The sequence below is a fragment of the Pelobates fuscus genome, chromosome 2, assembly GCF_036172605.1.
Source record: "Pelobates fuscus isolate aPelFus1 chromosome 2, aPelFus1.pri, whole genome shotgun sequence".
Lineage (NCBI taxonomy): Eukaryota > Metazoa > Chordata > Amphibia > Anura > Pelobatidae > Pelobates > Pelobates fuscus.
This window is the reverse complement of record NC_086318.1, coordinates 65,977,932-66,122,110: the sequence shown is the minus strand read 5'-3', so window position 1 is coordinate 66,122,110 and position 144,179 is coordinate 65,977,932.

The following is a 144,179-nucleotide window of genomic DNA, read 5'->3' as shown; positions in this document are numbered from 1 at the left end:
TACAAGTTATATCATTTCTGCTTACAATTATCTGCTAAGGAACATCTGGAACTACCACTCCACTTCCAAGTAAATGACTGTACAGTTTACAAGTTACAAGTCATAAACCTGTAATGGTCCTTGAAGACCACCACTTGCATCTGGATCAGTGTTTGTGCAACACTATGTTCACCTTGTGTTCCAGGGCATTTCACTCATGTCTTTAAAGCAGTACCACCAGTAGTAAGAGGTTCTGCTATTACAATTATCTTTATAGAAATGCTGAGCGGTTTACAACGATTCACTAGTTTACAGCCAGTTGTGCTGAAATAAGAATGGATTTCAAATGTTAAGGTAAATATTATAGCTAGGGGAAAAAAATCTTGAATTCAGCCAAGTTTGATCTTTGTTTGTTTTTTTAGCACAACTTGATGATTAGTGAATAGACCCCCAAGGTATAGTGATGCAAATTATGTATTTTAGGTATTAAATCTAAACAGAGGTTTATTTAAGAGGGACACAATGAAATGCTCCTTCTAGACTAACTAATGTTAGACATTTCTGTTAGTTCAAAACATTCATTGCATTCAGTATAAGGAATGTTGTTAGCATGCATACTTATCAGCATATTATGTGCTCCTCTTTAATATTTAAGGGAACAGTCCAAAAAAACCATAACTGTTCATGCTTAATGCTGACTTTTTTGGTACAAGAAGGTCCCCTGTCACTGCCTTCATGGTCATTGTACATTTTACAGAAATATACGGCATCCATAAGCCTAACCCTATAACTCTGACATGAGAGAAGGAACGTACACTTTTTTTTGTTTGATCACAAGTATATTTGTTCAGTATGCACAGGGCCGGCCTTAGGGATGTGCGAGCTGTGCGGCAGCACAGGGCGCCGTGGAGCAGGGGGCGCCATGTGGCCGACACAGCTCACACATTACCAGCTGCCGGGTGGAGGATTTCATTATTCTCCACCCGGGATTAGAAAAAAAAAAATTAGTTTATTTGAGAAGTTCAGACCCAATAGACTAGAACAGGATTAGGCAATCTTCGTCCCTCCAGATATTGCATACTACATTTCACCTGTTTTCTTTGCAAGCATTATGGCTGTAAGAGAACTGTGGGAGATGTGGTCCACAGCACATGGAGTTCCGAAGGTTGCCTACCCTTGGACTAGAACGAGAAGCGCCTCACCAGAGCAGCAGTAACTTTATAAGTGTGTATGATTGTCTTTCTTTCTTTTTTTTTTTTAATTAATAACCAGTAGAACGTGTTAATGTCGCAACTGTCTACAGCGGAAAAATCTCATGTCTTATCAGAATGTTATAAATAAATTTATTGTGAGTCACAGTCCAAAATGATGAACTGCATGTTAGTGCGTGCTAAACAATTATAACGTTGAAATGGTCACCGCGTTTCTTGAACCTATGGTCACTTCAAACAATGTGTTTCTCAGAGTTAAAGTGTAGCGGAGTTAATATAAACCCGTGTGCGGCATAAAAAACGTTTCTCAGGTTAAGCGCAATGAATTATGGGATTAAGAAATTTACAGAACATTTCCTGCTGCACCTTGGCAGCAGGCATTTGTTACAATTCTAAATAAATAACAAATGATCTGGTTAAAGCAGCAAAATATAGCCAATAGGTAACCTTTAGAAATTATTTCAATTATGCCCTCCAGTCACAAGTGACAGGTTCATTTCAAGGCAAAGATATACTCAATAAAAAGTAAAACTTCTTGCTGTTTGTGATTCACCCTACATGCAAGAACATGTGGGAAATATGTATACGCTACAAAATGTTCTCTAGATTTTTCTCTTAACACCTTCTGTTTCACAAACCGTACAGTGGGGGACTGTGGGAAAAAATAAAACTAACTTCTTTCATCTCCGTGTTCTATGATCTACTTCAAAGCCCTCTTGGAGTATATAGATTATATTTGAAAATAGCACTTCTACATTTTTATAACAGTTAGTTTAGTGAAACAGTTGCTTTTTATCATGGACATTCTAAACAGCAGTTGTTTCCAGATTTTTCCTTTAAAATGCTTAACGGGCTATGGGTTTGGGATTTAGGTGTTAACTGACATTTCTTTTTTTTTTTTTTTAAACTTTATTTTTGAATGAAAGATGTCAAGAAAGTTACAATACAATACAATATATGGCTGAGTATCGGTATTTAACATACAGGGTGATTTTGTCTCTACTAGAGCAATATCATTACTTTTACATCAGGTAAGACAATTCGTTACACGGTATTACGATGATCTTTCGGTTTTATTTTTATATGACTTGGAGAAAAACCAGCGGTGAGCGTTTCAGTATACTTTCTATAATGAACAGCCTGTGGTGGCTACGGTAATGCTTGATGTGTGGGTTGGGACTATATTGTTCGGCTCTTTGGTGTGGTCCTCGTCTGGTGTCGGAGAACCGTTGTGTGAGCCCTCATGATAGGTGCTGTGTTTATGTCCCGTCCCCTGTATTGAAAGGAAAAAGAGTAGAAGACAGTGGAGAGAAGAGGATACCAGGAGGGGGGAAAGTGCCAGAATGGAAAGATGGTGGGAGATAGGGAGGGAGAGAGGGGAGGAGAAGGGGATGGGTGCGCCGGTGTGGTGCAGGATGCGGCTACGCCCCTGGTCTTTTGCCTGTTCCTCTACGGGGTGGCCTGGGGTATGTCAGGCGTACTCGCTGTTTACCCAGGGTTCCCACATCTTTTCAAATTTGGTCGTGGTACCTCGAACTCTAGCTGTGAGGTCGTCCATCAGGTGAACTTCTTTAATATTGGATATGACCTGTTTAATTGGCGGCATGTCTACTTTAAGCCACGATTGGGCTAAGGCTCTCCTTGCTGCTAATGTCAGTTTTTGGATTAACCTCTGTTCCCTAATTGTCCAACCATCTATTTCTCTGTTTAGTAAATATGTCCAGGGGTTAAGATCCGGGGCCCTCTGAAATATATTCTTAATAATGTTGTGGATTGTTTTCCAGAAAGTTTGCACCTTTGGGCATTCCCACCACATGTGGAGGTAGGTGCCCCTGTGGCCACACCCCCTCCAACAGTCGTCTGATGGGGTTTGTTTCATGTGGAATAGTTTGACCGGGGTGGTGTACCACCTGAGCATTGTTTTGAGGGATTGCTCCTGAAGGGCCACACAGATGGATACCGAATTGTTGGCCTCCCATATGTCCCTCCATTCCACCCCCTCCAGTACTTCACCTAATTCCCTTTCCCATATGTCTGTGTACGTCAATGTGCCCCACTCCTCTGTTTCGGTGCTAATGTGCTCGTATAACATGGATATAAGGCCCTGTGGAGTTGTTTTGCGTAGACACATTTTCTCAAAGGTGGTCAAAGGACCCTTGCCCGCTTTTTGCATGTGGGGGTGTTGTGAAAAGTCCCGTAGTTGTAGGTAGCGGAAAAAGTCCGCTGGTGTGAGGTGTGCTTTCTGCTTGAGGTGCTCGAATGATATGACCTTGTTATTTTGAAACATGTGGCAAATTCTTTGCAATCCCACTTTTTCGAGATTTGCAAACTCTCTGGGTGTCATGCCAGGGGGGAAGGCCCTGTTTCTCAGCAGGGGTGTTAATGGGGATGGCGATGAAGCCATTTTGTATTTGTGTGCTGACAGGTCCCAGATTCGTAGGGAGTTCAGTATTGCGGGGCAGTCGGTTCTTAAAATAGGTCTCACCTCCTTAGGTACCCACATGTGGTATTGGGGCAGGTCTGGACCTGTGAGGAGGGATTCCAGATCTACCCATCTCCTCATGTCTAGGGGCGCGTGCCACATGGCCACCTGTGCTAGCTGTGCCGCCACATAGTAAAAATATAGATGTGGTAAGCCTAACCCTCCCCTTCGTTTCTGTCTGTATAATATGTTTCGGGAGATTCTATGGCGTCGGTTTTGCCACACGAAGTCCCCTATGGCCTTTTGCAGTGGGGCTAAATCTGATTTAAGGAGTTTAACAGGTAGGGCTTGGAAAAGGAACAATATTCGGGGTAGTATATTCATTTTGATAGCATGAATACAACCTATCCAGGAAATGGGTCTATCTATCCATTTCTCCATGTCCCGTAGTAGGGTGCGCATGAGTGGTGTGTAATTCTGTTGGAATAATTTGGTCGGGTCTCTGGTTAAGTGGATCCCTAGGTACTTTATTTGGTCCCTTTCTATGGGAATATTGAAATCTGTTCCCAGTGCCGCCGTGTCCTCCGCAGACAGGCCCATTGGCATGGTGCTAGATTTTTCTAGGTTGGCCTTGTATCCCGAAAAAGCTCTGAATTTAGTTAGGACCTCTTGTAGGGCTCGCATGGAGTCAAGTGGGTTTGTGAGTGTCAGCAGAACATCGTCGGCGTAAGCGGATACGAGAAATTCCTGTCCCCCCACTGTGATTCCCTGTATATGCGGATGTTGCCGTAGGGCTTGTAGGAGTGGTTCAAGCGTGATAACGAATAGTAGCGGGGAGAGGGGGCAACCCTGCTGAGTGCCATTCCCCAATTTGAATGGTTTATATCCAGCGCCTGCAATTTTCACCTGTGCGTATACTTGGTTATACATTGCTCTAATGGTGGATATAAATCTGTCCGGAAATCCCAGGAACATCAGTAGCTTAAAAAGGTAGGGCCATTCTACCCTATCGAAAGCTTTCTCTGCGTCGATCGGGACCACGACCGTGGGTGTGTCCGATGTCTTTTGGTGCCATATAAGGTCGATGTTTCTTCTGGTGTTCTTGAACAGTTGCCGGTCTGGAATGAAACCCACTTGGTCGGGGTGTATCAACGTTTTCAGGAAGGGGTTGAGGCGGTCTGCTAGTATTTTCGCTAGGATCTTGATGTTGTGGTTGATAAGAGAGATTGGTCTGTAATTTTCGGGAAGGAGTGGATCTCTCCCGGGCTTTTGGAGCAGAATTATGTTGGCCGTCGACATCTCGTTCTCGGGTGTAACTGACATTTCTTAATGACTGAAATATACCAAATTTAAAGGAACACGCCACACACCATAACCACTGAAGCATCCTACAGCGCACTACAGCCTCTGCAGAGAGGAGGCACTACCGTTCATAGTTTGTGATACATACTAATTTGAGAGTATATGTAATAAAGTACACTATGATAGGGGAAAAGTGTTAGTTTTGTGTCTCACAGGCTCCATGATTTCTCTAGGAGCCCGAATGTGACCAACAAAGACCTTTGCAATGGGTGCATTAGTTGGCTCACGCCTGTTATACAACTTCCCTTGTTGGTGACAAATTATAACTCAGGCATGCAGTGTCTCCTCTATGGGTCATTAAACCCACACATTTTAGAGACTTTTCACAAGATGGACTAAAACTCTAAAAAGTTATAGAGACTTCAACTTCTTTTTACCTTAAAGGGACACTGTAGACACCCAGACGACTTCAGCTCATTGGAGTGCTCTGGATGCAAACTCCCTTAACCCTGCAATGGTACCTATTGCAGTTTTTATAAACTGCAATAATTACCTCTGAGGGTTAACTCCTCCTCTAGTGGTTGTCTACTAGACAGCCACTCGAGGGACTTCCGGAATTGAAAAGGACTTTTGGTCTGTTGTCTGACGCTGGACGTCCTCACGCTCTGCATGAGGACCTCCAGCGTTTGATTTTTCCCATAGGAAAACATTACATTTTTAAAAATAATGCTCTCCTATGGGGAGATCATAATGCGAGCGTGGCTATTGCCGCGCATGCGCATTAGGTCTCCCCTGAGGATAGCTGTAGACTATTGCATATTCTATGTTTCTATTAATGGCTCCAAAACTGAATGCATCATCTTCAGTAACCAGGAGGTGAATAGTATCTTTCCCTCATGGCCAGACTCGTTTTCTCCATCTCCGAGTCCTGCCACCAAGGTCAGAGATCTGGGAGTCATTTTCGACTCCAGGCTGACACTGAAGCCCCAGATTAATCAGGTGGTAAGCTCTTGCCACTACCACCTGAGGCTTCTGAGGTCTATTTTTAGATTCATTACCCCCTCCGATCAAATCTCGGTGGTCAACGCCATCATCGGTAGCCGATTGGACTACTGCAATGTTCTGTACCTTGGACTGCCTCAGAACATCATACACAAGCTACAGTTGATACAGAACGCAGCTGCAAGGCTACTTACGGGTGTGGCCCGCAATGACCATATCACTCCATCATTAAGAGCCTTGCACTGGCTGCCCGTTCGTGAACGGGTTCTGTTTAAAAATGGTTGTTTGGTATTTAAGGCAATCCATGGTATGGGACCAGACTATCTGAAGGATAAATTCACACGCTATGCTCCCAGTCGATCCTTGAGATCGGCTGATTTAGCCTTATTGAAGATTCCAAATTTTAAAAAGAAAAAGTGCGGAGGGAGAACGAGTGATGTTCAGGGAGCGCAATTTTGGAACTCCCAGCCTCTGACATTAAGACTTGAGAATGATCTACTGAAGTTCCGCCGGAGCTTAAAAACTGTTTTATTTGCTCAGGCGTATGGGATGACATGAAATTTTTAACTTGGTTCAAATGCATGTGATTATAATGCTGTTGTTTGCTGGATATTGTTTTGTCTGTTTTTATTGCTGGTATGCGCATCGAGACCCTATGGGTAATAAGACTGCGTTTTCTTAAGAATTTTTAATAAATAATAATAAATATTGATTATGTATGAATGTCTGGATTGACATAAGTAACAGATGGTATCAATAAGTCACAGGGTTCTCTTTTGTCTGAGAACTCTGGAATGTTTATTGGGGGTCTTGTCTGTACAGTATATGACTAGAGTTATAGTCTGACGTCAGTATGGGCACATCTCTATAGTAACTGAACAAAGGGACATGAGGTCTCTCTCTCTCTTGGCTCTTCTTCCTGTACAGCTATGTAACAATGTAACTCTCCCTTCAGAAGTCCAGCAATTACCATCTGCTGTTGAACATCCATGATCACCTAACATCCTTTGCTGTTTTATTATGTATCTGTAACTTGGAATAAACTGTAAGTCAGATTGCGTATTAGTAAATAATAAAATAATAATAATTAATATAGACGTTTATTAATGTGGCGAGCCTTTAACCCAAGAAATATACATAAAATTATTTATTTCAATCAACTGGAAAAAGACACAGAAGAACGATAGCTAACAAGGTGGATGACTCTCCCTTTGTACACAAATCATTCGCAAAAGCTTCTCTTGATTTATCTCATGTGCAACCTCCTACATCAGGTCCAAACAGCGACATCTGCATGGATTCGATGGGGGAAACCTCTCTTTGACCCGCATTCCATTCGTCACCCTAAGTAACCCGAAAGCTGTCTCCCGATCATTTGACCCAATATGTACATTACTCGACTCGTAGATCCCTAGACCGGGAAGTGCATACAATATTCAGAGGGTTTTCAAAGTGAATTTCAAATTCAAGGCCAAAATACCCAAATTGCAAAAATTCTCTAATTTTGCTATGCTTCAAGTTTGGCTACTCTGGCCTAAAATGTAAAATTCACTTTAGCTGATGGTGTTGACTGAACAATGGGACTTTTTAAATAATGGGACTAATTTATATGCATTCCCTTGCAGATTCTTTTTACTTCTACTGTATGTAAGCACACAATCTTAAGATCTCATGTTTATCGTTTGTTATGATTTGGGATGATATTTCTATTCTTCCTCATTTCTTTCTTATTTTTTTTCTTTCCTTTTACATGTTTGAACTATTTTTAGAAAAAAACAATTCTTATGCTTTTGTTTACGTGATTCTAAGGTGAGCAACATTCATCTGATTTAATAATATCGACCTTGTTTCCGACATACTTCTTTAGAGACAATTCGCGATGTGCTTTCTTTTGAGCTTAATAAGAAGAAATCAGAAGAGGGAAAGGTGTCACCTTAATACACCAAAGTGGTTGTCATTTGAGCTAGTCCTACGCTTGCGTCTATCTTTGGGAGTTTGTTTTTTTATACATTCACCTGTTAATTTGAAGTATCATACATACTACACCATAAGATCTTTTTCTCAATTTTACCCCTATGCTCAAATTGGACCAGGTTTTACCCTAAGTTGTAAACTAGGGGTAACTGTATTTTATTCAGCGCTCCACTTAGGGGATTGGTGGTGGATTGCACCCTCCAACCTCCTTATCTCACGGCATCTATTATTTGGTGGATAGGAGAGATTTCCACATCGGTGTTGTAGCTGCTAAAAGATAGATGTTTCGTATGCCTGTTTTTAAGCGTCTATTTTATACACACTTTTACGTGATTCTGTATTTACTTGAAGATTCTGAACTAAAATGTAAAATTTAAGAACAAATTAAATCTTTTGATTTTTTATAACTTTTAGAAAAACCTTGTCAATTTTGATGTTACCCTTGCATCTATCGGAGCATGTAGTATAATAATAACAAAGTAAATGGTACATTCAGATTACTTTGGTTTCCAAGTACATCCTGGAGATGTCACCTTAGCCCAACATCCATCCATCACCCAATTTAATAGTACTAATTTTATCTACCTCGGAAGGATGAAGAGCTGAGTCAACCGTGCTGGGATTTGAACCTACGACCCAAGGGTTAGAACAGATTTTGCTGATGCATTAGCCCACTGAGCTATTGCATACATGGCAAGCTTTGTACAGAAACAATGATGATGCGTCGGTGTTGTTTGGCACTCATGTGGACTTGTGGAATAGTAACTATTAATATGAAAGTTATTTCAACATATTTAGAAAGTGTTCCTTTAAGCTCTTTAATTAACTTTTTGGAATGTAGGCAAGGGGGGTTGGATAGCCACAGAAGGGTTAACTCTACCCAAAACCAGTGTTTTTATAACAAAACAAAAAAAGACAGTTTTTAATTGGAGTCTGTTGTTCTCTTCGGGTTCCATATATATATGTATATAAATCTGATGAATTCTCTTTCTCAGTTGCTTTGAATAACCTGTATTTTGTTTCCTTTTTATCATAAGAAAAGAGCTTATTAAAATTGGAATTTTGATAAAATATGAGCTCTGGCATATACAGCTACCTGAAGTGACTCAAACAGGTCTTTTAAAATATATATATTTTTTATCAAATTTGTTTTTAAACGGTCAAACACTAAGTCAAGCAATAAATTGAAATGAAAGAAATTCTGCAAAGTTATTCTGAGCACCTTGTAAGAGTAATAAGGGATGAACAGGCCGAAGACATGTCTGATCTCGGAGACAAAATGGATGAAATGATTAGCACACAAAACATTCTGGCAGACACACATCTAGAGCTAGAATCAGGAGTAAAAGCACATTAAAGGTGAAAATGGCTGACTTGGAGGATCTCTCCCATCACTATAACATTTGTGTCTTGGCTATCCCTTGACCTGTATTGTATTGTCCTGTAATGCATAGTTCAGAAAAACATAAGGTAAATGCTAATAAATATGCAAAAAAAAATATCTCTATTAAGCACTTTGGCATATTGTGTGGCCTGCCTGTTTATGTTTGGTCTCAGATCCTGGGAAGGAATATTTTATATTAGCTAGATCCCATAGGATGCCCAAAGTAAATGCTTTGCCACGGTCACTTCCGTGGTTGTAAATGTTCATTATTTTAAGTACAAGGAAACAATTATCATGGCCACACGTGCAAACGTGCCAGAGCGCTTAATAGAGGTCCATTTCTTTTTGCAGATTTATTAGGCTTTACCTTTTGTTTTTCTGCCCGATACATTACAGGTAGTGATGTCGCGAACATAAAATTTTCCGTTCTCGAACGGCGAACGCGAACTTCCGCAAATGTTTTTGAACGGGCGAACCGGGCGAACCGGCATAGACTTCAATAGGCAGGCGAATTTTAAAACCCACAGGGACTCTTTCTAGCCACAATAGTGATGGAAAAGTTGTTTGAAGCAGACTAACACCTGGACTGTGGCATGCCGGAGGGGGATCCATGGCAAAACTCCCATGGAAAATTACATTAGTTGATGCAGAGTCTGGTTTTAATCCATAAAAGGCATAAATCACCTATCATTCCTAAATTGTTTGGAATAACGTGCTTTAAAACATCAGGTATGATGTTGTATCGATCAGGTAGTGTAAAGGTTACGTTCGCTTCACAGTGACAGACCAAACTCCCCGTTTAACGCACCGCAAACAACCGCAAACAGTCCATTTGCACAACCGCAAACTCCCCATTTGCACAAGGTAAAATCATGATCACTATATATTTTCTCTACAAACCTCTAAAACAAACCAAACTACTCATCCATCCGCTATACCACTTTATCCCACCTAGAACTAGTGCCCAGTTAAAATACTTGACTCTTACTTACCCACACTCAGTCATGCCACACACATTTCACCACTACTCTCACTGAATCCCTCTGACTACGGCTAAATTAATCTTCTACATCAGAACACTACTCCTAAGATTGGGTTGTATCCATGTCTCGGGTCTTTCATTTAGAATAGGGGCAGCTTCGGTCTCCTTCAACACTGACACTCCAGTGCATATTATTAAAAGATTGGGCAGATGGAAATCCTCAGTCTACAACCGATATATTCCTCATCCCGAGAAAGAAATGAGGAAAGCTTTTAAAAGTTTGGCTTTGTAAATGTGATGCAATAAGTGTGTTTTTCTTTAATACCTTTTCACCCTCTTTGCATGAACCCGATTTACATATATTACTAATATGTTTCTGAACATATATATTATATTATTCACTCACTCACTCACTCTCTGGGCCGGCCTAAGAAATCATGCTGCCTAGGTCCAACGATAAATGACTATGGGGGATAATGCATAATAAACACAGGTTACTGGCTATGGGGGGGGGGGGTAATGTATAATAAACACAGGTTACTGGCTATGGGAGGATAATGTATAATGAGCACAAAAAAAAAAGAATGCAGCTTTAGAATGAATCTAAATTGTATGCTGTCTAGGAGGTGGGAGGGTCTGGGAGGGAGGGTCTGCTGCTGATTGGCTGGAATGTGTCTGCTGACTGTGAGGTACAGGGTCAAAGTTTACTCAATGAAGACGAATAGGGGGCGGACCGAACATCGCATATGTTCGCCAGCGAACCGTTCGATACATCACTAATTACAGGACAATACAATTTCTTATCATTGGGAATACCAATTTAAGCTGATAATCTACAAAGATGGAGCTACTAAGGTGATCATGACTCAGAAGGACATCACTGTACTGTTTAAGGTTTGGGGTTTAAACTTATTGAGTTCTTTTGCAACAATATCTGTCATTAATCCAATAAATCAATTATACGTAGATGCCATTCAGTCACTAGTTAAGAACGACTCATGTCAAGATTTTGAGAAAATTCTAATTAATGTTAAGTCAAAAATCTGGGAGGAAAGCAATCTGTGTTTTTATTTTTTGTTATGTGGATGTCCTACCTTTGCCTATCTAAATTTAAATTAAATTTTTCATTCCTATAATTCTAAAATAATTTTTAAATATGTATGTGAGTTCAAAAAAGGTATTAGAAATAAATGTTAGTTTCACTACGTGTTTTCCTAGGTAACTGCATAGTTTTATAGCAGATTGAAACGTAGGAATGTACAAGCTCAAGGACATATAAGAACTATGTCACGAAAGTGGAAAACATCTCCACTAATATATCAGTAAATTCCTTCCTTTATACTGGTAAATAAAAATATCTGAAAGATATTAATTCAAGTGGGGAATGCAATTCTATATCACATGCTCCCAGCAGCCATCTTGCTTTTTTACCAGTAACCTTGTATAATGGCTACAATATGATGGAATTTCAAAATAGCTGCCTCTAGAGTGCTACATCTTCAACTGTTAATAACAAGTGAATATAATACAGCAGATAACAACTGCATTTACTAAAGCAGATAATATGTCACCATAATCTATTTAGAATAGTGTTCTGACCTGAATTATGTAGAGAAAGCACTTTCATCTGGCAAAGCTGCTGTAATGATATGTACATTTGTAGAAAAAAAAGTTTTGCAAACATTGATCAAGTTTAAAAAGTTTTTAAGAAGTCAGCGAGGGCAAAAAACAGATGTTGCATTAAATTGCATTTTAGGTACGCAATAGCCTTTAGAAAAAAACTCATATGTTTCATTTTCTCACATTTGTTAGACTACTGCCTTAGCTCCTTTATGTGTTATACTTTGAAGTTTTCTCACTTAAACAGCCTCTAATTTGGCCTACAGCACCAGGAATTTCTTTGCACATTTACCGTTGGGATATAATTATTTATCCCTATTTTAGCAGCACATTATCTATAATGTTTACCTCTTCATCTTTAGTTGCCATTTAAGCTATTCATAAACTCTAATGTGTTCCACAGAAGTGTAAAACCCTTCATCAAGAATGATTTTTTTCTAATCATTAACTTGTAAGAAATGTGCTGTATTGTAATAAAGGTCAAGGAGTGACTTATGGTCCCTGTGAAGGATCTACAAAGTGTTACGGGGCAGAACCATACTTACCAAGAGGTTTAAAACGTGCAATATTGTTGTTCTTCAACTAATGACTTTTAAAACTGTGATTATTTTCTGGTCCTCAGCTTGAAAACTTGTAAAGAATTGCTCACCCATAGTAAGTAAAGAAAAACACCTCTCCATAGACATTAGACTGGTGGATTTTCAAGCATAGCTGTGTTTTAAGACCGCATTGACCCAGCCGCCAAAGGTGATACTTGTGTGGCTAAACATTCTGCCTGTATATGGTTTCAGAAAATGGGATAGTTTAGTTAGAACAATCCTAAAAAGAAAAATAATTTGCCAACATGCAGCAAGTGCTCGCGATGTCATGGTGTAGAGCTTATAGATTCTGAGTAACTGATTATACAGTATATTGCCATGTGTTTGGTGCTAACTTAGCTTCATCTATGATCTGTCCACAAATGCTTTGATTTCAGTACAGAGCAGACAGGATGCAATGGGCATGCAGTGAATGTCTGTACATCTTCCTGTTATTCCAGAGTAAGTACTGCATATCAGATAATACATCCAACCTATTCCTACATTACCAGTTCCTTGTCCTTTTCCTTACTCTACATGGCCTCGGGGTAGAGTCAATTTCTTACTTACAATAAATCCAAGCATGCCCCGACTGGCCATTGGGCAAACGGAGAAAATGGACGATGGGCTGTGATGGCCATCAAAGGGTCTCCACTGCTGGCCCATTCAGGGACGACCAAACTGAGCACTAGCCTAAAGAAGGATTTCTTTGCCTTCATGGGCCGGTGGGGAGATCAAACATTTTTCTCACCAGCCCACTGCACACAACCCCAGGGAAACAAGAATGTGGCATGTGCTTTGCACTCACGAGCTTCAGTCACTGAGATTGTTGCAGCCATTCACCTTGGCAACATTCTCACCTGCAGTAGTGCAGGAGTTCTTCCTTCCAAGGCTGATGAGTACCATCAATTGGGTAATAATAACATCCATTATTGTTCAGCTGCCAATTCGATTAATTCTGAGAGCGTGCATTGAAAAATGCTTTGAGTCTCACTGGGAGAAAGGTGCTATATAAATACTTATTATTATTACTATTATTATCAATATGGTTTGCACCTGATATAGGAAGCACTCTGCCCACTGGACCACCCTTCACACTCACACTACCGTCCTTATACACAAATACTACAGTTACTTTACACATACACTCTACAGCCCCTACACACACAATAGGTCCTATACACACACACTGCAACCCCTAGACACCAACACTTTACACCCATAAACACACACACTACACCCCATAGGCAAACATATATTACACATTCTGGGCGCTACAGTCTCACACTTTCTCCACACCCACTATTCATGCAGGCATATGCACACACTTCACCCTCTGGAGTCTAGACACGCATGAAAACACTTTCTACAGCCCCTAAACACACACACAATCTACAGCCCCTAAAGTGCATACACTTTACAGCCTGTAGACACACGTACACGCTACAGCCCCTAGTCACACATAATCACACCAGCAGTCTCCGAACACATACACTTTACAGCCTGTAGACACATGTACACGCTACAGCCCCTAGCCACACATAATCACACCAGCAGTCTCCGAACACATACACTTTACAGCCTGTAGACACATATACACAGTGGCGGCTCTAGACTTTGTGAGGCCTTAGGCGAAACTCAAACATGAGGCCCCCACTAACATCTAAAGTTAAAAATAGGGTTTGCATTGTGTGTATAAGGTGCTGTTGCAGAGGGTGGTAGGGTGGCTGTGGCAGAGGGTGGTAGGGTGGCTGTGGCAGAGGGTGGTAACGTGGCTTGGGCAGAGGGTGGTAGCGTGGCTGGGGCAGAGGGTGGTAGCGTGGCTGGGGCAGAGGGTGGTAAGGTGGCTGGGGCAGAGGGTGGTAGTAGGACAGTGACAGGGTAGTGGGGTGGTAGGAGGGCAGAGGGTGGTAGGGTGGCTGGGGCAGAGGGTGGTAGGAGGACATTGACAGGGTAGTGGGGTGGTAGGAGGGCAGAGGGTGGTAGGGTGGCTGGGGCAGAGGCTGGTAGGGTTTCTGGGGCAGAGGGTGGTAGGGTGGCTGGGGCAGAGGGTGGTAGGGTGGCTGGGGCAGAGGGTGGTAGGGTGGCTGGGGCAAAGGGTGGTAGGGTTTCTGGGGCAGAGGGTGGTAGGGTGGCTGGGGCGATAGGGTGGCTGGGGCAGAGGGTGGTAGGAGGACAGTGACAGGGTAGTGGGGTGGTAGGAGGGCAGAGGGTGGTATGGTTTCTGGGGCAGTAGGGTGGCTGGGGCAGGAGGGTGGTGGGGTGGCTGGGGCAGGAGGGTGGTGGGGTGGCTGGGGCAGAGGGTGGTGGGGTGGCTGTGGCTGGTGGGGTGACTGGGGCAGAGGGTGGTGGGGTGGCTGGGGCGGCTGGTGGGGTGGCTGGGGCAGAGGGTGGTGGGGTGGCTGTGGGTGGTGGGGTGGCTGGGGCAGAGGGTGTTGGGGTGGCTGGGGCAGAGGGGTGGCTGGTGGGGTGGCTGGGGCAGAGGGTGGTGGGGTGGCTGTGGCTGGTGGGGTGGCTGGGGCAGAGGGTGGTGGAGGGTGGTAGGGTGGCTGGGGCGATAGCAGAGGGTGGTGGGGTGGCTGTGGCTGGTGGGGTGACTGGGGCAGAGGGTGGTGGGGTGGCTGGGGCGGCTGGTGGGGTGGCTGGGGCAGAGGGTGGTGGGGTGGCTGTGGGTGGTGGGGTGGCTGGGGCAGAGGGTGTTGGGGTGGCTGGGGCAGAGGGGTGGCTGGTGGGGTGGCTGGGGCAGAGGGTGGTGGGGTGGCTGTGGCTGGTGGGGTGGCTGGGGCAGAGGGTGGTGGAGGGTGGTAGGGTGGCTGGGGCGATAGGGTGGCTGGGCAGAGGGTGGTAGGGTGGCTGGGGCAGAGAGTGGTAGGAGGACAGTGACAGGGTAGTGGGGTGGTAGGAGGGCAGAGGGTGGTACGGTTTCTGGGGCAGTAAGGTGGCTGGGGCAGGAGGGTGGTGGGGTGGCTGGGGCAGGAGGGTGGCTGGGGCAGAGGTGGGGTGGCTGTGGGTAGCTGGGGCAGAGGTGGCTGGGGCGGGTGGTGGCTGGGGCAGAGGGTGGTGGGTGGCTGGGGCAGAGTGTGGTGGGGTGGCTGTGGGTGGTGGGGTGGCTGGGGCAGAGGGTGTTGGGGTGGCTGGGGCAGAGGGTGGCTGGGGCAGAGGGTGGTGGGGTGGCTGGGGCAGAGAGTGGTGGGGTGGCTGGTGGGGTGGCTGGGGCAGAGGGTGGTGGGGTGGCTGTGGGTGGTGGGGTGGCTGGTGGGGTGGCTGGGGCAGAGGGTGGTGGAGTGGCTGTGGGTGGTGGGGTGGCTGGGGCAGAGGGTGGTGGGGTGGCTGTGGCTGGTGGGGTGACTGGGGCAGAGGGTGGTGGGGTGGCTGGGGCGGCTGGTGGGGTGGCTGGGGCAGAGGATGGTGGGGTGGCTGGGGCAGAGGGTGGTGGGGTGGCTGTGGGTGGTGGCGTGGCTGTTGGGGTGGCTGGGGCAGAGGGTGGTGGGGTGGCTGTGGGTGGTGGGGTGGCTGTGGTACCTGGGGCAGAGGGTGGTGGGGTGGCTGTGGGTGGTGTGGTGGGTGGGGCAGAGGGTGCTGGGGTGGCTGGGGCAGAGGGGTGGCTGTGGGTGGTGTGGTGGCTGGGGCAGAGGGTGGTGGGGTGGCTGGTGTGGTGGCTGGGGGTGGTGTGGTGGCTGGGGGTGGTGTGGTGGCTGGGGGTGGTGTGGTGGCTGGGGCAGTGGGTGGTGGGGTGGCTGTGGGTGGTGGGGTGGCTGGGGCAGAGGGTGGTGGGGTGGCTGGGGCAGAGGGTGGTGGGGTGGCATAAATACCTTATGTTTCCCTGGTGGTCCGGTGGGCGGCCAGGCTGTTTCCCTGGTGGTCCAGTGGGCTCCCTTTACAGTCTGCAGCTCCGCCGGGTGCAGAGCTGCAGACCACGTGGTGAGTTTAGTCTCGCGATCTCAGTCAGTCAGAGCGTTGCCGTGGTAACCCGCGGCAACGCTCTGATTGGGTGAGATCGCGAGACCCACTCAGTCTGCAGCTCTGCACTCGGGGAGCTGCAGACAGGCTGGCTCTCTCCCGGGCAGGCATAGGAGGGGCCTCGCACCCGGCGGCATTAAGAGCAAGCCGCCGGGCCCCCTCCTGTGTCGGGTCCTCGGTCTCTGACCGAGGACCCGACCTGTCACACTGCCCTAAGGCGATTTAGGCGGCCGCGAGGCCCCCATCAGCGCGAGGCCTTAGGCGGCCGCCTAAATCGCCTAATTAGAGAGCCGCCTCTGCATGTACACGCTACAGCCCCTAGCCACACATAATCACACCAGCAGTCTCCAAACACATACATTTTACAGCCTGTAGACACATGTACACGCTACAGCCCCTAGCCACACATAATCACACCAGCAGTCTCCGAACACATACACTTTACAGCCTGTAGACACATGTACACACTACAGCCCCTAGCCACACACAATCATACAAGCAGTCTCCAAACACGTAAATTCACTGCATAAAACAAAGGGCACTTATCCTATGCAGGTGCACTTCAGCAGGGCTCTGTGCATGGAAGGACATCAAACTAATAAAGTAACTTTGAGGGGCCCCCTTATTTGGTTTCTTTGCTTTCAAATGCATGAGCTGATTTTTTTCCCCTGAACTTAATAGTATGTTTTTCCCCAAAATAGTTTTTTTTCCTTTTTTTTATTGTGATAGCAGATTATTTATTTTATATATATATAAATATATTTTCTTTTTGCGTAGATACTTTTTAAACTTTTGTTTCTTGATTTACTTTCTATTATGATTTTCTCAATTTGACCCTGCACCCCACTCATTGAACTAGTATGTAGATTAAATCATTTTCAGATTAAAACAGAATTTTGTTATGTGCGGCAGGACTCCTTTAGAAGTTATATAATAAATCCTGAAACAAATGTAAATACTTTTCCTGTTTTGTTTCTGTATTGATTTAATCTAGAGGTAGGCTAACATAACAGACACAATGACTATAAGTCCCATCATGCTTAGGGAGCTTTTGAACTTAAGTGAGCATAAAAAAAACATAATTAATGGAGAGCCTAAATGTAATTTTCTTTGTCTAGAAAATGACATTTGTTTTGTCTAGAAAACATGCACTTGACATGGGAACAGTAATCTTTCTGTCCCTTTATTAATAGAATGATAAGGTTCTAAATATGATCTATGCTAACATTCTGTTAACATTCAGTTATATTTGCATACTATATTTAGCACGTCTTATCCTTTACTCAGATGTGTGGGAACAGACAGGGCACATGAGGGTTTCAGATAAATAGCGGTGGTTGGAAATATTTTGTAACTATCAGGTAAATACATTAGACAAGTATTTGTAAAACTTATCGTTTTTCCTATTTCTCTTTAAGACACTTTTCACAGAAGTATTTAGGAATTGTCGAGTTCAATGGTTATTTGACATTTACTCGGCAGATGAAGATCTTGTCAATATCTTCTATATATAACTTTTCTGTAAAAATATATAAAGAGCAAAACAGGAAAAATGCATCTTACTGCTTGTGAAATATTTATAATTTGGTGCTAAAAGGAGAATCAGGGAAATTCAAGGTATGCTGATCAAGAAATATATGTGTTGCCAGCGGAAAATCACTGTTGTCTAAATCTTTTCTAGTGGATATAATTTTAGCCCAAATACAGTATCTGTGTAATAGAAGAAGTGATCCATATTCGGGGGTCAGAAAATTCTTAAACAAAACCTCACTGTCTGTTGCTGTGAACATCATTCTTTCCATCAGCATTCTCTGTAGCCACGTACTCCCCTAACACTATGACGACTATTCAGGAGAGCATGTACAGCAGCAGAGACTCCGTATAGACGTATATCTCGTTGACCACTCATCATCTGTGAGGGAAGGCATTCTATTGTTATCCCCTCTTCTAGTTTTCCAGATGAATTGGCATTCTTGAGACACTTAAATATAAATTTAGTTTGGGGCACTGGAGCAAAAAGTGTTCTCTATAACAGACGTTCTACCAGTTGCAAAACACCTAATCACTAGGAAAATCACATATGAGAGACTTACATTTTCCCAAATAGAGACATATATGGAAGGGAAAACATTATCTAAAATCAAGCAATTTACAATACATAAATTATATATATATACATTCATGCGAAAAGAAAGTACACCCTGTTTGAATTCTATAGTGTTACATATCAGGACATAATAACAATCATCTATTCCTTAGCAAGTCTTAAAATTAGGTAAATACAAACTCAGATGGAAACAACATGACATATTATACTGTCTCATGATTTATTTAACAAATTAAAGCCCAAATTGGGAAGCCAAGTACACCCTTGCTATTTCCATAGGAATCAAGAGACACTTTACACCATGGATGTCAAAGCCGCGAATATCTTGTGGCCAAGCAAAGATATGCATTGCTCCGGTCACCTGGAGGCGGGCGGAGATGAAATTAAGCAGGCAGATGCGGGCGGAGATGAATTGAATCAGGCGGAGGCGGTCCAGGAGCAAATGGAGGCAGGCGTCTTGTCCTGATGTGACGTATACATGCTCCGCATTCAAGGAGTTTTGTCTGTGTCACAGCAAGTCATATACATACAGTGGGTGGAATGTTGCGGTTCAGGATTAAATATGATGGTATTGAGGTAGATGAAGTAACTGTGGAGATATAAATGTACAGATACCTAGTGCAATATTGTGCTGTGTAATAAAACTTCAACATACAGTGTATAGCTCAGTACTCACAAGGAGGGAGCCAATTGGAAATGGCTCAGTCCTGACGCCTGTGGGATAGTTAGGAGGTATCCCACTCCCTTCCAAAGTGCAGGTGATGTTCTGTATCTTTCAAAAAGGAATGCCCACGCCAATATAAAATTGGGGACTAAGTCCTTTTATTAGTAAAGTAAAAGTGGATGTACAGCACAGTAAAATGAAATGAAATAAAAATAAAATCAAAACAAACTTGATAAAATCACTAAAATTGTGCTAAAGTAAATAAGTCCACTGTGGGGTAAAAATAATTACTTGTAAAACGCGTTTCGCCCAAGTCCTGGGCTTCCTCAGTTGCTAAAAGTGTCCTTCAGATGCTTTGTTTATATACCCACTTCAAAGGGTGTTCGTTTCCGGATTCGCGCCGGTATCTCCACTTCCGGTCGCATATCAATGACGCACTTCCGGTCCGCGGTCCTGTTGTTGGAACGCATGTGCGTTCCAAATCGTCAATAACTTTATTGTTCTTTAGTAAAGTCCCATACACATATCTAATCCGATATCCACTTAGTAAAATGCATAAAAGAGAAAAAAGGGGTTAAAGATCTTCATATATAAACCATCCAAATGACCAGAAGTATATAAATAAAGTTAGTATTGGGAATATATGGTAATAGGGGAAATAGTAGACCTGTTGAAAAGATGATCAGCAAGTGTCATCTTTCATAAGTGAAACGTGCAGCATTTAAAAGTACATAAAATTAAATAATGTGGTAAGAAACTTGTGGTTAGAGCATCAATGGGAGTGTGTAATTTCTAAACGGAATTTAAGGCATAATTAATTATAAAACGAAATTAAAAATTGATTTTAAAAGATTATAAACGGAATTAAAAGCATAATCTAAAATAAAACTTTTAACCATGCATATTATAAAAAATGGCATATTTCAAAGTCTGCATTCAGGCCGTTAGGTATGAGGGTGTTGAAATTAAAAATAAATCTCATCTCTTCTTTGCCTAGTTTGTTAATGTAGTTGCCTCCTCTCCAATCCTTTTTAACTAATTTTATTGCACAAAAGAATAGTCCTGTAGGGTCCTGGTTATGTCGAGTTTTGAAGTGTTGAGAGACAGAGTGCGTTTCCAGACCTTTTTTTATATTGCGGACATGTTCTGCAATCCGTACATTTAGGGGTCGTATGGTTCTTCCTATATACAGGAGATTGCATGGGCATTTTAGTACGTAAACAATTCCCTTCGAATGGCATGTGAGGTGGTCCTTAATTTTATACGATCGACCTATTATTGCACTTATGTCTATGAGGTGTCTTTTTCTGTTTTTAGTGGCTCTACATGGTAGGCACTCTCCACACCCATAAAATCCTATCAGGTCATTAATAAAGTGCTTAGGTGTTGTGGTTTCTAAATTGCTTCTAACCAGCACATTTCTTAAGTTGCTGGTGCCTCTAAAAATCATTTTTGGTTTGGGAGGTAAAATATCCTTAAGTATGGGGTCGTCCTTCAGAATGTGCCAGTGTTTGTTGATGGCTTTCTGTACTTTTCTAGTGTTTCCATTGTATTTACTGATGAAAGGAACTCCATCGTAATTGTGTGTCACTATTTTGGGTTTGTATTTTAAAAGTTGGCTTCTTTCCAGGAGTCTAACTTCTTCCATATCCTTCCTTAGGGCGTCCTCATTATACCCTTTCTCTATGAACTGTTGTTTTATGTACTCGGCCTGTTTGATATATTCCGTTTCCTCTCTGCAGTTCCTCCGGATTCTTTTAAACTGCCCTTTGGGGGCATTAGTTAGCCAGGGCTTATGGTGGCAACTATTCCTGTTAATGTAACTATTAGAGTCCACCGGTTTGAAGTAGTTCCTAGTAAAAATACGCGATTCTTTAATATAAATATTCAAATCTAAAAAATTGATGTTGTTGTTACTCACATCGCTAGATAATTTAACGCCCCAATCATTAGTATTAAGAAATTCTAAAAACTTGGTTAATTCACAACTACTGCCTGTCCAGATAAAAAATATGTCATCTATATACCTGCGGTAGGACACCAAGTTCGCCCTCCATTCATGGCCACTAGAAATAAAGGATTCTTCCCAGTATGCCATGAACAAGTTTGCGTAGCTGGGGGCGAACTTGGTGCCCATCGCTGTACCGCAGATCTGTAAGTAAAAACAATCCTGAAACCAGAAAAAATTGTTGGTTAAAATAAGTAAAATCCCTTCTAAAATGAACTCTATTTGTTCTTTCTTAAAAGATGACTTCTCTAAAAAGTATTTAGCTGCTTCTAATCCTTTGTTATGGGGGATGGCACTATACAATGAGCTGACATCACACGTGACTAAGAAATTCCCTTCTTGCCACTCCGTCTGTTCTAATATTTGCAGCATGTTGATGGTGTCCTTCAGGTAATATGGCGTTTTCACTACTAAGGGTTGCAACATGATATCGATATACTCAGATACCCATGTGGATACCGAGTCAATACCCGATATAATCGGCCTGCCTGGTGGGTTGTGCTGGTCTTTATGCACCTTCGGTAGGTGATAGAACACCGGAACTTTGGGGTAGTTTATGGACAAATAATCAGCTTCTTTTTCATTAATAATCTCTAATTCTTTTCCTTTGAGGATATATTTCTCAAACTTTTTTTGTATTTCACTCATTGGGTTTGATGGTAACTGTCGATACGTCAGTGGGTCCAACAGGATTTTGTCCGCTTCTTTGATGTAATGCTCTTTGTTAAAGATGACAATCCCTCCCCCCTTATCCGCCGGTTTTATTACGATGTCCTTATTTTTACTCATCTCTTTAATAGTTTTTTGTTCTTTCCGGGATATGTTTTGCTGATAAGGGGTAGTTTTCTTAATCTTATTGATATCTTTCATGACCATGATCTCAAAGGCCTTCATTTATCAGTGTGGATAGAGAGGTTACCACACGGGTGTTTTGAGTGTTTTTGGTATCCATTTGGGTAACACGCTGTGACTCTGTATTTTCATTTGTCTGTGTCACAGGCTGCGGGCGGCGCCAGTGGGGGTATAGATGCAGGATTCCAGATACACAAGGTGAGTAAATTATGAGTATGGATGCTAATATTTCTTTTTTTCTTTTTAAACAGGGAATGGAGTTTTTTGCAGGGGGGCTGGGGTTTTGTACAGGGGTTTTGGGGTTTTGTACAGGGGGTTGGGGTTTTGTTCAGAAGGGCTGGGGGTTTGTACAGGAAGGTTGTGGTTTTGTACAGGGGGCTGGGGTTTTGTACAGGGGGTTGGGGTTTTGTATAGGGGGTGCTGGTTTTAGTATAGGGGGGTGCTAGAATTTAGTATAGGGGGTGCTGGGGTTTTGTATAAATTGGATGGGGGGGCAGCATATTGTGATTGTGCCCAGGAGAGGCGGGTTATCAGTCACCACCACCACTTTCACGCTCAACAGCCCAATAAGACCCCATCTAGGCTCTATTAGACTACATTAGAAGATCCATTTAATGAAGATTGAAAGGGCCTAATAAATAAATATGCTTTAATTATTAAAATATAAAATTTATATGTATATATATATATATATATATATATATATATCTCACTCCATGCATACAGACACACACATACATACAAACACACACACACACACACAGACACACACACACACACATACATACAGACAGACACACACACACACGGGGCAGTCACTTCCTCCCAGCATCTGACATCATCAAAGGGGGCCCGGTCACGCTGTTAAATACATAGCATCGGATGGCCCACAGCATGGGCTACCCGATGGGCCCCTGAACACGAGGCCCCCAGTGGTAACACCGTGCAGGACGGGGCTCCGTTACTTAGCCGGCGGGACCCAGGGTTGCAGGGGTCTGCAGGGCGGCTAAGCCCCCTGGAGTGACCTGCAGCTGTGAGCCCTGTGACTGCGGTAGTTCTGCCGCTGGCTTTGTCATATTTTTTGATTTATTACCTAGTTACCACGTTGGCTTGGTCTCACAATTTAGCTGATTTCCTAGTAACCACGATATCTCTGTGAGCGTCATTACATCATAAAGACACTTGCGGCTTCCCGTCACTTGCGGGTTGGAATCAGTTTGCAGCCCACATAAACTTAAGCCTTGTTTATTTGGCCCATGTTATCCTTTGAGTTTGACATGCTTGCTTTACACTCACCAGGAATTAATTACTTTATATTGTACATTGTGCTAACCAAATCGGTAGCAAATGTATTATTGGCATAGATGCTATGTCAATGTCTGTCTACCTGAGTACATGCCTACAGAATGTGTCCACGCTGTTCTCAGGCCCAGCATCATTCTGGTTCAGCAATCATGCCATCTGCCACTACGTTTGATAGACTGATATGCAGGCAATAAAACCAGCAACTAACTGTCATGGGGAAGGGGGGTCTGTCCCAGACATGGGTAAGTCATCTGAGACTTCCAAACAGAGGAAGGACTCAGAAGAAGGTTGCCATCCGCAAAGGCGAGCTAATGGTGGTGCTGGATCTAGTAGTAAGAAGGTGAGTATAACAAAACTCAATGAATCTCCATTAAAGGTGGGTAAAAAACATAATTTTAAGACACTATACAGTAAAACTAAAAGAACTACAGGGAAAAAAATTACGATAAAAGTTTAACTTTAAACCGCATATTAGGATTTCTGCTTGAATGGTCCACCATTCATCTTCCATGTTAGGTAGTGGGAACAGTATGAAGAATGCTGGTCTCTCCTCTGGTTATAAGGATCTCTTGGGAACCCCATGACTTTTTTTATTTATGCATTTATATATATTTATTAAAGGGATACTATAGTCACCAGAAGAACTACAGCTGTAGTTGTTCTGGTGAGTATAATCATTCCCTGCAGGCATTTTCATGCAAATGCTGCCTTTTCTGAAAAAAAAGGCAGTGTTTACATTGCCCCTTAGAAACACCTCAAGTGGCCACTCCACTGAGGCCACTGGAGGTGCTTCCTGGGGCAGTGCTGCATGCCATTCAGGGTCTCCACGCTATGCATGGAGACGCTGAACTTTCTTCATAGAGATGCATTGATTCAATGCATCTCTATGAGGAGGTGCTGATTGGCCAAGCTGGCGATTTGCCCCGTTCCACCCTTCTTGCCGATTTCAGCGAATCCAATGCTTTCCCATCCAATGCTTTTCCTATAGAAAAGCATAAGATTGGCTGAAATAATAAATTCTGATGATGTAAGCCAGGAGGCGGATCGGAGGTACATTTTATTAACTTTTGAGGGGGGTAATGCGGGACAAGCCACTTAAATAGTGGTTTTAATACATGTTCGTGTTCCTGACCCTATAGTGTTCCTTTAATTCATATATTGTTAAAAAATATAAAAAAATAAATTGGGCAGACTAGATGGCCAAATGGTTCTTATCTTCTGTCACATTCTATGTTTCTATGTTCTATGTTTTTTGTATTTATATTTATTTATGTATGTTATTATTTTATTTTGGTTTATAGTATACTTCTCTTCCTTTGGGATTAGGGCTGTCAGAGTTTATTTCTGTCAACACAGGATGAATTAATGATAAGGCCAGTTACAGTGAAACGTGTGAATAGCTTGGGTGTAAAGAAAATGTGGACAATTGAAGTGAAATTGAGAGTGCTAATTCTGTTGATTTATAGAACTAATTTACAAAGTTAATAATTAGTGACCGTGAAAAAAAACAACAGGCTTTGACTTTGACTCTTTATGGATTCATAGGGTTATGAAACAAAGCCTTCTGATACAGGCTTGTATTCGTGACTTTACCAAAATCTTTCACTCATAAAAATTACAATCATATGAACTTTATTTAGAAGAAGTTTTGCCCAAGATAAGCCATGTACCAGCCTGTACTAGATATCTTTCAGGGAGCCTTGGCCGGATGAACACACAGCTTTGCCAAAGACAATGATTTCAACATTCTAAAGGAAATTAATTTCTAAGTTAGATCCCTATGGAAATGTAGTGATGAAATGTTGAGCATAATCCTATTTCCAGTTACGTGATAAACATATATGTGTACTTCATTTCGGACAGACATCCTTTTGTTTTGTGCAAATGTTACCAACTGAATGACTGCATTGAACAAAATAGTATGTCTGGCCTTGACATTTGCACAGACGTTATTCGGCATGTGCTAAAACTTTTATATAAACCTTTGTACAGACGATATTCGTCATGCACTATAACCTTAAACTAAATAAGACACGGACACAGTTAATTCTGTTGGAGTATAAAGTCCACAGCTTTTATTAATTAAATTATTAATTAAATTATCATAAATTAACATAATTAACATAATTTAGGGTCATTGTCCAACTATACATTAAATTACTATACCCCCCACACAGTACCCCTGACAATGACCCTACCAATTGAACAATATATAACAAATAACAATTCACTTGAAACACGGCCTACCAAAGAGGCCCCACATCATATTGTTAACTGTAGGGGTGTACCTCAGACACCCCTACACCCACAGGTTCGTCGCCACCGAAGAGCTAGAACCAACCAGTCCTTAATTCCATCAGGCCTACACCTCGGCCTGTCCAGTCCAAACTCTACGCCAAATTCCAATTTCTACTATGCCCTGTTCCGCCACAGCACATGGCTTGACCTCCTTAAGCACATGTGCGACCCCCACCACACCTAAATAGGGCCTGCTCAATACCTTCGTGGAACCCAAGGTTCAACAAATCGGTCCCCACGTCTGACAGGTGTACACCGTCCCTCCTGAAATACCCAGGTAACATGCCCTCCAACTCTCTGTGACGCACCACTACGCCCCCAGAACGCCTAATAAAAACGGACATAATCTTATTAACCTTACCCCTCGATCGAGCTATTGCAGCCGGATCCCTGGCGTGCCGCCACGCAAAGCGCGGAACCATCTCAGACCACACCACCACCACACCAGGAACCAGCTCCCTCAGCCGATCCACATCCCTTTTCATCCTTCTCACCAATTCCCTTTGCGGAATCCCACCTAAGTCGTTCCCCCCTCCATAAATCAATACCACATCCGGGACCGACCCACCAACCACTTTCTGAAACAAGAAATTACACAAACTCTGCCAACTAGTGCCCCTGAAACCAAACCAACATAGAGTCACTCGTTCCAAAGGAAAGCCCAGCTGTGATCCGCTTCTGCGAACTGCGGCTCTCTTCTCCGCCCAGTACACATACGAGTGGCCCAGCAACCAAACTTCCAAACCTGAAAAGAGACAAAATTAGTGGCAGAAAAAAGGCAACGTCCCCATCCCATATTCTTGCACCCTAGCAGTTACACCAACTTATCTGGCCTTACATACGAGCGGAATCGCACAGACTCCCACCTCCCTATTTGTTTGATCTTCTCGTCCCCCAAACCTAAACGCGCAGCCTCCGTCGCTGCCCCAATGCGAAAGGAGTGCGTCCCAAATTGACTCGGCTCCAGGCCCATTTTCTGCAAACCCATTCGAAAGACCCGCAGAAACTGAAATCGCGACAACGCTGAACCATCGGCGTGTAAAAAGAAACAACCCTTACCTTCCGGCCGAACCTCACAGTACCTTGTGCCACAAGCCACCGGGCAAGCCTCTGATCCTGGCAACTCATACAGTACCACCGCACGTCCCTTGCCGTAAACGTCCGTTTTAGACCGGCGCAGCCATATCTGCACCTGATCATTACCTATGACCACGTCCTCGAACATCAAACCGCCGTTCCCCAACTTGTTGGCACTCACCAGCTCACTAATGCGAAAAGCACAAAAAAACGCCCAGACAAACGCCCCAGAAAATAGTGCTACTTCGAAAGGGGAATTACACAGATCGATCAACACCCCTAACAGGTTTTGCAAGACCGAAAACGACACCGGTCGCCTCGGGTCCGCGAGCTTCTTACCCTTCTTAAAGCCCTTCAAAGCCTGGCGTATTAGAAAATTCTTCGTAATGTCCTCCCACCCGTTGAACTTGAACAAAAACGCCATGGCAGACATGCACCTATCTATCACGGCCGGTGACGCCTGTTTAGAAAACAAGCGACACAGTACCCACAACAGCACGTCCACCCTCTGCCCCTGCGAACTGTCACCCCCTACCTGCTGTACCGCCTCGTCCCATTCTTTCCAAACCTTGACGTAGCCTGACCAAGTGCTCGGCGCAAGAGAATTCTTTATACACTCCCCAAGCATGCGGTCCCGAGCTGCCACATCTCGCCAGGGCAAGCCTGCCCCTGTGCCATAGCTTCCGGCGCCGCTTCCCGAAATCGTTCCCACTGAAAACGAGAAAGCGCATCAGCTACCACATTCAACATACCAGGGATGTGCCTAGCCCTAAACACCAAATTAAAAGACATACAAAGAAGGACAAAACGCCGCAGCAAACACAAAACAGGGGGAGATGACGCCGACAAACTATTGATCGCCTGTACTACCGCCATGTTATCCGAGTGAAATATAATATGCTTGTTGGACAACACCCGCCCCCACAAACTCACCGCTACCACCACCGGGAATAGCTCCAGAAACGCCAGGTTTTTAATCAGCGTGCTCCGCCTCCAGGCCTCGGGCCATGGCTCAGCGCACCAGTGACCCCCCAGGTAAGCCCCAAAGCCTATGCTACCAGAAGCGTCGGTGTATAGACCAACAACCTCCCCTGATGCCGCCGGCTCTCGAAAAATCACCGTCCCATTAAAATCCTGCAAGAACCGGTCCCACACCATTAAATCCGCCTTCATATCCGCCGAAACCCTAATGTAATGTGACGGCAGACGCACCTTACTCGTAGCTTGCGCAAGGCGCCTACAGAAAACCCTCCCCATGGGTATGACCCGGCACGCGAAATTAAGGCTCCCTACCAGCGATTGGAGCCCACGCAGTGTCACCTTCTTGGCCCTCCCTACCGTGGCCACCAGCTCCCGTAGCCGTGATAATTTGTCCCCCGGTAACCTGCATTCCCATTTACTGGAGTCAATTTCTAAGCCCCAAAAAAAAAAAATTAAGGCACGTCGTAGGCCCTACCGTCTTGTCCTCCGCCAGGGGAACCCCTACTTTGTGCGCCACCCACTGAAACACGTCCAATATCTGTTTACAGCGGTCCGAGTCCCGCGGGCCCACGCAAAGAAAATCGTCGAGGTAATGCACCACCGCACCCCCTGCCGATTCCGTCCGCACAACCCACTCCAAAAAGGTACTAAACCTCTCGAAATAGGCGCACGAGATCGAACACCCCATAGGCAGGCACAGATCAACAAAATATTCCCCTTCAAAACAGCAACCGAGCAGATGATGGCAGTCCGGGTGTATCGGGAGCAGTCGAAATGCTGCTTCCACATCTACCTTTGCCATCAGCGCACCATGCCCCAGCCTCCGAACCAACTCGACTGCCTTGTCAAATGACGTATAAGAGACGGAGCTAAGAGCCGTGTCGATGTCATCATTCACCGAAGCCCCTTTCGGGTACGATAAATGGTGAATCAACCTGAATTTGCCTGCCTCCTTCTTGGGGACCACGCCCAGCGGGGATATTCGCAAATCGGGCAATGGCGGTGCCGAGAACGGTCCCGCCATCCTCCCCAGTTGCACTTCCTTACTTAGCTTGTCCTTCACTACCTCTGGGTGTTCCCGCACTGACTTAAGATTCCCACATAACGTACCAGGTCCCCTAACTACGTAGGGAATAAAGAACCCCTCCCGAAAACCCCGCCACAAGAAAATAGCATCTTCCCCGTTAACGTATCGCCTTAGCCAAGGCAACATCACGTCTATTTTCACCGGAGACACTCCCAACGGAAGCTGCGGTAGCTGCCGCCCCTGCGGGCCCACTTCCCCCGCCAGACTTACCCTTTTTGAAACAACGGTTGACACCGTGGGTCCCCCCGCAGCCTGAGCATTCGTGCCGGAACCTGCAATTAGTTCCCCATTTGCAATGTCCCTCGTTGAACATCCAACAGAAACCTTTCTTTTGCCCAGCCGACCCGGCCCCTGAGGCCGTGCCGGCTGCCCCAGGAAAGGGCGCCGTCTTCTGGGCCATCATAAGGCGCATCCATAACGGCAGGTCCATTTGGTCCCACCGCATGCTCGCATTCGCTGCCAGCCGCTGACGAAATTGTTCGTCGTACCTCCACCAAGCCAAACCTCCGTAGGTTCGGTACGCATCACCTATCCCATCCAAATAACAAAATAGTTCTGAGCAACGCCCCGGAGCCTTCTCCCCGATTACACTAGCTAGAATGCAGAATGCCCGCAACCAATTCCCAAAGGTCTTAGGTATCTTGCGATACCTCCGCCTTTTCTCCTCCTCCTCCTTTTTGGCATCCTTCTTATCCTCCTCCTTCAAGTCTAAGAACTCCTCTAGGGGAAGGAGGGAAAATATCTCCACAAACTCACCTTTCCATATCTTCTCTTTCACTTCCACTTTTAAATGACATCCGAGGGGGCCCGCGAAGGACACGTGCACATTCTGCCGCGCCGCATCCGGGACATCACCTACCTCACGCTCCCCGCCCCCTCCTTCCAACCCAGACAACTCAGCCCCCGCTCCTGACTCACCTCCGCCGTGCGCGGACAGCTGTGTCCCCCCGAGCCCTGCAGCCGTGTCCCGACTACTCTCTCGCGCCCACACCTTCCCGAATTGCGCAGGCGACCCCTCTGTCCCAGACCAAGAATCTAAAAATGTTCTTAAATCATTTAACAACTGTCCTGGGTGTCGTGTGTGTGGGAACTCACCACTCGAACCTCTGGCCGCAGCTGGCTGCAGAGGCGCCGTCCTTCCGTCCACCTTTTCAGGCACCGGAGAATCCCGTTGTCGCCGACTCCCATCCGCCTGGACTCGCCTCGAGACCGTAGGGGTATTGCTCCGAGACCTGTAGGGAGAAGGAAATCTGGGTAGTCTGTCCTGAACCTTCCTCACCCGCCTTTCCTCCCTACGTTCCTCCCAATCCTCCTCAGCAACGCTGCGTCTCGCAGGGCGACTGCCCTCACGAGGTGGTCCCCTCCACCGATCACTGAGCCTCTCTCCCGGCGAACCTGATCTTCTCCGCTGACTCCTCCTCCTGCTATCCCTGGAATCACGCCTCCTGCAACAGGAGCCTGCTACGCTGCACCCGCTCCGCGCAGGTGATCTTTCCCTGCTCCCTGAACTCCTTGTTCTGCTCCTCGAAACGCTGCGCCTGACGCCAGAGAAGCGTCGTTCTGCTCTCCACTCACTCCCTGCGGACTCCCTGTCATGAAGCTGACCCTGGGAGCGGCCAGATGGGCCCTCTCGCCTACCGCTGACATCCCGAACCAGCTTAACAGTATGAGCACCCTGTCCCTCAACTGTCAGTGCCGAGCCTGGCCTCTCCTCGGCCGTCTGCCCCAAGCCAGATTCATCATCGCTATCCTGGCAGCCTGCCATGTGCCCAGACCCACTCGCTTCTTGTGAGGTCCCCTTGTCCCTGCATCTGTCTCCCTGACCTGTCTCAGCCTGAGACGTCCCTGCCATCACTCCGCTGTCCTGGCCTCCCCCCACGGCCTGAGGGGCCGTCATACATCCGCCATCACCATCACTCCCCTGCCCTCCAGCATTCGCACTAGTGGCTGACTCACCGGGACATGTCCGCTTCGTGCCGCCGCTCACATGACTCCCAGCCGGCCTGGCCTCCGTCCCGGCCGTCTTCTGAGATCCGCCCGGACCGTTCCTCCTGCCAGCCGCGGAACCGCGTGGCTTGGATCCTTCCGCCACCATGCGCTGTGCGGCCGTCCTCGCCAGGCCGCTGCCGCGCCCACCGGAGCGAGCCGTGCGCCTGCCTGGCTCTGTTGACCGGGCCTCACCCGGACCGTCGGTCACACCACATCCCGCCGAAGGGCTCCTCCTCCGCCGCGCTGCGGGCCCAGCGCCCGGGCTCAAACGCTGAGGTGGTCTCGTCCTCCTCGCCGGTCGACGGGCCGGTACCGCAGGAGCAGGCCCGGCAGTCCCCAACTGCTGATGAAGCCAATCCAGTCCTCTGTCCTTCACAGCTGCCCGAACACCATCCAGGATCTCATCTAGCGACGCCATAATCCTGCAGAAACGACAAAGAAAAAGAACCTCGCCGACCTGACACAATTTACAGGTAAGAAAGGCTCTGGTTAAAATGGCCCCTATTCTAAAATGGCTGCTCTTTATACTCCCTGTCTCCGCCCCCAAGCTCCATTAAACTAATCCAACCCCCAAACACTAGCACCTGCCCACTTCCTGGCTCTGTCAAGGCCCACTCCTCCTACTGCGTTGTTCCATGGGCTTCAGGAATATTGTCTGTGTTTGCACAAGTTTAAAATCATGTTTTCTTTTTATTATGTAGATATTTCCATAAATCCACTTTGCCTCATCTTAACTTAAAACTTTTCAATGCTAAGTTCTCTTTTGATTCAGAAGTAATATTAGTTTTGCAGTTATATGAAGTGTGACGAGAATAACCCAATAAACATAAGATAAAATAGAAAATATATCATAAATTGCTTTTGGAGGAAATCGAAAAAGATTAAAATCATGTATTTACACATCTTCATCATTCCTTAATTCGTTCCTTTAATTTGTTAATTTGGTTACCATTTAATAAATAGTTGAAAAGTTCATTGTTTTATAGTATAATGTACAATTGAAACAAAAGGAACATACTAATGAGAAAAAAATAGCAAATAAGTAGATAAGCATCCAAAGAAAACATGCATGTAATTAATTTGGGGGGTACACAAATATGTATTCCTGACCTATTTTGTTAAAACCACCATTTAGGTGGCTTTCTACCCCTTTCCACCCCCTTAAAAGTTAAGAAAACGTACCTTATTTCCAGGACTGCGCAGGTTCACTGGTACTTCCTTCCCCTGATCCGCCTCCTTGGTTGATATAATCACAATTGATGATCTCAGCCAGTCCAATGCTTTCTCATTGGGAAATCACTTCATAGGCTGAGATGTCAAAGAGGAAAGGTGGGGCTGGGCCAAACATCGGCCTGGCCAATCAGCATCTCCTCATAGAAATTCATTGAATCAAGGCATCTCTATGGGTAAAGTTCAGCATCTCCATGCTCTGAATGTCAGTGCTGCACTGACCCAGAAATCACCTCTAGTGGCCATTAGAGGAGTGGCAACTAGAAGTGTTCGGTTTAACCCTTAAAGGTAAGAAAGCTACAAGGACCTCCTGGCACCATAACAACTTCATTTTGATGATGTTATTGAGCCCAAACTGTTCCTTTAATGTTAAACTATTCTAAAAATGGAATGAAGATAAAAACAATCTCTTTTTAAGAATTATAAAAAACTATAGTATTTTTGTAATATAAAACTATAAACTGCCTTATATTTCAAAAGGAGCCAAACTGGTACTTTCGTTTTTGTTGTTTTTAATACGTTTTAATTTTCAATATTTTACTGACTACCTAGTGGTTTCCTTTATCCTTTTGTTTATGAGTGCCATGATCTTCCATGATGAAGGGTTTCTCTAGGGTTTCCTTTTTTGTTTAGAGTGAAAAAAATATATAGTTTGTTAATTAATTAATAAAATACAATTTTATGAAATTAATCTGGTCTTTCCTTAATAATACAATTCAATATTAAGTTCTAATTCCTTTGCCTTTACCACTGAATTACATTTTCCAACCATGTCATAATTTGGATGACCCCATGCTCTTTTAAAGAAAAAATACCTTGGACGCTTTGAAATAAATTACGACCAAAATATTTTTTTTCTTTGGAGGCGTCGGTAATTTTTAATCACATTCTTACACAGCTTAAAAGATGAAATGATAACGCATTCATTAAATAATTCTAGATACGTCGATTTTGTGATAAGGATATCATTTCTGAATCAGTCACAGATATAGTTAGTGATTAATTAAGGTCAGTAGCGCGTAGAATGTTCAGGTATTTTCATGGCCTATGGTATTTTCATTCCTACCATTTGTAGAGCTATGATTGATTTTGTTGTTGAAAACCAGCCCTGTATTGTAACATATTTTGCAATATACTGCTGACTAAACAAAGTGGGTTCATTTTTTAGAAGATGATTCAATTCGTTTTACACAATTATGCTGATTGTTTTCCAACCTCTCCATGTGTCATTTGGACTCATGGAGCTCTTCAGAATTTTATGATGTCATTAAACAGAACAGTAACACATTTTAGTTACAATAAGACTATATTAATTTATTTTTCTCTCGGTTTACTGGTAATTATTTATTTAGTGCCCCAACTGCAGATTGAAATTCAGTTCTTAAAAGTATTACAGAAATAAGAATTTGTGTGTTTTCAAGGCGCTTTCAGTTAATAATTGAATAGAATGATAGCAGCTACCACACAAATAGGGACTCTCTACCCTATAGATTAGTACAAAAAAGATGAAGTGCACACTCAGTATTGGAAATTAATAATAAAAACCACCACTGGTGTGCATGTGGAGCGCTTACAAATTTGTTGACTCACCCATATGGGTTAACATACATATGTATGGAAAACGTGACTTATAGCGATATATCTGAAACAAATGTAAATGCAAGAAATAGTGCAGATAACGTTTTCAATAAGTGCAGTGAGGGAATATTCTATATGGTCTCACTCACATGTAGCAGAGCCCTATAGGATTGACGTCAGAGTTTACTTTGCGGCATTGGATGATGCCGACAGGCTCATTAGCATAATGAGCTGTCGGCAGTTTGGCGCCCGAAAAGATACTCACGCTGTATTCCGATAGGTCTATTTTGAATAACCAGCCAAGGGTGTACATATATAAAAATCAAGACCCTGAGGTCAGTTTCACTTTAGCCCCTGACGAAGGTGCATTACTGAAGCACCGAAACGCGCGTCGGGTTTCTTCTCTTTTCACTTCTTTACTGTCATTTCACTAGGGCACTCTGTCGATATGTGCAGGTAACCAACAAATCTAAGTATGGTTCTGCACATTAGTACACTTTAATTTATTTTATCTTTTCACCTCCTTATACTGGTCTTGAATTCTACAAGTGGGCTATTTCACTTGATATTGAAGGCTGATACACGGTTACAACACACTGCAACAGTACAGCATTGTGAATGTTACTACTTTCAGTAGATACATTAGTGTAACACTGGATTTTTTGGTTCTACCTTAGCAGTCTATTATCTAGAAAAGCTGGAGTCTTTTGCAGTCAAGTCTTTTCAAGCCTGGTTTCATACCCACTGCAGTATCCTAGCTCCATTTTGATATTTACTAGGTAGTTTTGATAATTTACATTATATCTACCGATAACTTTTCAACTTTATGCAAGTTTTTGTGATTCTTGACCAGTCACCTAGCTAATAATGCATGTCCGTTTTTCTAAGGACATGTCAATTTGATCTCTTAGCTTTCAGACATTTGACCCAATGGAATTTAATTAAAGTCTGCAGTCTGTAGCTATGAAATGAGATACATATATTTATTAACTGGGAATTCGGAGGTGAGCCATTAGGCAAGGGTTTTGTCACTTTATGGGATTCTGACCACTATTTATGGGCTTATATGCTGTACAGTCATTTACTTTCTATTATCATTCCATTAAGAGGATTACATTGTATATCATTCCAGATTATACTCTACCCTGATGCTAGAGTATTCTTTCAGTTTTATGCATAGGGGTTAAGCCCCAGGACACTTATGGAGTGTCCACTTAGGTGTTCTTTCCTCAAGTGAAGGTGGGATCAACTTTGACCACCACCACTTGTGGATCTTTTCATTTCTTAGTAGATAACTCCCTAATTCCCACGGTATCAGGGAGTTAGCTACTAAAAGGCTGAAAGACCTAAATTGGTCTTTCAGCCACATTTACTAATACTAAGTAAAGATTACTTAGTATTAGTAAATAATATGCCCCTACTCGCTATACCGCCTGTTCCTCCTCACTGGAAAAAACAAACAAAAAAAACCTAATAACTTCCCCCCCCTTGCGCGGCTGGTGGGGGCCCCCTAAATAACAATAAGGGGGGCCTACTGTCCTCCCCCCTGGCCCCCACCCATGAGCGGTGGGTGGAGGCCCTAAATAAAGATAGGAGTGGGGACCTACTGTCCTCCCCCCCGGCCCCCACCCCTGAGCGGTGGGAATGGGCCCTAAAAAAACAATAAGGGGGGCTACTGTCCTCTCCCCCTGGCCCCCACCCCATAGCGGTGGGTGGGGGCCCTAAAAAAACAATAAGGGGTGGACCTACTGTCCTCCCCCCCGGCCCCCACCCCTGAGCGGTGGGTGGGGGCCCTAGATAAGAATGGTGAGGGGGGACCTACCGTCCTCCCCCCGGCCCCCACCCCTGAGCAGTGGGTGGGGGCCCTAAAAAAAACAATAAGGGGGGGACCTACTGTCCTCCTCCCCTGGCCCCCACCTCTGAGTGGTGGGTGGGGGCCCTAAATAAAGAGAGGGTGGGGACCTACTGACCTACTGACCTCCCCCCGGCCCCCACCCCTGAGCGGTGGGTGGGGGCCCTAAAAAAACAATAAGGGGGGGACCTACTGTCCCCCCCCGGCCCCCAACCCTGAGCGCGGGTGGGGGCCCTAAATGAAAATCCCCCCCCCAATCAAGGTGACTAGGAACTTTCCCACGCTGTGTAAAATGACACAGAGCACTGTGATTGGATGGCTTTAAATTCATCCAATCACAGTGCTCTGTGTCATTTTACACTGCTTTTTTGGGGCTGAAAAATTAAGATTTTAGAAAAAGACGTCAAATGGTAAGTTTAATTTTTTTAACAGGTTAGTTATTTTATTCCCCCCTCACTATTTTTAGGGTGAAGGGGGTAGGTAGGGGATTCCAAAGAACTTTCCCACGCTGTGTGTGGTTTTCAAGCCATCCAATCACAGTGCTCTGTGTCATTTTACACTGCGTGGGAAAATTCCAAAGAACTTTCCCACGCTGTGTAAAATGACAAACAGCACTCTGATTGGCTTAACCCCACCAATCAGAGTGTTCTTAGCCTAATTGCAGGGCAGGGCAAGGCTTTATAAGCCTTCCCCCGCCCTGCATAGCTCAGTCTGCGCGGAGCCCTACTTGGGTGAAGATGGATTATTTTTTTGGCACTCGGGATTTTTCTTTTTCGTCAGGTTTTTTTTTGCGCTCGGGTTTTTTATTTTAGTTCGACGGGTATGATGGCTTTTTATTTGGCCTTTTTTGGGACAGTAGGTTCCCCACCTCTCTTTATTTAGGGCCCCCACCCACTGCTCAGGGGTGGGGGCCAGGGGGGAGGACAGTAGGTCCTCCCCCATTATCATTATGGCCCCCACCCGGGGCCCTGGGGGGAGGACAGTAGGTCCCCCCCGCTCATTATCTTCATGGCCCCCACCCACCGCTCAGGTGTGGGAGCCTGAGGGGGAGGACAGTAGGCCCCCCCCTAATTATCTGCTCAGTGTGGGGAGGGGGGGAGGACAATAGGTCCGCCCCCCTTATTGTAATTGATGACATTTTTTTCTACAGTGAGTAGCCACAGGCTGCTCACTGTTTAGTAGACATGCCCCTACTCGCGGTATAGCGAGTAGGGGCATTCAGGAGATTTTAATCTCCCTTATGCTATTATGGGGGTCATATTGACCCCCATAGAGTGAGCGGGGGACCTAGGGGGCTTATGAAGTGGCGGGGAGCACTGCTCCCTGACGCTTCTATCTGTACATATTACAAGGAGGGAGCTGCAAGCCGGTAGCTCCCTCCTTGTAACAAACTGAACAAACAAACGAACACTGATACACAGTGTTAGTTTGTTCGTCTGATTTTTCTATTCATTCATTCGTCTGTCTGATGAATGAATAGATGAAATTCCCATTCGCATGTCCAGGTGTTTCACTGGGCATGTGCGGGAATCTCAGCGCTATCTAGTGTGGGCAGATGACGTGTCCCACAGGGACTTCACTACCCACACAAAGATGGCAGCGCCCTGAATATAGATCGGGGCAGAAAATACAGATTTAATAAGAGGTAATCTGGGGGGTTTAGGGGTATTTGGGGGTGACTAGGGGGTCAATTGGATGTAGTGGAGGCAGGAGGGGGGTTAAAAAAAATGGGATTCGGCATGACAGTGCCGCTTTAAGACTGCCTCTAGTGGCTACCAGATAGTAGTAGTACCAGATGCAGTTTCACGGAGTTTGACTTAGTGAAACGACGTTAGACGTCCTAACGATTACTGTGAGGATATTCAGCATCTTCAGTTCCCCCACAGGAAAGCACTGAGTGCTTTCCTATGGGGAAGGCCTAATGCATACGTGGTTCTCACTGCGCATGCACATTAGGATCACGCAACGTCAGACGTTGGAGGGAGAGGAGCCCAATCCATACCTAGGGACCTCAACACCGGAATCAGGTTACTTTATAAAGGGGTTTTAACCCTTTATTTGCCATGGGGGGTGAATGAGGGGGAGGCAAAGGGACACTATAGTGTAAGGAATACAGGTTTGTATTTTTTTTTTGTTGAAAATCTGTTTTATTAATATGGAACATGGAGAGTATGAGGCTCGCAGGCCCCCAGATATAACAGTGCAAATAAGTATAGCAATTGGCATTTAGCATGTTGGTTACAAGTTGCAACATAACAAGTTTTGGTGCAGTGCATGATGTGCTAAAGATGTGGATACGGATATGACCAGGGGGTTCGTAATATGTCTAAGTATCTTAGGAGTGTATTTCCAAGTAAGTCACCTTCCTTTGTGAGGTGGGTGTGTGCGTTAGGTCAGCTTTTTTACTCTCGGGTTGCCCCCTGTGTTCTATGCATGTCTATTGCAGTCAGCTATACCATGAATAGCTGTTGTTTCCCTCCCGTCAAGAATGGGTAAGGTGTCGTTCAGAAAGTTGGTTAGATAGAATGAGGGTAAGGTAAGGGAGTTAGGTGTGGGGAGGTCCCCCCTTCCATCTTCGACGCCCCCTACAGACGAATGCGAGGTGTGTCGTCATTGCCTGTAGTGAGCAGACCATTGCTAGTGGAGTTTCGCATGGTGCGTATGTAGAAAGTAGTGTGATATTCCACGGAGATGTATCGGCCGGTCTGTGCTAGATGTAGCTGGGGGGTGTTGGTACGATCTCCGTCCCTAAGTATAGCTATCCGGATATAGATTTGTATTCCTAACACTATAGTGCTCCTTTAAATGCCCTAAAACATTTTAAAATTTCCCATTCTTCTATGGGGGTGGAAAGAAGAAATTCACATCATTAGTTAAAAGCAATCACTCATTAACTTACTTAACTGTAGACATTCAATAGACTATCACACTGTGGAACGATGTGTTTGACAGTTTAGTCCAAACAATTCATATCTTTTGTTTTATGTTTGTGTAGTAAAGTTATTTAATCAGTTTTTCCCTGAGAAGACCTGTGAAATGATTAAAAAGATAAAACCTAAAACATATATTTAGAAACTAAAACAAATGAAGACTCCCATTTTTAGCTTCAGTTATGTGAACTTTCAACTTGAACTATGTCAATCTCAAGTTACAAATCTTAGTCCGACAAGTTTAAGATCAGCATTTTTTGCTGTGTGTGTTTAAACATATGGCAGTATGGTTTACTTTAGTGTTGAAGCACATACATGTTCCAGGCTTTATTATATTATTATTTTTTTTTTTATGTATTTTCTTTTTTTAATATTTTTTTTTATTATGAAAGCATGTTATCTGACACAACAACTCAAATGGATATCAAACAAAGATGTGATATAATTTTATAATGGAATCATTAAAGGACCACTAGAGTCACTTCATCTTAATGAAGTGGTCTGAGTGCATTGGGCCTTTAGTTTTAAACTTGCAATGTAAAACATTGTAGTTGTTTTAGAATGTAAAATGCGTTGGATCTTTGGCACTGGAAAAAGCTTCTTTTCTGTTATTAATTTTTCTGCTCACATGGATGGGAGCTTTCTAACTGGGGACAGGGAGACTACAACTTTAGAAACACAGGTTTGCCTCATAACGATTTAACATAATAAATCATTTGTCATATTGGGATCTTAAATTATAAAGTGATATTGCATTAGTGTTCAACACAGATTATTTGTTTGTATCTACAAATCTGTGTTTCTAATTTATTCCTTACCCTACTGAAAATAGAAAACCAAAGGAAAAAAGCAGGAGCATCCAAATGATTTCCACAGCAACTCGATGGTTTAATCTAAAAATTTTAGTCCCTAATTATAAACTTCTCCATGACAGTTTCCAAATCTACATTGTATCCTTAAAACCCAGCAACTCATAACAGAGGAATCCCCCCATTATAAAGACTCCTGTCCCAATACAAAACCCCTGCCCCTTTTACAAAATCATTTACAGGCAGACAGTCACACACACAGTCAGGGGCGGACTGAGAACCCTCAGGGCCCCCGGGCAAAATAAATCAAGGGCCCCCTTACATGCCCCACCCACGTTGCCGCAAGCCCCACCCTTGCCCCGCCTCCAGCCACACAATCTTTAGACACAAGGAACAAAAGTGCAATATGTTCTAAACAAGTGGCATTTAATTAACGAATGCAAAAACCAAACTGTGCAAAATAAATAACAAATGCACAAACAAAGACAATTGCATAGTTCTACAACATCTGGGTATCTACCTTTTGGGCACCCCTGCTATAAACTATACAAAATCCAGTACACTCACCCAGAAGCTTAAAAGTTTTTAAAAATATAATTGTTTTAGCTACAGTAGCTACAGTATACGATCATCTGCATCAGCTTGTCACAAAGTCAATGTGTCCCATAATGTAAGCTCATTTAAGAGACTGCAGATTCCAGGTTTCATATATATGTGCTCCGTGAATGTTATAGGTGATTTTATATTTTTTTTATTTTATATTTTTCTAACAAAAGTTACTGTAATGCATGGCTTTATAAATTTGTTTGGAATCTAGGAGTCAACTAAAAAGTTAGGAGCCAGTCTTTTTTAAACGAAGAAAGCTTCATTTTGAACATGAAAAACACAATTCTTAAGGGGACGCTATAGTCATCAGAACCACTGCAACTTAATGTAGTTGTTCTGGTATCTGTAGCATGTCCTTGCAGGATTTTTAATGTAAAGACTACCTTTTCAGAGAAAAGACCGTGTTTACATTGCTGTCTTGGGACGCCTCTTGTGGCAGTCACTCACGCTTAGTTTCAGCCTCTGCATGGAGGCGCTGAATGTTCCCAATAGAGATGCATTGATGCTGATTGGCGCAGAACAGCCTTTTCTGCACATGCGCAATATCCTCCTAAAGCCTATGGGAAAGCATTGACTTAAAGATTGATGATATCCGCCATGGAGGAAGGACCAGCCATAGGGTCGGGACCAGCTGCGGCAAAACAGGCAAAGCGTAAGAAAAAAGGTGAGTAAAAACACATGGCGACCTGGGATTTGTCGAGCCCTGCTCTAATAGAAAAATACATTAAGTGTATAAATGCACTGAAGCACAGAGAAGCTCCCCTAAGGAGATTCTTATCCCTGAAATTCCTTGATCCCACAACAATGGACAAACAGCAGGAAGTGAAGTAGACTGATCTACGGGGACCTGGAGAGGGGTATATCTAACAGAGACCCTCTCAGTGTCCTTTAGAGAGTGTGTTAGAAAGAATCTCCTCCAGGCCCCATTAGAGACTACAATGGAGTCTAATGGAGCCTGGAGGGGGGGTCTCTCCAACACTCTGGTTCCTATTCACAATATAGCAACACAACATAGCTCGCTGATACCTAGGCCAAGTTGTCTCCTCTTACCTCAATTACGGTTGCTGGTTGGCAGGGTGTGGGCTTGGTGGCTGCGGCTGGCAGGCTGTGGGCTTGCTGGCTCCGGCTGGCAGGCTGTGGGCTTGCTGGCTCCGGCTGGCAGGCTGTGGGATTGCTGGCTCCGGCTGGCAGGCTGTGGGCTTGCTGGCTCCGGCTGGCAGGCTGTGGGCTTGCTGGCTCCGGCTGGCAGGCTGTGGGCTTGCTGGCTCCGGCTGGCAGGCTGTGGGCTTGCTGGCTCCGGCTGGCAGGCTGTGGGCTTGCTGGCTCCGGCTGGCAGGCTGTGGGCTTGCTGGCTCCGGCTGGCAGGCTGTGGGCTTGCTGGCTCCGGCTGGCAGGCTGTGGGCTTGCTGGCTCCGGCTGGCAGGCTGTGGGCTTGCTGGCTCCGGCTGGCAGGCTGTGGGCTTGCTGGCTTTGGCTGGCAGGCTGTGGGCTTGCTGGCTCCGGCTGGCAGGCTGCACCTGGCAGGCTGTGTGCCTACTGGCTTTGGCTGGCAGGCTGTGTTGTTGCTGGCTGTAGGCCTGTGGCTTGCTGGCAGGCTGTGGGCTTGCTATAGGCAGGCTGGCTGGCAGCCTGTAGTGGCCGGCTGCTGGGCTGTGGGTGCCTGTGGCCGGCTGCTGGGCTGTGGCCGGCTGCTGGCCTGTGGGCGGCTGCTGGCCTGTGGGCGGCTGCTGGCCTGTGGGCGGCTGGGCTGCTGACCTATGGGCGGCTGGGCTGCTGACCTATGGGCGGCTGGGCTGCTGACCTATGGGCGGCTGGGCTGCTGACCTATGGGCGGCTGGGCTGCTGACCTATGGGCGGCTGGGCTGCTGACCTATGGGCGGCTGCTGGCCTGTGGGCCGGCTGGCTTGTGGTGGCCGGCTGGCGGCCTGTGGTGGCCGGCTGGCGGCCTGTGGTGGCCGGCCTGTGGTGGCCGGCTGCAGGGCTGTGGTGGTCGGCTGCAGGGCTGTGGTGGCCGGCTGCAGGGCTGTGGGTGCCTGTGACCGGCTGCTGGGTTGTGGCTGGCTGCTGTGGCCGACCTGTCGCCGGCTGCTGGCCTGTCGGTGGCTGGGTAGTTGGCCTGGGGCCTGTGGCTGGCTGGCTAGTTGGCCTGGGGCCTGTGGCTGGCTGGCCTGGGGCCGGCTGGCCTGGGGTCTGTGGCTGGCTGGCCGGCTAGTTGGCCTGGGGCCTGTGGCTGGCTGGCCGGCTAGTTGGCCTGGGGTCTGGGGCTGGCTGGCCTGGGGCCTGTGGCTTGCTGGCTGGGGTCTGCTGGGGCCTGGGGCTTGCTGGCTGGGGCCTGGGGCTTGCTGGCTGGGGCCTGGGGCTTGCTGGCTGGCCTGGGGCCTGGGGCTTGCTGGCTGGGGCCTGGGGCTTGCTGGCTGGCCTGGGGCCTGTGGCTTGCTGGCTGGCCTGGGGCCTGTGGCTTGCTGGCTGGCCTGGGGCCTGTGGCTTGCTGGCTGGCCTGGGGCCTGTGGCTTGCTGGCTGGCCTGGGGTCTGTGGCTTGCTGGCTGGCCTGGGGCCTGTGGCTTGCTGGCTGGCCTGGGGCCTGTGGCTTGCTGGCTGGCCTGGGGCCTGTGGCTTGCTGGCTGGCTTGGGGCCTGTGGCTTGCTGGCTGGCCTGGGGCCTGTGGCTTGCTGGCTGGCCTGGGGCCTGTGGCTAGCTGGCTGGCCTGGGGCCTGTGGCTTGCTGGCTGGCCTGGGGCCTGTGGCTGGGGCCCTGTGGCTGGGGCCCTGTGGCTGGGGCTGGCCGGGGGCCCTGTGGCTGGGGCCCTGTGGCTGGGGCCTGTAGCCCTGTGGCTGGGGCCCTGTGGCCCTGTGGCTGGGGCTGGCCGGGGGCCCTGTGGCTGGGGCCTGGGGCCCTGTGGCTGGGGCCCTGTGGCTGGAGCCGGGGGCCCTGTGGCTGGGGCCCTGTGGCTGGGGCCCTGTGGCTGGGGCCCTGTGGCTGGGGCTGGCCGGGGGCCCTGTGGCTGGGGCCCTGTGGCTGGGGCCTGTAGCCCTGTGGCTGGGGCCCTGTGGCTGGGGCCCTGTGGCCCTGTGGCTGGGGCTGGCCGGGGGCCCTGTGGCTGGGGCCCTGTGGCTGGAGCCGGGGGCCCTGTGGCTGGGGCCTGGGCCTGGGGCCCTGTGGCTGGGGCCCTGTGGCTGGGGCCCTGTGGCTGGGGCCTGGGGCCCTGTGGCTGGGGCCTGGGGCCCTGTGGCTGGGGCCGGGGGCCCTGTGGCTGGGGCCGGGGGGTCTGTGGCTGGGGCCGGGGGGGCTGTGGCTGACCTGGCTGGTTGCTGGTTGCTGGGATGTGAAGAAGAGGGGTCGGCCCCTCTTTTTTGTAGTGTGGATTCCGGTCCCGTGCAGGCGGCGCCCGTCGACGTCATCGCGTCACGTAGTGACGTCGACGCGCCTCCGCGCACAGGACAGGGCCCCTTCTCCTCCTCCTCCTCCTCCTCCTCCTCCTCCTGATACAGCGCCGGGCCCGGGCCCCGATCTCCCCGATCTCCACACTGAATAACTTTGCAGCTGTGCACATTATTTGCACGGCTGCGGCGGGCCCCCCTCCCGGCCGGGCCCTCGGACCACGTCCGAAGTGCCCGACCGGTCAGTCCGCCCCTGCACACAGTTACAGGTATACAGTCACACACAGTTACTGGCAGACAGTAACACGCACACAGTCGCTTGCAGACAGTAACACATATAGTCACAGACAGTCATGCACATATAAATTGACACACACACACGGCAGCAGCAGACAGTCACATGCACACAGTCACAGACAGTCACACACACGGTTACAGGCAACATCAAACAGTCACAGGCAGACAGTAACACATGCATAGTCACATGCAGTCACACACACAGTTATAGGCAGACAGTTACACACACAGTCAGTTACAGGTAATCACACACAGTCATAACCAGACAGTCACGCACACAGTTACAGACATACAGTCACATATACAGTCACTCACACACACAGTCACAGGCAGAGTGTTACACACACACTTACAGGCAGACACACACACACACACACAGTTACAGGCAGACAGTCACACACAAAGTTACAAGCAGACAGTCTCACACACACAGTTACAGGCAGACAGTCTCACACACACACACACACACACACACACATACGCACACGCATACAGTTTTACACACAGACACACAGTCACACACTCTTACTTACAGACAGTGGGCTGGAGGAGGAGTGGATTCCCTGAAGTCCTTCCCTGGAGCCTGTTGGGGAAGCAGGGATTCCTTCTTGCTGCACCTCCATGTGCAGTAGTAACAGCAGTGGGTAATGGCCGTATTAAGCCCTGCCCTCCACTGGCGTCTGGCTCCGCCCACAATTTTGATAAGCTCCGCCCCTTCCCTTCAGTGCACCCAGTTTAGCTGGTCTTTGCGTGTGTGAGCTGTTATGGCCGCACGGCACCCTAACTACCATGGGGCACTGTGCGGCAGTACAGTTCACACAGCCCCCTCCAGCTCCCAGACCTGGGTCATGGCACCCCCCACCCTGGTGGCACCCGGGGCGGACCGCCCCCTTCGCCCCCCTCTTAGTACGGCTCTGCTTCTTCCATTGCTCCATGGTCCAGCTCTGATGCTCATGTCCCCATAGAAGGCGCTTTCGGCAGTGGGGTCATCATGGGCACACTGACTGGTCTGTGGCTACGCACCCCTATTCATAGGCAACTGTGATGCACTGTGTGTTCTGAAACCATGGCCAGTATTACGTTTTTCAGCAACTTGAGCTACAGTAGCTATTCTGTGTGATCATACCAGATGACTAGCCTTTTCCACTTTTGGCAGGTACTAACCACTGCATCATGGAAACACCCCAAAAAAATGACATTTTTGAGATGTTATAAACCCGTTGGCTAGCCTTCCTTATTTGGCCCAGATTTTTGTGCCCGCGGATCACAGCCCAGCTTCTTACCCTGGTGTCTGCCGCAGGCTGTGTGGAGGGGGTGGGGAATTACATCATATCCCTGCTCCCTGTGTACCACACAGTGCGGCTGGCGCCCAGGGATGGAGCTGGGCTGCAGGACGGGACTCTACATAGCAGGACGGCATGCACCCCAGGGACCAGATGGAAGTATGTAATTGTGACTGTCTGTGTAGGTATGTATGTCTCTGTATGCATGCATGTATGTATATATGTCTCTGTATCCATGTATGTAACTGAATGTATGTATGTATGTGTTTGCCTGTATCTAACTAAATGTATGTATGACTCTTTATGCCTGTATGTATATCTTTGTATGCATGTATGTAACCGTATATATGTATGTCTCTGTATGTACGTATGCATGTATGTCTCTGTATGCCTGTATGTCTTTGTATGTATGTTTCTGTAGGTATGTATGCATGTATGTGTCTGTATGCCTGTATGTCTCTGTGTGTATGTGTCTGTATGTCTGTATGCCTCTGTATGCTGGTATGTCTTTTTATGTATGTTTCCATATGCCTGTATGTCTCTGTATGCCTGTATGTCTCTGTATGCCTGTATGTATGTATGTATGTGTCTGTATGATGGTATGCCTCTGTATACATGTATGTCTCTGTATGTATGTATGGCTTTGCATGACTGCATGTCTCTATATGCCTGTATGTCTCTGTATGTGTGTATGTCTCTATATGTGTGTATGTCTCTGCCAGTATGTCTCTGTGTGACTGTGTCTGTATATCTCTACCTGTGTGTCTGTGTGTCTCTGACTGTATGTGTCTGTATGATTATGTCTGTGTTTGTATGACAGTGTACCAGTACGACTTTGATTGTGTGCCTTTTATGACTGTGTGCCTGAAAAACGATGCCTGTGTGCCTGTGGCTTGGGAGGAAAGACACACAAAACAGACTAAGGGGAAAAAGAGACATACAAAAGTGGGAATAAAATACACAAGAGCACAAAAGGGGTAAGAAATTCAAAAGGGGGTTACAACAAGACACACAGGTGAAGATGCATTTTCTTTTTGCAGGAGGGGTGAGGTGGGCGGCAAAATGCATCTTCGCCTGTGTAGCTAAAAATCCTTTCACCAGCCCTGCGTATTGTATTATTCTCATTCTACTCGTTCACATTCCATAATCTGAATTCTTCAACTATGTCATGTAGGAATTTCCATTTCCATTTCAGAGGAACCAACCGTCTGTTGTTATTTTTTTTTTTTCTCTTAATTTCCGATATAGATAACAGACATTCTTGTCCAATGGAAATATTACAATCAAGATGAAAAATGTTTTCCTCATATACAGGAATAAATATCCATGTTCAATGTAGACAATATATGTATTACACAAGAAATTAGAAAAATATCCTAATTTGAAAATATATCTGAGAAAACAGATACAATTATGCAAATCATACATGAAACCCACATAATACATGATTGTTTAATATACTGGAACATATAAAATATTTGTGTAAGTGGACTCTCTCATGGACATATTTAACTGCCATCTGGTTCTAGCATTGGGGAAACCTAAGAAAACAGGTTTCCAGATGGGCCTTCATGCCTGCCCACAGATTTGTGAGTATCTTCACATATCTGCTCCAAAAGCAAAGCATTCTGGGACAGAAAGTGAGGTGCAGGCATGCTAAATATTTCAATGCTACAACCTCTACTAGGAACCTGATATGGGTTATTCATATTTAGATATGTAAATCTATAGACTTGATAAGAATTTGGCTAGCACAACAAAACAAAAAATATTTACAGATTACATGGTAAATAGCAATTCAGAACTGGTAACTAATTGATAATGTTTCTTGACTTGCGTGAGGTATAGAATGAGCGTTTTCAACATGTTCACAAAACAAACAATGTCACAAGTCACTTGATCAATAGATATCACTAGACATTTGTAGCGTTTTAGAAATTAAGACAAATAAGTCTATTATGAGCTATTTGTTGTTTCACAGGTTGCCTGGAAATTATTTTAAGTATAATTAGGAAAAATATGTATATATGTTTTAAATTTTTTTAACCATTTTATTCTTTTGCAGTTTTGTGCCATGCATATATTTAGGATACCAGATGAAAACTCTGTCTTCTTTTTTTTTTTTAAATTCTTTATTTTTGTGGTGCATTCAATGGATACATACTCTTGTAATGCCACAACAGCATTGACAAGAACGGTGGAGAACATATTTGTACATACTTATGGCATAGTTGATCACTGCACACATTTTTATAGTAAATAACACATGACAAAAAATGTCTAGAGTATATGGAACAGTGTGTCATCGTTAGCGAACTAGACATAATGGAAATCATACTGAAGTGCGTTACGTAACAGGTATTTAACTAACAAGCTTTTGAATTCAAAACGTTTATCTATATCTACATGTGTGTATTGAGATGTCTTAGGGCTACAACTCCTAAAATGCTCTGCATATTGAGTAAGGTGAGCGGTCTATAAGGCACAACAAAAATCAATTATTCAGACCTTTAGGTCTGTTCCTGTGGGGAGACTAACCAATCTTAGGCGGTTGGTGTGTCTTGAGGACAATGTTGGCAATCACTGCCATGGAGTATTGGAGGTCTTTCCCAAGCAAGAGGTTTTCTGCCCTCTATAGACAAGGATTAGCTAAAAGTTTGGCCCGTCCCCTTTCATGGGTAATAGCTTATATTCCTCAGGTATCCTGGCATTATCACATTATGATCAATGGTGATGGAAGTGCAGAGTCAACCATCCCGGAAAGCCCTGCTCCATTCAGAGGTTTCAAACCAAGCTGGGTTACCGCTCGTGAGTCCAGGATCCCTTTATGTAGGGTATAAATTAGCAGGCTAGGTCCTTCCCACTTCCATTGCTACCCAATTTCTAAGCGCAGTGTGTGACCTAGCCACAAAAATCAACTGTCAGGATTGAGATGCCATGGCCAGAACCTGTACATCCCTATTAACCGTCAAAAGACGCCACTAGGTATTATAGGGGCCCTTTTTAAAAACTTCGCACGTAATCAGTGAATCCTTTTCATTTTACAAGAAATGCTAATTTCAAGGTATTTGCGTCCTCTCACAGAAATGGATTGTATTTTTATAAGTTTGCTATAGTATGTGCCTAGAACTTGATAATTGTCATAGCCCTTAAAGAACACGTTTCACCTCAACACATTTTTTTCACAACAAGGCAATCTATACACTGTGAGGTAATGAAAAACATGATAGTGTCTCTAGATTAGTCTGTAGGCTGAAATCAAGGACATTTTTATGTTGCGCTGTCGCACATTTCAAGTGTGGTACAAGGTAGTAGATAGTAGCATGTGTGACAACAGGTGTGGTGACTGGTGGTAACAGTTTTTAGTTGTCGTGTTTATGGGTGATGGTGTGCCAGGGTGTCCACTATTTTGGGTGGTCTAGTGAATTTTGTGTCTGTCATGGTCAGGCGTGTGTGGTGCTGTGCGGCCCAGCTCCCTGTCGAGGATGTATGCGGCGTGTTGTGGTGTTGTGTGGCCTAGCTCTCTGCCGAGGTTGTGCGTGGTGATGTCGCTCAACATGTCTCGTGTGTGCGGATCTTAAGTCGGGGTGTCTCGGTCATGTTGTCCGTGTGTTAGTGTTTCCTTGTGTGTTGCCAGGTGTAGGGAACTCTGAGACATGTGTCAAGCTGAGTAATATCATTCTAGTGATAAATAATAGGAAAAGGAGAAAAAAAAAATAAATAAAAAAATAAAAATAAAAAAAAAAAAAATAAAATAAAAAAAAAAAAAAAAAAAAGGGGATACAAAGGGAAACTATCGTTCCAGCAAAAAGTTAAAAGTCCGCTGTGGCTCCAGGGGCTATGGATGGTATGTGGAAATTCTGTCCAGTCGATGTTGTTCAAGTGTCCCGGTTTGTCGGTCCCGTGCTTCTCGGAACGAATGGCACAGTGTTGTCCGGGTCCCATCTCTGTGCAGTGGACTCTGTTGCATCACTTCTGTCCTGTAGTCCCAATTTGGTGAGCACTGCAGGTACTTCTGTGGTCGCGGAGACCCTGTGTGTAGTCCCGTTGTGGGTGATTAGCAGGGATCTAGGTGTCCCCCAGCGGTATGGCAACTTCGCGGAGCGTAGCAGGCTCGTAAAGTGGGATAGTGTCCGGCGCCACTGAAGTGTGGCTCTGGTTAGATCCTGGTAGAAAAGCAGCTGTGCATTTTCAAAGGCCAAGGGGGTTTTGTCCCGTACTGCCGACATGATGTTTGCTTTGTCCTGTGTGGTGGCACAGCGTAGGATGATATCCCTGGGAGTTGTGTGAGGCATTGTGGTTGAGGGTGGGAGTCTGTACAGCCCGTCGAGGAGTGTCTTCCGTGCTGTCGTTGGCGGCAGGATAGTGGCCAGGAGCCGTCTCACATAGTGAGGTAATTCTTCAGACGTTATGTCAGAGGGTACCCCACGTATTTTGACGTGGTTACGACGAGCTCGGTCTTCGTGTGTTGCCAGTTGTAGGGAGAGACCCTGTTGGGTGGTCTGCAATTGTCGTAGTGCTCCCTTTATTTCAGAGATATCTGTGTGGATGTTCATGATGCTCTCCTCTGTCCCCCTTACTCTCTCAGTTACTTTCTGTACTTCCCCTTTAAGCAGGCCCACATCTGCGGCCAGTGTTTCCTTAATGTCTTGCACCCAGTTATGTAGGTCTTGTTTAGTGGCCAATGTGTTGTCTGGTGGTGCCTGTGTTGGTGTCAGAGTGTACTCACATTCATCTTCCGTTTGAGCCGGTGTGTGAGACGCCGCCCGGGTCGTTGTCGGAGTTTGTGGGGCCTCCGCGGCCATCTTGGATTGTACCTGCCTCTGTAGTAGAGCCCCAATGTCGGTCTGCTCTGCTGGGTGACCGGTAAGTACCTTTTGTGTTCGTCTTCCCATGTTCGTTGGGGTATCGTTGTAGTTCGGCAGAGGGTTGCTTGAGGGTGGGGGCTCTCCTCGGCTGTACACTCCGTCCAGGAAGTACTCGAGCCCGGCGGCTGTCGGCGAGGTATAGGCCTTGAGCCTCCGTTTTACTTTTCCCGATCTCTGGGGTTGAAAAAAAGGCATCAATGTGTGCGTTTTGTCACCCTGGTGTCAGTTTCAGGATGGTTCTGGCGATCGGTTGGCTCTGTGTCTCGATGTTTGCGGATTTAGTTCAGGCTTGGCAGGAGCAGGCAGGGATGGCGTCCGCTCCGGTTCAGGTTCAGGCCACGCCCCTCGAAAACTCTGTCTTCTAAAAAAAAAAAAAACACTATACATTATTTGTATGGATAAATTTAAAGAGAAAGTGTTACCTTATCATATCCTTCCAACACTGGCGTCCTATAAACCAGAAAGCCAGTGGCGGGGTAAAAGAGCCCGGAATAGAGCCGCATCCGTATGAATGCACACAATACTGACTGCCAATCATGGAGGCTGGCCCTTTAAGGATGGAACATGCAGATAATGCTGTTACAAAGCTCTCTGCCGTGAGTGTAGCTAATGATGTTCTTGAACTAAAGTTTTGAGGAACGATTTACTCCCTGTGTCCCTGAAAGAAGGACATTGGGAACAAATCAGGACAGGGCCTTATAGGAACTGTATCACTAAAATCGGGATAATTGGGAGACCTGAATTATGGTGGAAAAATACAAAGCGAAAGTGCAAATCAAAAAGGCCAAATTTCAGAAAAGGTCCAGTCATGAAGAGATTAAATGACCTTTCCCATGCTACAGGGAAGAACTATTTGTCAACGGTGAGTCACATATTTATTGACAGCTGTCCTGGGATCTTTTTAAGCTATAAATTTCCCCTTGAAGCTAAAAGGTGACAGGTTTTACAGACATTAATCAGATCAGTGAATTAGGACATAGCTACATTTAATGCTGTTTTTTTCATTGTTTTGCAAATATTTTCCATGTAAGATTGTCAGCGATTTTATATGGTTTTTGTTAGACAAACTTTTAAATTTTATGCTGCTTAATGAGCTTAGCTCTGTGACTGATAAACAAATAGTAATAGTGATACAAATAGTACATTATGTGCTCCCCCCCCCTCCCCCATTGGTTTTACAAATATTTTCTATGCAAAATTTCCATCTGGTTCATGTGCTTTTTGCTAGAGGCAAAATATGCAAATATTAGCATATCCTATATTTTGGTGAAATATGTCAAAATCTTTATTTTCTGAGGTTTAGCTCTGCAACTAATAAGGAAGCAATACTTTAGATAAGATCAGACTTTGGCCTTGATTTATTAGAGCCTGATCGACTTTATTTTGGCATCGCTGCAAAATCGTGCTTAAATTGCCGTCTACTAACTGGCGTAACATTGTAGCGACACCAATTAGTGCCCAGTAAGCTTCCTTCCATTGTGCTCCATAGGAAACTATAGAAACCACAATGCCATTTCATGTTTGATAAATGGTGTTTAAAATGCAGTTTAAAAAAAAACTTTTTTTCTGGAACATATGGGTCAGGTAAATTACGATCTAGCAGAATGCTCAGTGGAGCTAACCGAAGGAGGTAGAAAACCTCCCTAGCTGTATGATTGTCATTCTAATGGGATACTCCATACACATAAAGCCCTTCAGCAAAGGCTGAACTGTCACTTCTCAGGAGTTTTCATATTATTTTTACTTATTACTATACTTACCAAATATGTATTTGTGAGATGTGAAAAATACAATTAAATGTAGAAATCCACACCTCTTAATCCTGCAACGTCGGCCTCCGTCTTAGCCTCCTGTCAGTCAGTGTTATACGTTCCACCCTTTGCACATGGCAGTCAGCATAGCGAAAGCATACAGAAAAGAGAAGAAATAAAACAATTTGGTTATGTAAATAAAGTATGGTGTTCTGAAAAGTGTGGTGATGCCGGGAGCCTGAATATGACTTCACTCCGGCCCCAGCATCACTACAGACAGTATGCGAGGGAGGAGAGAGGAACTGGAAGACTGCAGAGGGTTGATCCATTCCCCACTGGACCCCAGTGAGAAAATCCCTACTGGACCCCAGGGAGAAAATCCCTACTGGACCCCAGGGAGAAAATCCCTACTGGACTACAGGGAGAAAATCCCTACTGGACCACAGGGAGAAAATCGCTACTGGACCCCAGGGAGAAAATCCCTACTGGACTCCAGGGAGAAAATCCCTACTGGATCCCAGGGAGAAAATCCCCACTGGACCCCAGGGAGAAATCCTTACTGGACACCAAGGAGAGGACGTATACCAGCTCTCCTATAAGTAGGGAGGCTGGATGTTCCTAAGAAAAATAAATAAAACAACAAATACAATTAATTTTTGAGTGTGTACAAGAGTGTGTAAATGTGTAAGTGTGTCTGCCAGTGTGTGTGTTGAGTCTCTGTGTGTGTGTGCCTGTCAGTGAGAGTGCCTGTCAGTGTGTGTCCGTCAGTGAGATTTTCAAATCAGTGAGATTGTGTGTCTGTCATTGAGATTGTTTTTCAGTGTGTCTGTCAGTTAGTGTTTCTGTCAGTGAGTGTGTCTGTCAGTGTGTGTGTTTCAAATCAGTGAGATTGTGTTTCTGTTAAGGAAAGTGTGCACCTTTGTGCTTAAGAAGCATTAATGTATAAGGTGTCATTTATTGGGCAAAGAGCTCATTTTTAAAAATCTATGGGTGACATTTCTCCATATAATGTTATAATTGCTTATTTGCTTTATGTGTAAGAAGCATTTGTTATGTAAATAGCACCATTTACTGGATGGTATTCACTGTTTGTGCCCAAGTTGGCAGAGAGTATGGACAAGGGGGTACTGGGAGACACACAATGGAATAAATGGGGATAAAAGAGAGATACATAAGGGGGTTAAGGGAGTATTGAAAAACACACAGGGGGAGAAAAAGGGGATTATAAGCGACACAAAGGTATTACAGGAGTGACTATAAAGAGATACAGAGAGTTGGGTAAGGAAGTATCGAGAGACATAAAAGAATAGAAGAATAGTGAAACATACTCAAGGGGGCTATTGAGAAACACATAATGGATTAAATGGGGGTACTATAGGAACACAATGGGTTAATGGCGGTATTGTGAGACAGATAAGGGTTGATGTAGGGTATTGAGACATACACAACAAGAGACACACCCAAGAGTGACTGTGAGACTCAAAAGGGAGTGCATGGAGGTCATTCGAAGCACACAAGGGGGTCAAGCGATAAGAATGAGAGGCTGAAGGGGGATCAGGAATGACATATTAGTGAGTGAGGGTGTGCAGTGAGACATACAAAGAAGGTGGAAGGTCAGAAAAAGCTACAATGAGGGCAATAAACAATTCCTCCTTGGATGCCAGATTACCTGGGAATGTCTCTGCTTGCGCCATATTCTTTAATATGAAATCATTCAATCTAATTAGATTTAAAATAATCAGAATATTCGACAAAATATGACTAAACGTGTTTGTCTTAATTATCTTTCTATTAGCGATACTTTTTATCATGCAGCACTGAAACTCTGGACAATATATCAAATCTTTTAACTGATCTCCCTATTTAATTATACTTATTTGATCCACAAAGCAATTATTTTCATTCAAAGAACTTGGTTAAGTAACATAGGCCTCAATTTAATATTTTTGGATAAACCTTTAAAAATTATTTAATATGTTGAAAATATTTTTAAATGTTTATCCACAAATAATCCAAGCCAAAATAATAAAAAAAAATATTAATCCATAACATCATATTACATAATGTAAAATGTATACAGTTAGTACACCATTACTTATTGTTTGGGATTGAAGTTTGTGACTACCGTAAACAGTGTAATGGTGTTACGGCCCAGTTCTGTCTATCAACCTTCAAATGGTGTAAACGTTTATGAACATGTGTACCTAGCCTTAAGGCAAGTATATTGCAATAACGAGGTCTTTCCCGCATGGATTATTGTAACCCTCTCTTAATTGGTCTTCCCAAAAGCCGTATTGCCCCGCTACAGTCTGTTATGAATGCTGCCGCCAGACTGATTTTCCTCTCTAGTCGGTCCTCTCACACCTCACCCATCTGTCAGTCTCTACATTGGCTTCCTGTATCCTATAGGAGTCAATTCAAAGTGTTAACTCATACCTTTAAAGCATTGACCAATTCTAGCCCCTTTTATATCTTTTCACAGATCCAAAGGTATGCCCCTTCTCGGTCTCTCTGCTCTGGCCGTGACCTTCTCCTATCCGCTGCTCGCACGCGTATAGCCAACTCACGCTTGCAGGACTTTTTGCAGGGGGCTCCCTTCCTATGGAATAGCCTGCCTACCGCCAGCAGACTCTAGTCTTCAATTGTTAAAGAAGTGCCTTAAAACCCATCTCTCTAGGAAAGCTTATGGCCTCCCAGAGTAGCCTCTACCTCACGTACCTATCTCCTGCTCTCTCCTAAAGGGCAGCACTCTACTCTCTCCTCCAGCTCTGATTCACTCCCACCTTATTTGATTGCGATTTCCAGTCCTACTGTGTTTTACACCCCACCTCCTATAGACATTTAAACAGGGTCCTCAACTACCTAGCGTTCCTGTAAGTTTTCTTGTAATTGTCCTTTTTATTGTTAAATGCTCCCTTTTATAATATTGTAAAGTGCTACGAAATCTGTTGGCACTATATATAAATGACAATAATAATAAAGTCAGTCAGCAAGTGAACCTGACTCCACAGACGTGCACTTATCTTCATACCAAATCTGAGGGACCAAGCCGAAAGATATCTGACCATCACTGTGCTAAGTATCTGTTAAATTGCTAGTGATGTGCTGCGAGAGTCCCCCACAGTGCGAGTATTGGTATTATTTTATAGTCGATATAACGTAGAATATTCTCATGAAAGATAGTTGTAGACGTTATTATGTCTTATCAAAAATGATGATTAATAAACTTCACTTTTTAATTGTCTGATAAAAGTTTTTTGACATGAGTTTTTAAGTTGGGAAAATTAGGTTGAAGTGCATAAAAAAACAAAAACAAATATTTAGTTGCCTGAATATTCTTTCTGTGCAGTAATCTCCTAGACAAAATAAACAATTGCACATCTGACAATCCAAGACAGACCTGTAATATTTTAGGTTTACCGGAGTCTGGTTGAGATAACCTGAACTGTAAAAATAAGGATGGATGTCTAGTACCATCTTGTGGTTGCTTTATTAAATAACAGTGACAAGTATATTTAGAAGTGCTTCCTAAATGGGGACAGAACAACGTGTAAGTACGGAACACGTATATCAATTAAGTATGGACAGACCTGTCTAGGGCCTTTTCTTTTCTTAGAGGCAATCACGTTTATCATCAGTATATTTGCCTTATGGTAAGCCATTTAATGGTTTGCAATGATTAAATTACAGCAGTTAAATATTTATTGAGAGTCAAAAATGATCGATATTTGAATATTGAATCTGATACCAATATTTTAAATTGGAATTACCAAATTCAGTGATGCAGTTCTATTAAAAGGGGACATTATCCCCGATAAATGGTCTCATCAAATTTGGCAAAGTAGGGAGAGAGGGGAAGACAAATGCAGGAACTGGGACTGTGCGTCTCAACTGAGGAATGCAGGATGGGGGGATAAACTAGACATTATGAGGAAGATGGAATAGACGTTATAGAGCAAGTGGACACAGAGGACAGCAGCTGCAACCAGTTTAACCAAATTAAAGTGAATCTCTGATAGTTTTCCGAGCTTGAAAGAGTTAGCTCTTCAATGAAGCATATATCCTCTACTCATTTGATCCAATCCCACACCACGGGGAGACACTCTGCCTTCAGGACCTTAGAATAAGACTTTGAGCACCATTAAGAAGATGAGGGAGTACAGTCTTCTGGTATTTCCTATTCAGGATAAAAGAGTGTAAATAAAATGAGATTTTAGCATGTCGACTTAAAAGAAAGCATTGAAGTGTTGTTGAGCAGTCGCTAATCAAGTACAGGTGGGACTTGGCAGAGGATCCTTTGAGCACCCAAACCTAGGTATCTGGTGAGGACTGTAAATTAAATAACGGGGTATGGACAGATCAATGTTCACCACCCATTCCTCCACCAATGGCCAATTGGTGAAGGCTATAATTAAAATAAACAGAGGGACCTAGTGTCCCGATAAGCTCCCACACTTAAGTGGTGGGTGGGAAATGTATCTAAAATACATTGGGGGAACATAGTTTCCCCCCAGCCCTCACCCATTGGTAGCAAATGGGGGTAAGACTAATTACCAGGGGTACCTAATGTCCTCATCAGTCCCCCTCAGCCCTTACACTTGGGTGGATAAATACTGCTATACGCCCTGCCACATTGTGGCTACTTCACCCGTCAGGTGCCTAGAAGTCGAGAAACCCCTAGCTGCCCCACTAAATTAATACGTAATGTGCACCTCCCTCACTCTCATAATAGTCCAATACGTCTAAAAAACAAATTATATATACCATCAGACGTCTCTTAAATCTTCCTTTCCTGGCTAATTGTGGCAGCATTATTAATGGGTAGCTTTAATTGTTTCCTAACCAAGACAGGACAGGAAACAATTAAACAATTAATCTGACTGTAGGCATAAAAGTTCCCTCCTCCTTCCATACCATAATATTTTTGTCTGTCCTCAGTTGGACAGATTTTCTTAGAACTACAAGAGTGGGACTGAGTTAGGTACAGTTTATACACTGAACAGAGGGATTCATTTCTCCATAATTCTCCCCAGCAGCCATATAGGCAGAGCTAAAGGTTATGCCTCACAAATGTTTTACCTTCAAAATCCCTGTCCTGTCACCCAATTTAAGGCAGAGTTTTATGGAGAAGCCTAATTTTAATGTACCTGGATTTGTTTGGGTTGCACCCAGATTGCCCCAGAAGAAAATAATCTATGCATACTTTTCATGTTAGAAGCAGCCGAAGCACAACTCAGCAAGGGCTCTCTTCAAGAAGACCTTAAAACATGAATCAATCAGGCTATAGCCAAAGGATTCAATCCACAGCAAGGACATTTGTTCTGTTTAGGTGAACCAGTGTCATGGTTTAGTAGATAGAGCCCAAGATGCAGTAACCAACTAAGAATGTCCGAAGCGAGGTACAGGTAAGGATGAGGCAGAAGCAAGGTCAGACAGGCAGTAGGTCGGGTCAGGCAGCACAGACTCATTAACAGGAAACATGTAGCAGGTATGAGCAAGTTTAAATATGAGAGAAGAAACACACCCCATAGGTGTCCTAACTGCCTCTTTGGTACTTACCTTCTTGGGGAGCAGATTATGTACTCCAGGGTGATCTTTTGTTTGGTAAAGCCCTGGACAAAGCCACCCAGAAACCAGCTGATAGGAAGAAAGCCGTTCTTCCTCAGGAAAAGTGACAATCTAACTCCTTATCTTGGAAGGATAAGCAGGTTGTATAGACCAGGGAGAGGATGCCCCAGAGTCTCTAATTGGAATTATCAGTCCTCCTCCATAACTAAGCAATCTATTGTTAGAGGATCTAGAAGATGCACAAGTCCAGCTAGGCATAATCAGGAAAAGATTTCAGCTTTTTTTTGTATCCTGTCTGGACCAAAATCTTCATAGACACCTGGCTCCTATTCATCATCAGTGAGAGAAATAGGATAAAACTTGCCTCTTTCCCATTCAAATTTTTTTTTTTTTAAAGATTGAGAGTAGCAAAAGGAACAAAAGAAAATACCATGAAAGTTTGTGTCGTAAAACTGCTGAACAAAGTGTTAATGAAGAAGTTCCTCATTATAAAATATTAAAAGGTCTCTACTCTACAGTATTCTTAGTGCAAAAACCTCCTGGGAAATTGAAACTTAGCTTAGAGATAAGAACATTCAAGATGGAATCAATTTCCTCTATCCTTCAAGCTATCAAAAAAGGGGATTGGATCACATTAATAGACTTGAAGGATGCTTGTTATCAGTGTTCAATTCACAAGAACCATGTTATTTTTCGGAGATACTGGATATTAAGGAGGCACTTCCATATTTGGAGTCTACCCTTTGGATTAAGGTTTGCACTAAGAACGTTCTCAAAGATTCTAATAACTTTGGAGGCCTTACTTCGACATCAAGGAATACAATTTTTTCATTATCTGGACAACATCCTCATTATTGCTCCTTATTTCAGAAAGTAAGGTGGGCTCAGTGGAACATGGGTCTAATCTAAATGGATTTCCAAGGACAGTTCCGCAGAAAGGAACCTAAGTGAGAGCAGAAGATCCAAATTCTTCCCTTAGACAAAAGACATTGAATTGGATACTCAATGACAAAGAATTTCCCCTTGAAGAACCAAGTTTAAAAAATGTAAATCTCTTTAGTTTGGAAAAACGGCGCCAGAGAGGGGATATGATAACATTATACAAATATGTTTGGGGCCAGTACAAAACAATATCTGGAAATCAATTCATAAATAGGGCTATACATAGGACACGAGGTCACACATTTAAACTGGAAGAAAGGAGATTTAATCTAAGGCAAAGAAAAGGTTTTTTTTTTTTACAGTAAGAGCAATAAGGATATGGAATTCTCTGCCTGAAGAGGTGGTTTTATCAGAGTCCATACATATGTTTAAACTGCAATTGGATAAATAATTGCAAAAACATAACATACAGGGATATAATTTCTAATTAGTGGGGTAATAGCTGCTTGATCCAAGGAGACATCTGACTGCTATTTTGGGGTCAAGAAGGAATTTTTTCCTAGTTTGTTGCAAAATTGGAAGCGCTTCATACTGGGTTTTTTTGCCTTCTTTTGGATCAACAGCAAAAACATGTGAGGAAGGCTGAACTTGATGGACACAAGTCTCTTTTCAGCTATGTAACTGTAAGTTTGCAGGTGATTACCACAGATGTCAGTCCACTAGGATGGGGAGCTCATTATGGAACTTGTGGAGCAAGGAATATGGTCCACCAAAGAAAGGAAAGTGCATTCTAACATCAGAGAATTGAGAGCCATAGCGTAAAGCCCTCTTTCCCTGCTTGACAGAACCATGGGTGGTGATTTAAACAGACAACTGGGTAGTGTCATCCTATGTGTAAATCATACGAGTGCATGCAGCAAATGGCTCTTGACAGAGCTTTCTATTCCAGATTCCCAAAAATATATTGGCAGATTATTTCAGCAGACCAGTGATACTTTCAGGAGAATAGAGGTTGAATCTGGAAGTCTTTCTGGAGATCTCCCTCAGCTGGGACATGTTTCAGATCGATCTGATGGCTACCTCCAAGAATGCCCAAGTTCAAAAATGTTTTTTCTTATGTCTGGATACTTTATCAGTAGGTCAAGATGTCTTATCTCAGACAGATGTTTGGGGAATGTGTTCCCTCCTCTAACTATGATTCATTATATTCTGAAGAAAATATGGAAAGAAGGAAAGTAAATTATAGCCATAATTCCACGATGGCCCTGGTTTCCACTGCTGAGCAGAATGAGTCTGGAACCTCCTCGGGTGTTACCAGTGAGGGGGGATTTGCTTCTACAAAGACCTGCAGTTCACCCTAATCTTACTCAATGGAGCTTAGTGGCATGACTCTTGAAAAGGAAAGACTTCCAAACAAGGGATTTTTAGCAGCAGAAGCAGTAGTAAATAATCTTGTACAATCTAGGAAAACAATCTACTATTGCTTGCTATCACTGTATCTGGAAAGTCTCTAGAAAGTGGGCTGATGATAGGACAATTGATTTCCAACATCCTTCTCAATCACAAGTTTTGAAGTTTTTAAAATCTGGCTTGGAGAAAGGCTTGAGCCTTAGCCATTTGGAAGTTGAATTTACAGCTCTGTCCTCCCTCCGCCCTTTGTAATAGCTCATGGGCTTAGGATCTCGATAATTTGAGACTCTTTAAAGTCACTATGCATACTATGCATCCTCAAGCAAAAGATCTATGAGGGTGGGAGGCAGTTTACATCCAAACAGCAGCTCTGGGATGCTATTCTGACATCTTGCAAACAAATTCAAGCAGAAACTGTCCAAAAACCCACAAGTTCAATGGAAGCAAGACTTGTGAAGCTGCTATCAAATAAAGGGCCCTATGTTAAAATGTAACGTGACCTGTTAAAATGTTTAAAAAGTTAAAATGTTGTTATAAGTTTGATTGAAATAGCTTTTGATTTCAGTAAATATGCTGCAAACACAACAAATGACAATTTTCAGTTCTTTACAACCTATAAAGTGTTTTGAAACTTATTGTGCGTAATAATTTGGAACAGTGCATTGTAAGTTTTTTATGTTTAAAAAAAATACTGTTTTCATTAGGAGGTTTGTTCAATAAAATTTGAATTGTACTCTTAATAGTTGATAACATGAGAATTATGCTGACTGTTATTTAAATCAATTATTTAGGTAAATGAGAAAAATATAATTTGCATAATAATTTGGAAGAGGGTGTATTTGAAATTTGTATCATTGAACTCTCTGTTGTGTTTTTCTTTTAAAACAAAAGTTGTTAGTTCGGACAACTGTACGAGTTGTTTTTTCTAAACTTAAACCTCAGTATTCAGGTTTATTTTCTGTGTTGGCACTTTGAGTAAGCAAAAGTTGGCATGTATTGTGGTTTGGGCACTCGGGCTCAAAAAGGTTCGCCATCACTGGTCTAGACCTTAAGTGAAAAGGTATCCATAGGCCGGTCAGCAACAAGTGGTGGTCAGCTTCGTAGAAGTCGTTTCTTTCAACATGCTGTTTTGTCACAGTGAAAGTTCACCAGCGTATAAAATGAAAATAAAAACAGAAGATAGGGCTTAAAGACAGAATAGCAAAACAAAAAATAAAATCCAGAAAAACGCATGTCAAAAAAGTTATAAATTGATTTGCATGTCAATGAGTGACATAAGAATTTGACCCCTTTCGACTTGGTGGCATAACCCTTGTTGGAAATCACAAAGGTCAGCACCAGGTTTGCACACATCTCAGGAGGGATTATGTCCCATTCCTCTTTGCAGATCCTCTCCAAGTCATTAAGGTTTCGAGGCTGACGTTTGGCAACTCGAACCTCAGCTCCCTCCACAGATTTTCTATGGGATTAAGGTCTGGAGACTGACTAGGCCACTTCAGGACCTTAATGTGCTTCTTCTTGAGCCACTTCTTTGTTGCCTTGGCTGTGTGTTTTGGGTCATTGTCATGCTGGAATACCCGTCCGCGACCCATTTTCAATGCCCTGTCTGAGGGAAGGAGGTTTTCACCCAAGATTTGACACTACATGGCCCGTCCATTGTCCCTTTGATGTGGTGCAGTTGTCCTCTCCCCTTAGCAATAAAACACCTCCAAAGCATAATGTTTCCACCTCCATGTTTGACGGTGGGAATGGTGTTCTTGGGGTCATAGGCAGCGTTCCTCCTCCTCTAAACGAGTTGAGTTAATTCCAAAGAGCTCGACTTTGGTCATATCTGACCATAACACTTTCACCCAGTTCTCCTCTGAATCATTCAGATGTTCATTGGCAAACTTCAGATGGGCCTGTACATGTGTTTTCTTGAGCAGGGGCACCTTGCGGGCGCTGTAGGATTTCAGTCCTTCACACAGTAGTGTGTTACCAATTGTTTTCTTGGTGACTATGGTCCCAGCTGCATTTGAGATCATTAACAAGATCCTCCTATGTAGTTCTGGGCTGATTCCTTACCGTTCTCATGAGCTTGCATGGTGAGATCTTGCATGGAGCACTAGACTGAGGGAGACTGACAGTCAATTTGTGTTTCTTCCATTTGCAAATAATCGCACCAACTGTTGTCACCTTCTCACCAAACATCTTGGCGATGGTCTTGTAGCCATCATTCCAGCCTTGTGTATGTCTACAATCTTGTTCCTGACATCCTTGGACAGCTCTTTTGTTTTAAACATTGTAGAGAGTTTGGAATCTGATTGATTGACTGTCAGGGTACTCACCTGTGAGACAGACGGCAAGACGTGGTCGCTCCTGGAATTCCCAACAGGGGACTTGAACCGGGGTACTTGTCTATCCCAGTCCTGCTCTCTACCTCTGAGCCACAGCGGCTTTACCTGAGACTTCTGATTCCGGCCTTGTTCATTCTGGCTTGGCTACTACACCGGGGGTTGCACCATGACTTGCCTGCTTCTCACCTGACTCTGATCTCCATTAGCAGGGTATTTAAACCCAGCCTCGCCCTGCAATCATTGTCAAGTCTTTGATCTTTGTTCCTGTGTCGTACCAGTGTTCCTGTTTATTCTGCTTCGTGTATTTGACCTCGGCTTGTGACTACGTTTATTCTACCTCTGGCATCCTTTGACCTCGGCTATCCCTCGACTATCCTGCTGGTTCTGTCCTTGCCTGTCCTGCGAATTTGGTACTGCATCCTGCACAGCCCCCGTGCACAGACCCACAGGCCAGGTGAATTCTTACCTGACCACCTCGGCCTGTGGCTATCTGCAAGGGTGAGCGACATATCTGCGCTACAGACTCCCAACTCAGGTAAGACCCTGACATTGACTGATTGATTGCTTCTGTGGACAGGTGTCTTTTATACAAGCAACGAGCTGAGATTAGGAACACTCCCTTTAAGAGAGTGCTCCAAATCTCAGCTTGTTACCTGTATAAAAGATACCTGGGAGCCAGAAATCTTGCTGATTGATAGGGGATCAAATACTTATTTCACACATGCAAATCAAGTTATAACTTTTTTGACATGCGTTTTTCTGTTTTTTTTTTGTTTATTGTTCTGTCTCTCACTGTTAAAATACACCTACCATTAAAATGATAGATTGGTCATTTCTTTGTCAGTGGGCAAATGTTTAAAATCAGCAGGGGGATCAAATACTTTTTTCCTATTGCAAGCCCTCTTTTAACCCTACCCATGCTTTTTTTTTTTGCAGTCCAATGAAAAGTCTTTGCAAGGCAGGTGGTCTGGGAAATTCCTGCACTGAGCTAAGCAAGCCAGGAAGTAACAGGACCAGTTGTCTGATTGACAGCCAGGGGGGGTTTAACAAGGTTAATTTATATAAGTTTGTATGTTCCTTTAAAATTATAATTTCCACCAAACATTGGGTTATAGAAATATGGAGGCAATTTGCAACCCTTTGGCTAGTTTCTTGTTTGAGGAACTGGCGATGGGTGCTGTAATTAAGACCATCTCACCTACCAAGCTGTAGGCCCTTAGTAGGAAAGGAATTCTACCTCCATGGAAGCAGTTTCTAATGTATAAAAAATGTAGAGTTAAAAGGCTTTTTTAATACAAATATACCAACTAGTAGTCATCTAAATGAATTGTTCACCACTTCTCCATTACCAGTATCTAAAGTATTTACATCTAAAAATAGTGTAAGTTTTTGTGCTGCCAAAAATGTACTGTATTCCTTTCTACACCTTGGTTAGGGTTTGTGAAAAGGGTTTAAATGGCATTGAACCCCGAAGAGGGTTAAGGACGCCAGGTGGCGACAGAAATTCCAATTTCTTGCTCATACTGTATTTAATGACTGCACCTGGAGGACTCCATTGGCCGAAACGCGTTGAGCTGTGCACTATCACTTAGTCTGGTAGTTTCTTTCTTTATATTTTTTTTCTATTATTTTATTTGTTTTAATAAATTGTGCCTGGATTCACTTTGAACTCTGAGTCCCTTTATCGTTGTTTGGTGGAAGAAAAGTGGCACAAGTCAGGATTACCAGTTATAACTACATGCCATTATAGCTGGAGCCTGCTATATTTGACTCTGAAGACTGTGGGTGCCCAGCTGTCATATTAAAGACTATATTTATCAAAACTATATTACACAATGAGAGTATATTTTATCTTTTTTTACAGATGGATATATGTCACCTTACAGAAGTATTGTTTATAGCACTCACCATTTCTTGCACGTTTTTATTACAGTATAAGGTGATATTGCACCTCCTGTTTTCTTTGGGGTGGTGATGTACTTAATACTTAGTGTTTTTTGAGTGATTTTAGACATTAAGAGAGCAGCATGGACACAACTTTTAGCACCAATTCTCCCTTATTGCCCGTATTTTGCGTGTTGTGTAAAAAAGGTTGCAGCATGATGTAAAAAAAAATCATATTATGTCCTCTTATAATTAGAAACATAGAATGTGACGGCACATAACAACCATTCGGCCCATCTAGTCTGTCCAATTTTCTAAATACTTTCAGTAGTCCCTGGCCTTATCTTATAGCTAGGATAGCCTTTTGCCTAAAAAAATAAATAAAAGCATTTACAGGCTAAGAATTCTCATGGGTGGATCTGCCCACATTTTGTCCAGAATGGAAATGTTCTGGATATTTAAATCTGAGGACCAAAACTGCTTGTGGAGTAAATGTTTAATAGGACATCTTGCTCCTATATTTAATTTCTTTCACTGCATTACCCTTGGGTTTTATATCAGTAGGGGGTCTGTATTAGAAATATAGAATGTGACAGCAGATAAGAACCATTCGTCCCATCTAATCACTTCTTCTCTTAAAATAAAAATATATATTTCAATGTATTTATCATTAATCATTTTGTTTCCAGCACTGTTCCAAAGTGCAATCAGAATATTCTTTACATACGGCCGGACATTTTATCAAACCAGTATGATTTATGTTGTATGTTCTTTGAACTTACCAGGTTGATGCACACCTGTGATTACTTTCAGTATGAATTATCTTTTTGTAGTAATGTCTTGGTTCAACCTTCACATTAGCTGACAGATGTCTACAAATACAGCTTTTTTTATTATTTTCATTAGGCATATTTGTACTGAAAATAAATATGCATTTCTAGTAAATATCCAAATCTATCAACATATTGTCACTAAAGTATGCTTGACAAGTTGCCCCTTTGAGAGTTCCCTGGCTTGCTTTGTATTGTGGAACGGAGTACACATTGTAAAGACATAAAATGAGCTATTGGTTTTAGAGATGTATAGACATTCGCCAAAATATAAGGACTGCCAGATGTCTCTTTTATGATAGCAATTTATTTCATACAATATGTCAAATAAATGAAATGTATAAAAATAAAAAATATAAGCCTTCTGCTAACTATAATAAAACTTGAAAATCCAAAAAGACCACTGATCATCTGGGACAAAGCTATTTAAAACAGTTTAATGCGTCGTCATCATGAAGATGTCTTCTTCTCTTTTGTAATATGTCACATTTTCTCGCATTAGCGATGGATTGTTTATTGTCTAATGATTTGGGTTGAATAATTATATGATGATTGGGTCATGTTTACAATTTACGTCTTTTAATGATAAAATCTTTTTTTTAAAGCCTCAATAAAAACAAATTTGAGAATAAACGTTCCATCGCTGGACACGCACAGGAAGTATACACTTGGGGCTTTTATTCACGAATCGCTAAATTGTAGGGAAATAAAAAAACAAATTGCAAACTGCAGGCCTTGTTTGCAAAGTTGTGACTATAGGTGAGTTAGAATAAGTTTTCCTAATAAGCTTTTTTTTTTTTTTGCCTAAAAATTATAATTTATTTTTTGATTCAATAAAAACATGTATGGTGTGATATGTCTGGTACCAGATTAGACCCTCACTTAGTTCTAAAACAGTTTGAATTCTTCATTGAATGTAATTAACAAGGTGCTGAAAACATTCTGTAGATAAAATAAAAGAAAACAGAGTTGCCAGTAAAATACCATAAATTATAAATGTAATAAAGGGACACTCCAGACTCCTAAAAGCACATCAGTTTGCTAAAGTGGTTTGTGTGTGAAGAGTGTATCCTCTTATTGAAATTTCTTTACAAAAAGGTGGGTTTCAATATAAATTTGTATTTTTTTTTTTTTTTTATGAATAAACCTTGACACAACCCCCTGGTGGTCAATCAGACAACTGGTCCTGTTAGTTCATGGTTGTTTTAGCTCAGTGGTGCTAAACTCAAAAAATAAATAAAAGCATTTACAGGCTAAGAATTCTCATGGGTGTATCTGCCCACATTCTGTCCAGAATGGAAATGTTCTGGATATTTACATTTGAGGACCAAAACTGCCTGTGGAGTAAATGTTCAATAGGACATCTCTCTCCTATATTGAGGACCAAAACTGACTGTGTCAATCACACAGGCCGGCCCACTGAGGACAGATCCTGCAAGGAGCACAGTTTTTGTTCCTAGTGCCCTAATCATTGCACAATCACATCTATTGATGCTCTCCTGGTATGAATGTTGGGGACAGCTCCCTGGTATGCCCAAATGTAGGACACCAGGGAACTAAGGTGGACAAGGGGACAGGACCTGAACATTGGGACTGCTCTGCTGAATTCGGGATGGTTGGCAGGCATGCATTATCTGTAGTGAAAATAATAAGTAGAAGTTGAAAAACTGCCAAACTACAAACAAATCTAAGCCCTCACCCCTTGTAGGTTAGTGAATGGGACCTGGAGATCTCTGTGAAGTGGAGTTAGGAGAGCAGTAAATATTTGCATTACTAGAGTAAAATCCGGTTTGCACACGCTTACTGAAGCATGATCAGATGGGAATGAGTAAATACGTCTGAGTGCCAAGTCCTAGTTTCTAGAAGAATAATTTAATTAAAGCAAAAGTTTGGTTCTGTATATTTTAATTCACAAACTTGCAAGCAAATGTTTTTAATCAGGGTTTGTAAGCTGGAGTGAAAAAGCTTCAATAGCATTTTTAACAACTCCCAAAAGTCACAGTCAGCCTTAAATACTGTATTGTATTGGGAATATTATAGGTCAGGTTGCAGATTTAGTCAAATATTTATTTTGAATCATGAGAATATTGCAGTCTTTACTGACATCTAGAGGCTGTTCTGAAATATTACACATGGTAAATCGTTTCACTGGTGGAAATTTAAAGGGTTTTAGACCTTAATTTTAATGTATGTAATTTATGTTTTTATAGATTTTGAACATTGAACCCTGTAAATTATTTATACATCAGGAAAGGGAAGAGGTCTGTAATGATTTTGAGAATACAGTTGTGTGTTATCACTCTGTTATTTTAGGCAAAAACTTCCAAACTGAAAAGAGAAGGTGGTTGGAGAATTTTTCGAATTCATCTATTTTGGCCTAAATTTCTCACATTACACAATTCTTACATTAGAGAATAACCCTGTAAGTGTGTTTTTTTGGTCTTATCATCAAGAAGCAGATATTACGAATTAATGTGTCTCCCGAATAGGAGTCGTAGGAGAAATACAAGTGAGGTTGTGTGAGTTCTGAAGAGCTAAGTATTCTTTTCCTAAGAAACCTTTTCTTTAACCCCTTAAGGACACATGACATGTCTGACACGTCATAATTCCATTTTATTCCAGAAGTTTGGTCCTTAAGGGGTTAAGCAATAGTTTTTATTACATAATACGCTACTTCCCAGGAGGTGTATCCCAAGACTCTGGAAGAAGAGCGCGCATAAACAGAAACAAAAGTAATTTAACTCCTAAATGGCAGAGAATTGAGCAGTGAGACTGCAGGGGCATGATGCACCCAAACGACTTAATTAAGCTAAAGTTGTTTTGATGCCTTTAGTATCCCTTTAAACAAATTTATCACCTCTCTGGTTTGTTCCAGGTGAATTTATTGATTTCCTGTCCCATAGTCCTTGCTTGCACTTTCTAGGACATCTGCCTTTTCCATTAGGAATTTTAAGGCTGCAAACATGTAACCTCTGCCATAATTCGTCTATCTCGTGGTTACAGCTGCAGACTGTGTCCAGTCTAGTAAATTCTGGCCTTGTATTCATTACTCCCAACATTAAAAGTTTACAGCCTTTAAATGATACATTGGGATATGCAGGGATTATTTTTGAATGGGATTAATACGTCATTAAGAGAATACATTACATGCAGATTCCTTACACTGGTTTCTAAAAAAAAATCTGAAAATTCTAAAGATCTTTCTTCATTTTAAATGTTACATTAATGTCAGTCCTCTACTAATCAGCTTTCTAACGACACTGTCCTTACAGTACAAAGTTCTAAAAGAAGACATTACAATTGGCAGTTTATTTAGAAATTTGTTGTAAATCAATCATTCCTCAATAATTTGCTAAAAAAAAAAAGCATTAAAGGAACACTATAGTCACCTAAATTACTTTAGCTAAATAAAGCAGTTTTAGTGTATAGATCGTGCCTCTCAGGTTTTACTGTTCAATTCACTCTCATTTAGGAGTTAAATCACTTTGTTTCTGTTTGTGCAGCCCTAGCCACACCTCCCCTGGCTGATTGACCGAGCCTGCATGAAAAAAAAACTGGTTTCACTTTCAAACAGATGTAATTTACCTTAAATAATTGTATATCAATCTCTAAATTGAACTTTAATCACATACAGGAGGCTCTTGCAGGGTCCAGCAAGCTATTAACATAGCAGGGGATAAGAAAATCTTAATTAAACAGAACTTGCAATAAAGAAAGCCTAAATAGGGCTCTCTTTACAGGAAGTGTTTATGGAAGGCTATGCAAGTCACATGCAGGGAGGTGTGACTAGGGTTCATAAACAAAGGGATTTAACTCCTAAATGGCAGAGGATTGAGCAGTGAGGCTGCAGTGACATGTACTATACACCACAACTGCTTCATTAAGCTAAAGTTGTTCAGGTGACTATAGTGTCCCTTTCATTATTAAAGGTGATGTTATCATATGATGTTAATAAATGTGAGGCTATAGCCAGTCCTGATTTGCACTCATTCTTCATAAAATCAATCAACTTCCTTTATAAAACTCAGTGTTTTCCAATATGGCCCGGATTCAGCTTAGATGAACGCGATTTAGAGCTGTTCAGCTTTTCCAATACTCAAGCGCCTATAGAAGTGTAGCCAAATGTTAAGTGCTTCGTAGATTTTCAGATCCAGATATCAGTGGACACACATCTCTTCCAAAGGATAATGAGACATATTCTGGGCAAGATTTGAAACATTTATTTTGATTAAGGATTTGGAGAAAACATTAGAGAAGTGATAAATGACAATAAAAAATAAACATTCCTTGTTACTGCTAAATCGAATTACTTTGAAAAAGGAACATGCATGTCTGTCTAATATTCATATTTGCTTAAAATATTGCCATGCAGACATAATTCGTGCAATATATTGAATATATACATTAGCAAATTATTTAATATTTATTATCATAAGTGCATAATTAATAGCATTTTTTTAATAGCAACCCTTCTGCCTCCTACCAGACAAACAGAGGACAGCAGCAGAATACGTAGGGGGAGGCATTTGGTACGTGTATGCATGTGAGTGATTGGCTAGTTTTTTGTATGTGTGTGCATGTGTGCAGTTAATTTGTGTGCAGTTAATTTGTCATGTCCTGCTGTAAGTTTCAATACTCCTGGATCTTTTCCTTGAGTGGAAAGTATAATCGTTTCAAGATACTTTACTTTTATGAACTTTTATAATTTATATCTGAAATAATTCATTTTGGTTCTGTCAGGTGTGCAGGTAAACCCTTTTTTTTTTGTGCAATTTTTAAAACAGTACAGGTTCACAGCGTTTGCAATTTTGTCAGTATCAACATATTTCTGCCATGTTTAACATACATAATGACATACAGGCATAGTATTTGTCGTACATTTGTTGCTTACATTTAGGCATACATGAGTTTATGACATCCTTTAATTCAATACATGTGGGTACTTTCCCTACATTAGTGCCGCTGCTCCCTGTACTCTTTTTTTTTTCACTTTTCCGCGTGGAGTTACAACCTTAGTACAACAGTGGTATAACAGAGGGGGGGGAGGGGGGGGGTAGGGTAGGTAGGGGAGAGGGTGTAGTCGAGGTGTATAGGTTTCCCGCTTTAACTTTCAAGTTCAATTTGTGAAAAATTGACAGTTAGGTCCTTAGTTGGTGCAAATTAGATTATTAGCTTGTTATATGCATCCCACAGTTCCCAAGCTTCTACCCAGAATTTTTGTGCGGGCCCCGTTTTTCTGGCCATGATTTCATATTTTTTAGATGAGTCTACAATTTGGATACATTCCGCTAGGTTCAGATTTTTAGGTGACAACCAATTCCTACTAATTGTTTTCATTGTGTGGAAATAGTTGTAACAGATAGTGTTCGGGTTGAAAAGGTAGCATTATGTTGGAGGAATCTATTATCGAGACTTGTAACCAGAATGGAGTTGCTTTCGGACAAGTCCACCATATGTGGTATACTGTGCCTGGCTTCTCTTTACATCTCCAACATTGCCCTGAGGCTCGAGGGTTTATGTGTTGTAACTTTGTGGGGACTAAGTGCTAGCGGTAAAGTCATTTCCTAGACATTTCCATATGTGTAGTGCACAGTGTTAAATTTCTGTTGGCTGAGAATATACGTGCCCATTGAGATTCGTCTAGATTCTTTTTAAAGTCCGATTCCTAGGCTGAGATGAAAGAAGGTTGTGTTGCATTGAGTTTTTGGATAATTATGTTGTACATTTGAGATATGAGTTTTGTGGGAGGTTTGCTTTGTATACATAGTTGTTCAAGAGGCGATAATTGCCAGTCTTGTCTGAGTGTAGTGTTCGGGGGATAATGCTTGCAGAACCATGATTGTATTTGCCTATACATGAAATTCATGGTTTGCGGTATTTTATATTTAGTTAGCAAGTGTTCAAACGGGATCAGTTTGTTGTTGTCTACTATCTGGTGTAAAGAAGTGATGCCATACTTGGCCCATTCTTTGGCATGAAATTGTGGTATGATCATCGTGAGGGCTTTGAGTTTCATAGCCGGTGATGGGTGTGGTTAAGGCCATATTTTGGTTTTATGAGAGTCCCATAAGGACAGCTTAGTTGTCGGCAGCATTTCTTTCTAGGTCGAAGGGTATGTGGTATCCAGATTAATGCAGTTAGGTCGTTACCTTCTGTGTATGCCGCTTCTATTGTAAGCCATTCTGGTTGTGACTCTAGGTTGAATGGCATAATAAGGGGACTAAGAATTGAGGCTGTGTAACAAGTTTCTATGTGCGGTATTCCCATGCCCCCTTTTTTGAAAGGCTTATATAATGTAATTGCTGCCACTCTTGGCTTTTTGTTATTCCATATGAATGCATTGAGTAGTGCCTGTGTGTCGCGCAGGAAAACCTTGGTGAGGCGTATGTGTAAGGTGCGAAATAGGTACTGGAGCTTAGGTAGGAGTATCATTTTTGTGGCTGCTATGTGGCCCAACCAGGAGACATACTTTCCCTTCCACCCCTCAATTTGGTTCTTTAGTTTATTTACAAGTTTGATGAAGTTTGTTGGCACCAGAGCGCGAGATGTCATCGTAAAGGCTACACCTAAGAATGTTAGATAGTCTTTACGCCATTCGTATTCATAGTTTGATTTTAAAAATGTCAGTGATTGTGGCGACAAATTCATGCCCATTGCCTGTGTCTTCGTTATGTTAAGTTTATAGTATGAGGTAAACCCTTTTTAATGTTTGATACACTTATTAAATAAATGGATCTCCTCTTATCCAGAACTCAAGCTATCCTCCAGCTATTACACATAATATGAATGCTACCCCCACATACACTTTTAGATAAAGGCAAGGCTGGATTAACATAGAGGCTGATGGAGCTGCAGCTCCAGGCCCATGCCCATAGAATAGGCCCATTGATAAAAAAAAAAAAAAAACTTTTTTTTTTTTTACTACTTTTCACATGCTCCTGCTCAACTTTGGAAGTATGCAAAGGCTCTTGTTGTTTCAGTCTCTCATTGTGGCATGCTCCCTTTCGTCAACACTCACTACATACACCTTTTCTCTGTCCCAGACTGTATACCAGGCACTTCTGCCTGTTAGACAAATGATTGCCAGGGGACAGTCCTCAAAAACCATGGAGCGAGCATTTATGCCAAGCTCAGGGTGCTGCCTGCACAATATGACCTTGGTTGGTCATCCTGCATGATTGGCAGGCAGCCTGATCTGCATTCACACAAGGCTGACCTTCTAATTCTTCGGGCAGACACATCCCATTTTTGGGCATGTTCGCCCATATGGGCGGTTCTGGTTACATGATTCATGTCAGTGGCCCACCAAAATCCTGCTTCACCTGACACTGCTGTTAGGGGGTATGGATGAAAGCGTGAGATTAGCATAGGGTATGTTTTTTCTGGGGTATGTGTTTTCATTGGCTGTTAATATGGACCTGGTTAAAAGGAGACTATAGGCACGCAAAGCACTTTAGCTCATTAAAGTGGTCTGGGTGCAGTGATCTGTCCCCTTTACCCTTTACGGTTAAATATTGCAGTTTCTGAGAAACGTAACTGACTCTGGACATCCTCACACCATGCATGAGAACATCAAGTGTCAGTAAAATCCCCATAGGGAGTGTTTAAGAAAGAACTATAGTGCTAGGATTTGCCTTCCACCGCTGATTGTTCCTATTCTTCAGCATTACAGGTGCAAATCTCATATTTTTTCTAGTTGTTATTTTCATTGAATGTGTACGTGTATCTGTCCTGGTGCAATGGGGAACAGTATTTTATCCATTTGCTTTCTGGATGTTTTCACAATGTGTAATGTTACAAAATGAATATGTTGCGTAAAGCAATTTAATTTTAATTCCAGAATGTTGCACTACAAAATTTGGAAATGTCTGAATGGGGTGAATATTTATACAAGGCAGAGTAGATTTATTATAGCATTAACTAGGACCCATCAACTGTTAGTAATGATTGCTAAAAAAAATCATCCACAGGATTCATATGGGCTGCCTACCTCTGATCTAAACTATCAAACATTATTAGTAATGAGAAACAACAGGGGGTAGAAACAAAGTAACAGAAACAGCAACACCTGTCTGTGAGAATCACAGGTAATCATGGTATAGTGAATAAATAAATACAAAGTATATTTAATATGGACAAAAGTATTGGGACACCTGACCATTACACCATCAGACTTTTATGACATTGCATTCTAAATACATAGATAGGAATATGTAGTTGGTCCCCCCTTTGCAGCTATAACAAACTTCCACTGTTCTTGGAAGCCTTTGCACAAGATTTTGGAATGTTTTTGAGGGAATTTTTGGCCATTCATCCAGTAGAGCATTTGTGAGTCAGACACGGATGTTGGACAAGGAGGCCAACCAATCCATTCCAGTTTATCCATTTGGTGTTCGAGGGGGTTGAGGTCAGGGCTCTGTGTGAGCCAGTCAAGTTCTTCCACACCAAACTCATGTCTTTATGGACCTTATTTTATGCAGTGGGGCAGAGTCATGCTGGTATAAAAAAGGGCCTTCCCCAAACTGCTCCCACAAAATTGGAAGCATAGCATTGTCCAAAATTTCTCAATTTGCTGAAGCATTGAGATTTCCCTTCACAGAAAATAAGGGACCTAGCGCAGCCCCTGAAAAACAGCCCCATACCATTATCCCTCCTTCACCGAACCTTACAGTTGGCACAATGCAGTCAGGCAGGTAATGTTCTCCTGGCATCTGACAAACCCAGACTCGTCTATCAGACTGCCAAATAGAGAAGCATTATTCGTCACTCCACAGTACACATTTCCTCTGCTCCAGAGTTCAGTGGCGTCGTGCTATACTCCACTCAATTGTGCTGGATAATATGCTTGATAATCATTGTGCTTGATAATATGAGACTTGGAAACCCATTCCATGAAGCTCTTGCCCCACAGGTTTTGTCCTGATATACAGGCCAGTGGAAGTTTGGAACGCTACAGTTATAGAAACAGCAGAGTGTTACTCTATTACGCAACAGTGGCGCTATTGCCACTATTACGCAACGTGCGCCTCACCACTCAGTATTCCCATTTTGTGACTTTACCTGATCTTCCGCTTCATGCCTGAGTTGCTGCTGTTCCTAAACGCTTCCAAATTCCAGTTAACCGTGGAGTATCTACCAAGGATGAAATTTCTTAAACTGACTTATTGCAAAGGTGGAATCCTATCACAGTACCACGCTTGAATTCACTGAATTCAACAGGTGCTTGATTTTATACACCCGTGGCAATGAGCCTGATCAAAAGACCTGATTTCAATAATTAAGAGGTGTGTCCCAATACTTTTGTCCATACAGTGTATATCTATCTGCAATGTTTTATGGCATCGATTTGTAGAACTAGGCGGGTTTAACCCCTTAAGGACACATGACATGTGTGACATGTCCTGAATCCCTTTAATTCCAGAAGTTTGGTCCTTAAGGGGTTAAAACAATCATCATGCTACATACTTTTATATGTATTTTTTTTCTGAACATGAATCTTTTTGTTCACCATTTATTTTGATATAATTTATTTGGCTTGCAATAAAATATTTTCTGTGGAAACACATAAAGCTAAATTACCAGTCTGCTGTGATTTTAAAATCCTTTGAGTTTTTGGGTAGCTATAAATCACTATTCTATAATCCTGATAATGAAGGAAAGTTAATTTTGTTCACACAGAAATTGTAATAGTATCTCACAGTAATAAACTGATCTCGCTGGGCTGTTTCTCATGTCTTGCATACATACCTTTCTCAATGCAACATAATGACAAATGTTGGCATCATTGTAAGCCTGCTGGTTAACTTGGAACATTGTGGGTGCCAAACAACCATTTTATCCATTAACACCACAGTTTTTTCCTAGATTGCTTGCCTATGAGACTTACCGGGTTATACACTAAAGTGAGAATTTAAGGTGAATTCAAAGTGAAATTAAAGTTTAAGGCCAACGTAGCTTAAAGGACCACTATAGTGCCAGGAAAACATACTTGTTTTCCTGGCTCTATAGGTCCCCCTCACCCTCAGGGCCCCTTCTCCCGCCGGGCTCTAGGGTGAGGAAGGGGTTATTCCCTTACCTTTCTCCAGCGCCGGGCTCCCTCGGCGCTGGGGACTCTCCTCCTCCTTTCCCCGTCATCGGCTGAATGTGCATGCGCGGCATGAGCCGCGCGCACATTCAGCCAGTCCACAGGAAAGCATTCTCAATGTTTTCCTATGGACGCTGGCGTCTTCTCACTGTTAAAATCACAGTGAGAAGTGCGGAAGTGCCTCTAGCGTCTGTCAGTGAGACAGCCACTAGAGGCTGGATTAACTCATAGGTAAACATAGCAGTTTCTATGAAACTGCTATGTTTACAGCAGAAAGGGTTAATCCTAGATGGACCTGGCACCCAGACCACTTCATTAAGCTGAAGTGGTCTGGGTGCCTATAGTGGTCTTTTAATTGAAAACATAACTGAGTTAGAGAATTTTTCCAGTTCAGGAACTTTGAGCTTAACGCTGAATTCTCTCTTTAGTGAAAAACTCAGTAAGACTATTTTAGTTCTATTTCTATTTGTTTGTTTTGCTTTACACTTTCTCATTAAAGCAATACTCCTATATACAATCATAATTGCTATGGCCCACTGCAGTGGCTATGATGGTAGGAGTACCCTAGCACCATTACCCATCATTGGGGCAAACTATTTTACAATGGCTTGCCCTCTAACCCGGGTCCCTTCTAGGTGACAGGTCTCTTCTCAAGCAGGTTTACAAATTCGGCTTCTGCAGAGTTGCAGAAGTTGGATCTCGATCCTCCTACTCATTCATTGACTGAGAGTGTCAGATGATCGCTGTGAGACAATGAATGCAACTCTGCCCAGAAATATTAACAACATTGACATTCGAGATGGCTTATGATTCCCCAATGGCTTTCTGGAGGTGGAGTTACACCTCCGGCAGCAAAGAGGTTAAACTCCATATGTTGAGTGTTTCATAGCGAAGATAAAAAGTTAACTGCACTCTTTCCCAAATCCCTATGTATATTTAAACAAATGGAGGTCATTTAGTTATTCTGTAGCAATTTAGTTTCTATTGGGGCTGATGTATAGCATTTGTTTAAATATACATAGGGATTTGGGAAAGAGCGCAGGTAACTTTTTTCTTTTGTTTCACAGCGAAGTGCTGCATCTATTTCTTTGTGTTTGTTTTGCTTCATACATTCTCATTATAGCATTACGCCAACTATCATATCTACTATGGCACACTGTAGGCACCATGGCCACTTCCAATCACTAAAGAGGTCAAAGGCTAACATGGGCCAAATAAACAAGGTTTAAGTTTATATGGGCCGCAAAAAAACAAAAAAGTACAGTATAAAAAAAAGCGCCCAAAACAGAGCGGATTTATTTTAAGGAGACGTGCATTTGCATGTAACCAATGTTTCAGTCCAACTACCTTGACAAATTAAGAAATGTTTGGTAATGGGACTGAAGTGGTGAATGTATGTTGTTGCACAGCTGTAAAAAACAAATGATGTTATCTTGTTGATTTTGAAGTCCTATGAGTGTGTACTTCACTTTGGCTGAGATCATCAAACTTGATGATCTCAGCCAATCCAATTCTTTCTTATAAGAAAGCATTGGGAGGCTACTGTGCATGTGTGGCAAAAAGCTGCATGGCCAAGCAGCATCTCCATGGGGAGCATTCAGCGCCTCCATGCAGACCCAATCTAACACACTGCCCCTCCACCCAATCTAATACTCTGCCCCTTCTCCCTCCACTCTAATTGAACTCTTAATCTAATACACTGCTCCTCACTGCCCCCACTCCCTCCCCAATTAAACACACTGCTCCCCCTCCCACCAATCAAATACACTGCTCCCACTCCCACAATTTAACACACAGTGCCCTCCCACCACTCTAATACACTGCCCCCCAGCACCACTCTAACACACTGCCTCCTCCTTCCCCCAAATTAATACATTGCCCCCCCTCCCCAATTTAATACACTACACTGGAAGGTCCCCCAGCCCTTCTTCTCCTATCTTAAGATGAGCCGCCGTCCTTCAGTTCCAGCCCTGCTCTTCTCTGCTCAAGCAGGCCAGATGTTTCTCTGGCATTGTGAGTAGGAGGAAAGAGGGAGTGGCTGGCCTGCTCTGCAGTCAGAATGCCACTCTGCCCTCTTGTGGCCGTGGGAGGGATGACAAGATGCAGACAGCAAATATTTTTCCTGTCTTGCGGTTGTTTGCAACCACAGCACAAAGTGGACCCAGGGCAGGCGGGCCGCAAATATATTCATTGTGGGCTGCATGACAAGCTTGACATACATAATACTTTAAAAAAAATAAATTCTTATAGATACTCTGGGGAGATCCGTATCGCTGAATCTACTATATGCACTAGAAGGGAGAAACGAGCATTACATTGGTAGCATGGAGATGATTTTTTGTTTTGTTTATTGAAGCCACAAATGGCACAGGCCACAATTAAAACTACGTTTTGGCCATTATGGCTTAAATCATGTACGATGGCCAAAAAATTTTAGGGTTTTATTGGGTCCAGTGACATATGTGACTTTAATAAATAAACAATATGATGTCAGTGCTATCATTGTGATGCTCATTTCTCCCTTTTGATGCATTTTGTAAAACTGTGCACCACATTGACTTTTCTCCAATGCTCAGGTATGATTGTTACGTAATTACATAGCTACATAGGCTGAAAAGAGAAATACATACATCAAATTCAGCCATTCTCACTTCTGTTTTTGCTGTTGCCCAAAAAATTAAATAAAAAAAAAGATCCAGGAAGTTCAAAACAGTGGTTTAGATTTTTCCACACTAAGTTCCTTAAGTAACCATGGGTGCATACTATCTGGCCCCATGGCTTTGTTTACAATAACTTTATTGAATTGTTTTAACACTTTATCCCTTGCCAATCAATCCCTTATTTGCAGTAAGACTTTTGTAAGAAGGATTTGTAAATCTGCAGTCACTTTCATTGACTTAGCTTTAATGTACTTAACATGTTAAGGGGTTAGCTTGCTCTCTTTGGTATGACATTTTCACTATTTAGCTTAGTCTATCGAATTGCCCTTCTGCAAGCCCTGTTTAATAAAGCTTTTTAACCCTTTCACTTCCAAAACTATGTACACATATTTTTACTTTCATTTACTGTGCAAAACAGCATTACTCATGTTTATACTCCAGGAATGATTACCTTGCTTGTGGAGGAAATCATTTTGTTACCAGGAACTTATTCCACTCATTTAATGTCTGCATATTATCTGAAAATGCCTGCCACCCTTCCTCCTTACAAACAGGACAGGACATTTCAAGGATTATATCATTCCAGTCATAGAACGTGGAGGAGTGAATGACATCTCTCATAAGCCTCCTATCATTACATTTATATGACACACCTTGCAGTAAGACTTTTTTTAATATCTCCATAATTTAAGAAATACATGATTTAACTGTACATACTGTATGTGGGCATCATGCCCAAATGCAGACTTTATTTTTAAATTTTGTTGCCATTATCTATAAGGTGACTCAGTAAGCACAGCTAGTAATTCCTCCAGGGACCTACAAGCAGGATATCTAAGCATTTTATTAATCTAATTTTGTCAAAATTAGAACAAGATCACATACACATAATATGAAGTATGCAGTGATAAAATACATTTGCAGTGAAACAAAATATAAATATCAGTGTTCTGTCAGTTTGTTGTGAAAAAATATTAGATAGACATTTAACCATATAAAAGGATACAAATAAGTTTATTAACTCCATTAAAAATGCATTGATTAAAATGGTGATTACCAGTTTAAGGAGTCATGATCAGCACAGATTGATAAAATAAAATAAAAAAAACATTCACCATGTTGATGACTCAGGGAGCCATTTTAGTTATTTGTCGAATGCAGTTAAATATAAGCAATGAAGAATAGGTTAACATTAAACACTATGAGTGAATAAAGAATACAAGTGTGTATTAAATATCACTAACAACTAAGATGGCTACTTGAGATTTGGCACCAATACTTTACCCTTCCTACGTCAGTTTTTGGGTCCAATAGATAAGAAACTAGCCAATAGAGTGTCGAATAAATATTTGAATGCTTGCTATCCTTGACTTCTTTTTGCCAGTGTTTGAAACATATATAACGGATAACTCTGTCTAATAACATTTTTGCCAATTCGGTTTACATCCAGTCTCTGTGTTGGTGTGTGTCATTTTCTCTCCAAGTTAACAGTTTGTCTGCTTCCACTCTGATGCTCAGAGCGCACTGGCCAGCAATACATCTAACAATTTTGTTGTCAGAAGTGGAAAAACGTTGCAGTGCCCTCTAACAATTTTGTTGTCAGAAATAGAAAAAAAAAATATTTTTTTCTTTTATGCTATTATTTCTGAACCTGTGTGAAATATTACAAGAAAAAAAAGGACTCTTTTCCCTTCTATGTCATTAATGGATGAACAAGATATGGAAAAAAAAAACATCTAATATGTATATAATTTAAATGTTTATTCTTGTTATGTATGTGACTTACCTAGATGTGCATCTTTATCCATTTGAAATTATAGTTATTCTTACCTATCGGTGTTACATTTAGGGAGTTTGTATCATAGTCCTAAAATTACAAGAAAATTCATCACATCTACAACTGGCTGATATATAAGGATTTTGACTATAATTTCCATAGTTATTAAACTGTATTTTATTCTAATAACATGTTCAGTAAAGTCATGCTGGACGTTTTCATTCCACATATTGGTTTAAATTTACATACCTGGGAAATTTCTTCATGAGCTGACCTTATGACTCTTGAGAATAGTAACCATTTAAGTGTGCAGTTCATGTACCATTCCTGTGAGAACTGTTTCTGCTCGGAATGTGGAAGAATGAATTCATAATAACAATAATATAACACACATATGCTGAATGCCACCAGTGGGTTAACATTTGTTTTTTGAATGTTTAATTCAGAACATTAAAATGTATGTGTTTTTGCAGTAAATGCAAGCATGTGTTTAGCAAGCTAACATACCAGTATAGGTAAACAGCTGTGAACCACTTGATTGTTTAATTCTTGTATGATATGACAGCTTAGATGAGCGCTGGATCTATAACGAGATCAAGACACTGGCCATAAGCTTCAAAGCAGGAACTAAAAATATGTCTCTTATAGGTAAATTCTACGCCCAAAAATGCATTTATTTTTTAATGCATATAATTATTAAACAGAACATGTAATCCTGGCCCTATAGTGCTAAACCCACTATATAAGTGGGTATCCCCTCCTGAGCCCCCCTATAAAAGTTTAAAACTCACCTTATTTCCAGCACTGCGCGGGTCCACTGGCGCTGGCTCCGCCCCCTTTGTGACATTATCAAAATGGCTGATTTTTACCCAATCCAATGCTTTCCAATAGGGAAAGCATTGGATTGGCTAAAATTGCCACGGGGGCAGGGTCAATTGCTATTTTGGCCAATCAGGACCTCCTCATATAGATGCATTGAATCAATGCATCTTTATATGGAAAATTCAGTGTCTCCATGCAGTGCGTGGGGATGCTGAACGACAGGGCTGCTTACTGTGCACCCTGTGCCAGGAAGCCCCTCCATTGGCCATCTAAGGAGTGACCACTTGGAGGTGTCCCTAGGGGCAATGTAAACACTGCCTTTTCTCTGAAAAGGCAATGTTTGCATGAAAAAAATCCTGATGGGAGCTATTATACTCACCAAAACAACTACATTAAACTGTAGTTGTTCTGGTGACTATAGTGTCCCTTTAATGGTAGCAAAATATGCATTTATTAAAACTGGTTTAAATATTTTCAAAAACTGAACTGGCCACTACAGCTAATGAACATTCTTCTAATTTTTGCCCAGCACTTAGTTTCTTCTTCGAAAAGCCATTTTCACACATTCAAAGCTATTCTGGACAAAAATGATCATGAATAAAGATACACAGACGCTAAAAATGGAGATAGTAGACCATGTTACGTTGAAATCTGAGAAAGTGACCTAAATTGTGCTCATGGCCGAAAATAAATTAATCCAAAAATAAAGAAACCAGAGTTTCAACAGGCTAATAGAGTAACCACAAAATACTTATGAATAAATAAAATAAAATATCTATTCCAAGATTAAAATAATCTCTTACGGGAAAAATGAAAAAGTGGCCCAAGGCCTAATCTAAAAAACATTATTGCAGAATCATTGTGCTTTCTATAAACAACCATTTATTGAGACACGTGGTTAAAAACACTTACATCTACTAAAAAACAAACCGGCACATGAGAAATTTCACCAGATCTTACCACTACGACTTTAATAGTCTCCACGGCTTTTTGCACCCTTAACGTGGATAAGCACTGGCTCCCTTTACTTCCTTCCCCTTTCACTAGAACCGTAAACCTTGTCAGCGTGCGTTGTATCACTCACTGTGGATTTCTGTAGCTCATGGGGGTCAGAATAGACCAGAGTGAGCCTTGACATGGGACTGAGTTGGGCTAGGTGGTCAGTTGTCAGGGAGAAAATGAAGGGAGAAGGATTCAGTAGATTATAAGTAATGGTAGAGAGGCAGTCAGGGGCCATTTTAGTTTCAAATTACCTGTGAAGTGTTGTCCCACCCTCATTCCCTTTAGGAGTGGTTTTGGTTACTGTCACAGTACTAACCACTCTCCTGGAGGAGATGACATTGGTACATGGGGTGTATAAGGAGGCCTCTAGTTTAAGCAGATTAGCGTGTTAGTTTGTGAAATCTCCATATTCATGTGGAATACAGGCCTGCAGCAACTTGTGTGTCTCCAGACTATTTATTTTTGGAATTCCTGCATCAGTAGTTTAGATTATTCATTAGCATAGGTAATGGGGGCTATGAATTTTTCTGTAGCCCCTAATGCTTCCGTTGAGGATTTCTTATAGCAAATGGGTCACATTTAGGAGGTTTACCGGTGAGCATCTAGGTAAGTTTTATATGTCCAGTATTGGAGCTGTGTGCAGATAATGGCTATACTAAATGGGAAGCAGGCCCGGACTGGCCATCGGGGCCGAGGCTGGCAGAGGAAGGTCCCATGATCTCCCCTGCCGGTCTATGCAGGGCCGGCACTATCCGAGCGCTGGCCCCGCTGTTTTCAATGATGGGTCGGTGGGGAGATCAAAGATCTCCCTCACCAGCCCACATAGAGAATATTCCGGCCGCCAGCGGGGAGAGAGGGAGGGAGCCAGGAGAGGACCCGGCGGAGCTCTATCTTGCAGCTCCGCCGGGTTCCTCTCGCGAGATCCGGAGCGTTGCCATGGCAACAACCGGATCTCGCAAGAGTGAACTCTAGCCCGCAGGCTAGAGTTCACTCACCCACTGGACCACCAGGGATAGTGCCTGAACCCCCCTCCCAGATACCACCATGCCAGTCCCCCCCTCCCAGGCTAAAAGGTAAGAAAGGAGGGGGGGACATAATGCCTACTTTTTTTAGTTTTTATCTACCCCCAAAACACACACAATCCCTTCTAACATGTATACTCAGCACTCTCACACACACATCACACACATCACACACAGCACTCTCACACACACCACTCTCACACCCATCATCCACTAAACTTTCACTCTCAGCACTCTCATACACAGAACTCTCTTATACAGCACTCTCATACACATCACACTCAGCACTCTCACACTCAGCACTCTCACACTCAGCACTCAGATACACAGCACTCTCATACACAGCACTCTCATCACTCTCACATTCAGCACTCTCATACACAGCACTCTCACACACAGCACTCTCACACACAGCACTCATACACATCACACTCAGCACTCTCATACACATCACACTCAGCACTCTCACACACACATCACACTCATCACACACATCACACTCATCACACACAGCACTCTCACACACAGCACTCTCACACACATCACACACAGCACTCTCACACACATCACACTCAGCACACTCAGCACTCTCACACACATCACACTCAGCACTCTCACACACAGCACTCTCACACACATACCACACAGCACTCTCACACACAGCACTCTCTCACACACATCACACACAGCACTCTCACACACAGCACTCTCACACACACACATCACACTCAGCACTCTCACACACAGCACTCTCACACACATCACACACAGCACTCTCACACACACATCACACACAGCCCTCTCACACACAGCACTCTCACACACACACACTTTACACACACCACTCTCACACCCATCATCCACTAAACTTTCACTCTCAGCACTCTCATACACAGAACTCTCTTATACAGCACTCTCATACACATCACACTCAGCACTCTCACACTCAGCACTCTCACACTCAGCACTCAGATACACAGCACTCTCATACACAGCACTCTCATCACTCTCACATTCAGCACTCTCATACACAGCACTCTCACACACAGCACTCTCACACACAGCACTCATACACATCACACTCAGCACTCTCATACACATCACACTCAGCACTCTCACACACACATCACACTCATCACACACATCACACTCATCACACACAGCACTCTCACACACAGCACTCTCACACACATCACACACAGCACTCTCACACACATCACACTCAGCACACTCAGCACTCTCACACACATCACACTCAGCACTCTCACACACAGCACTCTCACACACATACCACACAGCACTCTCACACACAGCACTCTCACACACACATCACACACAGCACTCTCACACACAGCACTCTCACACACAGCACTCTCACACACACACATCACACTCAGCACTCTCACACACAGCACTCTCACACACATCACACACAGCACTCTCACACACAGCACTCTCACACACACATCACACACAGCCCTCTCACACACAGCACTCTCACACACACACACTTTACACACAGCACTCTCACACACACATCACACACAGCACCCACACACACAAATCACCCACAGCACCCTCACACACATCACACAGCACCCTCACACAAATCAATCACACACAGCACCCTCACACACAGCACCACAGCACCCTCACACAAAGCACCTACACACACAGCACTCACCGCACCCTCACACATATCACACCTCACACACACATACTGCACCCCTCACATACACACAGAACCCCCCCGACACACTGCACCACACACATACACAATACTTCCAAACATATTTATAATATATATATATATATATTCACACACACACACACACTATAGCCTGTATGCACACTCTTGCTACATCCCCTATACACACATTCTCTACAGCCCCTAGCCACATATGCATTACATTACACCACAAACACAACACGACTAAAACCGGCCTTATAACATAATAACACACCACAATCAGCTCACTCTGCACACACACAATGGCAGGCTCCAAACACATGCACAATACTCTTTCCTGGCATTTTTGTCTCCTGGTATCCATTTATAGAGACACCAGAGACAAGTTGCAAGGAAACACAGTGCAAGCGTGTTATTAAATTTGCTTGCGCTGTGTAGAACAAATACAGGGCTTTTTTCTCATGCTAGAGCTCTTCAGCAGAGCTCTGCGCATGGTCTGCCCTGGTAGAGCATTGAACCAACATGCTCACTTTCAGAGGGGGCGTGTTTGTCATTAATGATGACAAAACACACTCTCTATGCCCTGCCCCCTTCTTAGTGGATATACATTTTATGAACTTGGTTCTAGATCTGTCTTTGCAGTATCACAGTATCAATGTCCAGTGTAAAGGGACTTAATGTCTGGTCTTTTCGTGTGCCTGATGTATGCTGCGAATATGTGCATGCTGGACTCTTTTTCCTATCTCTCCTATACTGATATATTTGGCAGTAACTGAACCCTCAGAGGCATGGACTTTACAGAAGAATATATCAGTCTGTATCTGGAGTTGTGGGATCTTGTCTGGAGATTATGTACTATTATCAAGCACAAATTATCCCAATTTACTCATTTTCCTTCTTTGGGTCTGGACTGAGGACTCTGTTGCTTGTTCGTATGTATGACAGAAACCAGATACAGATTTGAGTTTTCTTTGACTATCCAATGAGATCTAGGGAGCTTCATATACGGTTACACTGTTTTATAAGATCTGAAAAGCTTGATATCCTGTTATACTTTAAGTTCACATCCTGTTTTTGTTTCATGCGTTTTTCAGAATAACACATATATTTTAGTTTGAATTATTGAATAGATCTAACTGACTATTGAAAATTCCCTCTCTGGTTAAGGATTGGAGATTCCGTCATTATTCATCAGAACTCACTCTACCTGGTCAACAGTGACAACTTGGGCTTCTGTTCTCATGGGAAAAAACATGTAGGGCTGCTACCTGGGCTTCAGATACTGCTTTCCTAAGGATAAAAGTTCCAAGTTTGGGTCCAGTGTTCTCTCCTCTATATCCTCTTCCAATACACCCAATATGTTTAGTGCACTTATGTCTTCCTCCCTTTTTGCTTGGGGATTCCCCATTCGTGATGCTGCCATGGTGGCCAACAAATAAGAACATTTTCACCCAAACGTCCTGGAATTTTTCCCCCCTGGCTATTTCCATGGCAGCATCAACTTCCTGTATTTCAGTGGAGCCTTTATAAGACTGAGGCTTCTACAGAATGAGGGAATTTAATTAATTTGTTAATTGATACTTCCTATCCTGACTGCTGTGTGAGGATTTAGCCCACTAGTGATGGTGCCATGAAATGGCTAGAAAATGACAAGTCTGGTAAGTATGGATAAGAATTTTCCTATATAGTGCTTATAAGAACTTGTGTAAATCGTGACAAAAGCTACTTATAAAACTAAATAACTGATGTTGCCTGCAGTAGATAGCTGAGAAACATTATCTCTCCCATTTTATCTTAGGAAGAGATATTTATTTTGTATAAAATTGTCATCAGCTTGGCTATCCACCTTATGAGGTTTGCACAAAACTGGTATTGCTAGCCAGGAAGAGTTTGGCCGCTGATTGAGAACCTACGCTCTACATACAGAAAAATTATGGTATTTATCTCCAGAATGAAATATGTGAAAAACAAAAAAAAGCAGTCTTTGCATCATATCCACTTCAGCAAGATGATTGCCCCCCTCAAATTGGAGGCATGATTAAAGCTGCACTCTCTTTACTACACTTTTTCTAACAAATTACTGTATGTATAGTTGATCATTATTCTATTACTTTATATTATTCCATATTTAATCATTTTTTATTACATTACGTTTTTTTTTTTTGGTGGTTAATATCCATACAAGAAAATATAGTCAAAACAATCATTATTAAGTTCACTTCTTTGACATGTAGTTAATTTTTATGGATATTTTACTATGCCAACTTTCTAATACATTAACCCTAACATGCCTCTTTTCCAGACAGAATGTATTCACATTACAGTCTAATTTTATTTTAATTTCATATACTGTAAGGGCAAAATAAGTTGTGGTACTCTCTTTTTCATAAATACATAAACGTGAAATGCACACACTTCCATTATTCAACACTGCAATCTTACATGTATCCAATGAGTAGATCAAGAAAAACTTTTTTGTAATCATTTTTTTGACAGGTTCTTTTCAACCTGTTTTAAGTACATAAATTCTAAAAAACCCAAAAATCAAAGTATAGGTGCACTTAAAACTGAAACGGGGGTGTTAGTTAATGAAGACCAAGAAAAGGCAGGAATTCTAAATAACTATTTCTCCTCCGTATATATTAAAGAAGAACCCATGGAAATAGATGTGCAAATGATTGCTACTAAAAACTTGCAGAATAATTGTAATTGGTTAACTCAAGACAATGTGCTGCAGCAACTAAAGAAAGTTAATATAAACAAAGCTCCAGGGCCTGACGGTATCCATCCACGTGTACTTAAGGAACTAAGTGTAGAAATAAGTGAACCTCTGTTTTTAATCTTTCAAGATTCTTTTCTTTCAGGAAGTGTTCCGGAGGATTGGAGGAAGGCAGATGTGGTTCCTATATTCAAAAAGGGTTCAAAATCCTTGCCTGGAAATTATAGACCTGTGAGCTTAACTTCTGTGGCTGGTAAAATATTTGAAAGGTTATTAAGGGATAATATTCAAGAATTCCTTGAGAAGAATATGGTTATCAGCAAAAATCAGCACGGTTTTATGAAGCACAGGTCATGTCAAACTAACTTGATTGCGTTCTACGAAGAAGTAAGTAGAAGTATAGATCAGGGTGTTGCAGTGGATGTGATCTATTTGGATTTTGCCAAGGCATTTGATACAGTTCCACACAAAAGATTAGTGTTCAAACTCAAGGAAATCGGTCTCGATGAAAATGCTTGTTCTTGGGTAGAACATTGGCTTAAAAACAGAATACAAAGAGTTGTCGTTAATGGTAAATTTTCAAGTTGGACAGAGGTGGCAAGTGGTGTCCCTCAGGGGTCTGTTCTGGGACCCCTTCTATTTAACATTTTTATAAATGATCTTGAAGACAGCATTGAAAGTCATGTTTCAGTGTTTGCAGATGACACAAAACTTTGTAAAATAATACAATGTGAGCAAGATATTACTTTGCTGCAGAAGGATTTAGATAGACTGGAGGACTGGGCACTCAAATGGCAGATGAAATTTAATGTTGAAAAATGCAAAGTTATGCACTTCGGCGTAAAGAATACACAAGCAACGTATACACTTAATGGAAGTGAATTAGGGATAACAACACACGAAAAGGACTTGGGAATTGTTATAGACAACAAACTATGCAACAATGTGCAATGTCAATCAGCAGTGGCCAAGGCCAGTAAGGTATTGTCATGCATGAAAAAGGGCATTCATTCTCGGGACGAGAATATCATTTTGCCTCTCTATAAATCACTGGTAAGACCACATATTGAATATGCTGTGCAATTTTGGGCACCTGTTCTAAAGAAGGATATCATGGCACTGGAAAGAGTGCAGAGGCGGGCTACAAAATTAATAAAAGGAATGGAACATATCAGCTATGAAGAAAGGTTAACAAATTTAAACCTATTTAGTTTAGAAAAACGTCGCCTGAGAGGGGATATGATAACATTATACAAATATATTCGGGGCCAATACAAACCATTGTGTGGAAATCTATTCACAAACCGGACTTTACATAGGACACGAGGCCATGCGTTTAGACTGGAAGAAAGAAGATTTCGTCTAAGGCAAAGGAAAGGTTTTTTTTACTGTAAGAACAATCAGGATGTGGAATTCTCTGCCTGAAGAAGTGGTTTTATCAGAGTCCATACAGACGTTCAAACAGCTACTAGATGCATACTTGCAAAGACAGAATATTCAAGGATATAATCTTTCAATGTAGGGTAATAACTGCTTGATCCAAGGATAAATCTGACTCCCATTCTGGGGTCAATAAGGAATTTTTTGTCCTAGCTTGTTGCAAAATTGTGCTTCAAACTGGGTTTTTTTGTGTGCCTTCTTTTGGATCAACAGCAAAAAAACAAATGTGAGGAAGGCTGAACTTGATGGACGCAAGTCTCTTTTCAGCTATCTAACTATGTAACTATGAAACTATGTAACTATGTAACTATGTAACATTTTTACAGTTTAATTTTATTTTCTGTAGTTTAACAAAGATTAACTTGTTAATGTTTTTTTTTTCTTCCTTGTGACACAAATTATAGTGCATTGGGTCACAACCTCAACAGAAAAAGCTAGACAAGGTTACTTGTTAATCACACGCTCTCTCAATATTTCATCTGAACTTTTACATCTGACAGGTCTAAGAATATTTTCTTGGGGGGGAAAAATAGAGATGTATGTCAAATATTCTCTTAAAATACTTTTAGAATTTATTTATCTAACTGTATTTAAGTAATCTCAGGGAAATTAGATTTTATTTATACTGAACGATTGCCAAATAGTGTCCACAGATGACAACATTCATTATAGAATACCATTCCCTTGTGCAGGATTTATTCACTTTTCCATAAATGAGAAATTTTGACACACATTAAAAACCACATTAATTGTCTAATGTAAAAAAACAAGTCCTGTGCGCAAACTCCCATCACTCCTGGGCGGCAGCAATGACCATAGTACACATCAGCCCCAATACATACAGTAAAACCCAAAGGAAAAAAAGTTACCTGCACTCTCTCCCAAATCCCTATGTATATTTAAACAAATGGAGGTTATTTAGTTACTCCAGTGGCTATTGGAGGAGATGCCCACCTGCCACATCAAGGCAGACCTCTCAGGTGGGTCCTACACTAACCATTCACCTTGAGCTTCTGGCAAAGATATCTCTAATGAAACAGAGAGGGGTATTTTTATATACATCCCTACATACTTATTAACCCTTAATAGAGAACACATGGGATGGGCGGCAGCATTGTAACATAGCTGTGTGATACAAAAGTGAATACAAATACAAAACAACAAGTCCTGCGCTCAAAATCCAATCACTCCTGGGCAGCAGCAATGACTATACTACACATCATCCCCAATACATACAGGAAAAACCAAAGGAAAAAAACTTACCTGCTGTGATAAAACTACCCTGTTTATTCAAGATTTTGCCTTTTTTTGGTTTGGTAGTTGAAACTATCAAACACCGACCAGCCACCTGGCTCATTAACTTCAAAGAGAACAGTGAATTAAGTGCTCTCCCTGTGTGGCCGCCGTTCGTATAGTCGAATGCCACGTGCAGGAGAAAACAACGTCCATCTTGTTCGCACGAAAGGAGGCAGAGGGACTTGGTCGTCGAGTGTCTGGAACTAAAATCAGACACTCGACTTCCCGAACACCGGTCAAACTTTACAAACGCCTGCTTCCTTTTCCTGAACAGCCAGGAGAGCGCCGTTCGGTAGTTTTGTTCCCATGAACTAGAGGAACAAACGCTGCTATGAGCCAGGGGCTACTGTTCATGTATTTGTTCGGTTTCAAGACCATGCAACCTAAACTCATGGAACTATTTCTGGGCAGGAGCCTTGAGTGCAGTTGGTCAAATTAAGACATCTACAGAATTCCAAAACCCCTGAACTGATCTCGGTGATTTTTGGATATGTTGGTCACCCAGATCGGGGCTATCAGAGGATATAACATTTATGGGGATTTTATGTGGTTTGGAGTACTTTTTAAGTTTTATGGAAAATGTGGTTTTTCTGCCTGGAAATAATTGAGTTATTACAGTATCTGACTCAATTATCTCCCATATATGTATACATAGGGTGGATCCAATAAGGGAAGAGATGACACAACAACTGTGTGTTTACAATATTTTAATATATGACAAATGGCCATTTACAATGATAAGATGTTAATGTGCCTTCAGTATATGTACAGGTGCAGGTCTGTCAATTATCTTCCAGGCAGAGAGGAGGGATTGTATAACGTGTAGGGGAGTGTCATATTTTGTCACCTTGTTGTTATTGGTTGTTAACTTTGTGTTGGAGTCCCCCACAAGGTCCATGTGGGAGTGCCCCTTGCATGGGGACTTGCATAAAAGCCAGTGTGGCACCATTAAACTTCATTCCTGTTGTACCCTTCATCTAGTCTAGGCTGATGTTTGGGCAACTGTCTACTTGCTGGGGAGAAATTACTTGGATGCTGCATTCGTCTGGAAACCATTCAAATCTACACTTCAGCAGTTCGGGAGGAAAAAGGTGAATGGGTATCTAGAATACCAGCGTTCGTAACACCTGCGCTCTCTCCCAAATCCCTATGTATATTTAAACAAATGGAGGTTATTTAGTTACTCCAATGGTCATTGGAGGGAATGCTCACCTGCCACATTAAGGCAAACCTCTCAGGTGGGTCCTACACTAACCTTTCATCTTGCTTCCTTGAGCTTCTGGCAAAGATATCTCTAATGAAACAGAGATGGGTATTTTTTATATACACTCCTCCCATACTAGGTGGGAGTATGGATAGAAGATAGACGTAAGTCTTCAGCAGAATGTAAGGGCCTAGGCAGGACATACTTGTGTATTAGGGAGGATAGTTAGGTGGGGGCAGCATTATGTAGAGATTTGAAAGCAAGAACCAGAATTTTAAATTGAGCCCTATATCTTACAGGAAGCCAATGTAGGGACTGACAGAAGGGTGAGGCGTGGGAGGTGCGAGCGGACAGGAAGATCAACCTCGCCGCCGCATTCATTATAGACTGTAACGGCGCTAGTTGGGAGCACGTAAGACCACTGAGAAGCGGATTACAGTAGTCAAGGCGAGAAAGGACAGTGGAATGGACCAGCACCTTAGTCGCATCTGGCGTTAAGTAGGGTCGGATGTGCGCAATGTTTAAAAGGCAACTGAATGAATGCTTTTAAAAACACAATATTCAGGCATATCATTTTTAATTGGTAGGGTAATAGCTTCTTGACATAAGTAAAGATCTGACTGCCATTCTGGAGACAAGAACACGTTTTTTCTAGTTAGTTGCAAAATTGGAAGCGCTTCAAATTGTTTTTTTTGCCTTCTTTTGGATCAACAACAAAAACATAAGAAAAGGCTGATATTTATGGAGACATATCTCTTTTCAGCTATGTAACTATAATTAAATGTGCATAATTATTTGTGGACAAATTGACAAGCCTTTATAGTACTTGAAAGAAAGTTAGGGTTCTGGATTGTTGCTATTTTTCTCTTTTGTAATGTGTGGTATGGTGTACAATAATGAGCTCAGGTTAGATAATTTTATACATAGTATATGTTTAAAACCATGAAATAACGCTGAGTAGGAATATCACATTATATATATATATATATATATATATATATATATATATATATATATATATATTTGGCAGCATGCAGAACCTAGACAATATATATACAGTATATTGTAAGTAATGCTTCTGTCAGTTGTGATTGATATTAATAGTAAACAAGGCACAGGAGAAACTATCCTACTGCTATGTGACAGGAGATGGGACGGTTACATTTAGACAAAAGAACCCTCATTATTTGATGAATAAAGCCAAACCAAAATTCAGATGAGATTTCCTGGAATTTTGTTTTTCAACATCTGCAAAGATTCTAGTTTCTTCAGACAGCTTATTGATTTCATTTCATTAAGGGTTTCTGTGTTGTTTTTTTAGCATTCTGTTTATTTTTATATTTGTCTATGCATTGTGCTTGTTTTCTTGTTATATAACACCCATGTGCACTAATATACATTATATTCTATTTTATTGAGCAATCTTAGTTAAATGAATTTTCATTGAAATATTTATTTAAGCTCTGTTTTCGGGGCTGTCCAAAAGGTTTCTGGTTCTAGGTAAACTAGGTGTCTGGTGCCACTTCAGACTACACTCTAATCTGGGTGGCTGTGTATTATGAGTGTGGGGAGCAATGCAAGCTGTGTGCCGGGTGTGAGGTGTGTTGGTAGCTGGGAGTGATATGTTTGGGTAGTAATGTATAATCTGTATGGCTATGTTTGATGGGTATGGGTAGCTGGGAGTGTAATATATGTGGAAGGACTAAGATTGAGGTGTCCTGCCTCCCGATACATCACAATATTTGTAAAAAAAAAGCTGTTTATTTCTGCCTCTACCTGCTTGCCTATGAACAGTGAGGAGGGCATATGGCTCTATTCGTACTGTAATTATGTTTCCTGGTGGCCCAGTGAACAGAGCTTGTGGTTTGCACCTCTGTAAAAGCTAATTCTGGTGCGAGACTGTGATGACTTCATCCTTAAGAAGTCATGACAGAATTATTCCATCATGGTTGTCCTTTCCATAATCCCGTCATGTGTTTTTTTTTTTTTTTACCAGCAGGGATAATTTCTTTGGTGGTAACTGGAAATATTTGATACTTGTGGGTCCCCTCTGTCAGCTGGGGCCATAATTAATGGCCCCAGACTGACCAAATCTCTGTTTGCAGCACTCAAAGTAAGCACTGCAGACTCGCTTTTAAATGGGGATATACATCCCTATTTATATTCCTGATCACACCAGTGAGTCCCAGGTATCACTACATACCTGGGGCTCCTCTCTGTCATCTGGAGACATTTTTAGTAGCCCCATACTTACAGATAAACTGCTCTCTGCGCTGAAAGTGCAGGATTTAAATTTCCATTGACCGCAACGTAGTGTGAGCAGGGGTAAAACTTTGCTCACACTCAATGCCCCAATGCCATTGTGATTGGGCAACTGGCAAAGCCAAAGTCAAACACTAATGTGTTTAGAAAAAGAAAAAAAAACACTTAAGATTACCCTTTTGATTTATAAGACCTTAAGAATAGACAAACAATCCAAAACTAAGTTTATGGGAACACTGTGACTGGGCAAAACCTCAATAGCTTTTCTTTCTAAAAATCCCCTGCTCAGGTCTATCATTCAATGGTTTATCTTGTCCCATTAGAGTGGCATCCTATATTATTTTTGTATCATAAAAATCACATCTGCTCAGGAACCACATTAAGACTTTTATTTATTGTGGATAATCAGGTCAAATTGGCTTAAGTGTTCTAAATACGGAACATATTTTGTGATTCTCCTTGTCCACAAGATGAGTAAATTTGCTCACACAACTGATCAAGCACAGTTTAAGTGCTTCTACATCAATCTATGTTTTTATTAATTTTTCTCCCAGACGATATCATTGCAAGAACAAATTGTATATATGAAATAGTGATAGTTCATAGAGCTTAAAAGGAAAGTAAATGCAGTCTTGATTTTCATAAACATTATAAGGCTTGATTGATTCTATTGTATTAATAATATAAGGAAAACAGGGTACTCTTGAACTTGGTGGAAAAGTGTAAACCTATTAACAGAACACAACAAGCACACATATTTTCAATCCATCAAAAGATTGATAGGATATAAGAGCTGAGATGTTGCCTCTATTGTGAGACTTAGAGGGGTCTGGAAAACTTCAGATGAGGATTAACAAGTCTAGTTGAGAACAGCAAGCATGAGAACCAAAGGATGAATCGAACCTCTCACCGGTCCTGGAATGTTGCCTCAATCTCCCTGCAACTTCATCATCAGCCAGAATTTATTTGTGAACATTTTCAAACCTCAACCTTAACATTTGTTCTTGATTATGATTTTATTGGTATTTTTTTTTTTTTTAAATTCTGCATCAGTTTCGTGGACACTTACACAGCCATATCCATTTGGGCCAACAGTTGACTACTACAGCTATCTGATAATTTTCTACATGGGCAGACAGAAACTCTTAAACTTGTTGTTGATAAATACCAATTGCAGGATTATAAAATTATTTATTCTAGAACCCAAATAATATAGTAGAGCCATTAAATATTATGCTAATTAAACATTTTAATATTGTGTTTTATCTGAAAAATGTAACTTCTCATTTGAAAGCCAATGACATTTGTCAGCAATGTCTACTGTCCTCTGAGTCTGACCCAAGTAAGTCTGTACCTGACATGAAAACCCTCTCACCGAATGTTCAACCCAACAATAAACATAAGCGGTTGACTTTTGGGGAATATTTAGCTGACTTTGCTTACTCCATCAACCCAGCAAATTCAGTTTATTGTACAAGGACACTACCATAATTTTAGATATAAATATAATTGACAGACAATTAATAAGATTTTAGGTATTTTTTCAAGCAATTACATTTACCAAGATATGATATTCATTATTCATTGGCACTGCCAATAATATATCTCTGTGAATTGCAATAATTGCAGAATAATTGCAACTTATTCCAACAAACACATTCAAAATGGTGGTACCTACTTGCGCGTTCTCCAGACACCGACTATTAAAAATATCCACAACCTTGGCCAACCATCCAGCTAGGAAATATAAAATTGAAGAATGATATGTTAAAACGCTCATACATATAGCCAATGGGTTTAACGGTTTATTTAATTGATGATCCCTGATCATCTTCAGAGTAAGGATAAGGAAGATGCACTGGCCAGAATACAATTAATGCATAACATCATACCCTAGATGTAGTTGTTGAGGTGCCTATAGTTGCTCCCCTCCCTCCCTAGTGGACCGAAATCTAAATATTTTAGTAATGAGAAGGCATTGAAGCATGGCTTCAAGTCACATCTCCAAGCCCTCTGGGTATGAGTGCCAAAACTAAGCTCCTGACTCTTATACCCTACCATACATAATTATTGCAGGCAATGATTCTCTATGGAATTGTGAACGGTGCGCATGCTCCTACAATTCCCAATGCTCCTCTATGAAGATGACATAGGAGGAGGCCATGGCAGTACAGAGGCAGACTCTGCACTAGAACAAAGGTGAACAAATAATGTATTTAAGATTACATGTTTTTTTTATTTTTTTTAGTCTGGAGGGGCACTAAAACTATGAATAGACAGATTAGTATTCCTAACACTAAAGTGTTCCTTTAATTGCGACTGAGACTGGTAGTTTTACATGACATTTCTTGGCAATGTGGAATGCGCAGATGGTTTTGGAACATGTTGTCAGCGTATCTTTGACCTTACTGATAAGCTTTAGAATGTAAGCTTGCTTGATCAGGGTCTTCAATAATCTCATTTATTGTTAACATTCAGAATAGTTTGGCTCTTAGATGATGTCACATAGCTGGGAGATGGAATATTGTAAAGTAATGCAGAATATGATGGAGCTATATATAGATGCCAATAATAATAATAAGATGGATACTTATTTACTGGAAAATAACCAGGGCAGATTGGCAAGGTGGGCAGGGTCATCTTCCTCCCCCCCCCCCCCCCCCCAAGCTACTAGAATAGACTGGATTGTGGGCTGGTGCCTAAAAGCACATTACTGATATATTATGTAACAATATATGGTAATTATTATTATTATAATTACATTGTAGAATTAGTACAAAATATTTCATATAAAATAAAGGAAGGGAAGGTGTGATGTGATAATGTGCTGTTTTGGCCACACATGGGGCAAGTTCTTTGTAGTTGCCTCTCCTGCATAGCCGTCTAGTTACCAGCCCTCCCCTGATAATATTAGCTTATGGAATTAGTATACCTGGTATGTAATAGATGCCAGGATTCTACTGTAAAATAAATAAACCAGCCCTGAGATATGTCATTATGAAAACGTACAGCAATACAGACAGAAAGGATGTAATGCAATAACAGATATCACTAAACTCAAATAGCCAGTGAATGGGATAGTAACATGCAATGTGGAGGGAGATTCAGTGGCTGTTGCTGTTATTAGCTGACACTGTTTCTGATACGGGCTGCAGTTCGGAAATGAAAAACGATGAACTTCAAATTGAACTACTGGCTCTGCAGTGTTCAAAGTAAAGATCATAGTTGGCAGCATTTATGCATTGTTAAATAAAAACTAGAATAAGTGTTGGAAACCAGCAATGAATAATCCCATAACAATGCAGTTAAAACAATGAAGTCAATAGCAAGACGTAAGGGCAAAGTATTCAGACAATGGAGATCTCAAATGGCCAATATACCAATTTCAAGAACCCAAAGGTGCATCCATTTAGAACTGATCAAATTACGATTGACATCACAAAGTCGAAACAAGGGAGTAGTTTTAGATTGAATCCTGGTATTAATTGTCTATCATAGCTTTACTATAGGTCATCACCATTAACGTATCACCATAATTATTGTATAATTACTGTTACTAGTAAGACAATAATGTGTAAATATAGTCAGAATCATCTTCCTTTATTTTGTGATCTGTCCTGTCTGCTTAAATCATGGGTTCTATTAGAATCAGACAATAAATTACCTTGATTATAACACATCCAATCAAATGATAGAATTGAATCCATTAAATTAATGTTACTCCAGTGTTTAGAAAACCCAAGTATGCACCATACTGCAAACAGATACCATCCCAGTTTAAAAAAAAAAGTGAAATATGTGATTTTTTTTTTTTTTTTTGCAAGGAAACATTAGATTGTAATGGAAAGAGAAGACACTTCATTAGCATATTTTTCTAAGGCCATTGTGGGTAATATATCAATACATGCTTTTACTATCACGTCACAGTTCATCTCCATCCAGTAAATTCAAATATATGACTATTCTGAGACTATGGGAAAGGTTACCATTTGTTAACATGCTTTATAAATGATTCTTCTTCTATATTTATTCAACCATGAAGAATGAAATGGAAATAGTGGCTCAAAAACAATTCGGCTCCGATTGTTTATACCTGACGAAGCCAAGAAAATTACTTCTTTGATCACACATGAAAATTATTCTAGGAACACTTTTACAGTTGAGTTCTATTCTGTTGTTGTAGTTCACAGCTGACATACCTATTTCAAATACAACACAGTGAAGGTATTAGTTAGTAATAGCACAAAAGCAAGATTTAAATGGACATGCACAAGTTGAAATATTAGATATCCCGAAATGAATGCATCTGTATTGTTTCCTTTTTTGTATTTTGAATATAATACGTTTTTTTATTTTTTGTTTTTTTTTTAAAGTGAGTTTTGATGTGTAAGGAGGTTGTTGTTGTTTTAGGTGACTAATTCAACAATGAAATAATTAAGGAAGAAAAATACAAATAAAAAAACATCAAAAACAAATCTTACAATGTAGATTTTATAGATTGATCTTATTTCGGAGAAAATTGGAATCGAAGCAACACAAAATGTCTGTGAAGTGATAATTGTGGTATTTGTGTCTTTACCGTCCATTGATATAACTGGTACGTTATTTTCTGGTCAACTTAAGCAAGTAAAATTTTCAATTTTCATTTCACTGAGGGAATTATTTCAAAATGTCTCTGTAGCATAGAGATGAGTGTGTAGGATAAATTATTCTCATAACAATTGTTCAGTTTGTCTTTTGACATCTACAGTCTATTGACATGGCCTTACATTTTTCACAGGTACTATATCACAAGATAACCAACCTCTTTGCGATTATTTTCTATACTTATTTACTAGCACAGGTGGCCCAAGAGCTAGAGGACCCCAGGGAGAGGAGCCACACCAGTTCTCCCAAAGTTAGGATCTCCACTACAAATAAAAATTAATTTGTGAGCCTGTGTGAGAAAATGTGATTATGTGTATAGAAACATAAAATGTGACAACAGATTAGAACCATTAAGCCCATCTAGTCTGCCCAATATATAGGGGTGTCTATCAGTGTGTGACAAATCAGTGAGAAAGTGGGTGTGAGGAACTGACTCTGCTGGGTTTCAAACCCTGGTTTACATGCTGCTAAACCTCTTCCTTACCAGTTCACCAGCCGGCCTTTTGCAAATTTACCTGAGATCTGATAAACTTGACTCTACAAGCAATTATATTAGTACCAACTTTCTTCAGCTGTGTCTGGTCAGGTGTCTGGTTCTTGGCCTATATAAACCACTTCCTGTCTCTGTACCTTTGCCAGATTATTGTGGTTCCTGTACTCTATAATAAAGCTTGTTCATGTTTCTCCTACCTGTTGCTGAATTTGGACCGTTTTGACTTTGCTGCTTCTCCTTCTCACTAACCTCGGCTTGTCCCACTAAGATTATCATCTTTCCAGTCTCTTATCTTTGCTTAAGACCAGGCGGCCACTCAAGGCTCAGGGGCTCAACCACCTGGGTAACGAGTGGCTACTTCTGGCAGAAAACATTGCTGATCTGGCTGCTGGACTCCAAACCTTTGTAACATCAATATCATTACAGTGGTCTGTTAGTGAGTGTGTGTCAGTGAGAGTGTGTGTCTGTGAATGTATGTCAGTATATGTCTGTCTGTGAGTGTGTTGGTGTCAGTGAGTGTATGCCAGTGTGTGTGTATATATGTATGTGTGTATGTATATATATCAGTGAGAGTGTGTGTTTAAAAAGATGACCGTCTTTAATAAAAATAATTTAACTCAATTAATGTAATTTGTAGTCATATGCATAAATGTGTGTATGTATGCATATTTGTATGTGCAACTCAACACATACATATCACACTCACCACACACATCCCACTAAGGTGTATTACTTAGGGGAGCAAGGAAGGGGGTAAGAGTGGCCCTTCATTGATTCTTGCACGGAGCCCTTTGATTCTGAATTACAACCCTGTATGGTCTAGCTAACACATGTGCTGTTTTATTTGTATTTTTCTGTGGAAGGTCATGTGTTTCACAATCACATTCCAATTTATAGTGGAGGTTTCCCGACAAAGCCCACAAACCCAATGTACTGGATTGAAAGAGTCTGTCAAATTTTATTTTGTGATAGTATTTATACAGTTTATATAACGTGGAGGAATTTGTTAGCATAGCATTAGCAAGATAATGTGCCATCTTATCAAACTGTGTGATGCATTGCAACATCTATGGAACTTGACATGAAAGGCTCGAGATATAACTTTATTAGAACCAATAAATTAATTATGTCAGTAAAGAAGAATTTTTATTTTGAATGAGTTTTAATGAATTCCCTTGCATTACCATCTGTTGTTGAGCCCAGATACAGCATGTGCAGCCACTCTAGTTGAACTGCCTCATCCTCGAGTATGTTTCAAAGATAATAGGTTCCAGCACAACTGGTATATTTCTTATTACTTTGACTTTTTATTGCAAACAGCTGTATTACCACATGTATGGGATCTTCTGCAATGAATGCTTCTCTGATAAGAACATAACCACAAGGTTTAAGCTTTCAACGCAACGCTACTATCCATACCTAGTCACTCGCCACTGCAAGCCCAGAGGGTCAATGGCACACTCACCACGGCTTGTCAGAGCTAAATGTTCACTTGACAATTGCTAGTGGTGATAGTGATGAGTGGGAATTTTGAGCCCTGATATACAATGATTAGCTACAACATTAAAAAACACAAAATATTGTGTAGGTCCCCCTCGTGTTGCTTCGAAGCATGGATTGCACACCTCTGAAAGTGTCCTGTGGTATCTGGCACCAAAACATTAGCACCAGATCCTTTAAGTCGTGCAAGTTGTGAGGTGGGGCCTCCATGGATTGGATTTGTTGTTCTAGATGCTCAATCGGATTTGAGATCTAGAGTATTTGCAACACCTTAGACTCTTTGTCATGTTCCTCTATCCATTTCTGCACATTTTTGCAGTGTTGCAGGGTGTATTATACTGCTGAAAGACCCACTGCCATCATGGAACACTATTACCATAAAGGGGTGTACGTGGTCTGCAACAATCTCTAGGTAGGTGGTGCATGTCAAAGTAACATCCACATGAATGCCAGGACAAAAGCTTTAATAGCAGAGCACTGCCTAAGCCGATCATCCTTCTTCCCATCCATATGGCTCCTGCTGCCATCTCTATCCCAGATAAACAGCACACATGCAATTGACCATCAACCAGACCTAAAAAAAAATGTGATTCATCAATTCTTCCATTCTCTATCGTCCAGTTCTGATGCTCATGCCCCCCATTGAAGGCGCTTTTGGCAGTGAACAGGTGTCATCATTGGCACACTGACTGGTATATGGCTATACAACCCCATACAAAGCAAACTGCAATGCACTGTGTGTTCTGACACTTTTCTATCATGGACAGCATTACATTTTCCAGTAATCTGAGCTACAGTAGCTTTTCTGTGTTATTCCATGAAACATTCCATCAAGGCATTCATAAATAGGCTGTAATGTAATTCTGTTTTATACTTTTGGCACTCCCCTGCAGCTGTAGTAGATTCTACAGGAACACTGTTACCTCCACTGAAACATCTACATAGATAATCAGATAATTTCTCTCCAATTTATTGGTAGTTAGTACAGCAGAAGTGTCACCTTGTCTTAGGTTGGTTGATGCCTTCTTCACCCAGCTGTATGGAGACAAACCACCAGGATAGACATTACACTTGAAGGTCAACGCGGACACACTTGGTACCAATTTCTGTCTCAGGGACCCTTACCAGGAAATCATCCTCCTGAATTTTATTATACCCAATAATGTCAGACTTCTTTCTGTTGGAAATAAGCAGTCTTTTGGATTTCATGTAAAGCTCCTAGCACCCAGTGTCATTAAATATACCATCATACAAAGCAAAGAATATAGCATGGTATACAAAGAATATACCAAAGGATACATTTACAGTACTTAAGGAGATACGGTCAGGTGTGAGAAAAAGCCAGGTAGGAAGACGAGATAAATACAGCAGAAGATAACCAAATAAGTGGAACAATTGTTAGATTTATTTTCGATAAACATACAAAGCAAATGTATTCCTTTGTATTATCCCCATCACCCAAAGAACTAGCACATTTTCAAGTAAAAATAAAACTGTATCGGGGCAAAAAAAAAAAAAAAAGAAAGAAAGAAAGAAAGAAAGAAAGAAAGAAAAAGCTTCAAAACCAACAATATAATGTATGAGATTTCAATGAATATGGCCTAATTTGCAATTCTCTGTTCAATTCCTGATGTTTCCCAGAAGTAGGAATAATCTTGACAAAACTATTTGCATGTCTCACTTACTGATAGTAGGTTTGTACTTTATGTTTTTATGATTTGCTTTGTCAGAAAGAAAGTTTGCTGCTATTGCTATCCTCTCTATTCCCTGACAGTTAATGTAATATTATTATTTAGCTACTTCCTCTAAATATGAAATTTAATGTTACTGTTATGTAGCGATCAATCCCAACTTTAAAATAAGTATAATTTATACACCAGATGCATAAAGATTCATAACACCTCTTTTAAATAAAAGTGTATAAAAACCTGTGAACTTGTCTAACCAAATAAACCATCTATAAGCTAGAACTTTTTTTCCCCCTGATTCCATGAATCTTCCTGATTCTGCCCTCAACTGTACATGTAGGTAAATCGAGAGAGGCACTGCACAATATCTCCACCGCAACAGACTGCAATCTCACATGCCAATTTCATGAACTTGTCATGTCATTTACTGTTTAACTTTCAGACATTATCTCAGGACCCAAGTTACTGTTTACATCTGTTTTAATTTACTTTTCAGCCTGAAAATCTTCTGGCGCTTTATCTATAAACAAGTCATTTTTAGTGCTGGACGAAAGTCCGACAATATATTGACTGAAATAGAACCAATAGGGAGCACTGTGATTTTTGATGATTACACATTGTTTGACACTTCTGTTTAAAGAAAAATTCACTTGAGAGCTCTTTAATAAATTAAATTCAGAGGAATTAAGATTATACATTAAGCAAAAGTGTGGTTATATTCATTTAGTATAGGTGTTCTTGGGACATGATGAGAAGGAATACACTTTATAGAATCTGTTCCATGTGTAATCCATTCTTCATCCTGTAACCCTATGGAAACATTTATTCCCTTAATACCAAATACAGATGGTTCCTTATGTTGCCAACTTCACATGAAATATAACCATCATGACACGGTCTTATCATATGTGTATTTAAAAAAATAATAATTTTAAAGTCCATTATTGAGGTCTTCCAGATATTGTGAGTTCCTGTGGTTGATCCTCTGGACCTTCTGCATTTAAGAAAATAGTTATGGATATTATTGAGGACCTGCACAAAAAGGAACGCTTAAACTTTGAAACGTTTGGACAAAAAGATGTATTGCTTGCTTTGTAACTCCAACAGATGTGCATGTTTGCCACAATCATATTTATAATATGTTTGTGATATTGGAAAATTCCATCTGAGATCAGAACCTGTGTAGTCTGGTATGGTTAATGAAATTATTGATTGCACGGCAAATATCAGCCTAATTTCTTACCTAAGCAGTAGAACAAGTGTGCTAATCTATAAATACATAATGGTCTGCATTGGTATATAAAATAACAAGGTAAAATGCACTGCAATATGCCTCTTACTCACAAGAATAACAGAGCTAAATCTTACAATATACAATAAAGGTATTACGATACTGAGCTTAGACATACTGCCCAACTTTGGCATCAGTGGGAGGGTTAAAAAGGGGCAGATCAGTAAAGCAATTTGTGTCACTGGCCTACATGCCCAGGAAGGGGCACTCCAGACTGGATACCAATCAAGAAAGCTGGCTCACCAAGGGCAGACAATGCAAGGAGTTCGTTGGGGATGGCAAAGTCTGGAAGGCGGGACAAAACACGAAAAACAGGAATGTTCAGTCGATATAGAGACGGTTGGGAGGCCTGACTCAAATGTGCTATTGCTATATGTGGTGTTGAAATTAATCATTTAACATCAGATATACAGTTGTAATCAAAATTATTCAACCCCATTTAAAATCAAATTAGTTGTCAAAAATTACAGACTTTCAGCTGTTTGCAATGAACAAATAAAAACAAATGCTTCAAGTGGTTTCCCCAAATTCAACTGAAAATGCAATTTATAATGACTTCTCCAGTCTCAAAGCATTTCTGAGGAATCTTAGCTTTTGAGCAATGACCTACAGTTCAGTAATATTCTTGGGTTTACATGCTGCAATTGTCTTCTTCAAATCCCACCAGAGATTTTCTTTGGGGGTTCAAGTCACGTGACTGTGATGACGACTGTAGAGTTCCCAGGACTTCTACTACAACCAAGCCTTGGTGGAATTTGAGGTAAGTTTGGGATCCTTGTCTTGTTGAAAGGTCCAATGACACCCAAGCATTTGTTGTGTTGAGCTATTTCAATTGCTTTTGTTTGATTTGCTCGTTGCAAACAGCTGAAAGTCTGTACATTTTGGCAATAAACCTGATTGGAGGCTGAATCATTTAGATTACAACTGTAAATGAGCCTTTACTTCAACTTTGAAAGCACAGTGAATGAATCACAGCATACTCAACCAGACAGGAACGTTTCAATGAGGGTATTCAATTCCACTCACACTTTCACAGATTAAACAGAAACTACTGGAATTCAATGAGTATATGCTAAATATTTTATCAGCAAATAAGCATCCCAAGAAAGAGCAAGTCCAGCACAACAGATGGGGACGGGGACAATTAGATGGCACTACTCTGGGTGAATGTACATTGAGGGAAAAAAGTATTTGATCCTCTGCTGATTTTAAACGTTTGCCCACTGACAAAGAAATGATAAGTCTATAATTATGATGGTAGGTGTATTTTAACAGTGAGAGACAGAATAACGACAAAAAAATCCAGAAAAATACATGTCAAAAAAGCTATAAATTGATTTGCATGTCAATAAGTGAAATAAGTATTTGACCCCTTCGACTTAGTACTTGGTTGCAAAACCCTTGTTGGCAATCACAGAGGTCAGACTTTTCTTGTCGTTGGCCACCAGGTTTACACACATCTCACAAGGGATTTTGTCCCACTCCTCTCTGCAGGTCCTCTCCAAGTCATTAAGGTTTCAAGGCTGACGTTTGGCAACTCGAGCCCTCAGCTCCCTCAACAGATTATCTATGGGATAAAAGTCTGGAGAGTGGCTAGGCCACTCCAGGACCTTAATGTGCTTCTTCTTGAGCCACTCATTTGTTGCCTTTGCTGTGTGTTTTGGGTCATTGAATGCTGGAATATCCAATCACGACCCATATTCAATGTCCTGGCTGAGGGAAGGAGGTATTCCCCAAGATTTGACGGTATATAACCCTGTCCATCGTCTCTTTGATGCGGTGCAGTTGTCCTGTCCCCTTAGCAGAAAAACACCCCAAAGCATAATGTTTCCACTTCCATGTTTGATGGTGTAGATGGTGTTCTTTGGATCATAGGCAGCATTCCTCCTCCTCCAAACACAGCGAGTTGAGTTGATGCCAAAGAGCTCGATTTTGGTCTCATTTGACCATAACACTTTCACCCAGTTCTCCTCTGAATCATTCAGATGTTCATTGGCAAACTGCAGACGAGCCTGTACATGTGCTTTCTTGAGCAGGGTACCTTGCGAGTGCTGCAGGATTTCAGTCCTTCACGGCGTAGTGTGTTACCAATTGTTTTCTTGGTGACTATGGTCCCAGCTGGCTTGAGATCATTAACAAGATCCCCCCGTGTAGTTCTGGGTGGATGCCTCACCATTCTCATGATCATTGAAACTCCACAAGGTGAGATCTTGCATGGAACACCAGATCGAGGGAGACTTATAGTTATTTTGTGTTTCTTCCATGTGCCAATAATCGCACCAACTGTTGTCAACTTTTCACCAAGCTGCTTGGCAATGGTCTTGTAGCCCATTCCAGCCTTGTGTAGGTCTACATTCTTTTCCCTGACATCTTTGGACAGCTCTTTGGTCTTGGCCATGGTGGAGAGTTTGGAAACTGATTGATTGCTACTGTGGACAGGTGTATTTTATACAGGTAACAAGCTGAGATTAGGAGCACTCCCTTTAAGAGAGTGCTCCTAATTTCAGCTTGTTACCTGTATAAAAGACACCTGGGAGCCAGAAATCTTGCTGATTGATAGGGGATCAAACATTTATTTCACTCATTGACATGCAAATCAATGTAACTTTTTTGGCATGCAATTTTCTGGATTTTTTTCTTTTGTTATTCTGTCTCTCACTGTTAAAATACACCTACCATTAACATTATAGACTGATCATTTCATACGTTCAAAAACAGCAGGGGATCAAATACTTTTTCCCTCACTGTAGCTGCACTGGGTCATAAGTTTCTGGCAGCATTCCTGAGAAATCGTAGCCCATTGTTCATGAGCAATGAACTCCAGTTCAGTAATATTCTTCGGTTTGCTTGCTTATTCAAATCCCACTAGAGATTTTCAATGGGGTTCAAGTCAGTGACTCTGATGGCTATATTTTGACAATGGACCTGATTTTCAATAGGTGTTGACTACATTTTGACTTCAACTGTACATTGGTTTTCATGACTGAACTGTATGTTTCTTCTCCCTCCATTGTGGTGCTACCATGCATATGGCCAAGAAAATAGAAAATTTATTCCTACTGTAACGGCACCCCCAGGCATAAAAAGGGGTTAAAAAACGTTTAGTAGATCTTCCCTTCCAGAGACACAGGCACAGCTACTGTAGACACCAATACACCAAACCGGAGAAGCCTATGAATGCTCTCAAACATACAAATGCTGTAAACAGCCGAATAGGAAAAACCATACGAATAGGTTTACACTCCTAGCAGTCAAACTGGAACAGCATACAATAAATTCTCTCAAGAACGTGACACGATTCTGTTTTGAGGGTCAAGCAGGAACAGGTTTACTGGGGCTACCTGCCCGGCTTTTATACAGGTCTCCTACCTGCTGGACACTCCCCTAGGGAACCAGATGGAAGACTGGGACACAAAGGGTAAAAGGACCAATCACAGACTTACACATTTCAACAATCCCACAATGCATCACTAGTGATGTACCGAACTGTTCGCTGGCGAATAGTTCCCGGTGAACATAGCGTGTTCGCGTTCGCCACCCCGGGGCGAACACATGCGCGGTTCGATCCGCCCCCTATTCGTCATCATTGAGCAAACTTTGACCCTGTGCCTCACGGTCAGCAGACACATTCCAGCAAATTAGCAGCAGACCCTCCCTTCCAGACCCTCCCACCTCCCTCCCAGCATCCATTTTAGATTCATTCTGAAGCTGCATTCTTAGTGAGAGGAGGGAAAGTGTAGCTGCTGCTCATTAGATAGTGAAATTGATAGCTAGGCTAGGGTATTCAGTGTCCACTACAGTCCTGAAGGACTCATCTGATCTCTGCTGTAAGAACAGCACCCCAAAAAGCCCTTTTTAGGGCTAGAACAACAGTCTGCTTTTTTTTGTGTAATGTAATTGCAGTTGCCTGCCTGCCAGCTTCTGTGTCAGGCTCACAGTGGATACTGTGCCCATTTGCCCAGTGCCACCACACATATCTGGTGTCACAATAGCTTAAGCTTGACATTTAAAAATATATTTTTTTTTCACTGTAATAGATTGAAGAGCAGTTAGTTGCCTGCCAGCTTCTGTGTCAGGCTCACAGTGGATACTGTACCCATTTGCCCAGTGCCACGACTCATATCTGGTGTCACAATAGCTTAAGCTTGACATTTAAAAAGAAATTTTTTTTTTTCACTGTAATAGATTGAATAGCAGTTAGTTGTCTGCAAGCGTCTGGGTGTCAGGCCTTCAGCGTGTACTCTGCCAACCTCAGCAAGTGCACTTTGCCACTCATATCTGGTGTGACTATAGCGTGCCTTTAAAAACAAAAAAAGTTTTTCACTGTAAGCTAATAGCAGTTAGTTGTCTGCCAGCTTCTGTTGCAGGCTCACAGTGGATGCTGTGCCCATTTGCCCAGTGCCACCACTCATATCTGGTGTCACAAGAGCTTAATCTTGACATTTAAAAATAAAAAACTTTTTTCACTGTTATAGATTGAATAGCAGTTACTTGTCTTCAAGCGGGTGTGTCAGGCCTACAGCGTGTACTCTGCCAACCTCTGCAAGTGCACATTGCCACTCATATCTGGTGTCACAATAGCGTGCATTTAAAACCCAAAAACTTTTTTCACTGTTATAGATTGAATAGCAGTTACTTGTCTTCAAGCGGGTGTGTCAGGCCTACAGCGTGTACTCTGCCAACCTCTGCAAGTGCACATTGCCACTCATATCTGGTGTCTCTATAGCGTGCCTTTACAAAGAAAAAAAGTTTTTCACTGTAAGCTAATAGCAGTCAGTGTCCTTAAAGCGGGTGTCAGGCCTACAGCGTGTACTCTGCCAACCTCTGCCAGTGCACATTGCCACTCATATCTGGTGTCACAATAGCGTGCATTTAAAACCAAAAAACTTTTCTCACTGTTATAGATTGAATAGCAGTTACTTGTCTTCAAGCGGGTGTGTCAGGCCTACAGCGTGTACTCTGCCAACCTCTGCCAGTGCACATTGGTCTCACAGTAGCTTGCACGCATAGTACCACTAATCCAAAAAAAAATGACAGGCAGAGGAAGGCCACCCCGCAGGGGTCATTGTGGTCGTGGTGCTGTGATTCCCTTTGGCCCTAGAATAATGCCCAGTTTTCAGAGGCCACGTACCCTGAACTTGAAAAGTTCTGAGGACATTGTTGACTGGCTAACACAGGGCACCCAATCTTCTACAGCTTCCGCTCGGAACCTTGACGCACCATCCTCCTCCAGCTTAGCTTCAGGCATCTCTCAAGATACCACTCACCCGCCTGCCGCCACCACCAAAACTAGCACCACAGCCGCTTTACTTGGTATGTCAGAGGAGTTATTCACACATCCGTTTGAAGAAATGAGTGATGCGCAACCATTATTGCCGGAGGATGTAGATAACAGGGATCTGTCTCAGGCAGGCAGCATTACACACATGGACATACGGTGTGATGATGATGATGTTGTACCCACTGCTGCTTCCTTTGCTGAGTTGTCAGATACAAGTGAAGCGGTTGATGATGACGATGCATCCATGGATGTCACGTGGGTGCCCGCTCGGCAAGAAGAAGAACAGGGCGAAAGTTTAGATGGGGAGACAGAGAGGAGGAGGAGACGAGTTGGAAGCAGGGGGAGGTCGTCGCAAGGAGCTAGTGGCACAGTCAGACAGCATGCATCGGCACCCGGGGTCAGCCCGACAGCACGCCAATCAACGCATGCTGTGTCCACCACCAGAATGCCGTCATTGCAGAGCTCAGCAGTGTGGAATTTTTTTTGTGTGTCTGCCTCTGACAACAGCGATGCCATTTGCAACCTGTGCCAAAAGAAACTGAGTCGTGGGAAGTCTAACACCCACCTAGGTACAACTGCTTTGCGTAGGCACATGATCGCACATCACAAACGCCTATGGGATCAACACATGAGTACAAGCAGCACGCAAACTCTAAGCCGCCATCCTCCTCCTGGTCCAGCATCTTCAGCCACGTCAACCACTGCTGTCCTCCTTGCCCCCTCTCAACCATCCGCCACTCCGTCTCTCGCCGTGAGCAGTTCCCGCTCATCTGCCCACAGTCATGTGTCTGTCAAGGACATGTTGGAGCGTAAGAAGCCAATGTCAGAAAGTCACCCCCTTGCCCAGTGTCTGACAGCTGGCTTGTCCGAACTATTAGCCCGACAGCTTTTACCATACAAGCTGGTGGAGTCTGAGGCATTCAAAAAATTTGTAGCTATTGGGCCGAAATTTCTTTTCACAAAAGGCAATCTCCAACCTGTACTCGATTGTGCAAAAAGAAGTAATGGCATGTCTGGCACACAGTGTTGGGGCAAGGGTCCATCTGACCACTGATACTGATACTGCAAAGCATGGTCAGGGCAGGTATATCACCTACACTGCACATTGGGTAAACCTGCTGATGGCTGCCAAGCATGGAATGCATGGCTCTGCAGAGGAGTTGGTGACACCGCCACCTCCTCTACTCCTCCTACTCCATCCTCTTCCATAACCTCCTCAGCTGAGTCCTCTTCTGCTGCTGCATCTTGCTCCACATCAACGGCACCCCCCCAGCTCCCCAGGTACTATTCCACATCCCGGATACGGCAGTGTCACGCCGTCTTGGGTTTGACTTGCTTGAAAGCAGAAAGTCACACCGGACAAGCACTCCTGTCCGCCCTGAACGCACAGGTGGAAAAGTGGCTGACTCCGCAGCAACCGGATATCGGCAAAGTGGTTTGTGACAACCGAAAAAATTTGTTAGCGGCATTGAAGTTGGGCAAGTTGACACATGTGCCGTGCATGGCACATGTGTGTAATCTGATCGTACAACGCTTTGTACATAAGTACACAGGCTTACAGGACATCCTGAAGCAGGCCAGGAAGGTGTGTGGCCATTTCAGGCGTTCCTACACGGCCATGGCGCACTTTGCCGATATCCAGCGGCGAAACAACATGCCAGTGAGGCGCTTGATTTGCGACAGCCCGACACATTGGAATTCAACACTCCTAATGTTCGACCGCCTGCTCCAACAAGAAAAAGCCGTTAATGAATATTTGTATGACCGGGGTGCTAGGACAGCCTCTGGGGAGCTGGGATTTTTTTTGCCACGTTACTGGACGCTCATGCGCAATGCCTGTAGGCTCATGCGTCCTTTTGAGGAGGTGACAAACCTAGTCAGTCGCACCGAAGGCACCATCAGCGACATCATACCATTTGTTTTCTTCCTGGAGCGTGCCCTTCGAAGAGTGCTGGATCAGGCCGTAGATGAGCGTGATGAGGAAGAGGAAGAGTTGTGGTCACCATCACCACCAGAAACAGCCTTATCAGCATCGCTTGCTGGACCTGCGGCAACGCTGGAAGAGGATTGTGAGGAAGAGGAGTCAGAGGAGGAATGTGGCTTTGAGGAGGAGGAGGAAGACCAACCACAACAGGCATCCCAGGGTGCTCGTTGTCACCTATCTGGTACCCGTGGTGTTGTACGTGGCTGGGGGGAAGAACATACCTTCATTAACATCACTGAGGAGGAGGAACGGGAAATAAGTAGCTCGGCATCCAACCTTGTGCAAATGGGGTCTTTCATGCTGTCGTGCCTGTTGAGGGACCCTCGTATAAAAAGGCTGAAGGAGAACGACCTGTACTGGGTGCCACGCTACTAGACCCCTGGTATAAGCAGAAAGTGGCGGAAATGTTACCGAATTACAACAAGTCGGAAAGGATGCAGCATTTGGAAAATAAATTAAAAAGTATGCTTTACATAGCGTATAAGGGTGATGTCACAGCACAACGGGAATCTAACAGGGGGAGAGGTGGAAGTCATCCTCCTCCTACAACGACGCCGGCAAGGACAAGACGCTTTAAAGACATGTTGTTGATGGAGGACATGCGGAACTTTTTCCTACGCATCGCCACAACCCTTCGGGATCCACCCCAGAACAACTCAACCGACAGGTAGCAGACTACCTCACCTTAACTGCAGATATCGACACTCTGAGGAGCGATGAACCCCTTGACTACTGGGTGTGCAGGCTTGACCTGTGGGCTGAGCTATCCCAATTTGCGATAGAACTTCTGGCCTGCCCCGCTTCAAGTGTCCTGTCAGAAAGGACCTTCAGTGCAGCAGGAGGTATTGTCACTGAGAAGAGAAGTCGCCTAGGTCAAAAAAGTCTAGATTACCTCACCTTTATTAAGATGAATGAGGGATGGATCCCGAAGGGACTGACACTGGGAGATACATTCGACTAAAAAAGGCTTGATGAGATGAGCTGCCTTGGGCTAAAAATGGTCCACACGCTGCTGTATTTTAGCTCTGAATGCCGGTTGACTTGCGTGACTTATCCGCCACCAACTAGGGTTCAAGCCGCAATGTTTTAGGGCACTTTCTGCCTGGGAAACAAACATAATTTTTTATGGCCGCTGCTACAGCAGCGGCTGCAACAATACCTAATTTTTCAGGCATGTGTACATGCCTAATTTTTCGGACCTCTGGTGCTGCACTGTGGCTTCAAAAACCAAACCAAAAAAAAGGCACATAGTGACCCTATGTAGGGGGAACAGTCCCTATTCTGCTCTGAGTCAGTGTGTATCAGGGATCCTTAGGATAGGTGTCAATCCATATCTGCCAAGTGACCCTATGTAGGGGGAACAGTCTCTATTCTGCTCTGTGTCAGTGTGTAACAGGGATCGTTAGGATAGGTGTCAATCCATATCTGCCAAGTGACCCTATGTAGGGGGAACAGTCCCTATTCTGCTCTGTGTCAGTGTGTATCAGGGGCTTTGAGGACAGGTGTCAATCCATATCTGCCAAGTGACCCTATGTAGGGGGAACAGTCTTGTTACAAATCACTATTTGTAACTGGCCCTTTAAATGGAAAATTGCCCTGCTTCCCTGGATTGTGGAGAAGCCTATTTGCCAGCCTCCTTCCTCATGACTATGGCCCCTGGAAGATTGTGCCCCTGAAAACTTATTAACTTTTATTGGGTGTGTATGGCCCTTTAAGAACCGTCTGGGGACATATTGTGACTTTGCTGAACAATACCCCTTTAAGACTATGTCCCCAGACCTGTAAAATAACTTGCCCCTGGCTCTCTCCCAATTGGTTCAGTAAATGTGCAGGCAATTTACCTCCCAGGCTGTGAGGTTACTGCAGGTTAATTGCACGTGGCGGCGGCCATCTTTGTTCAGTCGAACACGGTTAGCGGTGTATGCTAAAGATTCTGTGGAACTGAAATCGGCTACACATTTTACCGAACACCGCTGACCCTTACCTTCTCCTACACTTCGTTTTTCAGCTCCAGAGACTAAGTCCCGTTCGAAATGGGACTTAGTCGTTTTTCGGCATGAAATTGACCGACCGCACAGCCCAAATCTATGGAACTGTTTTGGGCAGGAAATTGTGCTTGCGGTCGGTCATAAAGGGACCTCCAGCTAACTTTTGATCCACTGGGGGGATTTGGCTGATTTTTGGAAGTGTTTATGTTTGATGTATGCTGAGTTCAAATATGTAATCCTTAGGATAGGTGTCAATCCATATCTGCCAAGTGACCCTATGTAGGGGGAACAGTCCCTATTCTGCTCTGTGTCAGTGTGTATCATGGTCTCTGAGGACAGGTGTCAATCCATATCTGCCAAGTGACCCTATATAGGGGGAACAGTCTCTATTCTGCTCTGTGTCAGCGTGTATCAGGGGCTTTGAGGACAGGTGTCAATCCATATCTGCCAAGTGACCATATGTAGGGGGAAGAGTCTCTATTCTGCTCTGTGTCAGTGTGTATCATGGTCTCTGAGGACAGGTTTCAATCCATATCTGCCAAGTGACCCTATGTAGGGGGAACAGTCCCTATTCTGCTCTGTGTGAGGAGGAGGAACTGGAAATGAGTAGCTCGGCATCTAACCTTGTGCAAATGGGGTCTTTCATGCTGTCGTGCCTGTTGAGGGACCCTCGTATAAAAAGGCTGAAGGAGAACGACCTGTACTGGGTCTAAGGGTGATGTCACAGCACAACGGGAATCTAACAGGGGAAGAGGTGAAAGTCATCCTCCTCCTCACCGCGACATCCAGACTGCAAGACGAGGTCGCCACAGAAGTGCCCAACAAGGGATTTGAACCTGGGTACTTTGCAGGCCTGGGCCTGTTGTTTCTCCTCAGAGCCACCCACAGTTGAAGTATTGCCCATAGTCCGATCTTGGCCGTTATCTGTGGCTGCTCCAATATTCTCAGCACACCTGAAGCTGATGGCCGTTAGCCAGGTATATAACACTGCCTCTCCCAGAAGGCAGCGTCAGTTCATTGACTCTGGTTCGAGTATTGCTGTTCCGTGTTCCAGTGTTCTCCTGACCTTGGATTGTTATTTCTTTGTACCCTGACCTCTGGCATCCTCTGACCTCGGCTCTCTACTCGTTTATCCTGATTTCTGGCACCCTCTGACCACTGGCTTACCCACGACAATTCTCCTGCTCTAGTCCTTGTCTGTACTTCGACCTGGTTATCCTGAACAGCCCCCGTGCACAGACTCACAGGCTAGGTGAGTTCTTCCCTGACCACCTTGGCCTGTGTTTAAATGCAAGGGTGAGCATATCTCTGCATACTGGACTCCCACCAAGGTAAGCCGTGACAACCGCAGCTTCTGGGTGGTCAATTGACGGCACACCTCCAGTTCCCAGGTGGTCGATCGTTCGGTACTTTGTTCGGTAGATTGAATCTACCGAACACCCCGGCAAAAAGGCACGAATACGCCTTTCTGCAGGGAAAATAAAAGGTTTTAAATGCTGGGCCATCGTCTAAAGGGAGCAGGCGAGCAACCAGGCTCCTCCAGTGGACAGTGGCGAGGCTCGTTCAGCCACACCTACTTACCATAATTTTTTTTCTGTTCATATCCATGGCAGCACAAAAATGGGTAGCTCATCCCCATCCTTAATTATACAGGAACCGAATAAAACAAAATGTATAACTACCCTCTCCTGCCCTCAGTCTTGCTACAATCAATATCCCAGGGTGAGATCTTTGTTCTGCCATAGCCTATGAACAGTAAAATAGGAATAGGAATGTATATATACACGAATGCATATTGAATAATGTATATGTGAGAGGATTATACATTATATTGGTAAATAAAAAAATTTTGAGAAATGTTATTCATTTAAACACTGTTTTCTTACATGTAACGTTGTTATATGGTACATTATTCTTTTAAAAAGATTTTTTTTTGTCCTAACAAAAATGCAACATTTTAATTTTTGTTTAAACAAATAGTGAATTCAATGAAATAATGTGCTATCTATGCATACTGAAATTAACTTTCTTTTTTTTTTTTACTTTAATTTCCTGGACAGCCAAGAAACTTGAAATCTGGATGTTTTTGTTTTTTTTTGGTAAACCACTTGTCAGTGAAGCGATCAAAGTTTAATTTCTACAACTTCTTTTAAATATGCCAAGTCATTTGGTACCCAGATCATATTGGTATGACTGCAAAACCTTAACAGCTTAAACTGAATAATGGCCAAAGAACATTGCAAATAATTGGAATTTTACTTTTGAATAAGCTAATATAATCAAGATTTTAAATGAAACCCTAAATCTTATAGGGAGCTAGTGTAAGTATTGGGGGGAGGGGGCGAGGTGTGAGAGGACAGGAATAAACAAAACAATTAAGATGATAGGCATACACAAATTAAAACAATGCAGTTCACAAAACTATTCAGATGCAAAACCAGACTTAAATGGACACTACAGTCACCAAAACAACTTTAGCTTATAATAAAGCAGTTATGTCGCTGCAGTCTCATTACTCAATTCTCTGGCATTTAGGAGTCAAATCACGTTGTTTACGCAGCCCTGGTCACACCTCCCTACATGTGACTTGTACACCCTTCCTAAACATTTCCTATAAAGAGTCATCTAATGTTTACACTTTATTGCAAATGCTGTTTAATTTAAAATTTCTTATATCATGCTCTGCAAACGGCTTGCTAGACCCTGCAGGGGCCTCCTGTGTGTGATTAAAGTTAAATTTAGAGAGCTGAAAATAAAAACGTTTAAAATAAGTTACTATCTGATTAGAAGTGAAACTATTTTTTTCATGCAGGCAGTGTGAGTAATTACCAGGGAAGGTGTGGCTAGGGTTGTATAAACAGAAAGAAAAGTGATTTAACTCATAAATGGCAGAGAGTTGAGCAGTGAAACTTCATGGGCGTGATCTATACACCAAAACTGCTTCATTAAGTTAAAGTTGTTTTGGTGACTATAGTGTCCTTTTAAACCAGAACAGTGAACGCAAACTTAAACATAAACAGCCAACTACTGCAGAAAGAAGGCATACTTGCAGTTGTTGATTGGATCAATTCGTTCAGAATGGAATTTTTCTTCTGGAACTCTCCCTATAGAAAAATAGACAAGAAACTCCATAGACATTTTAAACTTGTAAAAACAAAAGCCAGACTGGAAGACGTCCATAGACAAGATACAACGTGCTGCATACTCGATGCATTCGACATATGACTCAGAGTCACCCTTAGGCCACATGACAAGGTTCTAACTACAGACTAGAGAAAACGAACGTTGGAAAGTCAACAATCATTTTATTAAATGCAAAGAACTGTAATTGTTTTTTCTAAAGGGGGATATTTCAACAACCTTTATTTTATTGTTAAACAGCATTGCATGTTTATGGTATAAAACTAGGGATCACAACCTGTGGTACACATACCCCCAGGAGAACAATTCAGTTCTGCGGAGTTACACAAAACAATATCAACAATAGTGGTTCAGGTCGAGAACTGCAGGGTAAGCTAATCCATCGGGTGGCCCAGGCACTCAGGGGCCACCTGATGGACATATGTATTCAGAGGTATGGTCATATGCTGTGGCACTTTAATAGCTTTAATGTGCTTTGGCGCTTCTAATGCACAGGGAGAGCTGGGAGGAAGTGAGAAACGGTTACTCCCTCCCAAATCACTCAAACACAGCCACACAGTTGGGTGGAGCCGCATGCCATGAGGGCAGGGCCGTTTGAAGGAATTTGGGGGCCCCAAGCAAAACGGACATGGAGCCCCCCCCAAACCATCATTGAAGTGGTCTGGGTGCAGTGTCCCAGGTTCCTTAACCATGCAAAGGTAATTATTACAGTTAACTCCACCTCTAGTGGCTGCCTTCCAGGCAGCCCTAGAGTGACTTGCGCTATGCATGAGGACATCCAGCGTCACCCAAAACCCCATAAGAAAGCATTATACAATTATACAATGCATCCCTATTGGGGAAGTCCTAATGTAAGAGAGGCCATAACCGAGGATGCGCATTAGTTCTCCCTCACCGAAGTCAGAGGAGCGGGGGTAGAGCCTGAACCAGCTCAGAGGGACATCTGCACTGGAATCAGGTAAGTGACAGAAGGGGGTTTTAACCCCTTTTGCAGTGCTAACTGCACCCGGGTCCTTCTGCAGGGCCGGTGCAAGGATTTTTGCCGCCCTAGGCAAAAGTAAAGTTTGCCGCCCCCCATGTGACATCACAGTGCCCCACCCATATGATCTGCCATGTTAACTAACACAGTGCTGCAGTGCCGCCGTGTTTACAATAAAAGGCCTGCAGGGACAGGCTATAGACACCAGAACCACTACATTAAGCTGCAGTGGTTCTGGGGACTATAGTGTCCCTTTAATGTGAGGTAAATTAGAGATTAGTGCCAAGAATAATATATTAGATTGCCTACCTACAACCAGATGAGGAGGATGATGGGCTTCAGCTGCCGTCTGGCTCCACTGGTCTGGTGTAGAACAGGCTCTCTGGAGGCGGTTTGTAACTGTGGTCACAAAAATCAATGTTCTGGGAGAACGGGAAGCAGCTCCATTTTTTGAGGGCCATTTACACAGCTCAAGGTCTGGGTCCCAGGGTCCACCTTCATGTTCCACCAATGAGTTTGTTCACAGGGGTGTGTGTGTGTGTGTGGGGGATGTCCTGATGTGTGTAAGGAATGCATTGTGTGAATCTGTGTTTGTATGTGTAAGGGCTGCAAGGTGAGTTTGTGTATGTATGGGATGCAGTGTGTGTGTCTGTAAGGCAGTGTTTCCCAACCCAGTCCTCAAGGCACACCTACCAGTCCAGGATTTAAGGATTACCCAGTTTTGTCTAAGGTGTCTAAGGTGACACAACTGGGTCACCGCTAAATCCTGGACTGGTAGGTGTGCCTTGAGGACTGGGTTGGGAAACACTGCTGTAAGGGATGCACTGAGTGTGTGGAAGGGGTGCATTGTGTGTTGCTGTGTGTAAGGGATGCATTGCTTGTGTATGTGTGTCTGTGTGTAATGCATTGTGTGTTTTTCTGTGTGCAAGGGGTGCATTGTGTGTGTGTGTGATGGATGTCAATCTCTCCCCCTACCCCCGTCAATATCCTTCTTCTCCCCCCCTCTCCAATTTCCTTCTTCTCCCCCTCCCTCTCATTGCCTTCTCCCCCCTCCAATTTCCTTCTTCTCCCCCTCCCTCTCATTTCCTTCCTTCTCCCCCTCCAATTTCCTTCTTCTCCCCCTCCCTCTCATTTCCTTCCTCCCCCTCCAATTTCCTTCCTCTCCCCCCTCCAATTTCCTTCCTCCCTCCCCCTCAAGTTTCCTTCCTCCCTCCCCCCTCAAATTTCCTTCCTCTCCCCCTCCCTCAAATTTCCTTCCTCTCCCCCTCCCTCAAATTTCCTTCCTCTCCCCCTCCCTCAAATTTCCTCCCTTCCTCTCCCCCTCCCTCTCCCTCTCCCTCTCCCCCCTCCCTCAAATGTCCTCCCTTCCTCTCCCCCCTCCCTCAAATTTCCTCCCTTCCTCTCCCCCCTCAAATTCCTACCTCTCCCTCCCCTCCCTCAAATTTCCTTCCTCTCCCCCCCTCGAATTTCCTCCCTTCCTCTCCCCCCCAAAAATGTCCTCCCTTCCTCTCCCCCCAAAAATTTCCTCCCTCCCTCTCTCTCCCCCCCCAAAATTTCCTCCCTCCCTCTCCCCCCCACTCCCTCAAATTTCCTCCCTCCCTCTCCCCCCCACTCCCTCAAATGTCCTCCCTCCCTCTCCCCCCCACTCCCTCAAATTTCCTCCCTCCCTCTCCCCCCCACTCCCTCAAATTTCCTCCCTCCCTCTCCCCCCCACTCCCTCAAATTTCCTCCCTCCCTCTCCCCCCCACCCACTAAAATTTCCTCCCTCTCCCCCCCACCCACTCAAATTTCCTCCCTCTCCCCCCCACCCACTCAAATGTCCTCCCCCGCCCCCCCACCCACTCAAATGTCCTCCCTCCCCCCACTCAAATTTCCTCCCTCTCCCCCCCACCCACTCAAATGTCCTCCCTCCCCCCACACTCAAATGTCCTCCCTCCCCCCCACTCAAATTTCCTCCCTCGCCCCCCCCCCACCCACTAAAATTTTCTCCCTTGCCCCCCCCCACCCACTCAAATTTTCTCCCTCCCCCCACTCAAATTTTCTCCCCCCCACTCAAATTTTCTCCCTCCCCCCACTCAAATTTTCTCCCTCCCCCACTCAAATTTTCTCCCCCCACTCAAATTTTCTCCCCCCCACTCAAATTTTCTCCCTCCCCACTCAAATTTTCTCCCTCCCCCCTTCCAATTTCCTCCCTCCCTCTCCCCCACTCACTGAAATGTCCTCCCTGTCGGCTGGCCCTGCTGACACCCAGCGGGCGCGCGAGGGAGCACTCTCCCTGGCTGAGTGCTTCCTCTTCAGCTCCCTCGCGCGCCGCGTACTGATGCTGGAGCCGGAAGATGACGTCATCTTCTGGCTCCGGCATCAGTACGGTGTGCGAGGGAGCTGAAGAAGAAGCACTCAGAGGAGAGTGCTCCCTCGCGCGCGCGCCGGGTGTCAGCAGGGCCAGCCTCTGGGGGGCCCTGAGGTGACCGGCTGCTGGGCCCCCCAGGAGAAGAGGCTGGCCCAGTGGGTACATACCGGGCCCCCTGCGACCCGGTATGTACCCACTGAATGTGGGGCCCGGACGACCTGAGCAGTCCGGGCCCCCCAGGACCGCATGCCCCTGCCGGCTCTGCTTGTTTTGCCTGTCGGGTAGCGACGGGCCTGCATGAGGGGGGCTGGTCCTGGAGAACAAGCACCTAACTCCCACAAGCCACAGTTCTTGGCCAGCAGAAGCCACCCTCCGGCTGCATATGTGTATCTAGATATGTTACAGTGCTTCTGTGTGTCTGTAAATCTGTACGTGTGCCACTGTGTGTATCTGTATGTGTCAGTGTATGTATCTGTGTATCTGCATATGTGACTTTGCAAATATGTGTCTTAGTGTTTCTATATATGTGTGTCCGTGTTTGTATGTGTCAGTGTGTGTTTTTGTGTATCTTCATTTGTATCTGTGTGACTGTCAGTGTTTGTATTTGTGTCAGTGTTTGCATCTGTGTGATTTTGTGGGTTTTATCTGCATGTGTGGCAGTCTTTGTATATGTATGTCTGTGTAGCTTCATGTGTGTTAGTGTATGTATCAACATGTGTGTGCAACTGTATGTGTGTCAGTGCTTGCATCTGTGTGTCTGTATCTCCATGTGTGGCAGTGTTTGTATATGTACATGTTAGTGTGTGTATCTGTGGCAGTGTATTTGTGTATCTGCATATGTGTCTTTGCAACTATGTGTCTCTGTGTTTCTAGATCTGTGTGACTGTGTTTGTACGTGTGTCAGTGTGTGCATTTGTGTATCTTCATTTGTGTCAGCATTTTTTATCTGTGTGTCTGTGTATCGGTATGTCTGTAAGTATGTGTATATCTGTGTTTGTGTATCTGCATGTGTGGCAGTTTTTGAAATTGTATGTTTGTGTGGCTGCATGTGTGTTATTGTGTGTATCAGTATGTCTGTGCAAGTGTATGCTTGCCAGTGCTTACATCTGTGTCTGTGTATCTCCATGTGTGACAGTGCTCCTGTGTGTCTGTAAATCTGTACATGTGCCAGTGTGTGTATCTGTATGCATCAGTGCTTGTATCTGTGTATCTGCATATGTATCTTTGCAAATATGTGTCTTAGTGTTTCTATAAATGTATGTCCGTGTTTGTATGTGTTTTTGTGTATCTTCATTTGTGTCAGTGTTTGTATCTGTGTGTCTGCATTTGTATCGGTGTGTCTATGTATCTGCATGTGTGTCAGTGTGTGTTCCTGTATGTGTGTGTTATTGTTTGTATCTGTGTCTGTGTGATTGTGTGTCTGTATCTGTATGTATGCCAGTATTTCTATCTGTGCATCCACATGTGTATCAATGTTTGTATCTGTGTATCTGAATGTGTCAGTGTGTGTATCTGCATGTGTGTCAGTGTGTGCGTCTGTGTATCTGCATGGATGTCAGTGTGTGCATCTATGTATCTGCATGGGTGTCAGTGTGTGTATCTATGTATCTGCATGGGTGTCAGTGTGTATCTGTACACACACACATATAACTGGGGGAAAATAGAAGCAGGGGAGCCTTGGGTAGGAAGAGCAGTGGAGCATGGGCAGAGGAGAAGCGGGGAGCTAAGGGCAGAGAAAAAGGGTAGATGGGGCAGAAAAAAAAAATACAAATTTTAAATAAAACTATATTCATTGCAAACATTTCGCCAATATGAGGGGTACAATTTATGGAAATGGGCTGCCAATGGGTACACAAGTGAAAAAAGGTTGGGAACCATTGGTATAAAACATACACTATATGAACAAAAGTATTGGGACACACCAATTTTGTCAATGATACATTCGCTTTCAGATTCTGACTAAATGATCGAAAATCAAACTTTTGGGTAATTTTTTCATTCTTTCAAATATCAATGTTTATGTCTATTAGCTACACATTTTTTCCTGAATCTGATTAGACATGAAGCAGATCTTCAAACATATATACAATTTATCTACAATCACTAGGTAAAATGAAAGACTGATGTACCACAATTATTATCAATATGTTTTACTTCAATGTACCTTCCCGAATGTGTTTATTCATCAAGCAACGACTTGTGGTACATTCAAAGGAACACTATAGTCACCTAAATTACTTTAGCTAAATAAAGCAGTTTTAGTGTATATATCATTCCCCTGCAATTTCACTGCTCAATTCACTGTCATTTAGGAGGTAAATCACTTTGTTTCTGTTTATGCAGCCATAGCCACACCTCCCCTGGCTATGATTGACAGAGCCTGCATGAAAAAAAAAAAACAACTGGTTTCACTTTCAAACAGATGTAATTTACCTTAAATAATTGTATCTCAATCTCTAAATTGAACTTTAATCACATACAGGAGGCTCTTGCAGGGTCTAGCAAGCTATTAACATAGCAGGGGATAAGAACATCTTAATTAAACAGAACTTGCAATAAAGAAAGCCTAAATAGGGCTCTCTTTACAGGAAGTGTTTATGGAAGGCTGTGCAAGTCACATGCAGGGAGGTGTGACTAGGGTTCATAAACAAAGATATTTAACTTGTAAATGACAGTGAATTGAGCAGTGAGGCTATACACCAAAACTGCTTCATTAAGCTAAAGTTGTTCAGGTGACTATAGTGTCCCTTTAAGTCTGCCAAAATAGGCTAGTCTTTTCACCAAAATTTTGCAGCTTGGTTATCAACTCATGTATATTCAATAAAATCACTATTTAATAGGTAAGCCACTGTTTAAAAGCATTCTTGTTTAACCACTTATGTATTTGGAGTTTGGAAACAAACTGATTAAGCATGAATATTTTGAGAGGTTGATAGGGAAATGTTTAAAATCCAGCTGGGAAAAAAGCAGATGTCAAATGTCTTAAGTATTAAAAAAATACAATAGAGGAAATCTGACAGAATTAGTATTTTATGCCTAAATGAAGAAAATATATTGGACGAAAGGTTACAAAAGTTGAAAGAACATCTGGAGTTGCTTTCAATCATCTGACATTTAATTATCTTCATTTGGTCATAAATAAGCATTGTACCCAGGATTTCAATAACACAGAAAACATAGGACTCGAATAGAATGCTGAAAAATTTTTAGTATTTGAATTTAACAAATGTCTGGGTTCAGATTGTCCAGGATAGTAGATTGAAATGAATCTATATTTTAAAAATTGTGAATTCATCCTTATTCAAAGTGTACAGGCTTCCTAAAGAAAAAAATAGGATTTACATTTTTTAGAAATTCTAAATTGAAAGTTTTTATAGAAATTTACAGGATTAAAATGTGAAAATCAGATATCAAGTATGACCTTGTATAATAAACATTGGTACGCAACACAAAACACACACACAAAAAACAATGCAAGTAATATATAATATTGTAATATTAATGAAATAAAATATTAATGAGTAGATCAGGGTGCATCAATAGGCAAATGAGGCCAATTTTTTTTTTATCCAGCATTTAATAATTGATTAATAAGAAAAATAGAAAAATTTGGAATAGCGCTACAGAAGAGGGAATTGATAAATATTGTCTCTTACACATGATGGTTGGATCTATACTGAAATCAGCAATATACATATATTTGTACCTATAGTGGGTACTAAATTTATGATGGCATGTTTATTAAGGCTAAAAATAATCTAGAAAACAAGAAGCTGAAAAAGAATAAACAGAAATGGTATAGGATCACACAGATCATATCATAAAGGAGGTAAATAATTGCTCTAAATTCCATTAAAAATGTGAAATCCTAAGCAAAATGTGTGAATAAAATAGGCTCAATTTTAGTATACAAAGTTTATTTTGGAATACACATAAACTTCAATCAGAGGGAAAATACAAATGAGTGGACAGTGGATAATAAAAAATAGACAAGTCCATTACCCATTCCATGTCTAGGTTTCCAGACCGCAGTACTCCTCGCAACCAGGGCCGGTGCAAGGATTTTTGCCGCCCTAGGCAAAAAAAAATTTGCCGCCCCCCATATGTCCTGGCCACCATGTGACATCACAATGCCCCGCCCATATGCTCTGCCATATGGGCCAACGCCAGTCTTCACAAAGTGTCTTTTATCTGAAAAGACAGTGTGTTTACATTAGAAAGCCTACAGGCACAGGCTATAGACACCAGAACCACTACATTATGCTGTAGTGCTTCTGGTGACTATAGTATCCATTTAATGTGAGGTAAATTAGAGATTAGTGCCACTAATAATATATTGGATTGCCTACTTACCACCAGATGAGGACAAGAGGCTGATGATGGGCTCAGTCTGGCTCCACAGGTCTGGTGTAGAAGAGGCTCTCTGGAGACTGTTTTTAACAGTGCTCACAACAATTAACGAACAGGAAGCAGCTCCATTTTTAGGGCCCCTTACACAGCTCAAGGTCTGGGCCCCCAGGGGGCATACGCCTACAATGCCCACCCATAAATCCACCTACATGGCTCATCCATGAGTTGGGGATGTTTTATGAGTGCAATTTGTGTAAGGGATGTATTGTGTTTATAGGGGATGTAGTGTGTGTTTGCGTGAAAGGAATGCATTGTATGTTTATGGGTGTATGTGTGTGTGTAAGGGGTGCAAGGTTTGTTTCTGTGTATGTAATTGAATGCAGTGTGTGTCTGTAAGGGGTGCATTAATTATGTAAGAGAACGTAAGGGATGCATTGTGTGTTTCGGGTGTGTCTGTGTGTGAGTAGGAATGCATTGTATGTTTCTGTGTGTGTGGGGGGATGCATTGTGTATGTGTGTAGTGTAAAAGAGAGGGTTTGTGGGGTAGGATAGGGACTGAGAGGGGAACAGCTCTTTATTTTGTTAAAAAAAGATTTCCCCTTCCCTTCTGTCCCTCCATGTTCTCCACTTCTGTCACTTAGTGCTCTCCCTTGGCCCCCTGTCCCTCTGCAGTCCCCCCTTGGTGGTCTTCTCACTCCCCCCTCCCCCCCTTAGTGGTCCTCCCTCTCCCAAACCCCTTAGTGGTCCTCCCTCTCCCAAACCCCTTAGTAGACCTTCCCCTACCTCCCCACCCCCGTCCCCCCTGTGTTCCTTCACCCCTCCCCTAGTGGTCCTTACCCTCCCCTCCCCTAGTGGTCCTTACTTCCCCCTCCCCTCCCCTAGTGGTCCTTACCCTCCCCTCCCCTACTGGTCCTTACTCCCCCTCCCCTAGTGGTCCTTATCCCCCTCCCTCCCCTAGTGGTCCTTATCCCCCTCCCTCCCTCCCCTAGTGGTACTTAACCCCTCTCCCTCCCCTAGTGGTCCTTATCCCCCTCCCCTAGTGGTCCTTATCCCCCCTCCCTCCCATAGTGGTCCTTATCCCCCTCCCTCCCATAGTGGTCCTTAACTCCCCCTCCCTCCCATAGTGGTCCTTAACCCCCCTCCCTCCCATAGTGGTCCTTATACCCCCCTCCCTCCCATAGTGGTCCTTATCCCCCCTCCCTCCCATAGTGGTACTTATCCCCCCCTCCCTCCCATAGTGGTCCTTATCCCCCCTCCCTCCCATAGTGGTCCTTATCCTCCCCATCCCTCCCCTAGTGGTCCTTATCCCCCCATCCCTCCCCTAGTGGTCCTTATCCCCCCATCCCTCCCCTAGTGGTCCTTATCCCCCCATCCCTCCCCTAGTGGTCCTTATCCCCCTCCCTCCCCTAGTGGTCCTTATCCCCCCTCCCTCCCCTAGTGGTCCTTATACCCCCTCCCTCCCTCCCCTAGTGGTCCTTATACCCCCCTCCCTCCCTCCCCTAGTGGTCCTTATATCCCCCCCTCCCTCCCCTAGTGGTCCTTATACCCCCCCTCTCTCCCCTAGTGGTCCTTATACCCCCCTCCCTCCCTCCCCTAGTGGTCCTTATACCCCCCCTCCCTCCCATAGTGGTCCTTATCCCCCCTCCCTCCCATAGTGGTCCTTATCCTCCCCATCCCTCCCCTAGTGGTCCTTATCCCCCCATCCCTCCCCTAGTGGTCCTTATCCCCCCATCCCTCCCCTAGTGGTCCTTATCCCCCCATCCCTCCCCTAGTGGTCCTTATCCCCCTCCCTCCCCTAGTGGTCCTTATCCCCCCTCCCTCCCCTAGTGGTCCTTATACCCCCTCCCTCCCTCCCCTAGTGGTCCTTATACCCCCTCCCTCCCTCCCCTAGTGGTCCTTATACCCCCCTCCCTCCCTCCCCTAGTGGTCCTTATATCCCCCCCTCCCTCCCCTAGTGGTCCTTATACCCCCCCTCTCTCCCCTAGTGGTCCTTATACCCCCCTCCCTCCCTCCCCTAGTGGTCCTTATACCCCCCTCCCTCCCCTAGTGGTCCTTACCCTCCCCTCCTGCCCATGTAGCGTGGCCGGGCGGTGCAGAACGCGGGACAGGAACCTCTGTTTCCTGTACCCGGCCGCCGGCGGAATGACAGGAAGTGCTCACTCATGAGCACTTCCTGTCATTCCACCGGCGGCCGGGGACAGGAAACAGAGGTTCCTGTCCCGCGTTCTGCACCGCCCGGCCACGCTACATGGAGAGACCGGCAGGAGGGAGCGCTTGTAAAAGCGCTCAGGCGGCGCAGCATGAGGAGGCGCAGCGGGGACAGGGATCCGGCGCCCCCTGCTAAGTTGCGCCCTAGGCGGCTGCCTAGGTCGCCTTACAGGTGGCGCCGGCCCTGCTCGCAACCTCAATTCCACCACCGAGATTATACCAGCCAATTCACAGTTAGATCACTGCACGTTAATTTCTTTTTCTTACTTTTATTTTTAGTTAACTTTCCTTCTGTTTTAAATTGACAGGAATGTTATTTGGTTTATATGACCCAAGGGCAGAGTACAGAATATTTGATAGAGTCCTAACCTCAACATCTGAGGAAAGGGATTTAGGGGTGATTATTTCTGAGGACTTAAAGGTAGGCAGACAATGTAATAGAGCAGCAGGAAATGCTAGCAGAATGCTTGGTTGTATAGGGAGAGGTATTAGCAGTAGAAAGAGGGAAGTGCTCATGCCATTGTACAGAACACTGGTGAGACCTCACTTGGAGTACTGTACACAGTACTGGAGACCATATCTTCAGAAGGATATTGATACCTTAGAGAGAGTTCAAAGAAGGGCTACTAAACTGGTTCATGGATTGCAGGATAAAACTTACCAGGAAAGGTTAAAGGATCTTAACATGTATAGCTTGGAGGAAAGACGAGACAGGGGGGATATGATAGAAACATTTAAATACATAAAGGGAATCAACACAGTAAAGGAGGAGACTATATTTAAAAGAAGAGCGAGGAACACTGCCTATAAAGTATACGTATGTCCAGAGAAATTGAATTAAAGTAAAAAAATATATATATTTATTAGTGAACAAGATACAAAGTGATTATTTCGTATATCCACTCCTAAACCGTCTGTATAAGTACATACAGGGGCATACGGAAGTGCTATGCAGAAATAAAAAAGGTTTAAAAACGAAAATCAACAGCACTTGAAACACAGCTATTCTTAGGTTAATCGTTGCAATGTCTCTACTGTTACGACTGGTAGTACTTTCGGCAGTTCGTACAACTGCACAAAATGCTGTCTATAGCTGTGGTCAGACGGCAGGAGACAGTGCTATCAGAGTAATGTCTCTGCCGTTATGATTAGTAATGCCTCGATGTAGTTTGTCAGGTTGCGAAAGATATTATCTATAGCTGGAAGACAGGAGGCAGGTGCTGTCTAAATGCTGTCCTAGAGTTATAGGGTACTGTCTATAACTGTGGTCACAAAGCAAGAGACAGTGCTGTCTGAGTAATGTCTCTGCCGTAATGACTAGCAATGTCTCGATGTAGTTTGTCAGATTGCAAAAAGTATTATCTATAGCAGTAGTTAGGACAGGAGACAGGTGCTGTCTAAATGCTGTCTTAGAGTTATACTGCACCGCAAGCTATGGTCGTGGTATCTCCTATTTCTGAGCTGCTGCCTCCTCTGGGTAGTAAATATTGTGACTAACCCTAAAATTAGTAAGGAGAAAAGACAGATAGGAAGATATATATATCTCTGTGCCTTCAAGGGCACCTACCCGGTAGGAGAGCTAACTACAGAAAATAGAAAGGTACAGGAGGAGAGAGTTATAAATTAATCACAAGTTAGTCGGATAATAGATACTAACTGTGCCTTCAAGGGCACCTCCCTTAGAAACAACTCACTAGCTTGCGTCTAAATAGCTAAAGTATAACCAGAGTAAAGTCTTATCAGACGTACATTGCGTTAATCACGCAAAGGAAGTTATAACCACAATCCATATAGGTGGCTACAGCTTTAGTATCCCTCCCGATTCACCCACAGCCTATATATGGTTATCGTTAGAAATCCGAATATTCAAAAATATTAACTGCTAGTGCAGAGAGTGGAATATTAGGAGGGAACAGAAACACCCCGACGCGCGTTTCGCTGGTAAGGTGGCTTCTCAAGAAAATAGCTAAGGCGGCTTCTCAAGAAGCCGCCTTACCGGCGAAACGCGCGTCGGGGTGTTTCTGTTCCCTCCTAATATTCCACTCTCTGCACTAGCAGTTAATATTTTTGAATATTCGGATTTCTAACGATAACCATATATAGGCTGTGGGTGAATCGGGAGGGATACTAAAGCTGTAGCCACCTATATGGATTGTGGTTATAACTTCCTTTGCGTGATTAACGCAATGTACGTCTGATAAGACTTTACTCTGGTTATACTTTAGCTATTTAGACGCAAGCTAGTGAGTTGTTTCTAAGGGAGGTGCCCTTGAAGGCACAGTTAGTATCTATTATCCGACTAACTTGTGATTAATTTATAACTCTCTCCTCCTGTACCTTTCTATTTTCTGTAGTTAGCTCTCCTACCGGGTAGGTGCCCTTGAAGGCACAGAGATATATATATCTTCCTATCTGTCTTTTCTCCTTACTAATTTTAGGGTTAGTCACAATATTTACTACCCAGAGGAGGCAGCAGCTCAGAAATAGGAGATACCACGACCATAGCTTGCGGTGCAGTATAACTCTAAGACAGCATTTAGACAGCACCTGTCTCCTGTCCTAACTACTGCTATAGATAATACTTTTTGCAATCTGACAAACTACATCGAGACATTGCTAGTCATTACGGCAGAGACATTACTCAGACAGCACTGTCTCTTGCTTTGTGACCACAGTTATAGACAGTACCCTATAACTCTAGGACAGCATTTAGACAGCACCTGCCTCCTGTCTTACAGCTATAGATAATATCTTTCGCAACCTGACAAACTACATCGAGGCATTACTAATCATAACGGCAGAGACATTACTCTGATAGCACTGTCTCCTGCCGTCTGACCACAGCTATAGACAGCATTTTGTGCAGTTGTACGAACTGCCGAAAGTACTACCAGTCGTGACAGTAGAGACATTGCAACGATTAACCTAAGAATAGCTGTGTTTCAAGTGCTGTTAATTTTCGTTTTTAAACCTTTTTTATTTCTGCATAGCACTTCCGTATGCCCCTGTATGTACTTATACAGACGGTTTAGGAGTGGATATACGAAATAATCACTTTGTATCTTGTTCACTAATAAATATATATATTTTTTTACTTTAATTCAATTTCTCTGGACATACGTATACTTTATAGGCAGTGTTCCTCGCTCTCCTTTTTTCTCAACCAATTTCCATGTAGGGTTAACCCCTTCACTGCCTAGATATATTTTTACACTAGGCTCTCATTTTTGTAAAACTATATTTAAAAGAAGAAAAACTACCACAACCAGAGGACATAGTCTAAAACTAGAAGGACAAAGGTTTAAAAATAATATCAGGGGGGGGCGTGGCCTGGACGCGAAGCTAAGCAGACGCAAGACGAAGCTGCTCCCGCTCCACTTGCTGAACCGGTCGGGAAAAATGCCACAAAACGACTCCGAAACCCGGCAAATGGGACGCCAACAGAATGCCACTGGCAAGGGCTACGCGTTGATGCCAAACACCAGGCACCGACGACAGAACACCCGGCAAAGCAACCTGAGGCCTACCAGCACGACCAGCATGGGGAAGGCGGCCGCTCCTCCATTACCGGCGACGGCTTACAGACGATGCCAGGGCCCACGTTCCCCCCCCTATGGACCGGCGGGGGTTATCCCGGTCCCGGCTACCCAATACCTGCTGCCGAGAGACGAAGAGGTAACCCGCAAACGATGGCCATGCCGTGTAGCTGCAAACAAGATGGCGGACTCCACATGGTCTCCCACCACATGGGACCTAATGGAGCCGCTGGAGGTCCGCCTTGATAAGCTGTTCACGGCCTTTTGGAAGAAACTAGAAAGCAAACCGCGACTCATGAATCCGCCACCTGACCCAATACATCCTCCCCGCTACACACCAAGCTTCAATGGTCGGAAGGCTCACAAGACAACCTCCGACAGGAGGCGGATGAGACGAGTGAAACCCAAAGCACACTTGAGTCCGTTTCACTCAGGCAACGGAGTTCCTATCAGGCCCAAAGCTGCACCTCAAGGCCCACAGCTCTACCCGCAACGACGGGGACGCGGCTCTGGGGCCCGTCCACAATGCCTTCCCAGGCTGAAGACCACATGGAGTCAGACTCCAAGGCACCGACCACACCGTCGGAGGCTCACGCGCTGCTGGCGGCGACAGAACATCCGAGCCCCACATGATGCCCGAAATAGGGAAGACCCGGCCTCTTCGAGCACCCGAGTCCGTGGATCACAGGTGACGGCCTTCACGAGAGCCTGGGGCTGGCAGACGGCAACCACAGGTCCGCGCCAAGTCACATCACTATGGAACTTACAAATTGCCGGGGCCATCTTCCCCACCTCTCAGACGCGCACGGTGGTTCTGCCCAACAACGGTATAGGCTGATGCAGCCCCACTAACGGACAGCTACACTACCACCACGCTTGACTAGGAACTGTCCAATCGTTAATGATGTTACCATTTTCTCTTACCTTAATCTGTTGAACATAATATTTTGTGACGACAAACAAGACCCAGTGGAGCGCTAATATAATGTATAAACTCACCCTTTAAAAAAGGGATATAAAATTCAAGGGAATCTGGAGAGAAAATATAATAGAGACAATAGTGTAGTATGTATGAACTTAAAATACATAAAGAGAGAAATCTATATGCAGCACACTCACATGGTACAGAGCCTGAAAACGATAGGCTCAAATCACAAGCGCAGGGGTGCTTTAAAGCAAACACCAAGCCTCTTCAATGGTTTGATGGCAATCCTCAAAGAAAGGGAGAGATAAGGGGACATGGACCACAGTCCTAGTGTGTTATCCTCAACCCAAAGTGGTATCAAAACAAGTTAAATGCTTGCTCACCTTTTTGAGAGCCAATACAAACTGGGCTCTCAGTATGATAGGTAGTGTGCCTTTAAGAGGGCACTGCTCTTCTTTGTAGCAGGAAAGTAGATGCAGGTCGTGGGCTCAAGTATATATAAAAAAACTTTTTATTTTAAACACTTACATAAAATATAAATAAAAAGGTTCCCATAAAATTATGGTATAAAAATGAGTCCTCTTCCGAGACGCGTTTCGCCTTATGCAAAGGCTTTTTCAATCGGTGTCCTGCTAGTGTCTTCCTGCTGTTTAAATATCCAGAGAGTCCTTCTCATTGGTTCTTACCGCCTTCCGGATGACCAAATATGGTAAGGGGTGTTCCAATCAGCTGTTCGTGAGTTCTCGTAATTCCGGAAGTGACGTATCGCCCTTGCCGCGACGTCACTTCCGTTTCAGCCGTAGCCGCCATTTTGGTTAGTGGCAAGCTTCGGGCTCATTCACATAGCGTTAATGTTGTGAAATACATCGTAAAAGGAAAGGGAAAAAAAAGGGAGAAGGGGGGGATCGGTTTAACATGTTGATTACATAGGTATATTGGTAAGACAATAAGCCCAATAAGAGTATATTTAAAAGGAGATAAACTCCACATTCAACAGCTGCCTGTGTTCGGCTATGTAAATAAGTAGACATTTTACTCTTATATCGATGTCCTTAGATATATAAGAGAATCTACAATATTACTAATTTAAAGAGATACAGCAATCTCTGTTTAGGCTGTGTAAATAGATTGTTTTTTTAAATCTTTAGACTGTTGGTTATATAGATGAATTTTCGATAGCAATGCTCTCTTAAAGGGACATATACCCAATTGATGTTTAGTAGAATAGAAGCGTCAATTACAGACGTGTGTCATCCCTATGGAGTATCCTATTCTGATAGATATACATACTTTACTCAAATGTATATATAAATCTTAAGTGGTGTTATTGTCTTAAAGAGATACAATGTCAATACAATTATTTTAAAGGGGGAAAAAAAAAAAAAAAAAAAGGGAGAAGAATAATGTTCATAAATAAAATTACCACTTTTATATTTCATCTTAGTGAGGACCATATGGAGACTGAGATGAAGAGGAAAAAAAAAGGGAAACAAATTTCTTATAAAAAATGACAAAGTTCAAAATCAAGATTGAGGCCTCTAGGATGTAGAGTGTCCAATTCGAATATCCACTTCATCTCAGCCTTCCCCATTTTCCTCACCAAGTCGTCACCTCTCCAATCTGTGACTACCTTTTGGATACCTTTAAATTGTATCCCTTTTGGGTCGCTGTTATGCATATTTTTAAAGTGAAGTGATACGCTGTGTTTCATAAATCCATTTTTCACATTTCTGACGTGTTCCTGTATTCTCACCTGCAGAGGGCGTATTGTCCGCCCAATGTATAGGAGGCCACATGGGCACGTCAGCATGTAAATTACCCTTTTGGTGTGGCAGGTGATAATGTCCTTTATTTTATAGTTCTTATTGGGATGATTCGGATTCGCAAATTCCTTAATTGTTCTTTTAGGGTTATTGGTGTGCCTACAGGCCCCACAGACACCACAACCATAGAACCCTTTAGATTCATTGAATGGATTTAACACTTCTTTAACTCTAGTCGAGTTTTTATTGGAAAGACTATTTCTTAAATTAGATACTCCCCTATAGATGATTTTGGGTTTCTCTGGTAGGAGAATGTTTAGTAGCTCATCATTTTTAAGGATAGGCCAATGTCTATGGATTACTTTTTTAACTTGTTTGCTCTGTGTATTGAAATCGCAAATGAAGGCCAGTTCACTGTCTGCAGAGGTGGTAGGTTTCACTTTATATTTCAAGAGGGGTTCCCTTTCTCTAAGGCTAATCTCTTCATAAGCACTGTCATGAAGAGATTAGCCTTAGAGAAAGGGAACCCCTCTTGAAATATAAAGTGAAACCTACCACCTCTGCAGACAGTGAACTGGCCTTCATTTGCGATTTCAATACACAGAGCAAACAAGTTAAAAAAGTAATCCATAGACATTGGCCTATCCTTAAAAATGATGAGCTACTAAACATTCTCCTACCAGAGAAACCCAAAATCATCTATAGGGGAGTATCTAATTTAAGAAATAGTCTTTCCAATAAAAACTCGACTAGAGTTAAAGAAGTGTTAAATCCATTCAATGAATCTAAAGGGTTCTATGGTTGTGGTGTCTGTGGGGCCTGTAGGCACACCAATAACCCTAAAAGAACAATTAAGGAATTTGCGAATCCGAATCATCCCAATAAGAACTATAAAATAAAGGACATTATCACCTGCCACACCAAAAGGGTAATTTACATGCTGACGTGCCCATGTGGCCTCCTATACATTGGGCGGACAATACGCCCTCTGCAGGTGAGAATACAGGAACACGTCAGAAATGTGAAAAATGGATTTATGAAACACAGCGTATCACTTCACTTTAAAAATATGCATAACAGCGACCCAAAAGGGATACAATTTAAAGGTATCCAAAAGGTAGTCACAGATTGGAGAGGTGACGACTTGGTGAGGAAAATGGGGAAGGCTGAGATGAAGTGGATATTCGAATTGGACACTCTACATCCTAGAGGCCTCAATCTTGATTTTGAACTTTGTCATTTTTTATAAGAAATTTGTTTCCCTTTTTTTTTTCCTCTTCATCTCAGTCTCCATATGGTCCTCACTAAGATGAAATATAAAAGTGGTAATTTTATTTATGAACATTATTCTTCTCCCTTTTTTTTTTTTTTTTTTTCCCCCTTTAAAATAATTGTATTGACATTGTATCTCTTTAAGACAATAACACCACTTAAGATTTATATATACATTTGAGTAAAGTATGTATATCTATCAGAATAGGATACTCCACAGGGATGACACACGTCTGTAATTGACGCTTCTATTCTACTAAACATCAATTGGGTATATGTCCCTTTAAGAGAGCATTGCTATCGAAAATTCATCTATATAACCAACAGTCTAAAGATTTAAAAAAACAATCTATTTACACAGCCTAAACAGAGATTGCTGTATCTCTTTAAATTAGTAATATTGTAGATTCTCTTATATATCTAAGGACATCGATATAAGAGTAAAATGTCTACTTATTTACATAGCCGAACACAGGCAGCTGTTGAATGTGGAGTTTATCTCCTTTTAAATATACTCTTATTGGGCTTATTGTCTTACCAATATACCTATGTAATCAACATGTTAAACCGATCCCCCCCTTCTCCCTTTTTTTTCCCTTTCCTTTTACGATGTATTTCACAACATTAACGCTATGTGAATGAGCCCGAAGCTTGCCACTAACCAAAATGGCGGCTACGGCTGAAACGGAAGTGACGTCACGGCAAGGGCGATACGTCACTTCCGGAATTACGAGAACTCACGAACAGCTGATTGGAACACCCCTTACCATATTTGGTCATCCGGAAGGCGGTAAGAACCAATGAGAAGGACTCTCTGGATATTTAAACAGCAGGAAGACACTAGCAGGACACCGATTGAAAAAGCCTTTGCATAAGGCGAAACGCGTCTCGGAAGAGGACTCATTTTTATACCATAATTTTATGGGAACCTTTTTATTTATATTTTATGTAAGTGTTTAAAATAAAAAGTTTTTTTATATATACTTGAGCCCACGACCTGCATCTACTTTCCTGCTACAAAGAAGAGCAGTGCCCTCTTAAAGGCACACTACCTATCATACTGAGAGCCCAGTTTGTATTGGCTCTCAAAAAGGTGAGCAAGCATTTAACTTGTTTTGATACCACTTTGGGTTGAGGATAACACACTAGGACTGTGGTCCATGTCCCCTTATCTCTCCCTTTCTTTGAGGATTGCCATCAAACCATTGAAGAGGCTTGGTGTTTGCTTTAAAGCACCCCTGCGCTTGTGATTTGAGCCTATCGTTTTCAGGCTCTGTACCATGTGAGTGTGCTGCATATAGATTTCTCTCTTTATGTATTTTAAGTTCATACATACTACACTATTGTCTCTATTATATTTTCTCTCCAGATTCCCTTGAATTTTATATCCCTTTTTTAAAGGGTGAGTTTATACATTATATTAGCGCTCCACTGGGTCTTGTTTGTCGTGACCTTTTCCACTTTCATTACCCCACTACTCTGCATGTTATTGTGTTAAGGTTGGAGGTACCTTCACGTGTGTCGAGCTGCTTAGTGGAACCAGGTTCTTCACCAAATTACAAATTTGAGCGCCTAGGAAAGCACGGTTTATTTTGTTATCCCTATAATATTTTGTGAGACTACTATAGTTAAGCATAGTCGGTTATATCTGCGCATGTTATGTGTTTTTCCAGCTCTACAATTTAACTACTGATAACACACAATTTGCCATATGATAGACTTTACCTGCTTCCATACCCATCCGCTGCATACTAATTCCCTGGCAAATACTATACACTGTTGCAAAGGCTACTTACCGTATTTAGCAAAGGTAGAGAGCAGATGTTATATGCACCTGTAGAAGTTTCACCTACTTCAGTAACCCCAGCGATGGCCCAGTTAGCGTGAACCTAACTACAATAAGCATATCTTAAAGCAGCCCTGCATTGGAGACAATGTAATGTTATATTCGTTCTTTTTAACTACTATAGCATGATATGTTCTATAAGCGATGACTACTAGCAGGGGCGGACTGAGAACCCTCAGGGCCCCCGGGCAAAATAAATCAAGGGCCCCCTTACAGGCCCCACCCATACTCCGCAGCAAGCGCCACCCATGTCCCGCCTCCATGCACCGCCTCCAGCCACACCCTACACAATCTTTAGACACAAGGAACAAAAGTGCAATAATCCCTTCAAGGCCCCAGTAGAGACTACAATTGAGGGCTAATGGGCCATGGAGGGGGGTCTTTCTAGCAGAGGCTATCTCAGTGTCCTTTAGAGAGTGTATTAGAAAGAATCCCCTCCAGGCCCTATTAGAGACTACAATGGAGTCTAATAGGCTTGGAAGGGGGTCTTTCTAACAGAGGCCATCTCAGTGTCCCTGCTGGAAACAGTCGCCTCCAGGCCCCAGTAGAGACTACAATTGAGGGCTAATGGGCCATGGAGGGGGGGAGCATTCTAGCAGAGGCTATCTCAGTGTCCTTTAGAGAGTGTGTTAGAAAGAATTTCCTCCAGGTCCCATTAGAGACTACAATGGAGTCTAATGGGGCCTGGAGGGGGGTCTCTCCAACACTCTGGTTCCTATTCACAATATAGCAACACAACATAGCTGATACCTAGGCCAAGTTGGCTCCTCTTACCTTAATTACTGTTGCTGGCTGGCAGTCTGTGGGCTTGCTGGAAGGCTGTGGGCTTACTGGCTGCGGCTGGCAGGCTGTGGGCTTGCTGGCTGCGGCTGGCAGGCTGTGGGCTTGCTGGAAGGCTGTGAGCTTATTGGCTGCGGCTGGCAGGCTGTGGGCTTGCTGGCTACTGCCGGCAGGCTGTGGGCTTGCTGGCTGCGGCTGGCAGGCTGTGGGCTTGCTGGCTGCGGCTGGCAGGCTGTGGCTTGCTGGCTGTGGCTTGCTGGCTGACAGGCTGTGGCTTGCTGGCTGTGGTTGGCAGGCTGTGGGTTTGCTGGCTTTAAGCCTAACTGGTGGCCTGTGGGCTGGCTGGCCTGTGGGTTGGCTGGCTTGCTGGCTACTGGGGCACTCGTAGATTATTTAAAGAAATAATCCATGCACAATAACCACTACTACTCTGTGTAGTCGTTATGGTGCCAGGAGGGCCGGGCCCCCCTCCCAGAGTAAGTAGTCAAACCGTTTAAGAACAGTTTGACAACTTACCTGGGGTCTGCTGGGATATAAGGCTGTAGTAGGGTATAGGAGCAGTGGTGCAATGTGTAAGGGGTGCAGTGTGTGTAAAAGGTTCAGTGTGTGTGAGGGGGTGTAGTGTGTGAATGTGTAGGGTGTGTGGGGCAATGTGTGTACGAGGGGGCTGTGTATGTGTTTGGCAATGTTAGTATGGGGGGCTGTGTGTGTATGGGTGGGCAGTGTATATGTGTGTGTGTGGCAATGTGTGTAAATGTGTATGGTGTGTGTGGGGGCAGTGTGTGTGTATGGGGGGCAGTGTGTGAATGTGTATGGTGTGTGGGGGCAGTGTGTTTATGGGGCTAAAGTTCACTCTCACCACTGCGACCACCAGGAATACCTGGTGGTCACAGTGTTGAGAGTGAACTCTAGCCCGTAGCTCCAGGGCTAGAGTTTACTCTTGCAAGAGCCATAACGTTGCCGTGGTAACCGCGGCAACGATCTGTGCTCGCGCAAGAAGGACCCAGAGGAGCTGCAGGCTGAGCTCCCGGGTCCTCTCTTCCTCCCTCCCCTGCCGGCTGCCCGCACGGTGCCTGCGGACAGGGGAGGGGGCAATTGCCCTCCTCTTACTCCCCCCTCCCCCTCTTCTTACCCCCCCTCCCCTCTTCTTACCCCCTTCTTACTCCCACTCTTCTTACCCCCCTTCTTACTCTCCCCCTCTTCTTACTCCCCCTCCCCCTCTCCTTACTCCCCCTTCTTACTCTCCCCCTCTTCTTACTCCCCCCTCCCCCTCTTCTTACTCCCACCTCTTCTTACTCCCCCCTCTTCTTACCCCCTCCCCGCTATTCTTACCCCCCTCCCCCCTCTTCTTACTCCCCCTTCCTCTTTTTACTCCCCCCTCCCCTCTTCTTACCCCCTTTACTCCCCCTCTCTTCTTACTCTCCCCTCTTCTTACCCCCCTCCCCCCTCTTCTTACTCTCCCCTTCCTCTTTTACTCACCCCTCCCCCTCTTCTTACCCCCTTCTTACTCCCCCCTCCCTTCTTACCCCCTCTCCCTCTTCTTACCCCCTCCCTCTTCTTACCCCCCTCCCTCTTCTTACCCCCCCTCCCTCTTCTTACCCCCTCCCTCCTCTTACCCCCCTCCCTCTCTCTTCTTACCCCCTCTCTTCTTACCCCCCTCCCTCTCTCTTTTTACCCCCCTACTCCCCTCTCTCTTTTTACCCCCCTACTCCCCTCTCTCTTTTAACAACCCCCTCTCTCTTTTAACCCCCCCTCCCTCTCTCTTTTAACCCCCCCCCCTCCCTCTCTCTTTTAACCCCCCCCCCTCCCTCTCTCTTTTAACCCCCCCCCTCCCTCTCTCTTTTAACCCCCCCTCCCTCTCTCTTTTAACTCCCCCCTCCCTCTCTCTTTTTACCCCCTCCCCGTAGCGTGGCCGAGCTGCTCTGCGTCCGCGGTGCCGGCCGGATTGATAGGAAGGTGCACACACACTGAGTGTGCACCTTCCTGTCAGTCCGGCCGGGTACAGGAAACAGAAACTCCTGTTCCGCGCGGAACAGAAGTTTCTGTTTCCTGTACCCGGCCGGACTGACAGGAAGGTGCACACTCAGTGTGTGTGCACCTTCCTATCACTCCGGCCGGCACCGCGGACGCAGAGCAGCTCGGCCACGCTACGGGGAAGGGAGGTGAGAAGCTGCAGCCGCCTGAGCGCTCTTAAGAGAGCGCTCAGGCGGCTGCAGCATTTAAAGGGGCGGCCGGGCCCCCTGATGGCGGGCCCCCCTCCCGGCCGGGCCCTCGGACCATGTCCGAAGTGCCCGACCGGTCAGTCCGCCCCTGACTACTAGCCTGTTCTTTTCCTAATTATGACTTCTCTCTGCATCATATACTAACTAGCTACTACTACATTGTAAGACATGTCGACACCTTAGGACTACATGGGTGTAGCTGAGCTAGCATTGTTAAGCAACAATTATTCATGTTCTTATTCTTATACTCATTTTATCGACCAAGCTTGTATTATTATGTTTACATGACGTGTACAAAAAAAAAAACATGGCAATCTTTCTTAGGGTTGTATTGTGCATCATCTTGCTGTCATTCACTCGTGTTACCCCACAATGCCTCCCCTCTTTATATTCTGTACCCCATAACGCATATGCCATAATAAAAGAAAGATTTACAAAAAAAAAATAATATCAGGAAGTATTACTTTACTGAGAGGGTAGTGGATGCATGGAAAAGCCTTCCAGCTGAAGTTCTAGAGGTTAACACAGTAAAGGAGTTTAAGCATGCGTGGGATAGGCATAAGGCTATCCTAACTATAAGATAAGGCCAGGGACTCATGAAAGTATTTAGAAAACTGGGCAGAGTAGATGGGCCGAATGGTTCTTATCTGCCGTCACATTCTATGTTTCTATGTTTCTATGTTTCTATGACAAGATTGAACAGCTAAGGAAAGAATTCTCCCCTCCTTACCATTCTGTTTCTCAACCACACATAGATCATGCCTTTCCTACCCTTCAGACATTCTCCCCAGCTACTGACCAAGAGGTGGCTACTCTTCTTTGCTCCTCTCGCCCCACCACTTGCCCACTCGATCCTGTCCCATCTCACCTTATCAGATCTCTCTCCACTTGTCTTGTGCCTTCTTTAACACACATCTTCAACTGCTCTCTCTCTTCTGGCATCGTCCCTGCTGACCTTAAACATGCCACTGCAGTACCTATACTAAAAAAAACATCCCTCGACCCGTCCACGCCTCTAACTACCGTCCCATATCCCTGCTCCCTTTTTCCTCAAAGCTTCTGGAAAGACTTGTCTTTACCCGTGTGTCTCATTTCCTCAATTCCAACTCTCTCCTTGACCCCCTTCAATCTGGCTTCCACCCTCTCCACTCTACAGAGACTGCGCTTATCAAAGTTACTAACGACCTAATTGCAGCTAAATCCAAAGGCCACTACTCCATACTAATTCTTCTTGACCTCTCAGCGGCCTTTGACACCGTTGATCATTCTCTCCTTCTTCAAACTCTTCAATCGCTTGGTCTCTGTGACTCTGTCCTCTCAAGGTTTTCCTCTTATCTCTCCCAACGCTCATTCAGTGTCTCTTTTTCTAATGATACCTCCTCCCCTCGTCCTGTCTCGGTTGGAGTCCCCCAAGGCTCTGTCCTTGGTCTCCTTCGATTTTCTCTTTATACTGCCTCTCTTGGCAAACTTATTACCTCTTTTGGATTCCGCTACCACCTGTACACTGATGACACCCAGTTATATCTCTCCTCCCCCGACCTCTACCCTGCCATCCTGCAACATGTCACTGCTTGCCTTTCTTCCATCTCTGACTGGATGTCCTCCCGCTTTCTGAAACTCAATGTCTCTAAAATAGAGCTCCTTGTCTTTCCTCCTCCTAATACTGATCCTCCTCTTTCGCTCTCCCTTCAAGTTTGTGCTACCCACATCAGTCCATCCTTGCAAGCGCGCTGTCTTGGCGTCATACTTGACTCTGGTCTCACCATTGAGCCTCACATCCAGCATGTTGTCAAATCCTGTAGATTCCATCTTAAAAACATAGCCCGCATCCGCCCCTTTCTTGCACCAGATACTACCAAGGAGCTTGTCCATGCTCTAGTAATTTCCCGCATGGATTATTGTAACCCTCTCCTGATTGGTCCTCCCAAAAGCCGTACTGCACCCCTACAGTCCATAATGAACGCTGCTGCTAGACTGATTTTCCTCTCTAGTCGGTTCTCTCACACCTCACCTCTCTGCCAGTCCTTACATTGGCTTCCTGTATGCTATAGGAGTCAATTCAAGGTACTAACTCACACCTATAAAGCACTGAACAACTCTAGCCCCTCTTATATCTTCTCACAGATCCATAGGTATGTCCCTTCTCGGTCTCTCTGCTCTGCCCGTGACAACCTTCTGTCTGTTGTCCACACCCGTACGGCCAACTCACGCTTACAGGAATTCTCGCGGGCGGCTCCCTTTCTATGGAATAGCCTGCCTACCGCCATCAGACTCTCCCCTAGTCTTGCATCTTTTAAGAAATGCCTTAAAAAGCTTTAGGAAAGCTTATGGCCTCCAAGACTAACCCCTACCTCACATACCTGTCTCTTGCCCTCTCCTAAATGTCAGCCCACCTTATTTGACTGCAAATTCCTGTTCTAATGTGTTTTACAACCCACCTCCTATAGAATGTAAGCTCGATTGAGCAGGGTCCTCTTCAACCCATTGTTCCCGTAAGTTTATTTGTAATTGTCCTATTTATAGTTAAATCCCCTCTCATAATTTTGTAAAGCGCTACGGAATCTGTTGGCGCTATATAAATGGCAATAATTTAATAATAATGTCAAAGCACTGTAAATATTACTAGATGTATGTCGCATGTCCTTCAAGATATTTTCCCCCTCTGACAGGGCCTTCCCCAAACTGTTCCCACAAAGTATAGCACTGTCCGAAATGTCTTGGTATGCCAACGCATTAAGATTTCCATTCACTGGAAGTAAGGGGTCTAGCCCAATCAATGAAAAACAGCCCTATACCATTATCCCTCCTCCACCAAACTTTACAGTTAGTATAATGCAGCCAGGCAGATAACATTCTATTGGCATCTGCCAAACCCAGACTCACCCATCAGACTGCCACACAGAGAAGCATGATTTGTCACTACACAGTACACGTTTCCACTGCTCCAGAGTCGAGTGGTGCCATGTATTACACCACATGTTCCAACACTTGACTTTATACTTGGTGATGTGAGGCACACATGCAGCTGCTTGGCCACAGAAACCCATTCCATGAAGCTCCCACCACACAGATTTGTGCTAATATTAATGCCTGTGGAAGTTTGGAACTCATCAGCTATTGAATTAGAAAAACTTTGGCTCCTTTTATGCACCATGTGTCTCCGCACTTGACCCCACTCTGTGACTTTACGTGGTCTTCTGCTTCATGGCTGAGTTGCTGCTGTTCCTAAACTCTTCCACTTTCCAATAATACCACTTACAGTTGACCATGGAATTTCTAGCAGGGATGAATTTTCACAAACTTACTTGGAATTCTATCACAGTACCACACTTGAATCTTCAAATCGACCCATTTTTTTTTCAAAAATGTTTGTTAATGCAGACTACATGGCAATGTGCTTGATTTTATACACCTGTGGCAATTGGTATGATTGAAACACCTGAATTCAATAATTAAGAGGTGTGTCACAATACTTTTGTCCATATAGTGTATCTAATATACAATAAGAAAAAACTTACAAAAAAGTAAACTTAGATGTATAACAATATGGTAAAATACACTTTTATATACAGTATGTTCATAAAGATAATATGAAGTTTAGAAATGAGCAATTCTTGCAGGGCCATCTTTAATATGATTAGGACCCTGGGCAATGCATTTTCTTGGGCCCCCTGGGCCCTGCCCCTCCTATCCCTCCCCCCAATTACTCCCAATGTGCAATCACACTGACAGACGTACTGGCACATACAGACACAGACAGACATTAAAACATTCACAGATACACACTGACACACACATATATACTGGCAGACATACTGACACACACAGACACATACACTGACAGACGTATTGACACACACAGACATACATACACACACAGACACATACACTGACAGATATACTGACACACACACAAACACATACACTGACAGATATACTGACACACGCAGACACATACACTGACACACACAGACACATACACTGACAGAAGTATTGACACACAGGCATACTGACATACACATAGACAGACATACTGACACACACAGGCCTACTGACATACACACACACACACATACATACACAGACAGACATACTGACACACACACACAGACATACTTACACACAAGCATACATTTAGCCACCCTCCAGGTTCTTACCTTTTCCTGGAGGGTAGTTTCCCTGGGGTCCAGTGGCAGGCTGAGGCAGATGGGAGTTCTCCTCTGGAACTCCCCTCCCTGCCATTCTCCTCCCGCGCGGCTGTGTTCTCCGTCGGGAGGAAGTGCGGGAGGAAGCCGGTACAGGAAGGGACCCGGTCGCGCTGTTTAAGCGTCACAGCGCCAGACCAGGCCCCTGCTCACACATGCTCCCCGGGTGGCCCTTAGAGCATGAGCCACCCGGGGAGCCTCAGCGTGCGGGCCGGTGCGGCTCTGTGCAGCCGCACCGCCGAGTCCAAGGGGGGCTGCGCAAATCGCGGGGCCCACGGGGCAGCTGCTCTGGGCCCCCCAGGAGCAACTGGGCCCGGGGCAGCTGCCCCGTTTGCCCCGCGTTAAAGACGGCCCTGAATTCTTGTATTGTTAAATGGTATTGTGTTTATTGCAGATGCAGTGACTATGAAAATAGCAGGTTTAGTAGTTGTATTTATCTAATATTATTCCATGTCTGCCCTTGGTTTTATATCTAAATACCTTATGTTTCTATATGATGCATGTGCTAAATTATGATGTCTTTCATTGCCATCAGTGCAACCCAGAACCACTGATAATCTCAGATTAATTGAAAGGCATGGATGGTCCTTAGACATAGATTTGGTCCTCTGTGTTCATTTTCACAATTCGTCTTTTGTCTTCCACAAATTTCATCTTCTTTATTTCCTATTTTCAGAAGGATCAATTACTGGCAAATTATCTTACGTAATGTAGAATAGAATTAACCCCTTAAGGACACACGACATGTGTGACACATCATGATTCCCTTTTATTCCAGAAGTTTGGTCCTTAAGGGGTTAAAACATAAGGGAGACAGAGGGACTATATGTGGAACCTTTTGCATAAAAAAAAAAAAAAAAAATCACCCTTCAAATGTGTAAGTGGGGGGTTTCAATTTTTAAATTACAACAAAAGTAACACGCAAAAAGATCGAAAGATGTGCACAGGAGAGAAAAGATTGTGAGAGTTTACCGCACTGAATGTAAAGTTCTTAACAGGAATATATCTTTACTTGAAACAGCCTATGTTTAAACAGAACCTTATGTTTTACATTTACTAGAAGTGTAGCTGTTCAGAATTCCGCTTATAAATCTACCTCAAACCTCTCAGTGATTACCAACGGTCAAGTTGTATAAATATCTCCATTTTAACATAATAACAGGGTAATTCCTAAATCCTACAACGTGTTTATTCAATTGAAGAGTCATTCACTTTTTACAATTTTATTGTATTATATTTATGAACTAGCAAAACACTGGTTTTGGTTATAGTTACCATGTCTATGGTGGTCTAATTCCCCTCCTCCCTCCCTCCTCTCCCCAAAAACACCCCATATGCCTACACAAATCTCATTTACATTGCCAAAGTCAAGTTTCTCCCTCGCTGATCCTCCTTGGTAAGCATTACTAACCTTGCTGAAAGGGGAGGGGAAGAGCAGCACAGACGGTGAGCTGTGCCGCTATTGGCTGTCTGGCATCAACATGCTGCGCATGCTGGTGTCAGACGCCAATTTTGCATGGAATTGATATTACCCAGCTCATAACTTTTGTTCCAATGGGGCTGCTGGAAGCGGCATTAATCTTCGTATGTGCAGAGTTTCATAGTGAAATGCTGCACATACTGACTCCAGGCATCATGACCACTTCAGATCACTGAAGTGGTCATGGTGCCTGGAGCAACCCTTTAAGTTAATTTTAGATGCAGCACTACTATTTTCATTGACATTTTGGGATGGTGCTGTTTAATATAATTGTTTATAAAACTGCCACTGAAAAGTGTTATATTACTAATAGTACCACATAGAAATGGGAATGTAGTGAGGGCCATTAATTAGTCTTAAATCTATTTTTTTTTTTTAAACAACCATGAAATATCACAGCAATCCCTAATATATTCGCTAGGAGAAGACATTCTTCTATTTTATATTTTTTATTTCCAGTAAGAGAGAGCTATCTTTTCTGATGTACTAAATTTTATAATAATCTTAAGATAAAACAAAAAAAGATAATAGATAATTTTTTATTGATCGGTTCCTGCCAGGATAATATTTCTTTGCCTTTTTAGGTAAAATATCCAGAACTTGAGCACAGCAACAAAACTTTTGTCACTTTATCTACTTTATTCTTGGCTTGTGGAATGATCCAGCATATGAGTCATGCGTCTTAGAAACCATACTGAGATGTAATTTCCTTAGCTTGCTCTGAATGTTTTAGAACAAATTTATATAATGAAATAAAACCTTGTCAAAAGCAGTCAACAAACCTAATTACATCCCTAGATGTTGCTAAAACTTTGATTATGAGTGTTTTCTACACTTGTGTTCCCCAATGACTTGAACCATGTGGACATGTGACACAAGCATTGAAGGTTAAAAGTCTCTCTCCATTTGGGAGAACGCACTTGACATGATTGAGAACATCATTAATTCTTCTACAACTCGTATATTTTGGAAATCACACCATAGTACAGATAACTTCAAATGGATCACAATTTTACAACTTTTAACAGATGTTTAAAGTCTACAATCCATTAAAAATCCTGAAAACAAAAGAGCAATAAAGCTTTAAAATAATTTAAAGTGGTCCTGCCACCAACAGATTTAGAATTAACAGCAAGGTTACAAAAAAAACAATACAGCAAAAGAGACACGGGTACTTGAAGTGTGATGATGCATTTTCAAAGATGGAATTTGGTATTTTACAGGAACTGCAACAGACATAGTAGCCCTGTGATTAGGACGTTTTTCATTCTTTGGAAGCTTTGTTCAACAATTTGGGCTACCTGTTACCAATCTCTATTCTACTATAAGTTTGCGTTTGTACTTTGTAATCAAGGTTATATTTTAGGTGCCCTTTTAGGCACGTTAGGGAACTGCATTTATATTTAGCAATTCACCGATTGGACAGACTATCCTATCGGTAGTCTGTTCTACTCCCTAAGCTACCGACCCCTCGCCTCTATCCTCCTGCTTTGGATCTGAATTGACACAGGTACTAGGATTGGCACTGCAGGGTCATTACCACACAAGCCCTTTTTAGTGTAATACAGCTTACCCTATTGTTTTTAGATTCCATTTTCTTTTTTTTTTTTTACTTTTTTGGTTTGTTGTTTTTATACTCACTATTTATTAAAAGTTAAGTGGTTTATTTTGGGATTTACATATCGGCTTACTCTATATGAGTAGCACACACACGAAGTATTATGGCTTTAGCATATCAACTACTATGGCCTGTATGTATGAGTAATTTTAAGTAAGTTGTTCATATAAAGAAATACATTCAAATATAATGGGGGCTACATTATTTAACCAAAATATTGCTACATTATTTTAATACATCTAAACATACTATACTCCCTTTAAATTGGAGTCTTTGCCACTCAAACTCTGTATTAGTCTCTTCAGTGGTGCATATGCACAAAATGGAGCCATATGACCCCATTTTGTACTCTGAAACAAAGTATTATATGTAATACATTT